The sequence below is a fragment of the Equus asinus genome, chromosome 11 (assembly GCF_041296235.1).
Source record: "Equus asinus isolate D_3611 breed Donkey chromosome 11, EquAss-T2T_v2, whole genome shotgun sequence".
In the NCBI taxonomy this organism is placed as follows: Eukaryota; Metazoa; Chordata; class Mammalia; order Perissodactyla; family Equidae; genus Equus; species Equus asinus.
In genome coordinates this window covers 78,237,166-78,381,344 of record NC_091800.1, presented here as the reverse complement: position 1 = coordinate 78,381,344, position 144,179 = coordinate 78,237,166, and the positions used below count along the sequence as shown (strand labels likewise).

Genomic DNA, 144,179 nt, shown 5'->3' with positions numbered 1-144,179 from the left:
TTCCTACTCTGCAGGAACTTCTGTTATGCTGAAAAACTGAACTTGAGAGGTTTGCAGAAAGGTTTAACAAATTCAAAAATTTTTGATTTAGTTCCTTTTATGTGTAGGCACTGTTTTAGACTCTGGAGATACATTGGCAAATAAAATAGACAAAAATTCCTACCTTTGTGGAACTCACATTCTAGTGGGTAAAGACAGACTATGCATATAATAAACAGGTAAAGTGCAGAGTGTGATAGAACTTGTTATTTCTACGTAGTGTGTTAGAAGCTATAGTATGTTAGGAATTGTTAAGTGCTATTAGAGAAAGAGCAGAGCAGGAATAACAGGAACAGGAGGTAGAAGTGGGGTTGTGTTATTACACGGGAGAAATGGGGGTTCGCTGAGAAAGCGTCACGTAAGCTAAGACTTGAAGGAGGTAGGGAAGCTGGTTATGTAGGTTTTGGGGATAAAGATGATTTCAGGCAAAGGGAACAGGCAACAAGAATGCTCCGAGGTAGAAGCAAGCCTGACCATTTTAGGAATAACAAGTTAGCTGATGGAGTGGAGAGGGATGAGTGGGAGAAGAATTAAAGAGATGTGTTTGAGGAATAATAAGGGGCTAGATTGGGTAGGGCCTTGTAGGTCATGAAAGAGAATTTGCGGTTCACTCTGAATGAAATGGGAAACCCTAGGATGGTTGTAAGCAGAGGAGTCATGTGATCTGACATGTTTTAACAGAATCTCTCTGGCTGCTGCCTGGAGAACAGATTGTGAGAAGACAATGATTGGAAGCAGGGAGACGTGCTGTTGGGGGCCACTGCATAATCCCAATTAGAGATTATGGTACCCAAGGATTGTAGCAATGAAAGTAAAGAGAAGTGGTCACAGTTGGATATACTTTGAAGGTGAACCAACAGAATTTCATTTTGGATTAGAGACAAGGTGTGAGAGGAATTGTGTAGTCCAGGATAATGCCAAGGTAGCTGGAGGGTGGAGTTGCCATGAACTGAGAGGAGAGGAGCAGGGGAGCAGGTTTGGAGGCCAATGTCAATATAAAATTAGGTTTTGTTTTTAATCATACATATGAGAAATCATTTGGAAACCATCTCATGAGAACCAAAAGTAAGGAAAATCTTGCCCTGTTTGGACAAGCAAATGCATCTTTGTTTAGGATATTATACCGTAATAAGCTTTCTTCTGATGTGTCATTGTGGTACAAGATCTTTTTAATGTGGTGTTCTATGAAACCTAAGAGTGACAGTGAGGTCTGTGTGGTAGGTTGAAGAACTGTTTATACGTCTTGGATTTATTTATTCTGAGAAAGTACTAAAACATATTGAAGGTTATTCACTTAGTGCTAATAATTTGGGAAGTGAAAATTTAAGTTTCAGTATTTCAACACTATTAATTTATAATCCCCATGAGGTCATAGGAATCTTTTGAGTTCTATAATATCTGATAGAATTTTAAAACTCTGTCAAATACTCTATTCTTATTTCTGTTTCCATGCTGGAAACAGAGCCTCAGAGCCCTAGATTTTCTGCCCAATTCCTATGACTCTCCTTACTCTTAATTTCTTTTGTTATCTTCCATCTCTTCCTACTCCATGATTTCTAATCTTCTATCCTTACCACTGAGAAGATTATATAGGCAGCTTTGGCTGTAAGCCATTTTTAATCTTCTGGAAAATGTAGGTTAATTTGAATAGGAAACATATCTAACATCAAATGAATAGCAGGTTATTTTGGATTTATATATTCTTCTTATTTTTTTATGATTAAATTTCATTCTAAAATCAAGGAAACAGTGTCTAAACTATACATTTAGATAAATCTCTAACTGTGAAAATTTCGCATTCCAAAAGATACTTAGGACATGGTACTGGATGGGGCAAAGGAGCTCAGCTATGAAGAGAAAGCAAGAGGGGGGTGTATTAGTTGTTTGCTACCAGTGCCGTAACAAATGCCACAAACAAGGTGGCTTTAATGGTGGAAATTCATTTTCTTACAACTTTGGAGGCTAGAAGTCTAAGATCAAGACGTCGACAGGGTTGGTTTCTTCCGAGACTTCTCTACTTGCCGTGTAGTTGTGCATCTTCTCCCTGTGTCTTCACATGGTCTTCCTTATGCGTGTATCTGTGTCCTAATCTCTTCTTAAAAGGACACCAGCCATATTGCTTTAGGGCCCACCCATATGCCCTCGTTTTACCTTAATTTTCTCCTTAAAGGCTCCATCTCCAATACAGTCACATTCTGAGATACTGGGCATTGGGACATCAACACATGAATTTTGAGGGAGGAAAAAACTCAATCCATAACAGGGGGAATGGACTTAAAACATTTTACCTGCCAAGAAAAAGAGCACTCTAAAAGGAAAACCCAAGGCTCCAAGGAGAAGCACAAGGTATTAGGGTGGTTAGGACATCCCCCCACCCCTCTCACACCTTGCAGTGAGATTCAAGAACCAGCAAATCAGGGCAATTAAGTCCATTCTTGAGGGACTTTTGCTGTGTTTAGAGATCAGAAAGCATGAAAAGAAAGTTGTTAATAAATGAAACTAAGAGCTCAATAGTCCTTTGTTGTTGACAGTAACAAAAATTCATAATCAGTGAAAAACTCGTTTTCTGTTGGCAGTTTGGCATTACGCATGTAATACTTCCTTCAACATTATCCATTTACACATTGTCATTGTTTTTACTTTCCTGATGATTGAAGTATTTTGAGATTTTTAGGGTATAATGACACTATTTTAAGGAAAAATGGCTATTTTCTAAAACAAAAACTAAGAAGGATGACATTTTTACATTTCCATACATCTCTTTAATGTCAAGATTTAATCAAAGACTACTGAGTTCTCATATCTACTTCTCCTTCATTGATTGCAACCTGTTGTCTTGGTTGAAGGATATGAAGAAAATCCAGCCTCACACAGACCTGTTGTGGGAAAAGAAAATTACGGTTAGTGTACTTGGATGCTACACGAAAACTCAACAAGTGGTCATTACATAAAGATTAGTTACAATATTGACTATGACTCTGTATAAATAAACTTCCTGAGAAGTTATATCAAAATCTGTTGGTCTATCTAGCACTTTGAATGTTTTTTTACCCATTTTTCAAGTAGCAGTTGTCTTCCATGAAAGAATACTGACTAGTTGAGTGCTTTTCTTGAGACGACCATCGTACCTGGGTAAGCAACAGAGGTGCTGTGTGCATATTTCTCATTTGGCTGCAGGGAATATTAAAAAAGATGTGTAAGGAAAAGTTGAGACGAATCAAGTTAGTAGTTTGTACTGTTTGATGATGGACATCTTAAATGAAACAGGTAATTTCTTTTATTGTGAGTGCATGATGGTGAAGAACACATGTCTACTAGCTCACTTGGGTCCCACTGGCTTGATTCAAGCTAAGGTGACAGTATTTTTACCCACTGTTGATTTTGGTCCCTCAGCGCAAACATCAACACAATGTAAAAGGGAAGTAATATCTTTTTCTTTTTAATTACTTTTTCTCCCCAAATCCCCCCAGTACATAGTTGTATATTTTAGTTGTGGGTCCCTCTAGTTGTGACATGTGGGACGCTGCCTCAACATGGCCTGATGAGTGGTGCCACGTCCCTGCCCAGGATCCAAACTGGCGAAACCCTGGGCTGCCAAAGGAGGTAATATCTTAACATCATTACAAAAACAGTTTTGACCTCCTGGGTCCTCTGAAAGGATCTCCTGAAAGATGTCCATGAACTAAACTATTTAGTTACTGTTGACTTAAGGAACTCTTCTAAGTGCTGGAACATATATTGCATTATTGAATCCTCTAGACAAATCGAAGAGTCTTCTGCTCTTATGATTTCGTAGATGAGTAATCTGAGGCATGGAGAAGTTGATTCACTTCTCCAAGGTTGCACAACCAGTAACTGGTGCAGGAAGGATGGGACCCAGCCTGTCTAGCTCTAGCATATGTGGCTTTAGCTATTAACTGGCCTCATCTGCCTATCACTAATCCCCCATTACCTGATATTTAACTGCGTTTAATTATGATGATGCATTCTTCTTAACAAATATTATTCAGAATGATACCTATTCTTAAAGAAATGAGAAAGATATATTCACAGGTAGCCCTTAAATTGTACTTAGGTTTTCTATGCACGATTATTAAGTTTTTCTCTTTTAAACAGTTAACCATATTCTTCGCATTAATATATTTAGAGAGAACATGTGTTGAGCCATTTGCTTTGTGGTAAAACTACTTTTTGAATGTATTTGTAAGCAGATTCACACAAACCCATGAAGAAAAGTTAAAATTGATGCCATATGATGATTTAGAATTCCTTAGTTCACATGGAATGAGAGCTTTTCACTAGGATGTGAAAGAAGAATACAGAAAATAAGAATACTGATGGAAAGGCCCCCTTCAGAGCATCCTTTCGGCAGCGAGTCAAGCAGACATCTTAGCAGTCAAGGTGACAACCAGACACACAGTCTCTTAATTACACATTTCTTTCTTTTTAAGGCTTAAAGTGTCTTTTTTCTTGGCAGTGGACAGTTCCTGAAATCAGAGCGCTCAAGCCCAGATCAAGAGTGTTAGCGGCTCTTCCTCCTGAATCAGGGGCTCCGGGAGGATGGCTGGCTGTGGAGGTTCCGCTGCCGCCTTCATCGGAGGAGCTCCAGTGAGGTGCCCGCTAACCCGCCAGCCCTGCAACCTAACGCATCAGCAACTGGGGGAGCTCCGAGGACTGAATGTGAGGCTTAGGCTGCCCAGACTCTGGGAATAATAGCTGAAAATCCTTATGAGTTGAATCAGCTCTCAGCCTACTTTAGGAAGCTCACTTGCCTCTTGATTGCCATGGAGGAGTCCTGTGCTGAGAGGGACCTTCACTTTGAAGATGCGAGTCATCCCTTTAAGTCAGTCACTAAGTTCTGGCAGCACTGAGCTTCTCAGCTCCCAGTGAGGACGTCCCCTACAGCTGCTTTCCCCCAGGTGCGGGTTCAGCTGCCACTTTATGCTGGGTAGGCAGCACAGAAGCAGGTGAATGCATGGCCTGCTTCCCTGGGTCTCCTGCTGTGTATTCCACTCACTGTGCTGTGCCCTTCAACAGTCTGACTGCTCCTCTTGGGGTCTGCACTGTCCCGGATGCCTGGGCTCTGGCTGCTGGGTCTTCTGCTTGCAGCGCCTACCATCATCCTTCAACTCCTTGGTTCCTGACTGCGTCACCCACTCTGCCCATTCGGATTATAATGCTGATGTGCGCTTAGCTTTTGTCCTGTCCCAGCCCTTCACTTGCCCATCTTGTCTTGCTGCGAACCAGACACTGATGTGACACTTAGCAAAATACAATGTGGCAGCATTTCCTGTTAAAAAGCCCGAGGGTATAACGCCAGTGATTCTCATGTCATTAACATTGCTTTTGGTAGGGACAGAAAACAGTTTTACTCTTTTCGATTCTCCTGAGATAAGCATATATCAAGATGTGTCTGTTCTCAATCCAGCACACAGCACGCACGCACGCACACGACCACTTGTTCTGTCATTATAGGTAATTGCAACTCATCACATCCAATAGAATTCTGACGCGGTAATAATGTAGTTCCTTATATCTCCCCTTCCACAATTAAAGGATAAAAATAAAATGCATACAGGGGGCTGGCCCAGTGGCCGAGTGGTTAAGTTCACGCATTCCACTGCAGGTGGCCCAGTGTTTCGTCAGTTCTAATCCTGGGCGCGGACATGGCACTGCTCATCAAACCACGCTGAGGCAACGTCCCACATGCCATAACTAGAAGGACCCACAACGAAGAATATACAACTATGTACTGGGGGTCTTTGGGGAGAAAATGGAAAAAAATAAAATCTTTAAAAAAAAATAAAATAAAATGCATACAGTAGAAAAGAAAAGGACCTCTGATCAAAAAGATTTTATCCACGTTAGCCTTCTAAATAAGCCAAAGGACATAGTGTTGAAACACGACGGATCTCTCTTTATTGAATCAGGAGTCCTTTCAGTCTCTCTTTTTCTTTATGAAACAAATTCATTTTTGAATTTTATGGGATGTCAAACTTTCTCGAGTGGCGTGAGGAACAGCTAGAAGGTTTTGAGTAAGAGGTTTCAGGCCATGATTGACACAGCCCGGGCAGGGCAAGGCTTTCCTGACAAGCTGTAAATGTGGTGGTGAATTACAGTATACAGGTGCTTCTGAGGAAGGCTTGACTAGATAATTTGTGAACATCAGCCTATACATCAACTGCTTGCAAATGGCTCCAGGATTGGATGCAGAAGCATCTTTCCTCTGTGAGATGGGCTCCTTCCCTGAGCCCAGGAGAGGGTGTGTGTGTGGCTGTGACATGAATCATGGCGGCCAATGGGAGGGGGGATTATGGATTATGCTGATGAAAAGTGCAGCCATCACTCAAAGTAGCTTTGACAGAACCTTCCAATCAAGATTCCACTTCCTGGCCCTGGTGGATTAAGTTAAAAAAAAGGTGCTTGAATTCCATTGAGGAGCAAGCCACATCTTCATAAATAAACCTTGACCACAAAGGTGCTGGAAAATATATGCTCTTCAAATTTAACGAGTGTGAATCATGAACGAAATGTCTCTCTGTGAACTGCAGTGTCCTACTGACTGCTGGTTTTCTTTCTGTTAATAAGAGCTTATTTATTTTTACTCTCTCAAATTCAGGCATTTCTTGCCTCATCAAGACTTGAAATTAGACTGGGTTTCATATAAAAAAAGGGGAGAAAGTAACTTTATTAATAATATCAATCCATAATTATTTGTAAGAACTTCTTGTTTTAATCATTCACGTGACAACATAGGCAAAATTCCTTGTCCCTCCCTCCCACCACGTACTTAACTGTATTGGTTATTTCTGTCAATCCTTTGAAATTTGGGTCAGAACCTTTAAAGATACTTTTTATTTTTCTATTTCCACTGATGTTCAGCTTTAAATTAATCTTCTGTTATAGGTGAAAACTTATAATTATTTCTTTGTGATTTTCTTTTCATAATTGCTTTTCTTTTCCTGAAACCATACCTAGTGGGCTTTATAATAAGCAAAGGAATGTTTAATGTTATTAAAAAAATTCCAAAGGCATCCTATTAGCTGAACTTCGCTTCCTGCTCTCTTGAGACATACAATACTACATTTGTTCCTGGAAATATGTACGTTCCCTTATGATACATTAACATACAATGCACGTGCAACTAATATTTTGTTTTCTTCTAAATAAAAGGACAAATCGTTACGTATTTTTACTTGGGTTACTTTTAAAAAGTTAACAAAAAACAAAAAAATAACCAACAAATTAAGTAGAAGTTTCTGCTGTGACAGAAAGTCAGGAAAATATGGTAAAACTGTTAATATATTAGAAAAAGTCATGTTTATATTGCTGATTATTTGCACAAGTTTAGAGTAAAATCTTAAGGAAAGAAAAAAAGAAATAAACAGTATATGGTAAAATCAAACTGCTAGACATATATGTAGTAATTTTTACTTCTTAGATTTTTATATTAAGAAAATGAAATAAGGTTCATAAATTTATTTGCTCTCTCTGCATGCATTATGCTTGATATGAAACAAGTCTGGAAAATAAACAATGAATATTTAAAATGAAACTTTACATATATCAGGGAACATCATTTACGAGGTTAGTATTGCTCCGTTATTAATTTTCTCTGAGCATTTATTAAAGAATATCTTTTGTTTTAATTTATCTGAGACAAAGCAGATTAGAGACATTTACAATGATGAGGAGGGAGCTTCAATTAACCTTCGCAGCTGAGATATTTCATGTGCACGAATTACAATGTAACGGGGTAATTACCTCATACCTTTTGTGAAGGAATTCTAATAAAGAAAGAAATTGATTTATACATAATGAAATGCAAGCTCTTCATTTCTTATCAAATTTTTATTATTAAAGTGACTATAAACTCTTATTTTGAGACCAATGGAAAAAGTTTCCAACTTACACGTAATATGAAAAAATTCCATTATTGTAATTTATTTTAAAGTAAATTAATAGCCAAAATACAGTTGTAAAATGATGCTGTCTTAAAAGTCAATATGTGCAGTGTGGTGCTGAACTCTACTTTATTTTCTGGAGAAGTTAGACATAAGGTCTAAAGTTTATTCAGATATATCTAATTCTAAATGTTATTTAATCAGTAGGAAGATATTTTCTCTACTTTTCCATTTAATAGATATAAATTTTTAATCTGTCATCCAAAATGATAATCCATAAACTATTTTTAGTTTAGTAGGAAATATAGTTTAGTAGGAAAGTAGGAAATTCTTTCTTTCTGAAAGCAACTGATGAGAAAATAAAGTGAATACTTTTAAGATTACTTGAAAGTTTGAAAACCTCAGAAGCTGTTTTGAATTTATGAAAAATATAACCTATCTATAATAGTTAAAATTACTCTCGTGTTTCTTTCCTTTTCTTCTTAAGCTCAGTGAAGAGCCAATTAATGTCAGTAGTGATAGCTGTGTTTGCAACATGGCCTCTTGTCTTCTTGGAGCCAACGTGGAATGAACGCTGCTCTAAATCAGGGCTGTGAAAGAAAAGAGGTTTGCACATCTTTGCTCTCTCCTCGTAGATTTCTTTCTACCTCCACAAGCTGCAAGAAAGGTGTGAAGAGAAAGGATATTGTTTATACCAGATAACTTCAGAGCAAGCAGGAGAAGCTGAAAATAGCAGCTGAAAAAAATTGTGACAGGTTTCCCTTAATAAAAGATATTTAAAAATAAAATTTGTTCATCAGATCTTTATCCTACACATATTAATTAAAGCAGAACTTTTCTCTGTGTTGACTTAATGCTAACAAAGCATAGTGTGCACACACACATGTATATGTTCTGCATCTAAAATATGTAATAATCTAAAGATATAGCAATCTATTTTAATAATTGTAACAATGGAAATATATTGTTTTTCAGCTCAACTGCTGTTTTCCAAGGGCTATCGTGCACCACATAGTTCATACATACAATGCTGAGTATTAAAATAACTGAAAAAGTCAGTAAGATTTTTTTCCTTCCAGTTTTCATTTGGCAATTTGGCATTGTACGAGTACAGCCTCAATGTGAGATTCTGAAAATAATGCTAGTGGTAAAATTCTATCTGGTGAAGGTTTTCCACACTGTCTCTTCAAGTTTGCACTGCAATTCAGACTTTGCATGGACTTGAGCAAAAGAACAAAATGCAGTAAGGCATGTCATGTGATGATCAACGGCATCTGCAAAGGCGTGGAGGTGGATTCCCCCTTCACTGCTCCACTGGGAAACCCAGCAGGCCATGCTCACCAAACACCTCCTTCTCACTAAATCCACTCACGTTTTCAGGTGTGAACTTGCTGATATTCACAGTAGCATTTGAGGATGCTGATTCTCTCTCTCTCTCTGCCTCTGTCTCTTGGATGCCAAGATTCTGTTTTTCTTCTTTCCTCTCTGGGCACTCTTTTTCAGTCACCTTTGTTCATTTCTCTTCCGTTGTACATCTCTTGAATGCTGGGAGTTATCTGAGGTTTCCTCCATTCTCCAGCCACCTTTTCCCCCTAGACAATTTATTTGCCTCATTGAGCATATATATACAAACACCTCCCAACTCTAATCCTTTGGTTTAGACTTCTTTTTTGACTTCCAGGCTATTATGTTCAAGCATTAACTGAACATCTTCACTTGGATGCATTCCTCAACGTGGCATTCTTGATACTTCCTCCTCTCCCTCTGCTCGCACATTGTTGGTCACTTCTTCATGTTGGTTCTCTCTCCTAAACAATTCTTGAGTTAGTCCTTGGCTTTCCACTCCTCTAGACCACCTGTTAGCAAACTATGACCTGCAGGTCAAATCTGGCCCACTCTTGTTCTTGTGAATAAAGTTTTATTGGAGCACAGACATACCCATTTGTTATATGTTGTCTATGGCTGTTTTGATGCTACAGCTGTCAAGTTGAGTTTTGGTGATGGAGATCATATGGTCCACAGAGCTTAAAATACTTACTATCTGGGCTTTTATAGAAAATGTTTGCTGAACCCTGCCACGGGGAATCTAACACACAGGTCACCATAGCAATTCATCCTAACTATCCCAACTTACTCCTAAAGGGCCTTCCTGCTTGCTACCCTAAATCGAATTCTCCAAATACAATGAAAGTCTTTATGTATAATACAATTATCATATCGCTTATTAGCCCTTCAGTGACTCTCCCTTGCCTTTGGGAAAAAATCTCACTCCTTGACCTGGTTAATAGAACCTTTCAGGGGCTGGCCTTATCTCCCTCCTTAGCTCCTTTTCTTATGACTCCCATCATTCTGAAAATACAAACTTTCAAGTCTTCACATGTGCCATGTGATCATCTGTGCCATGTGACTTCTTCCTCTGGACTGCAGCACATGTTCTCCCTTATATCTGAGCGCAGCCCCTGGACCAGCTGTTAACCCTCTGGGAACCTCCTGCGGCCCCTGGAGGCTGAGCTGGCCTCTCCTTTTGTTTGGACAGCACCTGCGTTTCTCCTGTAGGCTTCTTCACTCCGAATGGAAGAATGCCTATTTACCACTTGTGATGGCGAATTTTGTGTGTCAACTTAGCTAGGCCACAAAACTCACATATTTGGTCAAATGGTGGTCTAGATATGCTGTGAAGATAAATTTTAGATGAGATTAACATTTAAATCAACAGACTTTGAGTAAAGCAAATTATCTTCCATAACGTGAATGGACCTCATCTAATTAGTTGAAGTCCTTAAGAGAAAAGACTGAGATTCCCCTGAGGAAGAAAGAATTCTGCCTTCACATTGTCTTCACACTCAAACTGCAGCCTCGACTCTTCCCTGGGTCTCCAGCTTGCTGGTCTGCCCTGCAGACTTTGGACTGGCCAGCTTCCACAATTGCATGAGCCAGTTCCTTAAAATCCATCTCCATCTATGTGTCCACTATCTATTCATCCATCTATCCATCTACCCACACCCTATTGGCTCTGTTTCTCTGGAGAACCCTGACTAATACACCGCTCCATATATTTCATACAGGAGACAGGGAATATCCATTGTCCATGATTATTGCATCAGAGGCTAGCATGGTGCCTGGAATATAGTAAATATATTTTAAATCAGAATAAAGAACTGGCAGATTACCTCGTGTAGAAATGTAATAAAACAGGAAACAGACAGGAGAGGAAAAAGTGGATGCAGTGAGAGAAAAATGGGTTTGCATATAATCTCAGGGAGACTCAAGACACGTCTCTGCTTAGGAAAACAGAGGTCCCTGAGTGGTCTACAGATTCTTGGTGACACAGGAGCCCCACCAATGCCATTTTTCTGAGACACAGTATGAGTGCTGGTAGCATAGCAGTGAGAAAGCATGGATGAAAATCTTTCTACCTCTCAAAATATCATAAATCAGAGAAACAGACCCATAAGATGCGGGTTCTGCTCGCTGCTCACACCAATCCCTGGTGGAGTGTTTTGTTGTTGTAGTTATTGTTGTTAACTAAAATTATCCATCTAAACCTGCAGGAGGAACACTTGTTTTGTAGGTCACCTGTTCCCAGGAGCACTGGCAGGGGACTGTGCTGACAGTGGCAGTATTCCACGGAACTAACCACCTGGGGGACTTGGTGTGAAATCACTGACACGAATGTTGACAAACCTTCCACTCCATGATGGGAATTCCAATCACCAATGGTCTCTAAAAACATGCTCATAATTTATAAACATTTTTTTCCTTTTTTTTCCAACGTCTGCTAAAATCTGAGCTGGATGGATACCATTAACCGCTATTTTCCACTCAAGATTTAGCCAGGGGCTTCCCCATAAGAGTTGTGTTCTCTGGGGCACCACACCCTGGACATTATTCTTTCAGATTCTTTACTAATCTTATTTATTCACTTAATTTATTTAATAAACCCTTATACATAGTATCATGTACAAGCACTGTGCCAAGTACTTTAGTAATAATTAATTAAGCAATAGTACTTACTACTCAACAACACCATGAGGTAAGCAGGACTATTATCCACATGGTGCAAAAGATGAAACTGAGGCACGCAAAACTCAGGTAAGTTGTCCAGGTTCATGCAGTGGTAAGAAGGAGAAACAGTATTCATCCTACGGTGAGGACCAAGAGTCCATGCTCTAAGTGACTTTTTATGCCGTCCGTTCTTTGTTCCATGTTGCTCTATGCCTTCATTTTAGCCAGAATGTGACTGATTGTCCTCCTAGGCTTTTCCCAGGTGGACTTCATAACCCTCTGCTCCACGCCCAGGAGCCTCAAGCCTAGCCATCTCATTTCTAGGTTTTCTCATTTAGACCTTGTCCTGGTTTGCTAACTAGCTGGCCATACTCCAAGACAGAAAGGATGGTTAAGCTGAAAGTACTCAGCCATATCAAAAAAAAGAAGTTATTTTTAAGAGAGAGGAAAAAATAAACAGAACTTATTTTTCGTATCTGAGCCAAATTGTTGGATGAAATGGGATTCATTTAGAAGTGTAACCGCTTGACACGTCTCATGGAGTTAGTTGTTTTCAGCTGCAAGGAAGAGAGACACGACCTGGGTAGCTCAGTGAATGAGTGTTTAGTGTAATAAAGACAGAAAAGAGACCTCAGCAGCCTCAGGGCCCGCCTGCGGAAAACCAGACGATAGTTCACCGCTCTCCCGGGCAGTGCCCTGACCCCTGGCAGTGGCTGTGGTGCCCCAGTGACCACCGGTGTCCTGCCAGGCTCATGCCTCAGACCCTCCAATCACATCCTTTCCCTGCTCCACCAGCAGGCCCTCCACTGACTCCTGGGTCCTCTCCATTCTCTCTGCCTCCTGCTTTCTCTTTCCTGATGACTTTTACTCCCCCAGGTTTCAAACTGAATGTTAAATTTGCTTCTATTAGTAGAATGGGACTATGAGTCATTCTTTTTTTTCTACTTCTCTTAATATTCTAAATTTTATCAGGGGAGCATATATTGTCATGTATTATACTTAAAAATAATTGTTGGAACACACCAGAGATTATTCCTTATACTATATGGTCCTTTTTTTTACATCAGACCCCATCTATATGACAGTCCCCAAGTATTTTAAAAACTGATAATAGATTATAGATTTCGTGGTTACAATTTTAACACTTGTAACTGAAAACAGGGGAATCTGGCTAGCTTCACACAGTCAAGCCTTACTTACCTCTCTTGTCCCTAGAGTTAATTGTTTTCCTTCCAAGTTCCTATGCCTCCCAGGAGGCAAGCCAGAGGAAGAACAGACTGACTGAGGCAGGCCCCTCTGTGACAGTGACGGGGCCCACAGGTGGTCACGAGTTTGAGCTTTGCAAACCCAGAGCTCTGGGGCACTGAAGGTGCTCTGAAGAGCTGCGCTGTTGGTGTCAGCCTCTGCCACTGCCTTCAAGGACCCATGATTTCCTTACCCATTATAGCAAGGGAGTGCTGCAGGCAATGCAGTTTTTAAATTTTAATTATAAAAGAAATTACCCACAGAAACATTTTCTTAACGTCAGTATTGGGATGCATTGTGTATTTATTGGTGTGCATGCTGTGTCTGACTTACTAAAATGAGAATGGGGTTTGTTTACTGTCGTGTGCCTGGCACAGAGTAAGCACCCAAGAAACCTTTGTGGGGTGAACCGACCAGTGAATGGAGGCAGGGATCACATCCACGTGCATTCTCTACGACGTGATTTCAGTTCTGGTATCACAGCGGGGTGTGTGTGTGGCGGGGGGTGGGGAGGTGAAAATAGCTCGCTCTTTTTCTGTGTAAAGGCCGTACATAAGCAGATCCATAGTGTGCCTGGGGCAGCACAGTTTCACAGTGAGGGGCAGTTAGGGGAAAAAGGGATCTGAAAAGTCTCCTGAGATGGCGGGGGCAATAATGAAGAAAAACACTGAACCTGAGATGAAAGTATTTCAGTGGCTTTCGTTTTTATTCATCCATAGAAACATTCATACTGTATATGGCATTGCTGTGGGGCAAAGAACTTGACTGCAGTTTTTACCACAGTTCAGTACTCTACTCTTGCGGTAAATGTGAAGAAATAATTTTCATTTCAAGGACAAATTGATCATGGACCTAATATCATTTGAGGGAACAGCTGTATTTTTCTGGTAAAGGCCTGTTACTAATTATACATGGTAACATGATTTTTTAAGTGTAATTTAAAAAGATGAAAGAGAGGTGTTCTGATGGCTTTTCTTTCTCTCTCATATCCCCCTCACCCATCATTGCCCTATTAAGCAAAGTGTTCTGAAGACCACGTACAACCAACTGTGTTTTATTTTGCAACCTACAATTTGGGAGTTAATTAAGAAGATATACTGTTAATTAATTTTCTGAGCACTTCTTATCAGTACACAGGCAAACTGTCAAGTTCATTTTAAGGAAATATTTTTATTTCACCTATTCGTATTTATTAGGCACTTCATTGATTTCATATTGTATTTTGGGGAATGGTGAAATGTGATAACTAGTTCTGCAAGATTTCTTGAAGGCAGCAAAGTGGATTAAGCCAAACTGATGAAAAAAAAAAAGACAAGTTGTATGATACTAATTTTAATATGTGTACATAGAAAGAATAGACTTTCAAAATAGAAATCTAATGCCAGTTAAGTAATGTCATAGAAAATAGGCGCTAGCATCTTTCTATAGTCTAAAATTTATTTAGAGTACAGTGTCCAAACCTTGTATGAGTGAGCACACATGCATGTGTGCAATAAGAAGGCTTCTCAAATATTGATAACTCTTAAATAAGTGATCTGGCCATGGTGAATTGGTTCCTGCAATATGGATGGCTTGTTTATGGTTTCTGCTTTTCACTAATGTGGTAGGAGGAATAATGGCTCCTAAAGATGTTCATGTCATACTCCCTGGAGTGTGCATGTTGGGTTACATGGCAAAGGAGAATTAAGGTGGCAGATGGAATTAAGGTTGCTAATCAGCTGATCTGGAGATGGAGAGATTATTCTAGATTATCCTGGATTATCCAATTGGGTCCAATGTAATCACAAGGGTCCTTCTAAGTGGAAGAGGGAGTCAGAAGAGAGAGAGAGTCAGTGTAATGTATTGTGAAGATTTTATTGGCCATGCTGGCTTGAAGATGGAAGGGAGCCTCGAACCAAGGCATGTGGGCAGCTGCTACACACTGGAAAGGCAAGAAAACAAATTTTCCCTTAGACCTTCCAGAAAGGAACACAGTCAGTCCTGTCCAGTGAGACGTGTGTCAGACAACTGACCTACAGACACAGGTTTTCTCTTTCAACAAGTATATGAGGTACGGATCATGATTTTTATTGTACAAATGAAGAACTCAAGACTCAGAGATTTTATGTTGCTTGTCTGAGTACTCAGAGCTAGCGTCAGAGCCACACTTGAACTCAGGTTTGTCTGACTTGCAAAGTCTGTCCTCTCTTCTCTGGACTACGATACAGAGCAGCATTCTTAGTCTACCAGGTTCATAAAACACCACTGGAAGTATTTGACACACGTGGGTCTTTCTTTGAGACCAGTAAGCAGGTTTATTTTCTTATTGTTATTTATTTTTTAAGTTCTCTGTTCATACAGTACTTAAATAAACTAGTTCTATTGCTGCTCCAAACAAAGAGGTATGATATTTCAGTGGAGGATCCTCATATATTAAGGAGAGCAAGATGGTTGCACTCTATTAACCACCAGGGTGTCTCTGTGAACTTTCTCTGAAGTTTCCTAAGTAGAATTAGTTGTTCATTCATTTATGGTGGATAATATATTTTCATACTCCTGAGAGAGCTTTGACTAGACACATGTGTATCTCTCCATCTGGAGTCCTAATTCTTTGAGGAGCTGGAGCAAGTCTTTCTTATTATTGTGTACTAGTACCTGGTACATGTATTATGAAGCATAATTATGATAGAGCCTCTGGGAGGTATCCTTTGCTTGCAAGCACCAGAAACCTACCCTGAAGGACACAGGAAAAAGAATTTGAAGGAAAGATCTTGAGTGGCTGCTGGAATCAAAGGAAGAGGTAGACGACCAGGCTCTGGGAAGACAACAACCAGAGCAATTTGTTGATCTTCATGCAAGGGCTCTTTGTCCCTCTTGGTTTGGCCCCTTGATAACTAAGCTCCAGCTCCCTTCTTGCCCCGGGGTCTTTGCTCAATCTTCAAATGCTCAGGAGAATATGACTAGTCCAGCCTAGGTCACAAGCCACCTCTGGGACTATTGGCTCTACCATGTGGAAGGCAGAAGAGACAGTTTCCCAAAAGAAAGTGGGGGGCACCGGAAGAAATGGCCAGAAATTCTGGATAGGCCAAAGTTACACATGTGCTTTGCAAAAATGCTTTGAGGTACGAGAAACATGGGTTCAAATCCTACGCAGCCCATGTACTAGTCTTGTGACTTTAATCTATTTGAAGCCAGCCCTGGTGGTCTAGTAGTGAAGATTCAGCATTCTCACTGCCGAGGCTAAGGTTCATTTCTCTGTCAGGGAACCACGCTACCCATCTGTCAGTTGTCATACTGTGGCGGCTGTGTGTTGCTGTGATGCTGAAAGATGTGCTATCGGGATTTCAAATAACAGCAGGATCACCTGTGGTGGATAGGGTTCAGAGGAGCTTCCAGACTAAGACAGTCTAGGAAGAAGGACCTGGCCACCCACTTCTGAAAAAATCGGCCATGAAAACCTTGTGAATACTAACAGAGCAGTGTCCGATATAGTGCCGGAAGGTGGGAGGATGCAGCAAAAAGACCAGGCAGGGTTCCGCTCTGCTGTACACAGGCTTGTTCAGAGTTGGAATCGATTCAATTGTCCTAATAATAAAATCTATATGAAATTACATCTTCACCTCTAAAATTATAATAGTTTCTTTCTTATAGTGTTGTTGTGAGGATTAAATAAGATAATACATACATATGTCTTTTTTTTGTAAGAGAGAAGTGTCATACGTCAAAACTTGGGGAATCATGTCCTCGATGATGAATTGAGAGAGATGATTTCTCTTCATTCCCTCCACTGCAGTGAGTGGCCAGAGGAGAAAGTTTTCAGTTGGTGTAAATAGCCAGGGTAGCCCAGTGGGGACTGGGAAGAGGTTTTCTAGTAGCCTCAGGTGGCCTGGGATTTCAGAAGGACACAAAGGTCTGTTGGTGGGCAAAAGATCGGATAGCATTGCTAACTTGAGGGCTGGTAAATCTGCCCACAGATAAAATTGAGTTTGATGGTATTTGCCTTTCATCAGTCTCTTTAGTCACTCAAATTTGCTAGCTAAACACTGACCGGTTTCAACCTGCTTAATTTATGAAAATTGATAAGATCACACACCATTATTCAATGGCTTCAGTAGTATAATTTTCTTTTCCCATATTCATTCGAGTTGTTTGAATACCATGTTATTCTTGTCCTCCTCTTCCTTTTCATTTTTTTCTATTGCATTGTCGAAAAACCAAAGCAAAAGCTTTTAGTTAGCTGATCTTATTCCGTAGCGTTGACAGTCTCATAAGGTTAGAATTGTTTTCTTACAAAAGCAAACATTTGAAACCACAGATATAGAGCCAAGAATGTTCGACTGAGCAGGTGACTTCAAAGATGAATAACTACATACACTTCTAGAGTTTGTCAGGTTTTATGAAGTGAAGTGGAAGCTTTTCATAAAAAAGAGTTCTTTAAAATGTTTTTTCTTTTCCTTGATAGGATCGGTTTTGCATATCAAAGAGCTTGATTTCAAATAAGCACAAATACACATGTACACAATCACTTGTGTTTTATTTCCTTCATTCTTTTTGAAGGCACAAATATTTTATGAATCATAAAAGATCAATTCTCTGTGCTCCTGAACTGGACCAAGTCGCCCAAATGGAAGAGGCATTTCAATGAAGGGCTCATGTAAAGAGGCAGAGGTGTTCAGCTCAACACCTCACCTCATTGACTATCTTCATTCTGTCGAAGCTTTTGTACCCAGGCAACAAACTGAACATGTTTTAAAATCTATCTTCTTAATTACAGGAATGTCAGAGTGGGTACTTACTACAAAAGAAATAAAGCATTATTATCATTATTATTTTGCTAAAATATACAGACGTCTTTGCTGAGCTACAAGGATGAGACTCATTAGCTCCATCATGAAAACAAACACCCAGGCCAGCCCCAGTGGCCTAACGGTTGACTTCTGAGTGCTCCACTTTGGTGGCCTGAGTTCAGTTCCCAGGTGTGGACCTACACCACTCATCTGTCGGTGGCCATGCTGTGGCAGTGGCTCACGTACAAAATAGAGGAAGATTGGCAATGGATGTTAGCTTAGGGTGAATCTTCCTCAGCAGAAAAAAACCCCAAGAAAACAAAAACCTCCACTTGAATGACAGAGGCAGTGAGAAGATATTGTTGATGATCTCTCTGCTGCTGATGGCAGCCTCCATTTGTCCCATACCAATTATTAGGAACAGTGTGATATCCTGAGACTTATAATAAATACGGTAAAGGTGATACTTCTGTAGTTAATACGCATCTCACAGGGCTCCTCCAGCTACATGCTAGGCAAATATAAAGAAGTCTTTGTTCCATGACAGAGTTAACTTTTTCCTCTGACAACTTCAACTAACAGAAGCAACAGGAATGTGGCAGCAGAAAATTTATAGTTGAGACATGAAAGCAAAGTTAAGACATACTTGGGTACGGCAAGAATCTGCTCTGCTTCAGTAAAGGAAACAGCAGTTCTAGGAGTACCAGCAGGGTTTGTCTCGAGAATCAAAAAATGATTTTGCTATGGGTACAGTTGTGATATTTGCATCCATCACTATGAAAAGGTCACTCAGATTCAATGCAGTTTCCATCTCTCCTTAGAATGTATGATGCTCAAGGTTGGCAGTTGCCTGGTCAGTGTCTGAAAAAAGTTGGCACATTGCTACAAATTGCATATTTCTTACCAAAGTACTTAAATAGAGCTAAGGAAAGTTTAATTGTAAGTAAAGAGAAAAAGCCACATTGGGAACATCTTTTTCCAAGAAAATGTCAAAAGCTAATTCGCTTAATTAAAAGTCTGAATTACAGCACCTAATTTTTTTAATTGAATGAGAATATTATAATAATTAAAGACAAACAATGTTTCTGAGCAATTTAGGATTAACATTAAACTTAGAAATTCAATATCCCACAGTGGAGTTGATCTATGTTTCTATATGTTTAGAATCTATGTCCTATCTTTTTCGGGGTCTTTTCATTAGCAGATTTTATAGGCTGTGGCTATGTGTGTAGCAAATGACCTGAACTCCATTCTCACAGTTTATAGTTATGTGCTGTCATCCTAAAAGCAATTCTGTATGGTGTTCTGTAGGACATGTTAGGAATCTCTTAAATTCTTATTTAGGAGAGGAAACTTCGAGGTGATATGGCTATTCCCATTAACAGTCTAGATTCTCTGTTATTTAAAATTCTTCCTGGGAAGTCATTTAGTAGAATGATAGGTATTTAAAAGGAAATATATATATATATTTAAAACTAATTAATAGAATGGCCAGGATTTGCTTGCAAGGGGAGTTCTATCCCACGTGCTACCATTAGCTGTGTGAAGATAGGCAGGGGAGGGCTTATCCACCACCACGGAGGGGTACACCAGTTTCTTTCTAGTTGACTTTGGAAACTAAAGTGCTAAATGCCATCCATTTGGATGGTGAATATGACAGACTTTACGATTCTCTCATGCCCTTGCCATTGAGACATTGTGTAAATTGATCACGTTCACAATTTTAAAGGAAAAGCCTTTCAGATAAGCTCCAGCATAGAGATGTGGTGATGGCAAGTGGGACGAACCCTCACTAGCAAATCACCTGGCTCTTGCAGTCCCATTTTTTTCCAATTGTAAATGGGGAAAATGACCCCCATTTTGCTTCATGGGGTTGCCAGGTAGATGTACGTATACTCATGAAAGGAAAATGCTAGGTCAATAAAAGGGGCATGCATTCAGCCCCCAAGTGTACCAACACAGCAGTTTCTCCTGTTGGCCTGGATGGGAGGTGTATTAAACTGCAGTCTCTCAGCGAGATTTCAGCTGTCTGACAACATCCTCATTAAGAGTGACAAGTCAAGCTGGTGAGGCCCAACTTCTACACTTGGTGGAGAGGTGCAGGAAGAACAGGTCCAAATGAAGCTTTCTAAGCAGGAAAGCATAAAACATGGGGCGGGAAGGAATTGGTTTCTCAGGGACTTTTAGGGGTAATCTTGTTAAGAAACATAGGAAGATTATTTAAATGCCTCTTAAGCAGCAGTTCCTCCCTCTTGATATTTTCAAGGCCAGTAATCTGGTCTTTGTTTTATTTCGGGCCTGCCAGCCTGGCTAGTGATAGGGTTGGCATGCAGCTGATATTGGCAACGTGCTCACTGTCATCAGATGCCAGCTTAACTGGATGCTGGACAGAAAAGCCAGAATCCTGTGCTTTGAATGCCAGCTCTGATTTGTATGAAACCAGCAGGTAATTTTCTTTGTTTGGAGGGATAATTTTTTTTTTTCCTTTTCATGATTCACAATTAATTTCCTGGTTGGAAATAATCTCTGGAAATACTGTGTCTATTATACACTCGTACATAAGATACCAGGTACATAGGAGGCATTCAATAAAAAATGCATTTCATCCAGATTATTTTTGTGTGTGTATGTGAGATATCACTCATGTGGCTTCTGGCCAATTTATTTCCCGAAAAATTGAGGCTGGAAGGCCTTATTGCAAGGGTTAACACTTTTCTTAGTACGCCAGTGAAATCAGAAAAGCTGTCGAGATGTTCAGTTATGACCTGAAAGTTTTTTTCTAGATGTACTCTAATTTAGTGCCTAACCCCCATGATGCATGGCAATGAGCATAAACTTGTATAATAAATTGCAAATAATACTCTCTTTTCAGATAGGAATGATAATCAAAGGCATGGATTTGGCGTTAAACAGGTTGACATGATTCACTGAGGTTTTGGCTTATGACTGCTTGCTTCTTAAGTAGCTAGTTAGCTGAAAAACCTCAAATTATTCATCTTTTTTTCTTTTTTTTTTCACCCTTCCAGAGAAACCTCAGGCTGTAATACCTGCTGAGTGTATAAAGCCATTCTCGAGATACACGGTCCTTTCCTCCGAAGAAGCCATGGTATTGGGGTGGTGATTGTGGAATGTGGATTGCAGTCGGTTATGCTAACATTTCATCTAATCCCTTCAAAATTAAATAAATTAAATGCTAATAAAACTCTTTTACTGAGGTGTCTACCAACCCCGTGAAGGTCTCAGGGGGGTACCTCCAGCTGCCTTTGGGGCTCCAATAGAGTGCAAGATTATTTTCTCAAGTTTCAAGCTTAAATAAACTGAAGATTTTGTTGGTTCTGGGTTGACGTCGGGGGTGGTTGTGTGAGGATTAACGGAGCCATTTTGAAAACCATTGCTAATCAGGCTAAAATGAATCATGCATTTATAGGAATGTTGACCATCACGGGTACCTCACTGTGTTTGCATGCGTAGCATACGCAGCCTACTTAGCGTCTTTCGCGAACTTATTTAAGTCAGTAGTAATTCCTTGTTAAATATCCAAATCTTTGGGGAATGAAGCTATAATCCAAAATAAACTAACTTTGGAAGGTCATGTGTATCTGACTATTATGGACTCTCATGAAATGGGTAGCAAGGTGATTCGAATTTCTATTTGACAACAGCTCACTATAAAGTAACGGTTCCCTAGTGACCAAGCTTATTTTAAACAAAAGCATCTGCGTTATTTTCTGACTGTTTGAAGGATTCTTTTCTTTGAAATATTGGAAGCAAAATTGGTTTGGAGAAAACATGAGTGTTTACTAAATAATAAAAAGAGGATATTAGAAAAGATTTGTGTATTTACGAATTTGTTACTTGTTTGTTATATTTTTCAAGGCACCATCAAAATTTTGTAAATGTTGTTACATGCAAAAAACTAACCCCAGTAATAAAATTGTGTAGAAACAGCTCCTTTATATAAGTGCTTCTTTAAGAATACAGTTTTGGACAGTACTTTCTAGAAAATTATATTTCTGTGGCCAGAAATGGACATAAATGTCCAGAAAATGAAATCCTTTGCTTGCCAATACTTCTGATCACTTGACAGTATGATAGGTTGGTTGATCACAGAAAATGTGTAATACATTTAGTTGCACAGGCTGCGTCTGTATTTTTACCATAATATGTGATTTTGTAAGAAAGTTGGGGCTAAGTGGATGGGGTAATTACACCCACCAGCTCTGTCCCACTCTGACTAAGGTTGTCTTCCTTATGGAAAGCATGTGTTACAGACTACCCTGAGTCTTCATTATGGCAGCTGTTACCCTGGTAAATAGTCAAATATGTTATCTTTGTCCATGATTCTGTGTATTTGAAAGACAATTTTTGTTAATGGCTGAAGTAGTCGGATTCTACACAATTCTTAGGTTATTGGTAGTTTTACACTGAACAGATTTGACTGTAGCAGAAACTGCTATTCAGCATTCTGGGTTAGAAGCAAGAAGGGGCTGACGTAGTCAATCCTATTTAAAAAGGGTAAGAGCAATACAAATAAACTCTAGAGCAGTTTCATCAGTTGGCTGCCTATAAATGGTTCGTATGCCTTATGTTTTCAGTTGGAGATTCATGGATAAACCGCACACGTTTCTTTAAAACTTTGGGGGTAAGGCAGAGTGGAATTTTGCTCAAGATAAAACTTGTACTTTGATCTGTGGGATAGGAATATGTAAAGTCTTCTCCCCGATAATCTGCTTTTGTAGACATTCAGGAATTTGATGGGGAAAATCAAATGAATCTTTGTTCATTGAAGAGACATGGTAACATGCAGCCAAACATAGCAGAAAGCCCTAGGTGAGAGATGTTTCACGGCTTTGGTATGTATCATGACAACCTTGGTATTTTTGAAAACATGAGTTGTGGTGCAGAAGTACCTCTGGAGAACCTTAAAGAAAACAAAACTATATGGAAAAAACATCCTCTAGTCACACAGCTGTTGAGTTGCTATTGTGACTTCAAATTATCTGTTGGGTGTAGAGTTCTTGATAATATTGTTAATTTCAACGTGTTATTTCCACGTGACCAACCAGGAGGCACCCTTAATTTTAAAATTACTTTTGTAGTTATTCATAAATGTTTGGACAAGATTTAAATTGAACAGCATTTTAGTCATTTATGGCCATTTGCATGTTTCCAAGAATAAGGGAATCCAATCTCTCAAGTTGTATAGAAGCATTGACGTGGGATAAGGAATTAAATAAATCTCATCCTCCCCAGGACTCTATAACGCAAAACGGGTATTGACCACGTTTAGTGTTTTCACTCATGTTCAGAGAGGACAATGATGACAGAGCTTATCTCTGGATTTACCACAAATGTGATTTTGACACCTGGCTTTTCATTATGGTTTCCAGGCACACCTGATCCTTTAGTGAATGACTTTGGCTGTGCTTTTTCAGGGAACATTCCTGTTCAGTTCTTTGCCACTTTATGAGGATTGGTGCCTGAACACAGTCTGTTCATATCACTGACAGTTGAATGGGTTTAATCTTGACTATTCATGAATTCAGAGGGTCATAAAAATCTTAGTTTTTAAAGGGTGGTTGAAGGTAATTTTAGACCAAACTCCCTCAGCAGGAGCTCTCAGATGAGGGTGAGATGGAGCAGGTCTGAACGCAAGCATGCTCCCGAGAAGTGCTGCTGAATACCAGCAAAACACCACGGTTGAGTGAAAGGCCTCACAATACAAGCTGTTGAGAGGTGAGCAGCCCAATAACAAAGATGGCCAATGGGACCTCAATGAGGGGCCAGAAAGAGCAGCCTTGATTTCAGCATTTTGGGGCCAGCACATGAAATAGGATCAGTTTGCCTTTAAGTCCAGCATCTTTGGTCCTGGATGGCTTTGAAAGAGTGAGACCAATGTCTTTCTGATCACACATTGGAATATTTAAAAAATATCACCTTGCATCTGACAGTAAATGCTAGAGCATTTCCAGTGATGGAGAACTTAACTACCTTAAAGGTTAATATTTTGATTATTTTTTTAAAAATACAATGACAAGCATGTCTTTTAATAATATTCATTTTGAGCCACTTATTATTTTTGTCAAATTATTATAGCCTGATGAGAAAGTCCTGTTGCTTCAGAAAGTACCAACTTATCCAATAGTGTTACATCCACACATGTGATTTATTAATATGTGTATGTTTAAATTTATGACGATAATTAAGAATTCTTGAATTTAAAAAATCACGTCTTCTCTATTTGGCCTGAAAATGTTTGCTGTTTGAAACTGTTTTGAAGGATTTCAAGATCTAGAGAAAAAAAGGGCCCAAATAGCTGAGAATGAAGGAATCCAAATGACTGTTTTAAATAGAAACTTTCTAAGTGGATGTGGAAGAAACTGTGATGTTTAAACATTCCACACACAGACTATTATTTGTGTTTTAATGATAAGCAACAGGTGAAAGTAGGAAACCAATCAGGAAAGATTTGGTAGTAATCACAGTCTGTGAAAGGGGGTGTGGCTGGAAAGAACAAAATGCTCAATAGCTGACAAAAACTACCAAGCCATGTGGAGCTACAGCCGCTCTCTGTAAGATCTACTATTTACAAATTTGCTATCACGAGGAAAAAAATAATTCAAAGACAGCTAAAGAGAAACAAACAAAACACTTCTCTTTTTTCAGTTGTCTTTTTTCCCCCTTCAATGCCTAATTTGTTAATCTTTACACTTGTCACAAGCTTTCTATTGATATTTAATCTTTGGATACCCCAGCTCACGAGGTTGAGTCAGTGCCCTTTAAGCTCTGTGGAGCAGGTGTAGACTTGGGAGTCACAAGTCGCTTATTTGGCCGCACTTTGGTGAAGGGAAAGGCCATCATTACTACCCTAGGTGTCCCAGTTCGTTGGCTCCCACAAGTCCATCAGACAGAAGGTCAGTGTGAGAACTCAGCGTGATGTGTTATGGTGGGTGTCGTTGGGAGGAGTCCTTGTGGCACTGACAAAGGTTACTCCCAACTGGGCTTCCCTTTGTGTCTCTGTGGGAGCTGGGGTCTCCTGAGCGGAAGCAGGAGTACAGTGAGCTCTGTAGGGCATCTGGTCCCATGTTCCAGCCAGACCTCCTTGAGGGACTTCTCCCTGCCAGCTTCAAGGTGTTCCCACTGCCTCCTGTCTGGCTCCGTATTTCTCCTCTTTCTCCTCTCTCCCTGGGTCACTATCAATTATCTAGTCTTAGAAACTGGAGAAAAAGGCTCTTCAAGTGTGTCTCTGAATCTTTCTATCTGGAGCAGCTTTCGCAGACCTAGTATCTGCTTCCACAGTGGATGACCCGCCTGTCAGTGAGAAGGGGTGAGGAGAGGGAAGAGTCCTTCAGAAGATTGCTGAGAGCGTTGGTGTGTGGGTGTGAGGGGGAGAATGAGCAGTGAGGCCTGTCACATAGGACCCCGTCACATATGCTTTTATAGAAAATCTCTCTCTCTCAAATATGAACCCACACTCACATATCCAAATGATTGCCATTTTTTATGTCAAGATGACAGTATGTCTACTAATGTGTGGAAATGTATCTGGAAAAACTGAAGTGTGTCAGGCATCTCTTTTAACAGTATACGTTTGCAGATGGCTAGTTGGTGTGTGCCTGTAACCATTCTGTTTGGTGGAACTTCGTAGTGTCAACACTTCCTTTGAATTGTTAGGCTGTTTTGGAAGCTGTATTAACTCATTCACACGCGTGATCAGTAAAAATAATACAATTAAACAAGCTGAGCACTTACTATATGCCAGACTCCACAGAAAGTTCTTTTCATGGATAAATCCTCACAATGGCCCTGTGCTGTTTTCATTTATAGAGGAAAGACTCAGGCACGGAGAGGAAAAGAATCTAGTCCCAGATCATACAGGTTTTTAGGTGGTATGGTTGGGATTTGTAGCCCAGAAGTTTGACTGTGAAGTTTACAGTTCTCTCACTGAATGTTGTGCGGCCTGTCACTAGTTTGTCGTTGGGCATCCCAAACGGCCTCATGTAATTGATACTACCCAATTAGAGTGGAAATTGATGGTTTAGTCTGCTCAGCATCTCTCTTTTCTTGAGAATTATCTCCCTTTTTTTGAAGAACTCCCATTTTTTTCTTACTAAACCTGCATAGCTACTGAGAAACTTTCATGATAGTTTTACATAGAGCCCCACCTTATCGCCCTCCCCTCTTCCACTATGGTGGGGAACCTGGCATAGCTGGGTCAGATGGAGTGCTTCCCTGGAGATTTTGGAGCTGGGAATGAGAATGAGTATTCATTCTTTCTCCCCTAGGCTGAAAGGAGAACAGGTACAACTTCAAAGGTAATTGGTGTCACGTTTTCTGCCTTGTGGACCAGAGGAGTGAGGTACGCCAATGTGATGTGAGAGAAAGATTGGGAACTGCAGCAGAGGAACAGAACGGCAGAAAGGGAGAGACTAGACTTGCATTTCACACTGTTATTCCCATTGTTCTGAAGACCTGAGTGTGCTCCTCTCCTGGATTTCTGTGAGACAGTCTTATATGCTTTAACAAATGTTCTGTTTGACTAAATTAGATTGAGACGGCTTCTGTTAATTTCAATCAAAAGAGTTCTAGCTAACGGAAGAAATATAAAATTATGGCAATATATTTATTCACTCACTGAATGTATATTCAGAGATGTCCACTCTTCAGTACCAGGTGCTATTTGGTGTTGGGTATACTGTGGTGAACAAATGGACAAGGTCTCTGCTCTCATGGACTTTACATTCATGCCCAGAGAGCCCAAACAAACAAATAAATAAATAAAAAGAGAACATTCCAGAGGAACAATAAATAAATCAAACAGAGTGAGATGACGAACCATGAATGGGTAAGACTGGGGATGGTTGCGTGGTCTGGGATGGTTTCTCTGAGGAGAGGAATTTGGGACTGAGGTTTGCATGACCAGAAGGGAGTGAGTGGCACTGCAAGGTCAGGGTTCTAGAATGTTCTGTGCAAAGGAACATAAAATGCAAAGTGTCCGAGTGGGAATGAGTTTGCCACATCCGAGGGACAGATAGGTCTGGAGAGTCATGGATAAGGGATTGTAGTGGTAGGCTGATGTCAAGCCCTGGTGTCCCTTGTGTCTGCAAAGGAAGGTAAACCGAGAAGGCCAATTCTTCCTCAGAGAGAAAGACAGGCTAAATTAAACCAACCAAGAAACCCTTAGAAGCTTTCTCAGCGCTGGCTTATGTGACGGGATCATGGAGTGAAAAAGATAAATAGCATGTGGCCCTGAAAAGGCCTCTTTTCTACATGCGAAAGAAAAATTAAGGGCAAAGTAAGGTGACATAGATCATGGGAATACCAACTGGTATTCTAGTTCTTTTCTATAAAGAGAAGAATGGCCTTTAAACAGTTGTTACCACCTTGAAACCATGTCGTATTTTTTAATGGAACGGAAGCTGCCTCCTGGAGCCCATCCTCCTCATCCTAACTTCATCTTCAGGACCCACATAGGTTGTTACACGACATAGAGAAGAAGGTCTCAAATTTTAGTGCAGCAGAATCAGGTTAAAACACAGATTACTGGGCCCCATCTCCAAAGTTTTTGCTTCAGTAGGTCTGGGGTGGGGACTGAGACTCTGCATGTCTCCCAAGTTGCTAAGTCATGCAGCTACTGCTGGTCCAGGGACCACTGATGTTGATCACGCTTGATGAGACTCGTGTCGGAATCACCTGGGGGATCTGGCCTGGATGAAGGAGTACCTGATGATGTATTACTTGCTAGTAACTGAACTATTCCAAATGCAACTCCTGATAGATTTAGTAATGCCAGCCAGTGTTACGTTCAATAGCATCTTGAGCGGAAATGAATTATGACGAGCTCAAAAGCTCTGTTCTTTGGAGAGTAGCTGTGTAGTGGGAGAAGGCAGTGATGGGAATTTCTCCGATATTGTTCTTTGGAGAAAATGAGTCAAATTTTAAGGAGCATCAATTTGACACAATTCAAAGCTTCGACTTCACTAAATCATAACTATATTTTCCTTTTTAGGTCTGGAAATTATATACATTCTGATCTTAACCAAACAACTAAACTTATAAACGTATTTTTCTTTTCCCTCCACAACGGCAGTCTTTTGATCACTTTGTTTTTGTAAGAAGCTGTGTGAAGTATTTTTCATGAATAGTTATAATTTTGTAGACACCACTGAGAATTTTTTGTACTAAGTAAAATAAATTTTACTCTAAGGATTTAAAAAATACTTGGCAAGCATACTAAATACTTTCATGTGTCATACTATAATAGCATATAGTTTTAAATTTGCAATTAATTCATAGGTGACAAGAAAGCTATTCAGATTGCGTATTTCCCATTTTAATGGATTTATATTTAATATGAGTAAGTGACATGCACTGTGAATGAAAAAGCAAGTTTTCCTTATATATGATAATAGATGCATCTTACGCTGAAGAAGCATTAAGAAAAAAGGAAACAAAGGCCTAAACAGTATATCTGACATTCTCTATTCGGATTAAGAGTACAGGATTACTTTCCGGTGTATGTTATATTTTTATTAGGCAATATATGAATATATGCATAATTTACTAAAAGGATATATTTAGCTGCTCACCTAGTTATTCTACTAAATAGTCTACTAAATTCTCAGATAGTGTTTCATCTCCAGGCTCTAGTTTCGCCATCTCATGTACATTGTTGAATTAAATTACTTACTTACTGAATTAAATTAGAGAAGGAAACGACTCACCTTAGGGGATGTCTCTTTCTGAGTTGCCTCAGCCTCCCGTGGAGGTCCCGCATGTCTATGCTTACGTGTCCTTTGCTGCCACTGACCTGTGCCGTCCACTTGGTGTTACACACGTGGGGGTCACCTTTCTATTCTATAGTTGAGGCAGCTGGGCATAGTGTTTTGGGTGTTTGTTTTATGAATAGTTTTGGCGTGGATTCAGCGTGATTCTTCCACCTGTCCCACTGCTCGTATCGTGCATAGATACAGCCCTGGCACTTCTGGTCTGTTGGTGGCCGACTTCCTGCTGTGGTCTGTTTTTCACAAAGTGGACGAATCAGTGGACTTCACATTTTTTTCCTTATTGGTTAATTAATACACATCAGGACATTTTCTTTATTCATTATTGTCATATCCTCAGGCAGCTTTCGTTACAACGTGGGCAGCTTGTTAAAAAAGGGTGCACTTTTTAATTTTTTGTTGGACACGAACAAGCTCCTTATTTTCATATGGTGTCTCGTAGTCTTATTGCTTAAAAGAGTTGCCCAATTCTCCTTTCTCAAGAGCCAGTATCTTCATGTCTCACCCCAATCTTAATCTAGGTATGTCTTGTTTTATGTTAATATAGGATGAAAAAGCTAATTTTGATTTACAAGTTAGAGGCCAGAGAAATCTATCCTGTTAAATTCATTTTTTACCAAAACTTATAACTATCTTTCCACTCTCTTATTTTCTCAGCACTGGTAAAGCCCCATCTTCTCTTACTCTTGGCTAGTTGTTGCTCTTTGCCTTATCTTAGTTAAAAAATAAGTAGAGTGAAAGAAAGAAAGAAAACCAAGGAAAGCAAATTGACTGAGTGTCATATTACTTGGGCCTATTTAAAGATCTGGTGCTAAATTTCCCTTGAAAAGCTTTTCCGGATTGAATTCTAATTTCAGCTCATATTTCTTACCTAAAACTCCACAATGATATAATGTCGATGTTGCTCTTTTGCTTTATTTCTACATGAACTTATCTAATACAGGGAATAACATTAGCAAAACTTTCAAATCAATAGACCTTTATGTACATGCAATAGTTCATGTTTCTTATAATGCATTATTGCAAATAAAAATTTATTTTTGACAGAAGTAAAATCCTAAACATAAGCTAAGTGTTGCCTGGATAGGGAATATTGAGGTTTAATTGAAGTCTATTTTCTGGTTTATAGACTTAAACTCTTTCCTTCATTCTGGGCGAGGCTTTGAATGCATCTAAATAAAATCCTAGTTTGCAACTTATTTACATTTTTGTATTTGTTGTAAATCTCCAAGCAGGGAAGTAAGCAGGTTTGAATTCATTTAGTTGAATTTTTAGTTCTATGAGAAGCATTTAGTTAAAAAATAATTTTTTTCTGAGTATTAAAGATTGATTTGATTCTCTCATATTGGTCCAAAGCACATGGTGAAAATGGGGGACTCATATCTGAGATAGTGCCCTGTAGGTTAGAGATTATTCTGTCGCATTCTTGACATTGAAAGTTTGAGACTTTCCCAACTTTGAATATATGTTATCATGGAATTCTTCACTATAGCAAGTTTTACTCATCATATTTATTAGCAGCTGATTATAGTTGGAGAAAAACAAATAAAATTTGGTTTTTATCGAAAGTAATTAGAAAAATAAAGTTACAAAGGGAAATAATTTTAACTTTTCACTTCTAATAATGCAATTTTTAGGCTTATGAAAGATCTATAGTTATTTTCCCCTAAATAATTCTCATTTGTTGAATCTACTCATTCAAAATAGGAAAAGGAGATCTTGCTTTTTCCTTCTCTTCTCTTCTCTTGAGACAGAAGATCTTTATAGGATTCCTCAACGTGGCATTTCAGAATATATAAGATCTATAACGTTCCTTTGTAATGTACTGTGAGTCATTGCAGAGCTTAAGCCACACAACGTAGCTGGCACCTTGGATGGTTCACTGTCACCAGCAAAGTCATTAATATGCCTCTAGACCATGCTTAAAGACTGATTTTCTACTACAATTGACTTAGTTTCTAGATTTTAATCAAATATGCTATCCTTTTAGAGTCCATTGTTTAAAAAAAAAAATCAATGCATACTGTTCAATTCTATAGAATTTCTTCTCACTGAAATCGAAATCTATTTTGAGGTACAGAAATATTTGCTAAACCTTGATATCATAGCCCTGACCACCCCCTCCTCTTTCATACATAACAATAATAACTATACAGTAAACATAATTTGATGCAAAGGCCAAACTTTAAGTTATAATGAACTCATGGAAAATTTTCTGTGTCTTTGTGTAGTAAAACATATTGATAATGATTAATATATTATGATATCAAAAGGTTGAAACATCCTCCCAGATAACTAATCAGATGAAACAAATTTTTGAGTGCTTACTGTCCCTTTAAATGAAATGGGACTTTGACAGAGCACATGTTCTGTAAGTTCTGTGGTCACACTATTAAAGACAATTGGGGGCAAACTGTGTGGAATGCATTGTGTACAGTGGAAAGTAGAATAGCACCTCTTTTAAATTGCAGAGCAGTTAGAACATGTTATTCCAGTCAAATCATCTCATTTTACTTGGCAGCTTCTTAGAAGTTGAAATACGTTTCTGTAGTTTATTAAACCAAATGAGTTGCTAGAATGTTAGACTCAGAGATGGTGGACAGATAGCAAGTCCCAAGGTGTGTACTTTTCTCGTTCCTGTGGACGTGTCATGTCAGAATCTTAATACTGTCTATCATATGGGGGAGTGGTCAAATGATTTTCCTCCCCATCAAATGTAATTTCTGTAAAACTGTGTTAATTGAAGCATACAGCTGGAAACGTAGGTTTTTCCCACCCTCTCCCTGCCATGCTAAATTCCTAGATACATATTAACTTTGCACTTGGTGCCAACACTGTCAAAAACAAATGCATCAGCAAAGTTAGCTGATGGAGCACTGTGTGGGTGGTATTTTTTTTTTCCTTTTAAGAAGTTTCTTGAATTCTGGGACAAATGTATACTTTTCCCCAGCTCAATTCTTGGCTTCACTTTATAATTTTCCTCAGGTTTGCATATCACTCTGTTTAACGGTGGGCTTTTCATGGTCTCTTATGTGGTAAGTTCAGTGCTTTAGGGCAAGGTGGAGCAGCGCTCAGTTTGTATGAGTCTTCATGATTTTTAACGGGCTAGACTGGTGAATAGTCATAAGACTTAGTAAAACAACTGGCAGAAAAAATTGGGATTTCTCAGGGAGATTAATGACCATTAGGATTTTTCTTGGGATAGTCTTGCCACTGTGCCTCTGGTCTTAATCAAAACCAAGTGAAAATTTTGAGCCAAAGTCTAGAATCAGTGTTGGTGCCTTTATAATGTGGTTGGAAAAATTTTTCTGTAGTTTTGCGTCTCTGCTACTTCTAAAGATTGATTTGTTAGTTCATTCATTCATTTAATAGACATACTTACAATGTGTCAGGCATAGGGATACAATGAAAAACACAGCCCAGAATTGTCCTCTAGCATCTCACAGCTCAAAAGGAGTGACAGAAGTGTAAACACATAGCCATCACAGTGGTGGTTCCAGTGGGGATGATCAGCTTTGCTTGGAGAGAAGAGAGGTCTTTAGAGAGTGGGAGGTTTTTAAAGGATCAATAGGAGTTTCCTATGTCGATTGAGCAGGAGAGTGCATTTCAAACAGAGAGCAGTCTTTGAAAATGGATAAAAGCAGGACACAGCCTGATGTGCTCACAGAGTGTTCACTGCCTGATGTGGAGTGAGTGTGGCGTGCAGGGGTCAGGGAACATGTGAGGTGGACAGTGGGAGATGAAGCCAGAGTTAGATAGAGAGGCCTGATCATCACCAGCCTGCACACTAGGCTAAGCTGTTGGAGTGGTGGAACCACTGACAGGTATTAAAACAGATTGCGACGTGGTGATATTTACGGTTTTGAAAAATCACTCAAGCAGCAGAGAGGAGAGTGAACAAAAGGATCTCAGGCTGGAGGCAGGGAGGGAAGTTGGGGGGAAAATGAAATGACCCAAGAGAAAGATGAGGCTACAGCACAGCTGCCTGTACAACTTGCTGCTCCGGTGGCATAGCATCCTTGCTTGAAAAGTGGAAGTCGGAACCATGACTCACAGGAGGTAGTGAGCCTGGAATGTTTGGAGCCCTAGGAAGGCTGAGAAGCAGCCCTTCCCTTCTCTGGAGTGGACACAACCTTGGGCAAAGCAAGATTGAAAAGGCCGTGTTGAATTATTAACACCATTTGGATTGGTCAGTCAAGCTTAGCCATATCATGCATCAAGTTTCTGACAGGGGAGATCTTAGAAAGAAGAACAGTGATCTGGAATGCACAAAGGGTAATGAATAATTAGGGGAACATGACATTAATAAGTTTCATTAGGTTAGTGAATTTGAAAGGACATTGTGAACTGTAAAGTGGCATACATATATGAGATGTTGCCGTTGTCTTCCATAGGCCAGTAGAATCCAGGTGTTAGCCCCAGTCACACGAGGGACAGATATACAGCCATAGAACTGAAACCCGAACAAAGTCATAAGCTCATAAATGCATCACTGCAAAGCATCTGTCTCACCAACAATAAGGCGTAAGCTTTACTTCTAAGTATAAAGAACGTCATACAAGCATCCTTGAAGAGTTTGGCAAATTTTCAGTAAACTCAACCAGCTTTTCTGGAACCCCTACTATGTCTTACGTGGAGAATCAGTAGTCAATAAGACCCAGTCCTTGTCTGCCCTGAGCCTTACTCTAGTGGAGGAAACTGCAAGTTAGTGGGAATTTCAACTACTACATAATCCAAGGGGAAAGCATGGTGTGGGCTGACTGCGGGGTACCCGAGGAGCATGTAGCCAGTCTTAAGCGGCAAGGAAGGAAGTCACATCTAAGCTGATACCTGAGGAGAGGCAAGAATTAGCCAAGTAAAAGGTGTTGTCCATTTGGAGCAGAGGAGAGATCTGTGTAAGACTTGGAGGAGCAAGAGAATGTTTCCGTGTTGGGAGTGTTGCACTCGAGGATGAGACTATCAGAAGGAGCTGAAGAGGTAAAGGGAGGACCAGTACCTGGAGGTCTTGCAGGACTTATTAGAAAGGTTTTGAAAGGTCACTCTGCAATGCAGAACACTGTTTGGAGGAAGCCCAGACTGCACAAAGAAAAAGTGACTTAAGAGCTGACACTATCTTGTGCAAGTGACAGTGGAAACGGATACAAGGTGGTTGAATGGAGAGATATTTAGGAGGTAGCACTGGCAAGACTTGGTGACTGATTGGATGTGGGCGCTGAGAGTGAGGGAGGGGCCAAGGGAGATATGCTAGTTTGGGCTGTGCAGCTGGGTGCAACAACACACAAGTAACCAGAGCGCATCTGTTAATTTACTAAAAGGCCACTGTTTTTATTACATTTTGTTTTACACTTTCATAGGAGATTATTTATTTGTGTTATACAGATGATAACATAAAATACCCTAACTTGTTCTTGAGGAAGAAAGAAAAATATGTATGAGCAGTGGCACAGGACGACAGAAACACAGCAGTCCCATTCACAGGGGGGAACGCACGGGAGGAAGAGCAGGTTTGGCAGAGAGGATGAAGGGGTCGATTGTTGAGTTGGAGGTGCCAGGGAGACAGAGGAACGGTCTCTGGTAGGTAGTGTGTGGAATTGGGGACCAGGGAGAGAGAGAGAAGTGGGACGGAGGGAGAGATCCAGACTGAATCTATAAAGGGGGATTATTGAGCCCATCTCATCAGAAAAGTTTGATCTCATGTTCAGATCATCAAAACAATACTGATGGTTAATATAGGAAATTCCAAACCAAAAGGGGATCGTATAAAGACTTTAGGGAGTTAAGGCATGCATTTTGAAGACTGAAACTTATATGAGTAAACTTCAGGCTGTTTGGATCCTCTGATGCTATAAAACTAACCATTTGAAACTCTTAAAGAATTGACTCATTGGATGCCATTAGCTTATGTTATTTGACTTTCCCATTAGACCTTGTCTCCCTGGCAAACCTTTATTTCTTTTTAAGTTTCTGTAGCATTGTGATGCCATGGTGATAAATCACAAATGTCTGTAAGGGGTCGATATTTGCTTTTGCATTAGAAAAAAATATTTGAGTGTTTTAAACTTGCTGATCTTGAGAAAGGAGTTTTCTCGTATTGCCCCATAAATGGTCCATTGTCAGTGGAAGGTTTCCTTTTTCTGATGGAAAAAATCTCAATATATTTGAAAATACACTATTTTCTCTGTACACTTGATTTTTTTTTATGCCTGAAAAATATTATGCAATTACACTAAAATGGTGTCAAAACTTTTCACAATTGTATATTTTAATTATCATTTTATAATCTAAAATGTATTTCAGTCATTTGAATTACAAAATAATATATGCTTATTTAGTGACTTCACAAGGTATAAGGTTGAAGGCATACAATGAAGCAAATAGTCTCTCCTTTTCCAGCATTAACCCTTTGTGGTAACCCGGTAAACAATTGTTGTTGTGCACTCTTCCATCCTTTGTGTCTTAAATTATGTATGAATATGTCCAAATATATGTTTTTGTCTGTTTTACAAAACAGGATCATTTTGTATATGATATTTTAAAATTTGCTATTTCTCCCTGAACAATTTTATCATGGATTCCTTCCAAGTAAGTGTGTATAGATCTTTCTTAATCTTTGAGTGCTCAAACAGCATGCCAGAAATATGCATCATAATTTAAACAATAAAACCCTATTGGTGGATCCACAGGTTGTTTCTCATTTGCAGTCATTACCGATAATACTGGAGCAAGCAAAATTATTCATGTAAATTCACGAGCTGGTACTTCTGTTTTTGTAGCATAAAATAAGCGAATGAATAAGAAAAAGATAAACGATGTAACATACGTATAGGAACAAGATAGGATAGGATTAGTTCTGCAAAGGAAATGCAAATGACCACTATGTATGTGAAGACACTGGAGTCAGTAGTCAGGGAAATGTAAACACACACACAAACAAAAACCAGAACAACAAAAAACCAAAACACAAGTTTTCACCAATTGTATTGGCAAAGGCTAAAAATATTCATAGCATCCAGTGGAGGCAAAAGTGTGGGAAAAAGGTGTTTTTACTCATTATAGTAGGACTGTAAATTATCTTACATTTCTGAGAAAGTATTTGTCAGTATTTAATAAAATTAAATATGCACAAACCCTTTGACTCAACAATCCTACTCCTGGAAATGAAATGGGATATTTTGAGAGAATACCTAGAAATATTTGGGAAATGGGAGATATGGTGAAATATTCCCAACTATTTTTATTGACAAAAGAAAACATCAAATCTACGTTGTAATTGCAGGGCCAGGGAAGAAGAGCAAAGAGCAGCTAGTCTGTATGTTAACGTGGGTCGTGCCCTGCTAACATTTCTTCATGATATTTCATGACTCCTTTTGGAAAAAAAAAAAACGATATGTACTGGTGTTTTCTAATTTGCTCCAAATGCATGCATGGAGGGCGTAAATAATTTTTAAACCAACCAATTAAGTCTTCTTTCAGGTTAAGAGACAAGTGAATACTGTTCAGTTGCTCATGAAAATGCTGCATATGAGGCTTCATTGTGATGGTGGAGAGCCATGGGGACTGAAGAAAGGGCTGGTCTTTTATGCCCTGTGGCTCTGAATTTATTTGTAACTTGAGACTTAAATGAGATTTTAAATATACCAGAGGATACTGCTCGATGTTATCGAGAAGTGGCAAGTTGGTGGTGGGTTGGGAGCTCAGAGCATCGTGGGCATTTGGAAAGGCCTGGCTGGGAGGGGGTCCTCACTTAGGGATGTGCTCAAGCAGACACACCAGTGCTTGGGGGCTGCAGGCTGCAGGGAATAAAATGAAGTCCAGTCAGGAAGGCTGAATACCCTCTTAGGACAGTACATGAGTGGCACAGGAGGTGGTCTTGGCAGACATCAGTTTGAGAAAGGACCAGGAAAAGTGAGCATCAAAGCAGGTGTTCTGGACAGAACCATCGGTAACGTGTGTGCCAAGATTCAGGCAGAGTTGAGTGGTCGATCTCTGGAGAGTCCCTCTAGGTCTCTGTTTCAGCCCCTTCCAGCTGATTACTCACTTTTTTGTGGACTGGGTCCAGTTCTCTCAATTTTACAACCTCAGGACCCCTCCACCTTCCATTTTCTCTTGGAGCTCTAAACCAGCAAATCCCCAAATGGGGAAGTTAGACATGAAAGGAAGAGGTTTTTTGTGTTTGTTTTGTTTTGTTTTTTCCTGAGGAAGATTCACCCTGAGCTAACACCTGTGCCAATCTTCCTCTATATTGTATGTGGGTTGCCACCAGAGCGTGCCAACTGATGAATGGTGTAGGTCTGTGCCCGGGAACAGAACCTGGACCTCGGAAGCAGAGCTTGACAAACTTAACCATTAGGACACTGGGCCTACCTCCAGGAAGAGGTTTTTAAGGTTAGAATTTCTCCCACAAAGTTGAAATGAGGTCCATTTGCATTCCAAAGTACTTAGGATTTAAAAATTTAATTACCTCAATTTTTTTAGATCATGGTCTCATAGAGGCCAACAGGAGAGCGAGACAGCCTCTCAATTTCCAGGACATAAGCAGATTCAGTGGGGTGTGCCCTTGTCTCTCTTTCTCTGTTTTTTCCTCTGGATGTTAGCCCTACCATGGAACTTAGAAGTGGAACTCCAAAGTTGTGCCATATTCATGTAATTTCTATAGTAAGAGCAAGAGGTGTTTGGTGTAGATTTAGTGTCAGCAATAACACAAATCTCTCCCATAGCACCCCTGAGCAGAACTAGTTGATGATATAGAGAATTTATGACCTGGGAGATCATTTATTTCACATAAAATTAGAAAACCCAAGCACTGCTTTGGGATTTTGGAAAACTCTACTGTTCAAATCCCAAAGTTGAAATATTTGAAATATAGAAAGTGTCACTTCACAAAAAAACAATGGATTAATTTATACCCTTGAGTTAGAGCCAGGAGAAAGAATACTGAAAACAGAGAAGTCAGTCTTGGAGGATATGCAAACTTGGTTTCTTGCTTCTGGAATATTCACATACCCACCTGAATTTATAAGGCAACTTAGTCATCTTTTTATGTCACCATTGTTTAGCCTGCAATAGTGATATGTAATAATGGTAGATATCATTAACTGAGGGTATACCACCCTATGCTGGTGGATATACCTTGAAGCCACTTTGATTTTCTCTAGTCTCACTATAATATTATCAGGTGGTATAATTCCTCTGTTCCAGAAGAGAATACAGAGAGGTTATATAACTTGTTCAAGGTCATACAGCTGGTAGGTAGAAGGACTGGATTCAGACCCAGGAGTCTGTATGGTTTCAAAGCCTGAGCTCTTTCCAGAATACTATGACATCTCCCCAGAAATTGTTAGCAGGGTGAAACTTTGATGAGTGGCTTACTTGGAGAAGGTTTACTAACTAAAACATGTCCAAACAAGAGTGAACAAGAACCAGGACATGAGAGGAAAAGTTGAAATTACTGAAGTTAATTAAGTCAGTGATAGAGCCACTTAATAAAATAGTTTGGGGCTGGCCGCATGGCCGAGTGGTTCTTTGTGTGCTCCGCTTTGGCGGTCTGGGGTTTTGCTGGTTCTGATCCTGGGCACAGACATGGCACAGCTGATCAGGCCATGCTGAGGCAGCGTTCCACATGCCACAACCAGAGGCACTCACAACTAGAATATACAACTATGTACTACCGGGGGGGGGGGGGGGTTGCGGGGAGAAGAAAAAGAATTTAAAAAAAAGAATAAAATAGTTTTCTTCAAATACCTTGAGAGCTGTGCATAAGGGTGGACAGAGTCTGGGAGTCAAAGGGTAATGGATGAAGGTTGAACCTCCTTTGACCCACGGAGGTCAGAGCTTTCTGAGAGTGCTTGCCCAGCAAGGGCATGGGGAGTAAGTTGATCCTTGGGAGTGACAGAGATGTTTGCTTTTCAAGGTTATTGAAGAGTAAAATGCTGTATTAGGTAGAAGGTTCGGCTGGATGATCTCTGATATGTATTTCAATTCTGAGATTACGTAAGTGTCAGTTCACAACACTTTGTTGTAAGTTTACCAATTCCTTCTCTGTGATGGGGGAAGACCAGATAATGTGAAAACACCGTGTGCCCGAAAATAGAAAAGTCTTCAAGACACTGTGCCTATTTGACAATTTCAGTCAAGATTGGCTTATATTTACATTTTCCATCACAGAAGAAAGTGAAAATTCCAGTAATTGATTTTCCTAGAAATTCTGTTTCTGAATTTGAAGAAAACTATAGCTCAGTTTTTGTAGATCTAATGTTATTTTTAATGGATTTGAGAGCTCTTCTGAGTATACGTTTAACAGGTTACAAAGAATCTGATGGTAGGTCATCCAGAATGGTAATGGGTACAATTGGATTGAGACAGGATATCAGAAAGGACTCAAAATATGGGTAGTTTATGGCAGACAAGAAGAATTTTCTCCATCAACTCTGAATGCCAATAAAGTATACATGAATCAGTAGCGTTGGTATATTAAGATGCTGTGTTTGGATATATGTTAGAAAACTGCATTATAACTATTTTTTGAATGAACGTATGCTCACAACATTTTAAAAGACTAAAAGAATGATGCCCTGGAAAATATTTAAAAAGTCTTGGCAAGAAATCAGGTTTAATTAAACAGCGGGGACTGCATAATTTCGAGGCATAATTTTATTAGGCTAAGAAAACTAGCCAGGGCCCTTCTCTGGGAGAGCTGGTGATGGTGGGGACATGTTAGCTCTCATAACACTTACCTTTCATTCATTAATTTGACAACTACTTTTAGCTGATATGACTTGATTCATCAACTCAAGGTACACATGTAGTCACTTACCCTTTTTATGGCTACTCTCTTGAGCGCCCAGTGCCTCCCTTGTACTGAAGTTTCCAGAGAAAAGGATCATTCTTGTTTCCTGATGTCAGTGACTACCATTTCTTTTTTTCTGCCATAGAGTGTCCTTTTGGGGATTGGCCTGTCTCCCAGGGCACTCCTGTTCATCACTGCAGGGAAACCATTGCTGGTCCAGGTTCCTGCACTGGCAAGGTGAGATCCCTCGGTGGGACTCCAAAGATAACTATGCGATGCTGACCTTTTGTGTTGAATCAGAGCCACTATCATAGAGAAACATGGGGATTTTACTCTACACTCTCATTGCCTTTCTCTGCTAATGAATCATGATTGAGGCCACCCTGGTCCACCTTAGCTCACACTAACTTCAGTTATCAAAGAGTAGGTGTAGAGATGGCCCTGGACCCATTCTGTAAAGTGATCACTCTTCCCTGGTCAGTTTTGTCACCAAATGATGTATAGCTTGATTAGCTAATGAGAGATCTGCTATGCCCTATTCCTTTGCCTATACTTAAATACATAATACAAAAAATATACATACTTGCATATGATGTTCATATAGGAGGGTATCTTTCAAGTGTACTTTTCGGAAATAAAAAGATATTCTTCAAGATAACTGTATGTTTCTATACATAGAACATAGAAGAGATTGGCATAAACTTAAGCAGCTCCTTCAAAGGGTATCCCACTTAATTTTAGTCTTAAATATTGTACTCGTCTGGAGGCAATAATAACGTCATTGAACATTTACTACGTCCTCCTTATCTTATAGGCTCTATAGTAAGTGTTTCACATATGTTAAAGCTTTACAGCTATCTGCTGTAGACACTACTATCCCTACTTTACAGATGGAAACTAGGTTAAAAGCCATAGCTAGTTTCAGGGTCTGGAATTGAAACAAGGCTGTGAGACTTCCTTTCTGTGCCTTTAACCACTGTGCGGGCTAGACCGTTAGTCCCGTTTATGCCTCCATTACCCCACCGGTGAGCTTTTAATGTGGATGGTCTCACAGATAGTTTTAATTTGATGAAAGGACATACAGAGACCTTTGAGAGTCCTCATGTTTCTGGAAGTGCCTTTCTGTTGATTCCACACATGGAAGACAACATGGCCATGTAAAACATTGACGGGTCACAACCTCTTTCCAGAACTTCAGCTATTGTCTCGGGCATTTGTTGTCAAGAAGTCCAAGAAGACTTTGGTACTTTTTGCTTTGCAGGTGTGTTCCCTCTGCCTCATGCTTGCAGGAAACTTTTTTGCTTTTGTCCTTAATTAGTTTGGGTTTTTTGACAAGATGCGATTAGGTGTAATGAGGCTTTTCTTGGTTTTTACCTGCAATGCGCTGAACTTCCAACCTGTTGTTGCAGATCTTCTTTTTAGCTCACGGAATTTTTCCTCTGGATTGTCCTTTCCTTTTCATTTTTTTAAGACTCTGGAATACTAATTGTCTCTATGTTATATCTCTGTTCTTGCTCTTGCAGGGCTATTTTCCTCTCTCTGGTGTGTTCATGTCTTTGTCACTTTCCTCTTCATCCTGAGCAAGCTTTTCAAGCTTGTCTTCCATGACACTGACTTAATTTTCTTCGGTGTGAATTCTGCTCTTTGCTGTCTCCTATATGGATTTTTTTTTAAAGATTTTATTTTTTTCCTTTTTCTCCCCAAAGCCCCCCCAGTACATAGCTGTATATTCTTCGTTGTGGGTCCTTCTAGTTGTGGCATGTGGGACGCTGCCTCAGCGTGGTCTGATGAGCAGTGCCATGTCCGCGCCCAGGATTCGAACCAACGAAACACTGGGGCGCCTGCAGCGGAGCTTGTGAACTTAACCACTTGGCCACGGGGCCAGCCCCTCCTATATGGATTTTTAATCTAATATGTTACTCTTAATTTGCTTGAAGTTTTCTCTTTTCTCATTTACTCTTCTCTTCTCTTCCTCCTGTTGTTTTAACCTCACTTTGTTCCCTCTGTATAATTTTCTGCTCTGTATTCGACCGGCAGCCACTGGCAGACTGCTGTGGAAAGACAGTGATGGTAGAGATAGGGAGCGGTACTCAGTCCGTTCAAAAATACCCTGTCTCGACGAGAGGGAGAGCCACATCGCATACCTACCCTTAATATTTTGGGGGCTCAGGAGGAGACAAAAAAATGGAAGCCCACATATCACATGTCTAAACTTTTAAGAGTTATAATTCAGACTTAACAAAATGTTAAATAAAAGATGTTTTTTCTCCTATCTTGACAAATACACCTTCATAATGCCCAAACTGAAAAACACGTCTAAAGTTGTGGTTTTCATATGACTAAATTCTGGAAAAATGTGACTGAATTTCATGATTATTACACATCTGGCTATTCCACGGATAGGTGTTCCAGAGCGATTAGATGAGTATAATATGAAGGCATATGTAATTCATAAATTTATTGAGTATTCCATAAAATTTTTCTTGCCTTAAATTAATCAAAATCACTAGTTGTTTTTGTAATAAATATTTTCACAAAATTTTTCATCTTTTGAGAGTAATGACATAAAGGATTAAAACATAATTGCACACAGAATGTTCAATATCTGTGTATACTGAGTAAAACATAAACATTGCAAAATAAAAAAAACTTCAATTTAGATTTTTAAAAGTCATTTTTTCTAAAAATTCAAAATTATCCATTAAATACAAAGCATAAATTACATGATGAATATAAAAATTGTTAATACAATTATTTAAATAAAAATGAACTTTTAAAATTTGATTTTTGGAAAACTTACATTTAATTTTTCAAAAATCTAGACCTATATACCACAACTCATAAACTGTTGAATATTGTGTGATATTCCTCAGCCACTGTGTTCAAGCGTAGTGAGCAGAAGATGAACAAGCAAGTGGATGCCTGTCTCCATCAGAACACAACACTTCGTTATATGAGAATCTATTGCATTCAGCCACCATTGCAGAGGAAGAAATCCGCATGTTATTCATTTGTGTTTTCTTTATCTAAGTGCTCTGCTGTCCCGTTCCTCCTGGTACCTCCAAGCTTTCCCATCTTGGATGAGAACAGAGGCATACCTTGCAAACACCACAGCATTCAAACCACATTGACTTCTGTTTCAAGGACATAGGGCAAGAGCTGTTTCTAGGCAGCTGGAATGATGAGGTTCATGGGCAAATTCCCAGTAAGGAGCCACCCCTGTGTTAACGCGTGAAGTATTTTAGTGTGCGTGTTTGTGATATGCGGGCCCAGGGCAGGCTCCCAGGGAGACGCCACTCCTGTTCTCCTTGACTGCTGGATAACTGGGTCTCTGAATCAGGCAGCAGCCGTCAGCGGAGTGAGGAGGCATCTTGCCCCCTTTTGGGAGGGTTTCTGTGCTCCCGCTATCATCACCATGCTCAAGGAAGGAGATTATAACCCTGCAGAAGAAACAAACATTTGACAGAAACACAGGGAATAGGCCTTGAACATTTGTTACGTTGTTAATTTAGGAACAGAAATTCTTTAAAAGCACAATGCTGTGTTTTTTCCATCAAAAATATGAAAACTAATTTGTAACATCTTCAGCGATGATGGCTACAGATCTAATGTCTCATATATACTCTTCCAGAATGAAGATTCACAAAAGCTTCCCATTCTGACTGTCTCATATTTAAATAACTTTATTATTGCCAGTCACCGACCTTCAGATGTTGCTTTAACTATGAGCAATAGCCGTAAGTTACTCTGTGGATGTATTAAATAGCAGTCAGGGAACTAAAAGAGTCAGCCTGCCAAGCTTGTTAGCCTCCAACATGAGCCGGTGTAAGTATGGGGAGAATATTTCTATTTCGAGGATGGTGACTAATGTGAAATGATCACAACTTCTAACTGGTGTTGGTTTTAAGTGTGGTTTTATTTTGCAGTTTACAGGTTCTTACCCATATATGGTATATGCTTAAGTCACTTTTAATTCATTTCTGATGGAAGTGTTGTTTCATGCAAATAATTTCAGACAATTATTTTCTTAAGCGATAACCTTCACTGTGCAGAATATGCCATCCTATCATTGACTATGGCCCAAACATCCACTGCAAAGAGAAAACAAGGATAGCACAGCCAGGGGCCGGCCAGGTGGCACAGTGGTTAAGTTCAAAAGCTCCACTCAGGCGGCCTGGGGTTTGCCAGTTCGGATCCCAGTTGTGGACCTACGCACCACTTATCAAGCCATGCTGTGGCAGGCATCCCACATATAAAGTGAGGGAAGATGGACACAGATGTTAGCTCAGCAGCAATCTTCCTCAAGCAAAAGGAGGAAGATTGGCTACAGATGTTAGCTCAGGGCCAGTCTTCCTCACCACAAAAGAGAATAGCGTGGTCAATTATCAGTCAATTGCAAGGTTTTATTAATAAAGAAGCAGTCAGCAAAACGCTTAAAAATTCCAGAACATCATTTTATAAACCATCCATATTAGATCTTCAAAAATAAAGTACTTAATATTCTTTTTTCATAGCAAGAAAATGCCTCAGAACTTTGTTAAGTGATCAATACTATTCAACTTTATTCCTCCTCATTTTTCTTCCTCTACTTATTAAACATCTTAGAATTTGAAAAAGATACTTGTGATTTTAATAGTGAGAGAAAGAAGACTGAGATAGATGTGATCAGACTAATAAATATAAAAAAACCTTCATTTTGAAGTAAAGCAAATTCTGCTATTTTCCTTGAGCACTTAATGGATGAAATGATTTGACGGTCGAATTAGGCTTGCATAATTCATGAAATGGACTCCGATTGGTTTTCATTTGGGGAAATTGATCTAATTTTTATTGTTTTCACTTAGATTATGATTTAGGACTTTTCTGAGATAAATCATCCTCATGTTTAATTCTTTCTGCTTGAGATGACTACTTCACACAGTTTTTTTTTTGTTTTTTGGTATCACTTTCTTTTTCAAGGAGTGTGCTGTATAATCACCGAACTCCTCTATAATTACATGGCAAAGACTATGTAAATACATAATTATGTTCATGCAGATTACTTGATAATTATACTTCCAGTTACCAAGTAATGAACAGAATAATCATCGTGCAACTTGCAGCTCTTAGATTTTCAGCTTGGTCTTTGTTTTAAAATGGGAGAGAACTAGATAATTACTCTATGGTTACATGGCACTTACATTGTCAACAGTCACGTATTTACGTAGCTATTAAATGGTTATTTTTTACCTTGCAAAATAAAGTGGTACTGCCTTTTAAAGAAGTCCTTTCCTCCTCTTTTCAATAGGAATTCCGTGTCTCATGCTGCTGAATTGCAAAGTTGAGCTCCTCTTTTGTGTGTGCTTTAAGACGTGGGGCGGCGCAGAACCAGAACTGGAAAACTCTCTGAACTTATCTTTGCAGGGATGAAAGTAAAAAGAGAAAAAAAAAACCCATGTGTCAAGTTTTATCAGTGAAACACATAGTTATTAATCCTAAATCTAGACGACTCATTCCCTAGACAACGATGCTGTGTTCTTTGCTTGTTTAGCTTGTCCACATGGCCATCTGTCCATGGTTCCCTCCGTCTGGAGCGTGCGTCCTTCATTATCTCAAGAACCTGCTCTGTCGCCGCTCTTCGGGCGCGTCATTCCTACACCCTTTGTATACGTCCGATGCTTCTTCCTCTAACCCTGCGTACATACTTTTAGGGTAGCACTGCTTTCCTTTTATTGTACTAAGTCTTTACTTCATGATCTGAATTAAAAAAACCTGCGAAAGCTCCTGAGGCCAACTGCTCTTCATCTTATCTCCAGATCTAGCACAGAGCATAGGTACAAATAGTTTATGAATACGTTTTTAATGAATAAATTAATTAAAAGATAGATGTATAGATGGATAGAAAAAAAGAGATGTATAATATAGTAGTTATACATAACTCATTCATTAATGAATTCCTAAATCATTATCTTTTGCTATTCCATTGGTCTAGCCCTGCATGCATTCAATGATGAACATTTTTGACACTTTCAGTATAGTTTCCTTAAAAGGTTTTTGCTTTTCTCATAGTATGTTTTGTCTTTGACTTGGGGAGATTAATGAAGTTTCGGATAAAAACATATGGCATTGGATCCATGCATTCATATCGTTGATCTAACATTTACTTAACATACGTTACATCCAGTCCACTGTGATCAGCTCAGGGATGATCCAAACATAAATAAGCTACTCTTCCATCTTCAGTAACTGAACTCCCCATTCATGGGGAAGGGAGAACATCCATTTTAAAATGCACCATAATATAAAGTAGAAGAACTATAATTCACCAGCTATAATACAAAGCAACACAACCATGAATACTGCTGTCCTTACGATTTCAAGTAACTGTACGTTTCACTGGTTACTTTTATTTTTCCAGAGTAAATTGGTCCGTGTCTGCTCAAATAAATTAGCTTTTCATTTTGCATGACCCATAAGTTGAGAATTTATAATTAATTTTTACTAACTCCAAAAATTATAAAACATACTATTGTATTTCTGTGCTAGCAAGCATTAAGTGAAAATAGCCATTTCTTTTTTCATTCTTCAGGGAATGTGAACTTCTTTTAAGAAAAGCACTGTACAGTTTTTAAAGTATAATTTTATAATATGCTAATTTGATGACCATTTGGGATTTGTATGAACCTTACTAGAATCTTTTCACTGAAATTTTAAACATAAATTCATTAATGGCATCTATAGATGTCAAATGGTTTATTATTTCATACTTAACGTTATCAAACTGAAAATAAACTAAAGCCCAGAATTTGGGCATGAATCAAAAGATAGAAGAAAAATTGCAAATAGACATAAGAATTTGGTATATAAAGGTTGCATTTAAATAATTAGGTAAAAATAGTCACTTGGAAAAGACTACAACTAGACCTCCTCATCACTTATTATAGCAATGTAAGTGAAATATATCCCAGATATTGAATGTAAAAAGGGAAATATAAAAGGGCTGAAAGAAAACATGTGAAGAAACTAATTTGAGTGAAAAAGTCCTATTAACTATGACCATAAGAGAAACATGGATACACTTGATAATATGAATATTAAAAATTTATTCATAACATAAAAGGAATTAATTTTGCAATATGCAAAAGCCTTATAACTTAATAAAAAGATTATCAATATGGAGGGCAAAATAAGTTAACAGATAGTTCACAGAGAAAAAAACCACACACTCCAAAAACCTATCAAAGCTGCAAAAAGATGCTTTAGAGCCAGCCACAGTGAAAGAAATATGAACTGAACCAACTGGATAGGATAACACACTTTATTGACAAGGGTGTGCAGAATCCAGTCATTCCTGAGCGCTGTTTTTGGAGTAGATTACGATTGGAATGATTCTCACAGCATGCCAGGCTCAGGTAGAGAGACTTTGTACATGGCATCTAATTTCCAAGGAGAGGAAGCAGCTAGTTCCCTCAAAAGCTTCAGCCCGGAACAGTAACTGGTGTTGTCCCACCATAGTCAATTGGTTAAAGCAGTGAGAGCACTAGCTCGGGTTCAAGAGGATGGAGAAACAGACTCCATCTGTGCGTGGGACAGTCGTGAACAATTTGCAGCCATCTTTGGTCGTCTTTCTCTCTCTCTTGACATACGTATGTGTGTTTATATTAGTTCTATTTAACAACTTTACCAGTGACTGCCTCTGAGCGAAGACACTGTGAGACTAGAGATTTGGGATTAGAGGGACACCACTTTCACTATATATATATATATATGTATATATTTTATAATATGCATGGTTTATATTGTTAATTTTTTTTAAAAGTTCAATCTATATGTGCTGATACGGAAAGATCTCCAAGATGTACTATAAAGTTAAAAAAAAAGTAAAATGCAGAACAGTGTGTATAGAATTCTTGTATTTATTAAGATATGGATGCTGACACCTCATCTGTGTGTGTGAGCTGCATAACTGTGTAACACTCTGTGAACACACACACTGACAAGCAAAGGGCTAAGCAAAGTTGTGTGGGGAAATAGGTAGAAGACAGCGCAAAGCATTCTCAGTTGAAAGTATCTTGGACATGTAGGCAGTGGGTCAAGTCCTCACCATGTGGATTTTTACTATCTTCATCAAAACTCTTGTCACGCTGTAAAAGATCAGTGACCCTTTATCTTTTCGCGGTATGTTGCTATGTGCACTCCATGGAGGTTGATAAGAGCTCAGAACCCGGGCTGCCTCAGAGCCACAGCTCATTTAGAACACAGGATATAACTCACAGATACGCTTGGCCACTTGCTACAAAAATGATAAGCCTCTTATCTCCATTGCTGGGAATTTAAACTTCTGTCTTAAAGTTAATTCTACTGTCTGCTTCTGGTTTAAGAAGTGAATTCAGGTCTTTAAGAGATTCTTGAGAAATCCAGGTTGTAAAATCCAATAATGAGTAGGGCATTCTCATCCCGGTGAATCTATGCCTGCAGACTACAAAGCGGCCACGAGGACAATCTGATTTGCTGAATGAATTTGCAGCTCCTCTTTGCCTTCACCGCTGGCGGTCCCAGATGCTGAGGTGGTATCTTTGAGAGGTACTTTGTTTTAGATCAAAGGCTAAAGATGGGTATGTTATTCGTACCTTTAGTCATAAAGCTCTGGTGCTTCTGCAGGACCAGTGGGAATCCTCTAAGCGCTTAGGTTCAGCCTAAGGAAAGAACAAAAAAATCTCAAAATTTGGCACCTGTTCCCTGCATTTTCTTCCACTGAGTGACCCAGCAGTTCTGTGGTGACTTAGAGATTCCAAGATGCAGTCCCTGTCCCTCACACTGTCGTTTAGCACCACTTTTGTCTCTTCCTCTTCCGTTGTGGCTCTTGCCTACGGTAGCTCTAAAATTATCGTTCATGTGGAGCCTCCCAGTCCTGGGGAAGGAGAGGACCAGCTCATTCCTCTGAAGAGCTAAGGGCAGAAGACACAGGGATTGTTAGAGCTTCTCCCACACAAATCGCATGAGATGGAATATATATTTGATAGTTCCAGGAAATTCTTTCTTTTGCCTATTCAGATGCTTTGAACCGCTGAACTGTCCAATAAATACTGATGGGTGAGATATGAAATATTCTAATATGCTGCAGAACTATAGTAAGGTGGGACGATCCTACAATGTTAATGCCAAAATTCTTAGCCAGGGCTCTATCACAGGCCACAGTGAGCCCGTAAGTCTCCTACGAGTATGTTCAAAGTGTGTGTTTGTGACTACGTGCAATTTTTTTACAGAGAGGATCTCTAACTCTCATTAATTTTGTAAAGGGGACAGTTGCCCCACAATAGGTTAAGAGCATTCTGCTGAAGAATTTAATGCTTTATGATTATTTTTGATCAAATGAAATAAACACAGTGTCCTCTACACATATAAATTACTAGTACTTAGCTAGAAAGTGCTGTGTGTGTGTGTGCATGCACGCTGCTGGTACAAAAGCATTATTTTCTTTTTGTGTGAAATTCAGTTTTGTGCAGTGAGTGCAATGACTTGTTGTAGGAACTATTTAGTGCTGGTGCTTAACTGACCAACCACATCTAATGGAACTCGGACAGGAGAAAATTTGTTCTGTCACTTCTAGGAGCAGCTTGAATATAAAACACAGGATTCTTCTTAGCTGGGCACATTACTTATGGCCGTTGTCTCCATTTGTTTTTTTATATTTTTCAAGCTTTTCAAGTATTTGTTTCAGAAATGTATGCCTTCAAGCTTAAGAATAACAAAGTCTTTCCCTGGTACTTGAACTAGTTGACACTATTGTATTGAATGCTCTTGGAGAAAAGAAGTGACCACTCTACACACAACGATTTTAATGCCAGAAGAATCTCAAAGGTGAATCAGTCAGGTTAGACTAGGTTATGGTGTGCTAACAAATAAACACCAGTGCATAGTGGCTTAAAGCAACAGCGATGTTTCTCTTCTTTTTATCACTCATTCTACACGTCCATTCTGAGTCCTCAGGGACTCTACTCCACATCATTTCCCTTCAGGGATGCAGGGTGATGGAGGCTCCTGGAACCACCCAGAACATTGCTCATCTCTGCAGTAGTGGAACGAGAACCAGCAAATTGCACGCTGGCTCTTAAAGATTTCTTCCTCAAAATGACACAGGTCACATGTGCTCACACTGTTGGCATAAGTTAGCCATGTGGCCATTGCCTAACTGTAGGAGACTGGGAAGTACACGTGTGTCCTGAGGGGACAACTGGAATATTGCTGAGCAGTGCAGGGACTGCCACAGCAGAGGAAGCATTATTTTGTTTATTCTACAAATGGGATCAGAGAATTTGAGTAACATGAGAAAGATTAATAGCTGGAATTTGGGCAACATTCTGCATAATGAAGATGTTGCTATTGAGAAATGATCATTGGAAAATATGAAAATACTATCAAACATTGATTTAATAACTTAGAGCATATTTGTTTGGTCATTAAATGGTTCAGATTTCCAGTGTAGCAATGAGTTCATGGGTTCCAGAGTATGTTGTAAGGTGCCTCAGGACAGATGAACGATGACTTTTTTTCCTCTTTGGTCCCCCGCTAGCCCTGCCATCTTCGGCAATCACTCAACCTCACCGAGTCTGAGTCTGCTGTCTTCTCTCAGGTGAGGTTGCTGGGTTTGCAAAGGTCTCTTTCTACACTGACAATCTCTGTACTAAGTTGAATGCTTGGCTGCCACTCAGCTCTGACTTCTAATTCTCCTTTTTCTGTTTTGATAGAGAAACCTGATAACCAGTGAGTACATTAGTAATTTAAGTTTATTTGCAATTCTAGCATCCCTCTTTAGAACTCCAGTTTTTATAGCCCTATAATATCTCAAATAACCTAAAGTAGTCTCAAAAGTTTTTCCACTCCTCACAATAATCCTCCCTGTGATTTTTATATATGCGATCCAAAATTAAGCTGCTGTTTTTGGAAAGTATTTAAGGTCCTTATTGAAAAGTTGTCTTCTGTTCAAGAGGCACTTTCTGAAAGTCTTTTTACGTGGAGGCACCATGCAGAGAGTCACAGGGCTGCAAAGACATAGAGGCCACTTTCGACTCTTAAGGGCCTTAGTTTATCCTAGAGAAACTAAGAAAAAGTTTTAGAGTTATTGATTACATAGGAGAATAAAATATTGCCAAAATATTGAGCTTTTTGACCAAATGTTTATAGATTTAATATAGAACGAAAGTAAATCTGAAATAAACTTAGATGTATATATATCTTCAGTTTTCACGGAAAATGCTTTCAAGGAATAGTTTAAACAGCTATATTATAGAAGCAAAATAAACTAGAGATAACACATCAGATCAAAAATTGTTATGCATTTGGATTATATTTAAGTAAAAATCCAAGAGGAGTGCGATACAGAATTATTTTTGTCTTTCCCACATTCCTCTCCACCAAGAAGTTCTATTAAGTGAGTACCGCCTGCTGGTTGATTTCCTATTTCATTTGGAGTAAACAGTGAGGCTCTTCTGCTGTTCCATTTCCCTGCACTAAAGTGTCCACAGAAGAGCCCCATCCTCAGCCCTCGTTGCTCAGAGAGGGGTCAAGTGATCAAGAGCCTCACGGTGGCCTGCCGGACGGTCCTGACGCAGTGTGACCCATTTTATCTCAGAGGAAAGAGCCTTCATGAGCAATGGTATGCAGCCAAGGGGGAGCCCTGCATGTCCTGGGGAAACGCAACGGGAATAACACTGCATCGGACAGGCTGTCTTCAAAACGTGGTGGGCCTGGATGTGCAAGTTCCTAAAAGCTGATCGGAATTTTTATTTTCAAGATCATATTGGAAGGAATTTGGGGAAGTTTTTTGCATTTTACATTTCTAAATAATTGTTCAAAGAAATTACATAATAAAATGATTCATCCAGACAAACACATTCAGATCAGAATTAAATAAGGCTAAAGGGGGTAAAGAAGTAAAAGTCCTTTGTATACTTTTAAACACTACACAGCGGGGTATTATCTTATTACGGTTTGATATACAGTTTTGGTTTCATATCTCTTTAGAGGAGATACTATTTGGCTAGAAGCAAAATGAATCTTCTTCTATGTACACAAAGGGCTCTTCAAGAGACTCACATCCCCCAGAGCAAGAAAGTGTAATGTCCAAGCCAGAAATGTCTTTTCAGAGCTGGCTCACAAAGGAATTTTGTCCGGATTGTGATGAGCACATTTAGGTTCTGCACATGTCTTGTCATACTATTACTACTGTCTGTCTTTGCAGAGAACACCACTGTTCATTAAGTAGTTTCCTGTTTGTGGTTTGTTTCATTTGAGCTTCATGACTATATCTAAAGATAGATGGGGCTGGCAGTATTATCCCCATTTTACAGATGAGTAAATCAAGACTCCGAGAAGCTAAATGATCAACCAAATCTCACTGATATTACCTGGCTGGTAAGCAGGTCACATCCCATTTTTCTAAATTCACAGCTCGCACTCTCTCTAGTAAATAATTGCCAGACTGTAAGCTTCATGAGGGCAAAGATCAGGTCCGTGTTGTGCTCCTGTTTTTCTGTGACTTAGCATTGCAATCACCCAGAGGGCATGCCGTGTAAATGTTCATTGACTGATTGCTTATGTCTGATTGTTACTTCCCTTAATTCCATAGAATTAACTATCTGGGGGAAGAAGAAGCATCATTGTTAGGGAAGTCCTTATCTTTAGGGTAACTTGTAACTTCTCTAAAAAGGTGCTGGCACTTGAATAAAGGGCACAGTCTTTCACTCCGTCGTTTTTTTATCATCAAGTTATTCAGTTGAAAGTGGTCTTTTATACTCCAAAGGCCAGGAAATAAAAGTATCTCATCTGTCAATGAGACATATGAAACTGAGCATGAGGTTCAGTTAACATTTACCACTTCAAAACGTTTCTGAAAAAAATAAATCAACAATTATATTTAAAGATGGGAAACAGCTTAACTTTAAGAAAAAAAAATTACAAGCATCTGGCAGGAGTTTGGATTCATTCTCCCTCTCTCGACCTGTCTGTTTCAGCCCTCCCTGGAGGCCACCGTACTGCCCCAGCCGGAGCACTTGATCCTTTACGAACTATGGCAGGTATTGTCTACACTTTACAGTGAGCCGGAATTGAGACTAGGTGTGGCTGGGATAAGCTAAGCCTTTCCTGTGAACAGGAAGGAAGAAGAACCTCAGCGGCTGAGAATATGGGGAAACGATCTCACGGGGGCCTGGTTCCTGACTCTGGAAAGTGAAATGAGGGTTTATCAGAGAGACCAACAGCCCAGACTGTTGAGGGGAACCAGAACAGATGGCCTGCCTTCTAACTGGAGTTTACTCACTGAGGTCCTGCACTGGGGTTTCCCGACGTCCTTGAGAGAGAAGTGAATGTTCTGAGGTCTGAGAGGCGGCAGGGGGGTGTTAGATGCAGGCGCATGAAGCTAACATTTCTGAGGGCCAGGGAGAAGGCTAAAAGTGGAGCTCTGTCCATATTCAGTTTGGGACTCCGTGCCTATCAGAATAAAATTGGCTGTTTGGTAGTGAGGAGGAGAGGGAGGGCTTGAGCCGAGCTCCGTCAGTGCTCATGCAGGTGGCTAGTATCCAGGAGGCCCATGGTCCTCGGGGAAATTGTGGAGAGTAGCTGATGATGCTGGCGGAGAGCTTTCTGGGGACATTGCTATGGTCACGGTGTATGGGCTGGCCAGGCCAGTGATAGAATGACGTTCTCAAGCACACTTGAGTCTCTCAACAGTGCCAGTGAGCCTCAGTGGGGCTGAGCCAGTGGGTGCTCCATCTGGTTCTGGTCCAGCCCACAAAGAGCCTCACCAGGAGCTCACCAGCTGCTGGGGTCCTCAGCACACGAGGGCAGGCTGAGCACGTGGGACACTAGCGACATTGCTGTTGCAGTGGCTAGAGAGATCCAGAGAAGGTCATGCATGGCATCTTTCACGGTGGCCACAAACAGCTGCCTTGCTGGGAGCAGCAGAGGGGTGACACTTTAAAGAATTGACCTTCTGCTTGAAAGGGACTGTGTGAACTACGAGGAGCTGGAACTGGAAGCAGATAAGATGCTGTTAATTGGCAGGTTTGTTCTCTGCCCCTCGGTGGAGTGGGAGAGTGCAAGGAAGATGAGGTGAATTATGGAAAAACACGAAAATCTCACTTTCTTTGTACATTTGAGTGTGTTAAATACATTTGCGTCGCACTATGTGTTCCCTTTTGAAACTGGAAATTTAGGTGGAGGATTTTGTTTTAAACCTTGAAAATATTCACCTTACTCCTGTAAGATCTCAGAGAATTATTAACCCGTTTTATAGATTGTACAAATGGATGAAAGAGCAATTGGAGTTTGGAGGTTCACTCACTTTTCTAAGGTTTCTGAAGAAAACATGGTTCAAACATGAATTACCTATGCTGAATGTATGGGAGCCAACGTACATACTATATGTGGTTATACTTTTGTCTGCGTATCTATAAGTTAACATATATGTTAAAAGTATTAGATAGGAAGATACAGCCCTAGAGCAGGACCGAGGGAGTTTCTCACCAAGTGTACAGCTTTGCTGCCCCGACACTGTTCCCAGAATGCCCCCTGTGACTGAAGGTTACATACATGACTGTTTTGTTCTTTGCCTCTTCTCTGCAGTACATGCTGGATGATTAAGAAATGAATGAATTCCAATTAAGTTAATCAAGACACATCTGCTAAAAGAATCACAATTCCCAAGACAAAAGAAACATTATTGATTTGCAATGTCTTCTTAAAACACTACGACACATTAGATGAAAAACAAATAAATATCCAGTACTTGTGAGGAAGGAATTATGTGTTCGAGGGATTTTCAATTGATAGCAATAAATAATATCACCTTCTTGAACCAATAGTTACAGTTTGCGAATGGAACTTTGTTGATACCAGCTTAATGTAAGTTTAGCATTGCTAAGAAGGTCACAGCTTAACATAGGGAATAATTCTGCTTCTACCAATCAAGCTGGTTCTTAGGTTGATGTATCCTGATCAACAAGGTTAGATGAATTCATACTATTCCATTGATTTAGGCTTCCTGTTAAAAGTAGTCAAATTCCATCAAATGCCTTTCATGAGAAGGCCACTTTATTCATATGGGCGTGACCTTTCTTTTCACTATACCTTCCAGGAGAAGGAGAAGTAAAGAAATATGAGTTGCCTTATCTATTTTGCCCTGGTGTGATTGCTCCCCATTGCGGTGAGCTGGAGTGCTCCCCTCCCCCCTACACGCCAGTGTACACTTCCCGTTACACAGAAGTTCGGCCAGGCAGGGGCGGTGAAAGTGAAAGTGTGCAGATTAGTAAAGGATTTTTAAAAGCACAAGAGAGGAGTTATTAATCCTTTGAAAGTGTGAGCCTTTCTGATACGGCAGCCCGACTCCTGGGGGAGATCGCACGGGTTCTGTGTACTTGATAAAGAGAGTGTAAAGTAAAAGGCAATGAACTTAATGACTCAGAAATTATTATTAGAGGAAATTAATACCATCTTTAGGAGATTTGTGTCACTTAGCATAGCATTTGAAAGAAGTAAAGATTCCTTTATATCAAGCTGCCTTTCATTTTAAGTATAAACACGTGCGTTTGCATTCTATCACATGAAGATTAAAGATTTGGCTTTGAATTAGAAAGGCTGTTTAGTGTTGGAACAGGAGTTGATGAGGCAATTGTGGGGTGGGTTTCCGAGAGGTGTGTGCATTCTTTAGTTCTCTTCTCACCAACTATTTTACATTTTGGGTATAATTTTTAATATTTTCAAAGATCGTTTCAGTATTGGACTCGTTTAGCAGAGAAAAAGTTTCACTTTACATGGCTCCTCCAACACAGCACAACACGACACAAGTAAATCATTGTGCAGAAAGCCCACCTATCCCCTCCACTTGTTGTCATCTCCTCTGTTGGGAGAGGACGGTGAGAAGGCAGGACGTGCAGGAGTTGAGATATGATTTCCCTCAGCAAGTCTTCCACTCGTAAATTCCGTTCTTCGTGGGTCCTATGGATGGCCACTTCCACTTTTATCGGGAGCTAAGAAATAGAGAGTAACTGCTTCAAGTTCATCTATGCTAGAGATGGAGGCCACAGTCCTGCTGTGATTTTCCAACAAGTGCTCATCAGCCATGGCTGGTAAGTCCTTCTCAGCAAACAACCTTCCTTACGCATAGAATCATAGAATTTTAGAGCTAGAAGAACCTAAAAATTACTTAGTTGAAACCCTTCATTGTATAAAGGAGACTCAACCAAGAGAGATTAAGTGAGTTAATCAAAGCCACACAGCTGTTTAGTGAGAAACCAGGTTTTTCTCATTATAACATCAAGGTTTGGAGTTTTTTTTTTTTTTGGAAACATATCCTTACTCAAGTTTTAATTAACCTTTTCCAACAGGGTAATTGAAATTATTTTTAAAAGGTAAAGTTATCTTGGGTAACATTTTTCTATTCTGGAAAATGACCTTGCCTTCTTTCTTTTGGAAGAGACATTGGGAATCTGGGGAAAGGAGTAGATGAGAAGCAGAGTCGGTCAGAGTTCTGACAGTCTTTCCAGGAGACCTGAAAGACCCAAGGGCTTTGAAATCCACAACCTCCTCCATTTCCCGGAGGCCCCATTCTGAAGGGAAATTAATAACCCCCCAGCGATTCTTCATCCTCTTTTTATTCTCAGATGGAGGAGACCTGAAAGACCAGTGAGAGGATATTGGGTCTGTGTGTTATACAAATTAATTTCTTCTTCATGGAATTTTGTAGATTCTAGGAGCGAACCCACGTGGAATAGAACCAAGTTTCTTGCTAAGGGATCTGAAGAGTGTCTTTGTCATAACAAAATTAAGCCAACATATAATTGTCATTTGCTTTATTCTTATGGAAATTGAACATTAGCATGTGTATAATTGATCTGAAGTCCAGACACATCAAAGACATGAATCTATGTATCTATGGGCTTTTAATCTAATTATAAGGAGCTACATATGTTCTTACTCAAAACTTGTTTTTGCATTTTAAATTTTTTTTAAAGGAAAGGAAATGTCTTTTATTCCATGCCCCCGCCCCTGGCTTTTAAAAATCTCCTTCCTTTTTCCCTCAAATGACCGGAGCTGCAGTCATCAGCCTCTCTAGGGCCCTTGAACTGAACACTTATTCTTTTAAAAATCATCAACACAGGATCTGTTGCCAAGTGGAGAAGCCAATTCTTCTCTCCATGCTCGAGGAAGTGTTTTCTTTGTAGCCCTGTTGGCATGGAGGTGACGGGCCTGGAACTCGATATTGAAATGGCAGCAAGAGAGCTGCCATTGGATACAGTTTATTGCAGAATTAAAACAAATAGATCCAGAAATTGCCTTCAGGATATTCAAACATAAGCACATGAAAAACTGTGTATGTGATTACGTGGGTATCTCTTACTTGAGATCAATAGAAACTAAGTCTATTTGTTTTATTATCACAAAGTATACGTAAATTTGCTATTATACCAATAATTTTACCAAAGTAGGAAAGTAAAAGAAATTAGAACAAAAATTCATTGTAAATGATCTGTAAAAAGTCCATGTATTTATCAGACCTGTATCTATAGCTAGATATTTGGCTCCTAATTCTTATGACAATTACAGAATAAATAAGAATCTTTATTTAAAGAAACATGATCATAGAGGCAGGTGTAAATGTATAAAAAAGGGGCTACAGAGATTTCAAAGTCACCGTGAAATTTTTGGGATCCTTTCACGCATTTGATACTTGTGTGTAATTCTGTGTCTTATGTATAATATAGAGAAGGTATATGTTTTTAATATTACATATTAGTATTTGAAAAAATTAATATACTATAAAGTACAGCAAAATGTTCTTGCATGGGTATAATTCTGTGAAAGGTGAACACATTTGCTTTTTCTAACCTGGTTTTACTAGATATTGCTAAGGATTTCTAAGAGGAATGAGTTAGTCTCCTCTCTTTCGATATTGATGCTGAAAGCCATCGTCATTTGGAAAGGGAGGGCTCATCAAGTTAAGATGGGTTGCTGGAATTACAGATGTAAGTGTTTTAGGTTGTGATACATGGACATCACAAAGTGCTTATTGCTCTGGCATCTGGGTAGTTTTGTGTATGTATGTATACTTGTGTGCCTGTGTGTGCGTGCCTGTGAATGTGTGGTTGAAGAAAAAAATCTTTCCTTCTGGGACCACATGCCAAAACAATTTTAATAATAGCTTATATAAGAAAACTTTGCATATTTAAGACCCAATTTTAAAAAATCTATCTTTGATCCCAGACTGGATCACACTGTATATAGATATTTTAAGGTTTTTTTTTTTTTAGCAAACTATCTATTAAATTTTAAAGCAATTGTTAAAAAATAAAGTCTGTATATCCAACTGTCTCTTGACAGTTCTTTCATGACAAACATAAAATGTCTAAAATAGAGCACTTGATTTTCGCCTCAAATCTGCCCCTCCTCTAATCTTCCTCATCTCAGCAAATGACATCAAAATTCACTGATTTGGGGGCCAGCCTGGTGACATAGCGGTTAAGTTCGTGTGCTTGCTTTAACAGCTGGGGTTCGCCAGTTTGGATGCTGAGCACGGACCTATGCCTTGCTTATCAAGCCATGCTGTGGCAGGCATCCCACATATAAAGTAGAGGAAGATGGGCACAGATGTTAGCTCAGGGCCAATCTTCCTTGGCAAAAAGAGGAGGATTGGCAATGGATGTTAGCTCAGGGCTAATCTTCCACCCACACACACACAAATTCACTGAGTTGTTCCTATGCGTTTTTAATTTAAATTTGGTATTTGCGTGTGAAGAGGAGTTGCCTGATGCACAGTCACTGGAAGGTTGCCATACATGGTCCCAACTGTAAGTTGGGATTTCTTTTAAGCGCTAGGACTGCATCGTGAATTGAAGTACCCTAGCTCTGAAGAAACAAAACTAAACGGATGAATCATACAATCTGATTAGAGTCAACCCCACTGCTATAGTTTCCTATTGAGAACACACACAAAAACTGCATTCATTAAGAATGTCTTATTTTTGGTAGAATCAATTTAAAAGTTTAAAAATAAAATGAGTAGAAAATAATCCAAGCAATCTATAAGTCTATGAGCAGGTATGGCTTATACAATATATATGTATATAAATACATGAGGAATTCAGAGGAAATGAAAGAATATGGTGAACTGAGAGTCATTCTTTAAAGATTGGCATCTGAGCTAACATCTGTTGCCAATCCTTTCTTTTTTCATTTTTCTTCTTCTTCTTCTCCTCACAGCCCCCCAGTAGGTACATAGCTGTATATTCTAGTTGTAGGTCCCTCTGGTTGTGCCACGTGGGATGCCACCTTAGCATGACCTGACTAGTCGTGCCATGTCGGCGCTCAGGATCTGAACCAGTGAAACCCTGGGTCACCAAAGCAGAGCACATGAACTTAACCACTCAGCCACAGGGCCAGCCCCTCATTCTTTAAAAAGCATGTTGAGAACTGCTTAACAAGTTGCGTGCATTTGGTATGCTTACCTATTGGACACAGTTGTGACTATTTCTTGATTCTTTCCCTCGACACATGTTTATTGAGTGCCCAGTGTGTGGTCGGCATTGGGCTAGGTGCTGAGAATAAAGGTTGGATCAGGCACATCCTTGCCCTCCTAGACTTCATGCAGGTCTTGTGATACGACCATTTTCTGAATCATTTCCTACTTTCCAGAAGTAACTATTTCTTGTTGCTCCCAGGAAGACCACCTCATATGTGTGGTTGCAATTTCATATCACCATCTGCCAAACTCAGAGCGGCCACACTGGAATCCGGCTCCATCCTAGCAGCAGTTGTACAAGCCCTTGTCTTGTAAATTAGCTGCCTCTTGTGCAAGATCTCTGGGCCTGATCTTGTGTTGTGACCCGACTGGTAGGTGTCTAGGTGTTCTACTTTTCTTTGCTACCCACCAGGGCTTCTTAGAATTTGGGTTTATTGTTGTTCTCAATTCTTCCTGCATGAGCCTTCAAGCCATGGAGTGGGGAGGAACAAGCTTTCACCCCAAGGCCAGAAAACCAAGCCTTGAGCTAAGTGGTGACCGTGAGCTGTGTGGCCCTGAGGCCTCAGCCCTCACCTTGACAGGTTTCGGTTTTCATTTCTGTACAAAAAATTTAAGGAATTTTAGGGATCCCTAGTTTCCTTTTGGCTCTCATTTCTCTTCTCTCTCCAAACAACAACAAATGGAGTTAGAACCCTATGAATCTCAGATGGTCTGTGGAGCCCAGAAGCTTGATGTTTGTTCTCATGGCTGCCTGGCAGGTAGGAACACATGTCACACACCCATGATGAGGATAGTGTTGATATTTTCACTAAAATCCTTCCCCACCTCACACTTTTTGGGCAATGAGATGTCCATGCTTGATGAACTGCTTGAGTTCATCATGGAAAGTTGGAGTAAGAAGGGACCTTAGCAATCAACCATTCACTCCATTATTTGATAGATGAGGAACTTGAGGTCTGGAGGGATTGAGGCAGGAGAAGCTCACTCTCCTGACTGCCAATCCAGCTATGATGCTGCCCCTCTCAATTTAAACTAATAGCCTAGGATTTTTAAAAAGTAAAATTATTGATGAAAATACTTTAAAAAATGGTATTGCTCTCTGTTTTGTTTCTTAGATTACAAAGTAAACCTTGCCTATTTTTGAAAACTCAGGGATATGTCATTATGAACAGGATGCAATAGTTAATTGCACAGTCTCTGGAGACAGAGCTGGGTTCAAGTCATGGCTGATTAGCTTTGTGATGTGGGGCACATCTGTTAACCTCTCTCTTCCTTAGCGTCCTTGCCTACAAAATGGAGGTGATGATCATTGGTACCAACTCATTGGGAGTGTGTGAGAATTCAATGAGATAACGTGTGTGTAAAACACTCAGCAGGCTGTTTGACATGCAGTAAGTGTAGGAGCACTTCAGATATTAATGTTATGGTTATTTCTATTTTAATTTGGCTATGATTTGGAACTTCTCTGCCTCTTGAGAACTTAGTTAGAATTTTTAACAGCCAGTGTAAGCTCAAGGGTTTTCCCATAATTTCTGTTAAATTCCAACTGCACGTTCCCTCCTCAGGTTCCTCTGTTTCCATTCCCCTGTTGACGTATCCCATCCTGGTTGGCTTGAATTTACCTTCTGTGCGTTCACAGTGCGCCAAGCGTTTCATAAAGGTGTCCCTTTGCTGAAGGCATGGCGGCTCCCGAGGGAGGGGTTACATCACACTCTGCAGGGCTCCTGACTTCTTAGTCCTTCCCTACTCGTGTTCTGCTGCTTCCTAACCCAGTGCCGGCGTGTACCTTACCTGCTTCACGTAGCTCTTGGATGGGTAATTTATTCCCTCTGAACTGACAGTTTTTCTCTTGAAGAATAGACCAAACTGGCAGGACTTCCTTCCTTAGTCCCTCTGGGACGTTGCTGAATAAATGTTCCCTACTGTTCCTTCAGCCCTGTTATTGCCCTACATGAAGGTACTAATAGCATGATGCCTTCAGTATCTGCCTCTGCTCCAAAGGAAGTCACCTTGTTTCTGTTTTAGGAGTTTTCTTTGTGCTCTGCCGTTATCAGGCCAGATTACTTCTTGTGGATGTGAGTGTGCCCTCCCTAGGTATCACATCCCTCTGTCTAACATGACGCTTTCAACCTTTGGTGCGGTAACAGCCCAAAGCCAAAGGCATTGGACGTGTGTGTGAAGACGCCGCGTGGGGCCTTCTGCGCTCTCCTGCAGAAGAAAGTGAGCAAGCTGCTGCGCGTGGGCTTCAGGCAGCTCTTGGTCCCCGACAGAGTGTTTTCCTTTAATTCTTCTTTTTCCATATCACTCTAGATAGTCAGGATTGACAGGTTGATGTGGTGTTAAATGTATGTAGCATTCTTTGTCTGGCATTGTTGGAAAATGAGGTATTCTCTATAAATGCATTTTCCAGATAATGGAAGCTTATCACTCTAGATAATGAAACTTTTAAACATTTTAGTAATATTTGGTGGAATGCTAAAACATAATATGCTTCGAAATCTGAAAAGTATGATTAATTCGTACATGAGAAGGTGGAATAACAATGATTAAGAGCACAGACTGGAGTCCAGCTGTCTGGGTTTTCATCCTGCTCTCCGCTGAGGGGAGATCCCACCCTTTGCCTGGCCATACCTCCTATTTCGCGTTTGGTGATGAACGTGTCCCTCCGTGGAAGCACTTAGCACAGTGCCAGGCACATTGTAAGAGCACAATGACCACCAGCTCTTGTTACTCTTATTGCTACAGTTAAGATTTTCATTTTTATAAATCAATGAGAAAAAAATAAAGGCCACTGGGCAGAACGAAAGAGCAAGTAATTCAGAAAAGAAATAAAAAGTGATAATCCTTTGAAAATATATCCAAACCTCACAATAATCAAATATTCACCTTAAACAAAGAAGCTATGTAATGTTCTAGCATTACACTAAGAGCTTCTGAAGGAGCTGAGCACAGACGAGCTCTCAGCCGCACAGGCGCAGGCAGGCAACTAGTGCAATATTACCAGGGGTGAATTTGGCAGCATTTACAAATTCTGCATTTCAACCTGCGGTTCAAACTCTAGAAAATTATTCTAAAAGTGTTCCTGTACAACTATCAAAGGTATGTGTAAAATATTCTAACTGCCAGATTGTTTGTAATAACAAAATTCTTGACGTTGTTAGAATATTCTGAGAAAGGCATTGGTTAAATCCATTTAGGCATAACTATGCATTGGAGTATTATGCAACAACACAAAGCAGTAAATGTGCGTAGACAGAATGTGTATTTGTCCATAATATATTAAATGAAAAAAAGCAAACTGGAGGAAAAGCAATTTTATGTATAAAAGAGAAGTCTGGGAGGATTTGACCCAGCTGTTAGCAGGGGTTACGCTTGGCCCTGGGCTTCAGCGCTGAGAAGGAGGGTGCTGCATTTCACTGTATGTAGCTTTGTATTTGATTTTTTAAAAAATACATGTGTTTATTCATATTCTAATTATAAAATTTATATTTGATTAGAAATAAACCTCCATGCTTTATTGACTTTAAAGAGATTATATATTTTAAGAATTGGTCATTCCTGGTATGAAGTGATTGATACTGTAAAGTATAGAACTCTTTATGATTTTTTAAATTTTTTTATGAGGAAGATTGGCCCTGAGCTAACATCTTTGTCCATCTTCCTCTATTTTATGAGTAGGACATCTGCCACAGCGTGGCCTGATAAGTGGTATGTATGTCCATGCCCAGGACCCGAACTGTGAACCCTGGGCTGCCGAAGTGGAGAGTGCGAATGTTACCACTGTCCACCAGGCCGACCCCTAGAACTCTCTATTTTTCACCTGAGGTTGGTGCTTTCTCAAAGCTTCAGCATCCTACAAGCTAGTTACTGTGGTGAGATAAACTTGGGGACACCACATTTATCTAAGTATTTGGGAAAGTATCTATCACAATTAAGTGAAGCATTCAAAAATCAAAATCAATATTATTATGATGATGTGTTATAGAGCATATTGTAGGAACTCTTTTGCTTGATTACCTGTATCTGTCTTGCTAATAGATAGCATGATTTCTAAATAAATTTCCTCATCCAGTAAGCTCTGTCTTCACTCTTTAGTTTTACTCAGCTAGATCATGTTGACTCAAGTCACAGCTATTCAGGAATGGTAGCAAGTGCTGTTGGTTCTTTCAGATGGTTCTAGATATTTGGACTGGATGTGAACCCTGTATCATTGAGAGATTTTTCACTGGCACTTTTAACACTTGAAGAAGTTGGGCAGGGGAGCAGGTCACTGTCACAAGTAGGATGAGTCAAGGGTTCATGTTGATCATGGCCAGTGGAGTGTGAATCAGCTCTGTGCATTTGGCTCTGAAAAGTGCTTCTTCATGTTTAGGGTAGTTTTGGAATTAAAAAAAAAATGTGTGCCAACAATACAGAATCAATTTACTTCATTAGTAAATAAAGAAATTCAATAGGTCACAAAAGAGCATAACTCTTGGCTGTTAAGATCTCTGTACCACAGTTTTGTCTTCTTTAGGAATCTGTAAGATAGCCTTGACAATAGCGTTTGTTATATTTTAACTCTGAAGAGACACGTTCAGACTACTGAAGATATGGACTATATTGCTGTAATGTGATGCTTGAGTACATACTTGACATCATAGAAAAGATTATAAAGAAAGGCTTTGGTTTCATCTTCACTTGAAAGATCTGTGTGAGCCCCTTGAATGCGGATTGCCAACCTACTTAATAGCAGAGTTTCTTGTTTATTTATTCATATAATCGAAGGTAAAGAAGAGCTGTATGTTGAGTGGTTATATTGTTTCAGTTTTTGTTGTTTTCTCCAGCACTAAGATTTATTTTTGGATCACTATCAGTTCCTTGCGAATAGTAAATATTACAGTCATATGTCACTTAACAATGGGGATATATTCTGAGAAATGCATTGTTAGGCAATTTCATCATTGTGCAAACATCATAGAGTGTGTTTACACAAACCTACATGGTATAACCTGCTACACACCTAGGCTATGTGACTTATGGGACCGCCATTGTATATGCAGTCCATTTACCGAAATGTCATTATGTGGCACAGGACTGTATATAGATTGGCATTTAGTCAAGGACTTTTACTCTTGAAAAATGATTTTCCTTATACACTTACACTTGGGGTTCATTTGTGATAATCACAGCATATTTTTTCCAATTTATACCATGGATCACAAGTAGTCATTAGCTAAATGAAATATCTTCTCTTGTACTATCAGCACTCGACGCCAAAAAAGAATAAAAGTTTTGAGCACGTTTTCTTCACGTCTTTGCTACACCTAGGCCATGACCTGATTCATAGTCTACGCATCAGTGATTCACCCAATTGTGAAGCAAAGTGCAGGCAATCACTTCATGGGGAATAATTGCTCTTTTGCCTTGAATGTTATTGACACAATGTGACTTTCAACAATATCATCTAATTGAGCAAATAATCAGTAGTTGCCTGCTTTTTCTCCGAGCATATTTGTCATTAATTTTGTTACTGATTCTTCCTGTCTCTATTCAATTGCATGTTTTTTTTTCTCAGTTTTGTGATAAAAGTGAAAATTTTGAAGGATTTTTATAATTTTTTTTTTAAAGATTTTATTTTTTTCCTTTTTCTCCCCAGAGCCCCCAGGTACATAGTTGTATATTCTTCGTTGTGAGTCCTTCTAGTTGTGGCATGTGGGACGCTGCCTCAGCGTGGTTTGATGAGCAGTGCCATGTCCGCGCCCAGGATTCGAACCAACGAAACACTGGGCCGCCTGCAGCGGAGCGTGCGAACTTAACCACTCGGCCACGGGGCCAGCCCCAGGATTTTTATAATTTTTATGTGTTTTCTGCTGTTAGCAAATTAGTCAGTGTCACATAGACAAGTATTATTTCATACTGGTTCTGCAAAACCTAGATTGGCTTACCCAAGATGTCACCTGAATGTTTTTCTTTTGAAAAATAGCAAGAAGAGTTTCAGTGATTTCATGCCTTTATTTGAAATGTTTCTTAGTAGATAACATACCAAGTAGCAAGGTGGGAAAATAGATGATTCCACAGAAATTCCCACTATTTACTCTCCCTTTTTACAGCCGTTGTTATAAAATCTCACCTCTAAATTCTTTTGTCCTAGCATATCCAAATTCATATTTCATATTCCCACTGGAATCTATTCACCTTTTATGCTTATGATCTTATTCTTAGTTATAGAATTTATGTTTCTACTTATTATTTGCAAATTCTAGCTTAAGACAGTGATATTTAATAAATATATTTCCAAAGCAGAAATTAATTGCAAATCTGAAAAAATAGAAAATGTTTTATGCAAATAAGATGTTAGGTGAGATGATATGCTCCATAATAACTCAACATTAGTTGAGATGATCTAAGCAAAACCATTTTTGTAGTGTGTGTGTGCATGCGTGTGCATGCATGTGTGTATATGTGTGTGTAACCTTTAAAAACATACTGATTCTGAATGACTTGAAAGGATCTGAATGACTTGAAAGGATCTGAATGACTTGAAAGGATTCTGAGAGAATCATGATCGTTTTTCCATTTGGGTTTGGGCAGTGTGTGTGTATAAAATTGGCTTTTCCTCTGCATCTGACAAACAATCTGCAGCCATTTCGTGGGCTGAGGTGGTCTGTGGTCACCAGGCCAAAAGCGGCTGTCAATGCACAAATTTCTGTCTGCTATCAGCTGTCATTTTTCAGTTGATCACTCTCCACCTTGATTCCTCTACTTCTAATCTTCTATTCTTTATCACTTGGTAAAAACTCAAGAGAAAGTTAGATATCTGAACTCAAATCTTGTTTTATACAATAAAAGAGAGTAGGTTATTTACTAAAACATATACACATTCTCATGACACGTCCACCGCAAGTGCTTTGTGACCACCGTTTTTCCTAACAACTTAACGGTGACTCCCTGATTTAGTCTCAGTTGCGTTTGCTGAATATCTGAATTTCTGAGTTTGAGTGTTACCCCTAATTGTGAAAGCATACGTAACTGACATCCAACTATTGTTCTGCTAAACCTACAATTCATTCTTTCCTTCATTCAAGTGTTTACTTGTTAAACAAGTATACTGCCTATCCTTGCTTTCCAAGTGTTAGCTCATTTAATTCCCAGAATAAACCTATGAAGTAGGTACTATTATTACGACCATTTTACAGATGAGGAAACTCAGGTATGAAGATATTAACTAACTTGCCCAAGTTCATACATCTATTAGGTAGAGGAGCAAAAATGTGAACCCAGACACTCTGGCTACAGAGTATGTGTTTTGAACCATTACTTCATGTGGTATTCATTCAATAGACTTTTTTGGGGGGGTACATATGATGTAAAAAGTTGCACAAGAAAGGAGGGACGTTAGATGAATGCATCAGTAAGTAAAATCCATTGGTAGAGGCATAAGATATAAATTGTAATAAATATTTACGTAAGTGACTGGAGGAATTTGGAGTGGGAAGGGAGCATTGAATGGAAGGACTAGGGAAAATTGTTGGTGGAGGAGATGCTCATTCTGAATAAACTATAGAAGTTGGACTGAATTTCAACAAGGATTGGTATTTAGGGAACAAGTATTGGAGAGACTAGCCTCCAGGCAAAGGAAACTACATAAGCAGAGCCACAGATCTTGAAGTTATAAGCCAAGACCGTACCGGGGAAAGCAAGTATGTGGTTCTGTTGACATCATGGTACACACGATGGTAGCTAGGATGGAAAGGGAGGTCATTTTGGACCAGAGCCTGAAATTCTAGACTAGAGATCTAAGGCCCGAATTTGTAAACATATTTAAGTACACTTTACTCTCTCTTTTTACCTTAGTTCCCTTTCAGGAAGAAGTAAGTGATGTCTGGGTTCCAAAATGGAAGCAAGCTATTCTACGTGTCCAGGGAGAAGGAGGGTGTGTGATGCAGGCTGATGGCCACTTGAGGTGAATGTAGGGGGTCAGGGGCCGTGGAGAGCCCTGGGCTGGGAAAAGGAGAAGAGACCTGGGAAAGGAAACTTGTCCAGTGGGGGTTTTTTCAAAGAAAATCCTGCTCTGTGTAAAATGATCCCTCACTTTGACCCCAATAATCTCAGTGAACCTACAGAAAGTTCTGAGCTGCCTGGTGTGATAGTGTTTCTGGAAAGCTGGGGAAAGGGCACAGATTGCATGCATTGGTGTCTGTGAGGGGCAGTTTCCAGTCCACGGATTTAATGTCTTACGAAAAGGTGATGGTAAAGCCAAGAGACACTGTTAGGACGCATAATGTATGATCTTATTTCCTCTATTTTTCATTAATAAAATAATTACCTGCTTATAGGCTATCAGCCAACACATACAATAACAGTTCCTAAACTAACAAACAGGAAATCTGTTCTTGGCTGATAATGTGCCCCTGCTGTTCCATTCAACCTGTAAAACATCGTACCTGCATCTCGGGATCTGGGGCATCACCATATATGCCTTTATTCCCAGTATTTGAATCAGCCTTATAATGATTTTAAAAAGCCTCCTTTTCAAAACATTCAAAAATTCAACTTCAGCATTATTAAATTAACAAAATTTCTCTTTTGGTGAGAGTCCTCCCTGGGAATATATGTGTGTATATGTAAGTGGGTATCCGTGCATGCGCGTGTGTTTATAAATTGCAGGAATCTTCTGAAAGAAGCCATTAGGAAAAAAATAACCGATGTAACTTGTAGAATAAGTCTTTGACTATAGTAAAATATCATCAATTAAAATCTCAAAAGATAATTTTTAATTTTATTTTTATTTACTTATTTTTTTGAAGAAGATTAGCCCTGAGCTAACATCTGCTGCCAATCCTCCTCTTTTTGCTGAGGAAGACTGGCCCTGAGCTAACATCCGTGCCCATCTTCCTCTCCTTCTTACATGTGGGACGCCTGCCACAGCGTGGCTTGACGAGCAGTGCTTATGTCAGCACCTGGGCCGCTGAAGCGGAATGTCAGAACTTAACTGCTGTGCCACTGGCCAGGCCCTCAAAAGATAATTTTAATTTTACTAGTTTGATTATTTTTTGCATGAAAATCAAATCAAGTAATCAGTTTCATTTCACTTAGTTTTGAAATGATGCTATCAAATGATTAGAAGCAAATATCTTAAGTATGGCATTGGGTGCATGCGCCAGGAATTCAGAGGAGAAGTCTGGGCTAGAGATATGAAGTTGGTTGTCCTTGGTATCTAAATAGTATTTTGAACCAAGTGAATGGATTAGATCACTCAAAAAGAATGTCCTATATAATCAGCAGACAACTCCATCCACAAGATGCCTTAATAAGTTAGATTGAACAAATCTCTTAACGTCAAGTGGGATTAGCTTAAAAAATATCTATCTTTAAGGAAATATTACTGCTGTTAACTTCAAAATTTATGATTTTCATCACAACTGAATAAAAATCTTTAGAGAACATTGAATAGTTTGCTAAATGCTTAGCAACATTCTGAAAGTGGCTAATATTTACAGTGACTCTTAAAAGATTGCATTTGGTGTTCACAATAAGCGACAGACAAAAACTCACTCATTCTCATTTTGAAAAACACAGTACCAAAATGAATAATAATATAAATGCTGTTTGAATTCTCAGGTCAGTCCTATAATTGAATTTTAACCTTCTAAATGTTTACATATCATGAAGCATTTGTGCCATTATTTATAGATGTGGAGAAAATGAAGCTCAGAGAGGTTGAATAATTTGCCTACAAATGCAATGATATATGTGAAAGTGCTTTATAGATAACAAAGTCCTATTTGAAGGTATTATTCTTATTGTCACTTTGAATGTGTATTATGGCATCTCCCTAAAGCCACTTGTGAAAAGTCCTACTGATCATTCATATGGAAACATCCTTTTGTGGTAGACAGCAGGTCACCTGCGGACTGTTCAGTGTAAACCGTGTATTTGTATAGAGCTCTTTGTAGTAAGTGAAAGAAAAGATCACTTGTCTGAAGGACCCTTGGATCCTACTGAGCGGTAAATGAGAAACAAGGTGAGACCTTGCTGTTCTGAGAACAGCATGTGGGAGAAGAAAACACAGGGCTGAGTTGGAAGTGAGGCGTGTGAAGATTCTGGAGTAGGATGCATGGTGTCGTTCAATTCTTTTCAACTCCTTTCTTGCTTCCATACTGTTCTCCTGTGGACACTCGCAGTGGTAGCCTGGCTCATTATATCCCAGGGCACTCAACTCTGCCATTGTGCTGGGAGTGGCTGGTGGTCACTGATGTTGGAGAACTATCCTGATCTGGGTGTCTGAAGAGGGGGTTCCAGCAGACATTTGATGTGCCAATGAGCATGAGTCTCCCTCCTTTTTGAGTCTCTGCCACATCATCGGTCGAGTTAGAAATGCCTTTAGATTGGAATTCAAGTTAGCCACCTGGCCCAGAATGTGGGAAAGATAAGCATGCATTCTTCCTGAACTAGGGAAAGGGGTCTGAGCTTTGTATAAATGTAGGCAGGGAGCCCAGAGAGAGGCCAGCTTAGTCTGAGGGTAGAAATAAAGTAAAAATAAAAATAGACATTTTTCAAGGGACAAGGTCAAGAAGAGGCTGGATTTTAACGACTGAATAGATATATCCAGAGCTGAGGAAACTCTGAGAAAAATTTGTACCCTGAGAAGTCCTTAACCCATGGCGTACTTGATTTTCTGCATTCAGATTGTGGCAAAGCCTCAGGACTAAGAACGGATTTGAGAAGGATTTGGGTGTTATTTCTGTAGGTCCCCGCAAGACATTGTAGGACACCCACCGGGTGATGGCAGGAAGTGAAGAAAGCCTGAGATTTGGTCAAACCACTGAGAAATTCTCGTGTCTGTGGAGGCTAACTCACTCCCCTGGCTAAGCTGGTTTGGAGGCAGTGAAATCTAATGAAAATCACATCTGAGTGTCTAATCCTGGATCCGCTGCCAGGACTGGGAGGGACCTCGCTAGAGCCATCCTCTATTACCCTTCAATTTTCTAATCTAAATGGGAGTAATATCCATTCCTTCTTACCTGTGAACATGTTGTGTAGATTAACATGATGGAGTTTGAAAGGTGCTATTTAAATATAATATGTTATTAAAGTATTATCATTCTAGTTGCTGGCGATTATCTAGAAAGCTTTAAATCACCTGGTTATTTCCGGGATTCAATTTTCATTGTCGGTTGCTATTTCTCCTTTCAAAGACATAACATTTCTTTGTCACATGCATAGACTTTAGAGTTTTGAGTTTGGATTCACGAACACAAGTTTATTTCACTTACAGGCAATCAGAATTATGGTAGCAGGGTTTTTAGATAGAGGTTGCTGTAATAATTTCAATGTGGGAAAGTGGGGCATCTTTAGAATGAGTTTTTACCTTGTCTGCAAATTTTTATTTTGGGGAGATAAAGTGAAAAATTTGGTCAAGACCAATTAAAGTATCACATCATCATTTAGCTATAGATACAATGAAATATGAAAATCCAGAGATTACCGGCATAGCAATTCCATATGCCTGGCATGTGTCTCCATAGATTCTACCCATTAGTCTATTTATTTCCCATCTTTTAAAACTATATGCCATTCCCTAGAAGGCTGTCTTGTCTTTGCTGTTGTCTTTACAGACATTTCTCGTTCAACACCTCTGACTCGAATTTTTTTTCTTTGCCGCAAAAGCATATCTATTCTGGGTAGAAACTCTTATAGTCCGGGCCATGTAGAGTGCTTTGTAGTTCATGTGAAGTCAATGTTGCTTTTTCTAAACCTCTTTTGCCTTTTGACCCCTATATAATCAATACTGGATTGTTTTTACTTAAACTTATTGAGTGGTTGAAAGAAATGTGATTGAATGTCTGTTTACTTCCTGAACAAAGATATTTCTAACTCGTTACACAGTTCAATGGTTAGTGGAATATGGGGTAGGGATGGAGTCTGGGGATACAAAATGAGCACAGCCTTTCCTGTGAGCTCTAGAAAATATTTTTAATATTAAATTTTTTAGAATAGTCTTAAGATTTTCCCTTAATTTTACTACATTTACATACTTGACAAAGAGTCAAAAGACCCATTCACATGTTTATAACTTATACTTCAATATTTATAGCTGCTTTTTCTACAAATATCAGTGTATATCCCTTCAAAAGTCAGGCTATTTCCCCGTCCTGGGATCTTTAATAAACCTTGAAACTCTAGTCACCTTCTTTTCATTGGTGGTAACTTGGTGTCTTGACAGCAGATGGATATAAGACTACAATTTAGTATATTTGGGAGAGTTCTGTCTTAAAAGTGTTACTTTTATGATTCTCCTGCTGTGTCCATGTACTTGTTGATAATTTACAACAAATGGATTTATTTAAAAAGCAATAGACTTAAAAACTGATTCCTTTTAATTCTTGTAGACTTTGCTTTTTTCATTTTTAACACGCGGTGTTCTTTTCTTTAGTAGAATTCTCACTCTGTTAATAACTTTACATATAAATCACTCAGAGAAAACTTTCCAATATAAGTTTTCAATTAAAAATTACTCTGGTCTCATGTGCTAATTAAAATAAAAGGTAAAAACGGGTCATTTTTTTAGTACACATCAAGGCTGCAGTTATTTATACAATGCCTGAGCCACACAATGACCTGTACAAAGAAAGCAAATGGTGATGGATTGTGCGATTCTGACTTCCTTTGCTGCTGAGCACTGTCCAATCCCTCCCTTTTCTTATCTGCTGGGCGAGGTCTTCCTGACGGAGGTGCACACTCTGTCTCATGCGGAATTGTGGGTATGTATATTAAGTAGTGTGATTTCCCTGCTCTGCTTCTTACACGAACAATGGGAACTTCGTTATCTCTCTCTGAGTCTATTATGCCATTCAAGTTCTTACCATGCCAATGTTTTCAGTTCCCACTGTGAGCAGAAAAGAAGAAAACTGAGAATTACAGCTATTGTTGAAAGGTTTAAAATGGCTTATAGAGATTAATTTGAAATGACACTGCAGAGCTCAACAATTCATGATGGCTATTTTCATTTATTTGACAATTTTGCATGCTTCTTGCACGAAAAGGCTTCTTTGGGAAATGACCCTGTTTTATTATTATTCTAAATGAAATAAATGTCAAAGCAAATGATGAGTGGACCCGAAGTAACGTGTAAATTACTGTGAATGATACATTTTCCATAAACAATTACTGCCTAATAATCAAGAAATGCAAACTAATAAATGATGCAACATGCAATCAGTAAATACTTTCCCATTATTGCTTTGCAAACTATTTTTCCTTTCCACATGGAAATACCATGTCAATGAATTAACACTCAGTATTTGGTTTAATTGGCACGCTCACTTACCAACTGTTGCTCATAAATTAGGATTCATGGAACATTTCTAAAAATCTGTCAAACTCTCCATTTTTAGTAGGCAAGAATTTGTTGAGGCAAACCTGAATGCTCAGTTTACTATGTGAGTTGAGACACTGCAAAGCTGGTGTAGTGTCATACCAGCTGCTGTGGGCTGCTATTTATTAGAAAATTGTTAGGGTATGTGTGATTCTAAAACTGTCTTTTCTCTTTTTAAAATATACTGTTATTTAAAAAAGAAGTAGTTTATACCCTCAGTGTGAACACTTTGTCATCTTAATGTGTGACAACCTATAAAATAACTAAACCGCCACCATTTCTCTTCCCCGTCCTTGAATCTCACCTCTCTCCTTTCTCATCTACATTCTCTATTCAAAATAAGGCTTCCAAAATAGCTTAGTTATTCCACTATTTTGATCACAATATCACTTCAAACTGTAATGTTTCATTTGTTCCTTCTATCTGAAATTGTAAGATCTAAATAAAGAGCTAAAAAAACGAGGCCAGTCACCTGATTGTTTTTTTCCACTTGATGCCAAATATCCAGATGCCTGGTGTTAGATACACAATTTGAACGAGTGACTCGGTTTTTCATTTTATCTGGACGTTGGCCTTGGAGAGGGTTTTTCATTTTATCTGGACGTTGGCCTCCAACATGACCCCCTTGCTCGTTGTTCTTAGAGCCCTCATCTCGTTCAAGCAAATGACCTCATCCTTTTATTGGCCTCCTGTCTCTTCCTTTCCATCTGTTTGATCATTTTAATATTTTTCTGAAATTACTGAGTGATCAATCAGTTAACAGATTCTGATCACTTATTCAGCCCCTGTGGAATATATAGCACTGTAGAAATCTGTGAGTTGAGGGAATCTTGACCTGGTGGAGTTTATGTGTCTAGGACATGATTACCAAAACATCCAATCCATGATTATCAATAACATGATAATGTTACATATTTACACATGCAAAATGTGTAATTTGAGCTGAATATATAAACATGGACACGGAAGACGTTTTTAAGATATTTTTTAAAGTTGCAAATTATAGTTACTGTTAGTCAAAGGTGGCTGAGCAGTTAGTTAAAGTGAAACTGAATTTTCGCCCCTGAAAGTTGGAAATAATTATGGTTATTCAGAGAAAGAAAAAGACAAAGAGGCCTGAAGTATTTTTAATCCTTGCCCTTGCTATAGTATAAAAGCATTAAAATCCTATCAAAATTACTTATTGTACTAATTGCCGAGTCCGATACTGTAGGAGTCATTCACTGGTTTGCTTAGTGTCTGTGGTCTTGGGACTGGATGGAGTTATCAGTGCTGTTTTCCTTCCACTGTTATTAGATGTCCAGAAAAAATAATGTTTTTATGTTGTTGGCTATCTGCTCTGGAAATCTTAAAACATCAGAATGCAGTGAAATATACAGTTCTGGGGAAGCAATTCTCAGGGTGCCAGGTTGCTAGGTTTTAACGCAATACTTCATGACGCCCCTTCCCTACTTCCTCCCTCCCTCCATTCCTTTCATTTATTTCACAAATGAAGTAGAGCAGAACTCAGCTACTCAGACTCATCACTGAGCACCACCCATATCTCTCCCTCCCACAGCCTATTTTCACCATCAATTTCAGTAGGAAAAAAGCATTGAAAAGTCATCAATTGGGTATTTATTGCAAATGAGAGAAATTTGGAGAAAATTTTATTCTCTAAGTTAAATAGAGTGCTCATTTTACCCTGCCTAATGTGTATGTCTTAAGTCTGAAAAATGTGTCTTATCTGTCTGTGGTACTCTTGCAATTTGAAAACATTTTATGGATCAGTGTTTCCTCAAAGGACTTAGCAAGTTATTTTTAGCTGTCAGTAGCAATCTGTATTGTAATGCCTTAGATATAGTGACCTCAGCTCTTTCCTAACCTTTCTGATGATAGCGGTAGGAGCTGTTTGACACTGAAAGACATTGCTGGGTAGGGAGTGGGATCTTCCTTTGGGACCTCAGCGGTCAGCTGCATGTCACCTCGCCTCCTTAGCCAGAAGAAGGAAAATTTCTTGGATGAATCAAAGGGGAGTCTCGTCGTTGGAGGTGGGTCTATTTAGGAAGGTGGAATTCAATCTGAATTACACTTATGTACAATCCATCTTCTCCATGTGGGACCTTTTGGGCATTTATTTCTTGGGCAAAGCATAAAGAGAACGGAAAATGTGAATCTATTCTAATCTCATTTAATTGCGACTTTGCAAATCCAGCCCTGTGAACCTAAATGCCTTAGCAGAGACGCTACAAGTGGCTCAGCGCATGTTATTCTAATTGCTGACAGACCAAGTCTGCTACAGAATGACTCAAATGAAGACCCCACAACATCCTCCTGACTCTGTTTCTTTGCCAACGTCTCATCCAAAAAGCAGTGGCAATCCCTTGAAGAGCTGCTTACACTGGCGGTTTTACCAGCTTTCAGAAAACAGAAAGAATTAATGTACTTTGTTTAAGTTTTGTGTATAATTCAAGTGAAGTGCATTAATTCTTTCTGTATATATGTATTTGAAATATATAGTTCATATGAAATATACGAAAAAATAAATCACATATTTGAAATGAGTGAGTAGACCTAATTATTCTTATTTAAAAAAAAAGAGTAAAAAGCACATTTTAAAGAAATGGATATATGTTTTTTTTCCCCAAAGAATCAAGTGTGCAAATTTCTCCCTCTAAAATGGGAGAAACAAATTCCCCCAATTAAATATGTATTATCTGATACTGTGCAATATGAAGTCAGCTTATTCCTTGGGGAAAATGATATGTTTTAAGACAATAATTTTGATCCCTTAGATTTGATCACATTGGACCACAGGACAACTGTTCAATTTTGTCTCATCCTTGTTACATTTTTCCTTCGAAGTGGTGGATTAAGGTACAAATGGAAGCACACAGAACAGTTAAATAAAAAAACACCTGAGGGTTAACAGACCTCCGAGGCAGCGATCGCCTCTATAGTTAAGTTCCTTTGTCTTTCTTCTGGCCTTTCTTCTAACCGCAGTGTGCAAAGGCATAAAGCATCCTTGACAGGACAGAAATGAAAAGCTTCACAAAATGAATGGGTCTGAAGGAAGACTCAAAGGGGCTTTTCAATAGCAAAGGGTGATTGGTCCAATAGTAGAAAATGCTGTTTTCCTTCAGTTAAAAGACACAGAAGGGACGATAATCTTCTTTGTTTTAAAAAATGGTGAAATTTACCTTTTAGTTAAAGAAAAATGATGCATGCAATTTTTAAAAATTCCAGCCTTTATGTTTTATGGCAGAGTAAATACATTTATAATTCAGAGAATATCTTTTCCTGTTCGGAGGGGTCAGCATATGAGACCTTGAAGTCTGAATTAGGTGAAAGTGGAAAATTTATTTCTTTATTACTTCTTTCTTCTGATCTTCGTTTTTCCCTAAAAATGCAAGTGGATTCAGGGGGGTTATTGCTTAAAGAAGGCATAAATAAACTCTCCGAAAGAGATACCCATAGTTTGATGTCATCTAGAAGCTTGTGGCCTTCTAGTACTTTTGCATGGGTTCATGCCACAAGGAATTATTACCGGGGTATGTTTTTTATTATTGTGGTAATGATTGTCACTGTCCCATATTTACTTAATTTTCTATTGCTATATGTGTGTATTTTATGTATATAGTAGTAAGTAACAAATTACTTGATAAGTAATAATGAAGGTCAAAGAATTTAAGTATGGAGAGTTGTTTGTTGGAATATATATATATATTACATATATATTTGGATTATATTTACATAGATTTTATATGTAATATATTACATATCTTTATAATATACGTGTTCCAACCAGCAACTTTCTATACACTTAAAAGTTTTGACCTTCATTATTACTTTCCATTGAATTTTCCCGGTACTAGATAATGCTGCTGATTAATATTTACTTCCTTTTTCTGCTGGAGGAAATCCTAACAACTTTCAGACTCACCAGGAAAGCCCCAGTTTAGTGCTGATGGTTAATGAACCCTCCTGTGCACCTGGTTTTATGGTTGGGAAGAAATCATTTCTCTCGAGGGTCCCATTTCCGTAAACCTCCTTTAAACTAGTAAGAAGATAGTATATAAGCAAAACTCAGGTTACTCCAAATATTTGGTCTAGAATTTGCTTTTGAAATCCAGTGGATATTAGAAGTAAGGATTTGAAATCCCCTGGGTACAATAGGTTACTATTAAATTTGTGAATGTTTTAAAAGGATTTAATTCAGATAAAAATCCTTACATTTCAATTTTTATCACAGACAGAGTTAACCCTGAAAGGCTAACTAAATTACATGACAATTTCCTTAACCATTTTTCCTTAATTTTCTCCTTGAAAAAAATTGTGCTTTTTTTTTTTTTTTTAAATCATGTTTAACAATGATAACATCTTCTATTTGGAGTAGGGATTTAAGGAAGTGCTATTTTGGATTTACTATGGAGCTTTCTTCTCTCAATTTGATTAAAAAGTGCTTCTTTCAGTGGCTTACCAAGCTCAGCTAGAGCAGTACTAGGAAGAATCTAGCTCTTGGCCCTGCATGTCCCAGAAACTAATTCTTCTGTTTAAAAGGTAGTTTTGTGGTCTTTGGTTCAAATTAATGTCCCATAGGTAGGGGTTTACATTTGGTTTATTTTTGGTTAAATATAACTCTTGAGTTTGAAATACAAAATATTTCCTGAGAAAAGCTTGTAAAATCTTTTGGGCAGTCTTAACAGTGCTGTTCAAGGGAATCAGAAACATATGGGTTCAAAGTTCTGTGAAAACACATGGTTATATGTGTTTGGGAGTACAATTTGGGGTTTTATTGAACCCCAAAGTTGAAATAGGTGGCTTCAGGAAAGAGTTTCAGATGGGAGCGTGCTCTCTGTAGGGCTGTGTTTGCTCATCCCTTGCAAAAGCCCTCATCAGAAAGGTCTGGTGAATATTTCTCTATTTGGGGAAAAAGCATGGTGTGAATTTATCTTTCATGCCACAAGTGGTCTTGATGACTGCCACAAAAATTTTAGTTTAACCAACATTGTGCCCTATCTTTCCGATGGTGAAATATTTCCTACCACCTCAAGCCGCTTGATTTTCAGGGAACCCCACTGCTGATGAAATGAAAGATGTGATTTGCTCACCGAACTCCAGTTTCCTATTCTGTCTTGTAAGGAATGAGCTGGGCCTGACCACACTGGCTGGTCTGGGTCCAGGGATGGGTGAGAATAATGTTTCAGACTTAAAAAGGTTGTTTCAATCCATTTTACTGTCAAACCAGCAAATAAGCAGTGCAGACACAAAGAAGATCATGGACAAAAGTGAGTGTATACAACCATATGATGCTATTTCCCCCCTTAGTTTTTTAAGGAGGTGAAGTTTGTGGTTTCCGTGTTTTCAAGGAGTGAAAATTTCCAGGGCAGAGAAACCAGAGCTTGCTGCTTGTTATAGAGTTACTTAATTTGAGGAGGGGAAGGAAGCAGAGACCATATCAGTAATCAATGATCCACTCTATTCCTACATGTGAAAATTCTTGCTCCACCATAGTGAATTATTTCCTATTTTATTTCTTTCTGTGTTGGGAGCCTACTCCAGGTCCCTGTGTAGCAGATCCGTCCTTGGCCTTCTGGAGGTTGTATTAGATTTCTAGAAAATAAAAATAAGATCTGTTCCAGATTTAAATCCCTGATATATCAAACCTGAAATTATCTCCTGGTATGTCCACTGAGAGCCTCTTAGTCAAAAATCATGACATCCGCTTCGATGGAACCAGAAAAACATGTTCCAGGAGCAAATGACATTAAATTTCTAAAGAAGCTGGCAAAATGTGACTCATTTAATTCTGAGTGTATTCTTAACTGGAGTGCTTCATTTGAAGGATAACAACACTTAGTTGATTGGCATGGTAGAAGAACCGAGGTGCTCCATGGAAGAAATTTTCCAGATACTGGAAAAAATGCTCAAATATCAATACCTTGGTATTTTAACTATTTTTGGAAAATATTTTTTTCTGAACTATTTCATGATTCCCTGACATCTTTATAGATGGAGAACAATTTGATCTCCTCAGCAGTCTCAGGGTCACTATTACAAATACAGGAAAAATCTAAATATCTGTTAAAATTATTCAGTTATCTCGTTAGCCTGACGACACGTATATTACTGTCCCAACTTTTAGAGGAAGGTAGAAGAACGGAGGCTCAGAGAGGTCAGGTTGTACCTGATTGTATTTTAGCTCAGGACTGTCTGGCTCTAAAACCTATGTTCACTCCTCTATTCTAGTCATGCTTCTTCCTAGTACTAAGAAATAAAAATGTGGAACAGGAAACAACAACTCAAACTGAGTGCTTCTTTGTGGCCAGCATACAGCAATTCAACCTGAGATTTTCTTTGGAGCTTGAGCCAGACCTCTTCTGTCTATTTTTTGAGTAGGGTGACCCATTGGGAAGGATGGGAATATTTCTTTTCCTGTCCAGGCAGGGGAAACCAAAATCTATGTTTCTAAGGGTTGGGGCTCCGTTGTGATGAGACATCAAATTCTTCTTGACTGTCATTAAATACAAATAAAAGAAAATATTTTGTTTAAGGGTTCCCCTCTTCAAGGGTCCACAGAGAGAAAGCAGAAGGTTAGAGGCAGGGACAGGGACTGGGGTGTTATGGGCAGCTATGAACGATGGCAGTGCTGGCCTGGGGACTTGTGTTCGTCAGCTCTGGCTGCCATAACAGAATACCACAGACAAGGTGGCTTAAACAATGGAAATTTATTTTCTCACGGTTCTGGAGGCTGGAATTCCAAGGTCAGGTGCCAGCACCGGCAGGTTCTAGTTCAGCCTCTCTCCTTGGCTTGCAGATGGCCGCCATCTCCCTGTGTCTTCACATGGCTCTTTCTCCGTGTGTGAGCATTCCTGGAGTCTCTTTCTCTTCTTTTGAAGTCACTAGTCCTTTTGGATTAGGAGCCCATTGTTATTACTTCATTTAACCGTAGTTACCTTCTTAAAGACCTTATCTACTAGTCACATTGAGGGTTAGGGCTTCAGCGTATGGATTGGGGGGCAAGGGGGACCCAATTTAGTCCATAGCAGAACTGCTCTAGGAAGTCTGGGACTCCAGTGAAAGAAGGGTCGCATAGTCTTTCTCCAGCACAGAAAGTGTTAGGGCCAATAGGGCCACCATGAAGGGTAAGGTTCAAATGGCCAGCAGTTGTCAGAGATGAAAGAAGCATAGTCAACAGTGAATCCAGGCATTCCTTGAAATAGCTAGCTCTCAACTGAATGAATAGGTGCAACCCCCATGGCACTCAATAGCCTGGGCTTTGGATCGGTGGGTCCTAGAGCTGATCGCCCTCTGAGTCCCTGTGTGCCAGACCATTCAGCCACCTTGGCCAGATGCTTCTTTGCAGGACCCCAAAGAAATTATGGTAGAGAAGACTTTCTGTACCTATACCTTGGAACCATATGACACACTATACTACATCTTCAGCTGGGGAAAGGGGGAGTGGCTTTCCAGAGGTTGTATTTCTAGTAACTTTAACATATAGAATATTGTCACAAATGTAGAAGTTAGTGAAAATCTGAGAGTATACTGGAACATTGTAGTACTTTCAGGGGCTACTGAGGTGTGTGGAACCAATTACCTCTAAAATATATGTCCATAAATGACTGTCATTTGAAAGATCTGCTAGAAACTGTTACTGCATCCTCCTGCTTCTGTTATGTTGCCTTGTTCTACACAAAATTGCTCCCATTAAATTCAGAGATAGTTCACCTTTTTGTGGAGTAAAGCAGGTGGATTTAAGTACTGGAAAATTTTTTCATTCAGGTTTTTTAATGTAACATTGGGCACTGAATTGCAACATTTACTAGAAGCTTGATCTAGTTTTTCTTTAACCATTTAGAAGTTAGTCAAAATTTTCTCTTTGAAAACTACGTTTTAAGTCATACATGTTTTAAAGTACGTTTTGTAATAGCTGTTTGGGTTGAGGATGTATCGTATTTGCATATATACCACTCTACCATCAATTCATTTCACACACTGGTCAATCATAAGTAAATATGTCCGCCAAACTCGAGGGGGGCGTGGAGGGGGGAGGCGTTAGGTAAGTCTAAACTCTTTCTTCTGATTGCATATCACCTCTGTTGAACTGGAATGGGCTCAGACTTTAGTGTCTAACATTGAACCATTGTCTCCAATGTCTGTTTTTTTTTTCTTTGAAAATCTCTGAAGCTTTTTGTATAAAAAATTGCTTATTTTCCTAAGACTATTTCACAGAAGTTATATAAAAAATTGGAATAGAGAGAATCTAGCGCTGTAAAAGTGAATGAAAGTGATACACACACCATTTTTATGGTAGTAGCTCTCACCACATAATTTTCTTGCCAGATTCAACAACACGTCCCTTTTCTCTGTGAAACCCATTGACAGTCATTGTTGCTGTGCCAATTTCTCCTCAATGGTCATGAGCCTCTCCCTTGTTGGCCCCTGTTACACGTCAGTCCTCCCCTTCCAGCTAGTTCTGCCGCACCTAGAATGAGCTGTTTGCCCCCACCCCAAACTTAGTGAAGCTAATTGTATTAGATTTAAGATTAAACAGTCTAATTAAATAGAACATAAAATGATGAAAAACAAGTGCAGAAAGGAAGAGTGTGGCTGCCACGAAAACTAAGTCTAATGCTTTGCAATCACTCAGTAAAAGCTCGTCACTAAAAGTAATTGCTGCCAATTAATTGCAGACAAGTCAACTGAAGGAGAAGAGTCACAAAAATCTGGAAAGATTCTGCACTCAGATGCTTTCACAACTATCTTTGTGATCTCACTTCACTTTAAAGAAATAAAAACCTGGAAATCACAAGTGATGTGTTAAAGGGAGCTCTAAGTGAGAAAGACGACATTGAACTCCAAGTAAAGGACGCGTCTTCAGAGTGAGTCTTGGCCTTACATTCGTTCACTGGTGAAGATCATCCATTTGCATGGTTTTAGTTCAAATGTCTAGAACAGGCTTGTGTCATTTCACCTTACTCTTCTTTAACCAACATTTCCATCAAGTGCATGTGCCAATCACACCAGCTAGGAGTGATCCTGCTGTACAAAACAGACACATATTGTTTAATCAGGATGGATAGTTTTTGTGTTAGAGGATAGGAATAAAATTCAAAATGATATTGCTAATGTGGAATTTTTGCCTAAAATTTAATAAGGTTGCAAAAGATAATTGTGTAATTTCAGGATAAGAAAAACTGACCTCCTGTCACTGCATGTGACAATTTGCCAGGGAAATGGGACCCTGGATAAAGGATGAGTTATGAGCAAAGAGGATCAAAAGTGCATGTAGCTTTGGGGAACAGGGAGGTTTCATCAGTGGGGTAGATCGTATGGGCTGTAGCTGAGATAACACATAGATTATTCTGTAGGAAATGGGAAGTCATAAGAGACTTCCAGAGTGAATTTACGACAGGGCAGATTTCAGTTCAACTTTAGGTTGCATGTATCACCCAGGAAAAGTGTTGGAGAATGCGCGTGGGCTTTCTTATGAGGCGCTAAATAATTAAAGCAAATCCAGGTCAGAATTTCTTAACCCGGAACTGGCCCCGTGGCCAAGTGGTTAAGTTCACACACTCTGCTTCGGCGGCCCAGGGTTTCGCTGGTTCGAATCCTGGGCGAGGACATGGCACCGCTCATTAGGCCATGTTGAGGCAGCATCTCACATACCACAACTAGAAGGACCCACAACTGAAAAATTATACAACTAGGTATTGGGGGGATTTGGGGAGAAAAAGCAGGAAAAAAAAGATTGGCAACAGTTGTTAGCTCAGGTGCCAATCTTTAAAGAAAAAAAAGAATTTCTTAACCCATTTCTGTGCTGTGGATTCCTTTTGGCAAACCCTTCTCAAAGTAATGTTCTTAAATGCATAAAGTAAAATACATAACGTTTCAAAGAAGACAAATCATATGTAAAAATAGTTATGAAAATAATGAAAAAACCACACATTTTTGACACAGTAGTCCGTACGTTTCATTACAAATACATGAATGAGCAAGATCTAATAGCGGGTCTCTTCGCTGAGCACAGTGAGGATTTCGAGAGATCGGCTAAGAAAATAGGAGTAACTTCAGTTAGTGACAAAGTGCCGGGTACAGCAGCTGCTTCTATGGTTTGCTGCTTACTTTCATCAGTGAAGGAAGTGAAAAAGAAGGTACAATTTTATTTTTTTCCCTACCAAGTTCATGGATTTTCTGAGTTCCATGCTTGAATAGAAGACATTCAGGCTCATATGATTCTATGATATGTCATGAAGTTTTGAGTGACAGTGACTAATTAGAAGCAATCAGAAGATCCAATGATATAGAGAGGGTGACTAAGATATATTTTTCCGTGAGGTTTTCAGAGCATTTCAGGAGAGAGGATTTATGAGAGGTCTTTTTTTCCCTGAACCATACATTTCTAAAAGGTTGAAAATTTTACAATAAGCATGCATTATTAAAAGAAGAAAAATAATATGAAAAATAAAATTCAAAAAAATCTTGCATTTTGTAATAGAAAATAAAAGAAGGAAAGAAAAGACAAAAGACACAACCTGTCTCTCCGTCAATAGGAAAATGCTAACTATAGTGGTTCCCACCTCTAGAACACTGAATATGTTTGATAAGATTCTATTTTTGTAGGCTTAAAAAACAAAACTTTAATGATGCATACATATTCATTGAGCTCTGCATTCGAGAAGTTTGTTCTTCATTGTATGTAGGTTATACTTCAATAAAAAAAGTTAAACACAAACAATCAAACCCTGAGGGGGAAAAATAATGAGAGAAGAGTAACAAGGATGGCAGGAGGTCTGGGAATTGGTGTCACATATGAAACGACAGGAAGAACTAGAGAAATTTAATTAGAAGGGGAGAAGAATTAGGGGTTATAGGGTAGTTTATGGAAATAATTGAAAGGTTGTCCTGCAAAATAAGTTGAAAAAATTAAAAGCAAAGGGCCAGGCAAACATTGCAACTCAAGGATGCAAGGTAAGGATGACAATTTATGCTAAGTTGGTTTTCTCCCAAAGTAATCAATCGTTCAGTGGAATTATGCGAGGGAAGACTAGAAGCTAGGAGTCACAGGTTTCTGATGGTCCCCTTAGATGGAGAGCATCACTAAGCTCCTTTCTAGTTTTTGCAGTCTCGGAGTCTTTGGTGATTGGTGTGGACTGCTAGAACATTAAGATTATTTAGAGCTCTATTTCTTGAAAAGCCCAAGTGTACTGTCTGTATCTGAACCTCAGATTCATCTGTGTGAAAGAGCATTCTAGTAACACACTCTCTGACTCCCAAACTTGGAAGAAAGTCAACAATAGATGTCTAGCTTTTACAAGCCTTGCACACAGCAATCTCTAAACAAATATGTGCGAAAGATTGAATATGAAATAAGTCTCTAAAATCTGAAGAAATTCAATGAACAGTTTTGTAGTCATCATCTTGGGTTCGGGAATTGCCAAATAGTTGCACATAAAATTTTAATAATTAATAAAAATCCAGTATTACAATCAGCACATCATAAAGTGAATTGTAATTGAAGACTGAAAAGTTTGCTCCAATTTTAGCATCAGCAATGAATTCCCAAATACATAGAGTGTACATCCAATTATTTGATGTAGTGCTTAGGTTGGTTTGACTGACGTGAGCTATTTATCATTGGTTATATTGTATGAGACCCAGGATAAGTATATGCATTAAATACTTGGTCAAACCTTGAATTTATTATCTCCTAAGGTTGAAAAACTGGTTCAAGTTTTTGATGATTTGATTATAGGTCTAGGCATAATTGTGATTTATTTGGGCTAGACATTGATAGAAAACAATATAAAAATTTGAAATTCTACTAATGTTAGTATTATTTCCTTATCCATTCATCTCCTTAAGTGATAACTTAGTATTATTTCAGTAGTAGTACTTTGTTGTTAGTGCCCTGGAGTCAACCCCTAGTGACCTAGAGACCATGCTGATTCTTTCTACACCATTCTCTCACCTTCTATGAAACAATGCTCCACTGTAGGGTTTTCATGGCCAGTTTTTTCAGAAGTGGATGGCCAGGTCCTTCTTCTTAGTCTGTGTTAGACTGGAAGCTCCACTGAAACCCATCCACCACGGGTAACCCTGCGCATATTTGAAATACCAGTGGCATAGCTTTCAGCATCACAGCAACGTGCAACCACCACAGTATGACAACTGACAGATGGGTGGTGTAGTTCCCTGACCTCCAAACGAACTGGGGCTACAGTGGTGAGACCTCCGGATCATAACCACTAGACCACCAGGGCACCACTAAGCAGTGCACTTAGACTATATCAAATGCACATCGAAGAGTAATGTCACAATGCCAAGATTCAGAATGACTCAGATGTAAAACCATCAGGGATTTGGGCAAGATGAAAAGACAAGACTTTTGATGCGACCTGATGTAGCTGAGTAACTCACAAAGTCACAAGTCAGTTTCTGACTATAAAAGAGACATCTGATCACATTGTCATGCTCCATGTTTAATGGAGTGTTGCAAGGACTTTGACACAAACCGTTACCCACCACTTACTTATTCAAGACAGAAACCTACTGGAAAATTGAGTGAAATTATCCATACTTTAACAGCTTTGAGCAGATTGCATTATGATCAAAATTTCTAAAGCACACCCTTCTGAAGACGTAGATATTAAATATTATTGAGTTCTGTTATAGTAATCTTCATGTTGTACAAGATTGTTTCTGTCCTCAGAATATGAAGTAACATTGTGTAATTGTGGGAGAATTTAATACCTACAGTTGGATCTGTGCTTTGTCAGTAGCTGTGCTATTTGGAAGGACACTGTTAACCCAGAAAGCTGGTTAATTTTCTTTTCTCAACAGTCCTGTTTTATTTCCAAATTTCCAGCACTTGTTCTTAATTTGGATTCCTTGGACAGAGTTACATGGTAAACCAAGCATGAGCTGTCTTGTGTTTTAGGCTAATTGAAAGAAAGTTTTTCAAATAAGACACAACAACTCGGAAACTCAGTGAATAGTTCAGGTACTTATTTTTTCAGTCAGTTGTTAACATTATATGGGAATGTGCTTTGCCCATGGCTATTTGTGCCACTGAAAATAAACTAGAGCTATGTTTAAAATTGTCTTTTTAGGCCCTGTGAGGTCATAATGACCAATTAAAATGGAAGAAATCACCAACAAATATTAGTGGGAAATTAAAAAAAAATTAAATGTTTTCCAAAGACTCTTTTAGCCAAAAGAATTACATAAAAGGCTTACTGACAAATGTCTTATATTTGTTGTTATCCTTTAATTAATGAATATAATATATAACAACAGATTTCAATAAAGCTTTCCTGTTTTTCTTATTAAATATTTCAAACTTGCACATTTTTATTTGCTTTAAAGTATTCCTGAAGAACAGTTTTTCAAAAATGAGCCAATTTAATAGCTAAGAACTGCTCATGATCTAAAGTTTAATCACTAATATCATGATCTCTGTCCCAGAACAATCCTTTGATTCTAGTTTCTTTATCAGTTGAAAGTCTGGCACACATCGTAAGATAAAATTAATTTTTTCATAATACAATCTAGTGGCATCAAGATGGGGCCTAAGGTTAATCATATCAGTCAAATACCCAACTTGAGAAAAATTCCACTGGAAAGCTCTTCAAATATCAGCAATGACATTTGAAGTAATTGCAAAGCTCAAGCACCAATTTAAATGAAAGGCTACCCCCCTCTGCTATGTTCTCTTTTCACTAGTGGAATATTATGATGTTAAAAGCATCAAAGTAGTATAAGGTGAATTAATAATGTGGTATTTTATTGATTGCCTATATATTCATTGGAGAATTCTATTTTCAGCCTAGAGATTTTATGTAAAGACCATTTTGAAACACACAGTGGCAAAGTACTGAAAGCTATTGCTTTAAAAAAGAATGTTACTTAAAGGGCAGTAAATTCTGAAGGGCCCTCAGGTTTTGTTTGAGCCGTATATTCTGCTTCTAAAATTATAGTCATAACAAAATTCCTCAGACAATGCCACCTAATGAGCCTTCAAATGGTCATTAAAGCCATATTGTGACTTCGTTATCAATCCAGGGGATTAAAAATAGACAACTATCTCGTACTCAATATATTTTAGTGGACTAAATGGGAATGAATAGGAAGAAACTAATTGAAATACGACACACCGGCAACAAGTTAGGACTTTTCATATGAAACAACTTGATAGGTGTTTAATAGAGGTGACATTTTACAAAGCCATGGCAAAATAAACTATTTTTATATTTTTAATATGTTAATAGGCTCTGGTTGGGATTGTGTAGAATTTTGTGCATTGACTAATGAGACCAGGATGAATATAAAGAAAAGGCTAGAACAGACGATCCCAGTTGCAGAAATTGTACAACAAATTAGGTGGAAAGAAACGTGAGATGCATTTCTTTAAGGCTGTTGTTGTGCGGAATGTGCTGGGTAAATATATACCTGTCACCATAGCTGTATCTTACATTCCGATCGTAACTGGAGGCTGGGAAAACATCCTCTTAAATTAAGGTTTGCCGGCTGGACTCACCTTATTCTTGGTTCTTGATTGGTTTTCAGTTCCAAGTGTTGAAATGCTAATATGGGGACTATACTTTTATATTACAAATATTTGTTTTGTTTCCTCACTATGAAAGGAGTATATGCTGAGAATACAATAGCTTAAAAACAGAGGAAGGCAAAAAGAAAATTCAGTGCAACCATAAACCTACCACCAGGGGTTTCATCTTGCTGCAAGTCATTATTTTATACAAAATTATACAATTATTTTATATGAAATAATTCTTTTAAGAGTGTATTTTGATTTCAGTTGACTAAAAAAGTGTTGCCTCTCTAGGACTTTACTGGGGGCAGTGAAGGGACTTCAATACAGGAGTTGGCATCCTGCTTCTTCACCCCTCTCGCCAAGGTGACCAGCTGTGTGACGAATCTTCTAGAAACTCCCGGGCTGACCCTAGAAGGGTGTTTGTTTCATATCAGGAACACTTGTGCCTCAGTTAAGATGCTCTCAAGTGCAAGTGATAATGCCTGACTAAGAGAAGTGTAGACAAAGAGGATGTCTTTTTCCTCACATAACGAGAAGGCCAGTCCCCTCTAGTGGGATGTCTTTAGGTCTCTGGGGTCACTTCTCTTTCAGTCTTCTCCCGATTGTCTTAAAATGGCAGATGCTAAAACATCATGCACACAGCCCTATCTAAAGGCAGGAAGACAATGTGGTGTCGGGGCAGGGTGTTCCTGGGTTGGGACAGCACCCCACCTCCTTACAGGGCTCTTTTTATTGGGGAGGAATATCTTTCCAGGAAGGTCCCCAGGGGACATCTCCTTAATTGGTCAGAATGAGCTAGTGTGCCTGGTCCTAAACCAGTCACTGGCTGAGTGAAAAAGCATTAGCACGATTGGCTTAAATTACTTAGATCACTTTTCCTTCATGCCTTGGGGATGGGAGAGGGGCCAACTTGGGTTTCTGTAAACTGAGGATAAAAGGGCAAGGGGATGTCTATAGAAAATGGATAGCACCTGCCACAGCTTTTCCTTTCAGCTCAGCAAATGGCGATCAGAATCTTGTCACGGTTCTTGTCCCCATCACTTTCCCTAACCGTAAACCTCACATTTCTCTTTCCGGTTTGATTTTTCTTTAACAAATTACAAAGACCTTCTGAAACTTAAAACAATAAAACTACCTTATCTGATTTTTTTCATGGCTCCACATTTTATACTGTCCTATTTACTATTTTAAAAAACGAAAAAAAGAATGAGTGAATGCAAGGCCAAATGGAACTTCTAGTTTCAGAAAGGATTTAAGGTATTTTACAAATCCATATGTATTTAATAAAATAAACAAAAAATTAAAATGACAGACAATGGAAACTTAAAGGTTGAAAAGCAAAGTACTGTCAGAAATAAAAACTGTAAGGTCAGAACACAAAAGGTAGGCCATAGATTCCTGTCTATTTACTTGCAGTGTGCCATAAATTTTGCTCTAAATTTCTCTGAAATCAGTGCATAGAGGATTGTCCTATTAGTTATTAGATACATAGTACACAAATGTAAATAATTAATAGCTTGATATTGAGATTGGTAAGATTTCTCCTATGAATTCTCGCTGAGAGCACACTGTGTATAATGAATTTCATCCTTGGGAACATTGTTAGAAAGACCATTATTGTAAATCTCCTAATATTAGAGTTACAACAACTGCCAAACGCTGATCCTTCCAAAAGAGAAACAATGAGACCAGCACAGGTGTCCACTGGGACCACCCCTGGCAACCATGACCCATGGCCGACCTTCCAGTATCAGTGGGTGCCGTCACTTGAAAGGAAACATGTCTAGTCAGTTCTTTCGGCTGATCCCACAATAGATATTTCAACTCTTTAGAATTCTCTTTAAATTCTCTCACTCTTCACCCACCTTGTCATTTTTGGCAAATAGCCTCATCTCTAACTTCGAGTGTAAAACTAAAATTACTTGGCAGAAACTCCTTCCACATGCATTCCTCTTCCTTTTTCATTGCCCTATTCATCCTTTCTTGCATCTTTCTCTCCTGTCACAACATGAATGGGCCTTAGGTCCCCCTTCACTACTGTCACTTCTTTAAAGAAACTTGGCTAAGAGGAGAAGGACAGGCTTTGCTATGCTTGTCATCTTCAATTCCTCACCTCTCTTTCTCTGCTCCCTCTTTCATCTCATGGTTTTTGCCTCTAACTCTCCGCAGAAAATACAGGAAAGCCCACCCTCATAGCTCAGGGGCCACTTTTTAAGCCTCAACCCTCAGGGTCCCTCTCTGTCACTTAATATTCTTGGTTACTCCTTCTTTAGAACGCATCCACTCTTTGTCTTCTGTAACTCCACACCCTCTGCTTGGCTTCTTTCTTCCCTGATCATGTCTTCTGGTTTTTCTCCCTTGGATTTCTTCTGCCTGCCCCTTGTGTGTGGTGTTGAACAGTAAGGGGAAATCCTGTCTGGTGGTCAGAGCCCAGACTGAGTCCAGATCTCGTGGGTTTGGTTCCTCACTGGGCCATTTACTATCTGTGTTACCTTGGGCAGAATACTTCACCTATCTGGGCCTCAGTTTCTTCGACTGTAACAAAGATGATAGCGATGTATTCATCTCATATGCTTGTTGTGAGGATTAAGCAAATTAAAATACATGAAGCACACAGAGCTCTAGGTAGCTATTAATTTGAGAACAAAACAAAAACTGAGTTTCCCTTCTTAATTCTGTTTTCTTTATTGCTAGTCTTTCTAGTTGAACTAATTTTCTCCAGTGGCTTCTATCAACCATATGCTGATACACTGGGCCACCTCACTCCAGCCCACACCCCCTCCTGAGCAATAGAGTCAAGGTGACGAATGGACATCTTCACTCACCTCAGACTCAGTCATCCAAAATGAACTCATCACCTCCCTCACCAGAACTGTCACTCTTCTTTTATTTTCTTTCTTGGCAAAAGGTGTCCAAACGCGCAAGCTGGGATCCTGGGAGTAATTTTTCATTTTCTCTCTTCCTCGCGTCCAATTAGTCATCAAGTCCTGTGAAATTCACTGACATGATAGCTCTTGTATTTCTCGACTTCCCTCCATTCCTTTGGCTCCTCCCTAAATCGAGAGACTCATTAAATCATGCTTGGATTACTGGATCAGATTCTCATTAGTCTTCTGGCCCACGATCTTATTCCCCTGTAGTTTACTATCCGTGGAGCTACTGGAGGGATTTGACTTGACTGAAGAGCTGATCAGGTTACTTCTCTTTTTAAAGTGATTCATGGATTCCTGATAGTCTTCAGGATAAAGTCCAAAGCCTTCAGCAAGGCACAGCTGATCCTTCATAACCTGCATCCTCCTGCTCCTACGGCTTCAGTTTTTGACACTTCTTTGCTTGAAATGTGCAGTTCAACCACATTGATGTACATATGGAATCAATAGGTTCTAATCCCACTGAATTTTTATCAAGAGAATGTTTTCTCTAGCTGATACAGTAAACCAAGTTATTGCTTGTCTAAGTGTTTACGTAGCACAGTTGAACTGTTTACGGTTTATTTTGCATTTTTTGTTTAATTGAAATAATCTCATTAGGAAAATTGTCTTGTAAATTAATAATACTTGATATTTGATTTATTAATCAGACATTTCTGTATCAGAGAACTTAATACATTATTTCACAAAATTAAAATTTCTAATTCAATTTTCTTCCACTGTGAGGTTTACATTGTACCTGGCATTTCTACCAAGTCTGTTTTTTTCTTGATAAAATTTTGGAGATTAAAATTTTACCATGTCTCAGTTTAGCCCTTAAGTTTTTGTTTTCTTCTTATAATTTTCAATATTATTTATTATGAATTGGATGAAAAACTTATTCCATGTATCTTCATTTAGTTCGGGGACTATAATAAACAATTCTCTCAGATATTCCAAGATCGTCCAGATCCAGAATGATCAGACGATCTGTTGGGTTGATAATCAATTTCTTTTGTATACATCCTACCATTTTGTCCACCACATGCTTACAGTCCACATTTCGGCAGAACACAGAGCAAGCAACAGGGCTAACATGGCAGCCTCAAAATATCAAAATAATGTGGTCAAAATGGTGGATTGGAATGGGAGGGTACAAATTGTCCTTTTTCTGTATTTGCTGTTCCACAGATGTGTCATGTTCCTGCTGTCACAGGTGGTTCTCTCTCGGGAATGCCTCTGGGCTAACAGGATTCACTCAATTGTGAGTGAACAAAACCAAATTCAAATAATCCTAAGAAAAAAGTACATTTATTTGCTCCTGTGAGAGCTTTTCTCAGCATCTGTGGAGAAAATCTTAAGATGTTTATGATTGGCCCAGCTTGGGTCATGTGCTCCTGTGTCCAGGAGGATGGGGCATTGTGACGGACATTTCTTGTGTTACCCTCTCACCTCTGTGGGAGAGGGCAGGAGGTGGGAGGGATGGCTGGAGGGGGTGGTAGAGCAGCTCTCCAAGCAAGGAAAGGTGCTGTCTCCAGAAAGAGAAGACCGGATGCTGGAGGTACAGCAATGCTTTGCTGCACCTTCTGTTTGCCTCTCCTATTTGCTCCCAAAACATGTTACACATTTTCTCATAGCTTCTATAACAAAATATTGTAATTCTTTTTAAATCTGAACATCTCTCCCACTGGGTGGGACCCTCTTTAAAGTGGGGAAAATTTCTAGTTTGCTTTTGTGCCCCCCTGTTTACTTGATGCTCGACAAAGAGCAAGTGATAAATAATATCTGTGAAGAGAGTGAATGAAATAGGGATAGTTTGGGAATTCCCTGTTTCATATTAGTTCATATCTGACCGATGAAACGCTGTTCTTAATCAACCAACTCCACTTTGGAGAGTTTTTTCAACTCAGACTCAGCTGGCCCATTTGCATTTAATTTTAAAGATTACCACTGATGCTGAAATGACGTAAGATAACAGGAAGAAAAATTAAAAGCTAAAGAAAAGCCCCACTTTTGGTAATTTTTGAGCCTTCAACAGAAAGTAACCAAAAACCATACTGCAATGAAGAGAACAGAATGGCAATTATTTTTCTTTCCAGTCGCTTGAGATATTATGAGCCATGGGAACACAATCTTTTTGAAAGATAGCCTAGTAAAATGTTAAATTTGGAGAATGAATGGGGATAAGTTATCACCAGGGTTGATAAAATGCAATGACTATCAGCCATTTTAGACAGAGATAACATTTTTGCAACCATTTTAAGTCATTTCCACACATAAGGTGAAGCTGCCTATGGAAATCATGGACAAAGAAATAAACCTGCCACTGCACAAGATTTACAACACTGCCAGGCTATGAACTCAAAGGTCACTCCTGAATTAAGTTACCTTTGTATGACTTTCTGTTCTGGGTGTGAAAATACACAGGATGGTGAAATCCATTAAACTCCAGCTGACAGCAAGAGGGGTTCGTTGATTCAAGAGTGGGAGAAGGTTTGCTTTTCTACAAAAACCTCGTGGGAATTCAACGGGCAGAGTTTGGTTCTCAGAGCCAAATAGAGCATTAAAATAGAAGGCGGCTGTGGGAATAAAACCAGGGACTAGAACCTCTGCCTAAAAATAGTCATTGCCTGAACAGGCTGTGTGGTAGCCAAGGAGAAACCACATTTGTCACAGTGCATGAGGACTTTGTGATAATTACATGGTGACAGGAACTGGCAAACCACTCCCAGAGAGACTCAAGATAAACACAACGTAATGGCAGCTGGTGCCACTGGCACAGGTAGCAAATGAGTTACCAGTCAAAGCTGGTGTGGTGTTGCCGTGAGGCTGAAGGCTGCATAGAGGGGAGTCAGAGTCCCTCATCCCCGGGAGGAATTCAGTGTTCCTTGAAGCCAGAGCTTTGGTAATAGCAGGAATACTCCAGTTTCTCCCCAAAGTGGAATGAGATGATGCTGCCTCCACAGTTTAATGTTTTAAGAGACGTGTTTAACTAGTAGGTTACTAAATAAGGGACTCAAGAGGCTCCTGTTGTCACTGCTAAGAAGACTGATCCAGAATGGGAGGCCCCAATCCTCCCTTTCTCATGGGCAGACCTCGTTCTCCACAGGGTGCCACTGACCCCAGGCAATGGCAAATGGCAGTGCTCATTCACATGTGTTCTGGGGAGCAGCTTGACACTGACTCCTCAGGAAAAAAAGAACAAGAGCCAAAACAACCATCAAAAACCCCTCTTGTGACCAGCATTTTCCAGGAAGAGGGTGGGATTTTCAGCTGGAGAGGATGGAAGGGATGTGCATGGGGGTGCTGGATCAACCTGAAAACAGGAGGACCAGATTAGGACGGAAGGCTCGTCTGGGGACATCTTCTTGTGAAGATCCAAGTCTCCATGTGCAGTCCCCTTTTGTCGTAAAAGGAAAAGTTCAAGTGAGGCAGAACTTCAAGCTTATTACCTAGCCAAATTGAGACTGCCTTCAGGAACCAGTCTTGGGTGTGCACCATGGTCCTGGGCAGGCCTTTTGGAGGCAAGGCGGCAGGCGACAGGGAGATAGTGCAGATCCACATCCTGGAAGGAGACCAAGGAGATGTAGAAGAGGAAATTAGTCTGGTTATTAGATATTTTGTAAGTTAGCTAAGCCTACATTTAGAGTAAACTTTCTATGCAGGTATTCCTTTCACCTAGTGGACTTAGTTGTATTGGAGAAAGTAGAAGAAATAAGAAGAATAAAGCAGAGTCTCTGCTATTTTCTGCTGTCTGAGTTGCTCCGTTGGGAAGATCTCTTCCTCCCACCAGTCTTCTGAGGCTGTCCCATGGTCACAGGCCTGGTCGGCATCCCCCACCTGCTCTGGATCCCTTCTCTCCTACTTTGTGAAAGACCTCATCTGAGCCATATCCAGCAACTTTACCACCTCTGGGCTCCTCTGCATTCTTCTGCTCAACATTCGGAGAAGCTTAATCATCTCTCACTTGCAAAATTCTCTGCATGGCTCTATTTTCCTTTTCAACTATGGCTTAGATGTTGCTGACAATTCCTCTCCTGACAATTGTCTTTGTATGCGTGTGTGTGTGGCCATGGTGCTGGTGGTGGTGGTGGTGCATTTTGAAATCTCAGAGATAATCCTTGACTTTCTGCTCATTGTAAAGATGTTGACCACATAGAAGCACATGCATCCTTCATCTTCCGACATCAGGTCCACTCCATATCCATTGTTGGCAATACTCGGTATTAGTTATCAGCCATTTTATTGATTTATTTTAGATTTATCATTCATTTTAATTTTTATCAATCAGATGGAAGAAAATAGTTGTTTCATTGCTGTTTTCATATGTATTTACCTGATAGTTCGTAAGCATATTTTTATAGGCTTGTTATTATTTGCATTTTTTTCTGTGAATTGCCTTTTCATATTCCTTGTCTATTTTTTGTATTGAGTTCTCTTCCTTTTTTTATTGACTTAAAGCAACTCTCTACATATTATGGATATTAACTCTTTGTGTTTTTCATATACATGTATTTCCAGCTATCTTTTGCTGGGTAGCAAACTACCCTCAATCTTAGAGGCTTAAATCAACAAGGTGTTATTATCTCATATGATTCTGTGAGTTGACTGGGCTCAGCTGTGAGGTTTTCTTGCTTAGTGTCTTTCATGTAGGCACAGCCAAATAGCAACTGGGACTGGAGTCACCTAAGGCTTGGCTGGGCTGGTCATCTAAGAGGGCTCCCTCACATGGTAGCAGTTGGGTTATCTGTCCCCGAGAGCTCTCCTGGGGGCTCAGTTGGGGCTGTTAGCTGGAGTGTCTACACATGGGTTGACCATGTTGTTTGGGCTCTCGCAGTGTGGTGGCTTATTGCTAAATGCAAGTGTTCCAAGAGACAGGATGTAGAACAGCCAGTCTCTTAAATCCTGGTCATGGAAGGTGCCACAGCATGTCTTCCGCTGTAATCTATTGTTCAAAGAAGTCAGAGAGCCCACCCAGTTTCATGAAAGCAGATAGGAACAATACAAAAAAATTGTGACCCTCTTTTATCCACTACAGTCCACTCTCTTAGTACAACTATTTACATATTTCTTACGTTCAAAATTCACACTGACCCCTGTCATTTCCTAACACTCCCCTTCCCACCTAAAGTTGCATTCATACCATGCTAGCTTCAAGTTCAAGGTTTAGGGTTTTATCATCTAAATCAGGCCCAGGTGTGCAAGAGGCTCCTTGGGTGTGGGCCCTCTCTATTTGAATACCCGTGAACTAAAGTGACAAGTTGTCTACCCACACACACTAGACATACAATGTTGGACAGCCATAGAAAAACCACAAGTGACATTCCCAGTCAAGAGTGAGCAAAATGGGAGGCACATGGCAGTCATTTGTCCATAGCAATTATGAAATCCAGCTGGGCACATATTGCCAGTTCTTTGAATTGTTCTGTTTCCTGGGAATGATTCTCCATGGTTTTTGGCTTTGAGCCTTGGTTTCTTGTTTCCTTCTTCAAGCCATTTTTCTTTTTCCATAAAGTATAGACTGTTCACATCTGAATGTTTCCTCTACCTTCTTTCTGCCCATTGTAATTTGGGGAGGGGGTTAGCCAAAGGCCCATTCCATTTTGTATTATTCCCAACTCCCTCAGTCCAAGCTGATATAATTCTTTTAAAAACTTCAGAGATTCCTTGTGTATCACATTATAATATAGTTCATTAGGCAAAAGCCATACTCACATTTTTCCAATATAGGCTCTTTATTTGAGCCAAGAGTCAGTGTGCTGTGGGACAACACCCTTAAAATCTCAAAAGCCTGTTTACTTAGTTGGAAAGGACTTTGAGGCATGCACTTAAGATTCTTACAATACCTATTGTTTAAAAGAGAAGATCTAAGATTAATGACCTTAGATTATGCGAGGTCCTCCTAGGAATATGCATAGGACAGTCTGAGGGCTCATCAAAAGGCTGTATAGCCACACTGTTAAAGTCATTACCTCAAGGCCATGCTTTACTGATAGTGCTCTGAATTTAATATTTGTCCCAGAGCCATTTCTTATTTTTTTGAGTTTTTGCTATCTGGAGCACCTCAAAATGAGAAATAGTTTAATTTTCTATCTCAGCAAGTATTGTCTTCAATTTGCTTTTTTGAAATTCAACTTGAAAACTGAAGTTTTTTTTAAATAGCTCAGCTCTCTATCTTTTTCATACATGACAGAAAAAATAGTTGGCACATTCAAAATTCTGACTAGAAATATGCTTAGTTAAATGTATCGGTGCATTAGATGTCGTTTCTGTTTCCTACAACACCGCTGGTGACGGTGTTATCAAACTTCCTGCTTCTATACCTTTTCTCCTACCTCCAATTGAATTGTTTCCACTCTCTTCAAGCCTTTACCAACAGGCTCGTCAAGGTTCGTCTACCTTTCTCTAAAATTTTCCTTTAAACTCTTTTATCTTGTCTACCATTGGGTCCCAAAGCCAGTGTCACATATTTTAGAATGCTATGGAAGCACCCTACCTATATTACCAAATTATGTTCCAGTTATCTATTCTTGCTTTGAGAAAAACACGCTAAAATTTAACACGTTTAAGACCACAAGTTACTATTATCTTTCACAATTCTGCGGGCCACCTGGGCTCAGCTGGGCAGCAATCACTTAGGATGACTGTGGTCAGTGTCTGGGATTGGGATTATCTGAAGACTTGGCTGGGCTGGATATCCGGGATGGCATAATCCCATGGTTGTCTGTTGATATTGGCTGTGAACTCTTTTAGGGCTGTTGGCTAAGGGATCTATAAGTGGCTTCTCCATGTGACTTGGATTCTCACAGCATACTAAAATACAGGAAGTAGAAGCTGCCATTCTTTTAGAAATTGGCTAGCCTCACTTCCAGAGTATTCTATTTTTCAAAGTGGTAACAGAACCCACCTAGATTCAAGCGAAGGCATTATAGAATTTACATTTCAATGAGAGAAGTGTAATGAATTGTGGTCATCTTTAATCTGCCACATATGTTCATAATACTTAATTTCAGACCATGCATTGCAACCTTTGCTTTTTTGAATGGCTTCAGGATTTTGTGTTTTGCACAGGAAGCCATCTCATACTCTGAGATTCTAAAGAAAAAGACTCCTGTAACTTTCACTGCTACATGGATTCTATTTTTTCACTCCTTACTTCTTTAATCCATTTGAAATTTATTTTTGTGTATGGTTGGAGGTAGAAATCCAACTTTAGTTTTTGCCAAATAAGTAGTGAATTATCCAATACCACTTGCAACCAATCAATTTTTAAAATGTTTTGCATACAGAAGTCAGTTTCTCATTCATCTATTCTGTTCCATTGACTTCTTAGTCCTGTGCAAGTAATACATTGTTTTAACTTACATTAAATTATATTTTGCATTATGTTATATTATATTATATTATTATATTATATATTATTATATATATTATATATATTATTATATAATATACATTATATATATAACATATTACATATATATTATACATTACATTATATTTAGTTGATTTTAAATAAATCTCTCCTTTCCAGTGGTCTTTATCAAAAGCTATTCTTCCAGATAAATTTTAGAATTAGTTGTCAAAATTTGTAAGAAGAAAATGATAAAAAAATTTAAAAATTGTGATTATTAGATTTACATTGAATTTTATAAATTAATTTATGAAGAAAATTGCTTTTACATTTTTTTCTTTGTTTGCTTTGGTGATATTTTATTTGGCAATTGTTTCCTCTCTGGTCTTAAGTTAACGAAATTTTCTTCTATTTTGTTTTTTGAATAATTTTCTTCCCTCATCTCTCTTCACTTTTTTCTTTTAGAATGCCTCTTAGCTATCTGGTAAACTAATGGATTTATCATGTTTGTCTTTAAATCTTTCTCAAAAATAATTACACAATTTTTATGTGTTTTGGAAGAGTCACTGAGTTTCCTGTCCTTCTGTTTATTTATTTCACTCATCTGTGTTTGTCTGCTTCTGAGATCATTTAAAATCTTTTAATTTCTTGGGACGTTGATAGACTTTTTCTTGTAGTAGTCTGTTTAAAGTAGTTGCATTTGATTTATCTTTCCAAATCTAAGAATAATAACTGTACTTATTTTGAAGTGTTTTGTTGCTTTTTAACTAACATTGCTTCTGGAATTATTTGGAACGTATGTGATAGACAAACCGTTCCTGTTCTTGATATTTAAGAATCTATTGGAAATCAATATGAAGAAGACAAAATTTCAGAGGCAAAATAGGCAAAGACGTGAATAGGCAAATCATCCCAGAAGAAACACACAGAGCTAAGAAATCAACATAGGAAGGAATGCCCAAGTCAAATGAGGAATTTAGGCAAATCTAAACAATGAAACATCTTTTTTCATATAGGTGGGCAAAAATGACAGCACGAACACCAGATACAGTGAGGGTGTGTGTGATCAGGCTGGTCTCTGCGCAGCTGGTGGCAATGTGTATTTTAGCACCAGTTTTTCAGAGGACTATTTGACAATATCAGTATATAAAATGTAATGCCCTTTAACTCATTAATCCCACTTCTAGGATTTTATCTCAAAGAAATAATCTGATGAGTTCCAAAACAGATATGCACAGGATTATGTAATGTCAACCTGCTAGTTGCAAGAAAGAACGAAAGAGAGAGAAAGAAAGAGAGAGAGAAAGAACTTAAAACCCAATAATAGGGATTTGGTTAAATACATTTTAGTCTATCAATAAAAAAAAGATGAAATAAAGCAACATATATTTACCTGGAAAGGTGTGTATAATATTTTGTAACAGAATCCTGGTGATAATCCCCTTTTAAAAATATATACATATATGAATAAGAAATGTGGATTTCTATAAAACATACTGATTATGGTGGTTATTTCTGAGAGTTGAGATTAAGGAGGAACTTTTACTTCCTATTTTAAGCTCTTCTATTTTATGTTGTTTGATATATTTGTCAATAAACGTTTGTTATTTTATAGTCAGTAAAGTAATAATCTATTTCTGTTAAACACAATACGTACTTACTGCAAAAATATTCAGGAAGTACCTGTGGTATAAAGTGAAAAATGACCCATAATTCTCAACACTGGCATATCCTGTCTTTACAGCTTTGCGCTTGCCTCATTTATTCTGATGCATACACACAGGCACACACAGATCTATTTACTAGAAGGACACATACCAAACACACCCCCACCCACACACACTGACTTTTTTTTTAACCTGGATTTTTCTTAGGAGTATTCCCTGTACAGCTTTCCATGTTGGTAAAAGCATATTTGTATCTCTATAAACACAACACATCATCATCGTCCTGATATTTCATTGTATATCATAACTATTACACTCCTTTATTTGTGCACTTCTTATCTTCTTCTGTTGTACCCTGGTTGCCTGTGTTAGTCTCCTTGCCTCAGTGCAAGTCAACTTGCCTTATTCATCCCTGTCTCCTCCCCACGCCCTGAGTGCAGCGTCTGACACATAATGGATTTCTCACATTTCTTGTTGAGTGAATGAGTGAATGAGCAAATGAATGAGTGACTCAATCAATCAAAGGCCATTTCAACCAACACACTGAGCCTCAGTCATCATGTGCCTTTGGGAAGATCATACATTTCTCTGCGGTTAGTTGTCCATCTGGAAACTGAGAGTAATAAATGCCACATCACAGGAAGTTTAAAAGGATGAAAGAGATGATATTTATAAAATACTTAACTTCTTTAGAAGGAAAATCCCCGCCAAGCCCAATGTGTATACTATTATCATTGATTCTCCCAAACCCATCAATCACACACAGGATTCTCTGGCTCACGTTTTCTCTCAGCAGCTGTGTTTCTAACAGTCTTTCCGTTCAAGTATTCCAGGAAGTTTGGATGAATACTATTCTGTGTGAACGTCACACCTTCTTTAAAATCGCAGAGTGTTCTGCACTAATTAAAAAGGTGACATTTTTTAATCTTCCCAACATCTCACTGAGATAGGGGAGGCAAGCTATTATTACTCTAATTTTGCAGTTAGGGAAACAGACACAGAGACACTCCTCACTCAGCAGTAGATGGAAGATGATAATGAGGCAGAACTTGAATTTGAATCTTTCAGTTTCCATCTTTAAGCTGATGAGCTCACAATAAAACCACACCTTAGAATGAAACTAACTTTTTCTAGTCTGTGGGAAAAGAAACTTTTTTCTTTTTCCCAAAACGATATTAAGTTTTCGAAATAAAATATTGACTATGAAGCTGTTCTGACAGTAATTTGCATCAATGAAATTGCCAGATTATACTGCCCTTTATAGAAAGCATGTGGTGGAAGGTGAAGAGGACTGGCCATTCCCTTACTTCAGTGTTTCTAGCTTGGAGTGAAATCTCAAAACAAATATGGTGCTTGTGTTTCATATATGAGACTGAGACATACGTGTTTGACATGCCAAAATGGGAGCACTCTTCTACTACATTGGCAAATAATTTTGCCTTCTTTTTCTCAGTGATTAAAACAAATTGCCTGTTAAAAATAGACTAATGAAGTACGGCTGATTTCTCTATTAGTTATACAAATATTTATTGAGTACCCATGATGTGCCAGACCCTCTGGATGCTGGAGCTACTGAGGTGAACAAGAAAAGCAAGGTCCCCTTTCTCCCAGAACCCACATTGCAGTAGGAGTGACAGTGAGCGAATAGCCAATAGGATAATTAAAAGCAATCGAAAATTCGTATAGTGACAAGTACCACGAAGAAAATAAAGCAGAGAAAAAGTTTGGAGAGAGATGCAGGAAATGGCAGAATAAAGAGTCTGGGAATGGCTCGCCAAAGAGGGGCTGTTGGAGTAGAGACCTGAATCTTAGAGCCACCATTAAGACCCTGGGAAGAATATTAGGAGCAGAGGGAACAAGAAACAGAAGGGCCCCATTTTCCCTGCCTGAAGGGCTTGTCTTTTCTTTCTGCATCTTTCAAGGTCAGCCCCATGGGCCATTAGCCTTCTGTTGGGCTCTTTTGGCAAGTCTTGTCAATTACTGAATGCAGTAACAGGCTGTGCGCTGCTCTGCCCTGGGAGCTCCTCAGGGCAGGGCTTGGAGCACGTTCCCTGTGTCCGTGGCACCTAGCCGAGAGCCTGCCACAGAAGCTGCTCGATAAAGCTTCATACAGTACTCAGAATACAGACTCATATTTTTTGGCTTGAGTCTTGTACATCCTTGCTGACTCTGAAACCGCTACGTGCCCATAAAAGGCTTGATAAGAGATTAGCTGTCTGGCTGTTGGAATTGAGCATTCCGATGCTTCCATAGTTCTTCTTATCTTGTTTTATTTGCCCAGTGTCTGTTTGGCACCAAGTCGAGGACAGGACACAGGCAACACCTTACCAAAACAATGATTTCTTCCTGAAACGTCACTGATTTCTGCAACACGCTCTTGGCACCATGTGGGGACATTTCATCCCTGGGAGGTAGATAAATTATGTTTTATGCTCTCAGGACACATCCCTCCCTTTCTGGGTCTCAGACACCTCAAAAAATATGAGAACTAAACCACAGTTGTCTCTTTTTGCACCAAACACCAGTTGCTGAACCACAAAGCCAGCCAGTTCTCTTGGAAGGCTGTTTCTAATTTCTGCATCTCCCTTTACCATCCTGGTTTTGTTTGGAGAGTAAAGAAAGTTTCTAAATATTTGGAACCCCGGGGTTCTTTGTGGCATTCTTGGGTCTTCTCTCCTTTCACTGAAACAAAACAACCCACAACTGTTTTCATGTCTAACCTTTCTGTTTTACATATATGCAGTAGGATGGGACATAGTTCAACGATTCGGTCCTCTCCCAGCTTGTCACATTCTTTCTGATGTGAAAGGTTTAGAACTGCCACAAGAAACATTCATTTGGAAAACTGAGTCACCCAGATGTGTTATCTCAAAACGTGGGAAAAGGTGCTGGCCTCATGTTCTAGTTAGACGAGGTGCAATCAGGAGCTCACCCGTCTGCCTCCTACGTCCCTAATGAGGGATTCCTGGTAAACCATAATTAAATCATGGCTTTGAGGCACTACCGTGTGACTCTCACAAATGGGCCCACTCTTTTTGTCAAAGTCATATCCAAACAACTTTTTGATCCCACCTGCAAACCACACCTGTTTTGCTCTGGCTGGGCAGCGTGCTGAGTGTTGTGGAGCCTTTTCTCCTTGTGCCACCCCCACCCTGTACCGGGAACACATACACCTGTTGCCCTAGCCCATGTCCCCTGGCTTTGATCTTTAGGCACTGTGGAAACCGCCGGCTGTGACAGAGTTTTGGTTAGGCCTCACTGCCTTGGAATGTAAGTCTCGAGGGTTCTGCCCTTGGAAATTTGATAATGAGGTAGTACACGTTCCAGGAGGGCAGGCTGGCATGTCGCGATGTTTCAAAGATGCTATTCCAAAACTCCATGCTTCTAGGGAACTTGCCAGTGGTCATGAGCAGCCCATAACTCTAGAGGTCAAAGAATCTTCCAGTGGATAGTGTGAACTCATTCCCACACCCAGAATCATTACTCTCTGGATACAGTTGCATTTTGCAAAGACAGTCGCTGTGCTGTTCCTCCCCTCAGGGTTCTGAATCAGTAGGCTTACCTCCCTCTTTGCAAGCAGGTGGGAAATCTATATAAAAGTGAGGCTTCAGGCAATGTAAGGGACGAGGAATATTTTTGCAAAAAGAAAAATAACACAGTTGATCCTTACTTAAATTGAATCTCTCGCAGCATATAAGGTGAAAGCTTTTTCAAAAGGGCCACCTAAAATGTAAGAGTCGTTTGCCAAAAGCCACATCTGACTCAAATAAGCAATCTGTTGCACATAGCCGGTGCATGTAAAACAAAATCCAAACGCAAGTATGCATGCTTTTATGTTCTTCAATGACAGCAATCCGTATCTTATTTGTGTATATCTTTGATGTCTATTATGTTATGTCGTCTGAAGTGATTGCATTGCTTTTATTTAATAAAAATTTTTAAAGTTGTTTTAAGTCTCTGAATGGAAAGACATACACACGAAAAGCTGAGTTCTTATTTGCTGCATCTCAGCTTTTATGTTGGAAGCAGCTTATGTTGAAGTTCTTAGTCTAAACAATTTACAGTTTTCCGGATTAAGATCATGTGGGAGAAAGATGAAAATCTTAAAAGCAACATTACACAAATGCTCCTGCTACTCGTGGGTAAATTAGACATTTGTGGCCTTAACTGCCGGGTACGATGGGAATTTTCTGAAGTGGGTAGAAGGCGAGAATGTTTGGGAGAGTTACTGGAGGCAGGAAGATTAAATCTATCCCCAAACCAAAATGTCACACAGGCAAACACACCCCTGCACTAAAGCAAGGAGCGAGCACACAGCTTTTGAGTTGTTTGGGGGAAAACACACTCGTTTACTGTCCATCCGCTGATAGGAATGGTCGGAAGGGCCTGGGCTGCTGACCGTGCAGTTCCCCGTGAATCTCACTATTATTTCAGGTTTCTATCTTTTCCTCTTTGGTAGGAAGATATTAAAAATAAGTCTCTGGCAAAAAGTACAGAAAAACACAGAGTCTCTGAAACTGCAACTGGTACAAATTCCTGGCCAACAACCTGAATTTCTGGTGCTTGTCGTCAATGAGTGGTTTGCAGAATTTACTCTCCTAAAGGATAAGAAAACATTGGACTGTTCTAGAACATTTCAGGAATATCTTAGATGACTAGAAATGTACAAACTCTTAAGAGGTGACTGCCGGTTCGGTGCTGGAAGAAGTCCATATGAACTTGGAGAACCAGGGATTTCTCACACATAGAAAAGTTACCCTTTGCTACGCAGAAACAGTTTTTTTTTTTTTAGGACAATTATAGTTTACATATTTATTTCTGGTAGGATTTACAGGTTATACTATCCTGGTGCCTTAGCTCAAAAAGCTAATTATTTTGTTTTCTCGTTTTCTACATATCATATCTGTCTGGCATGTGTTCATTTCCACAGTAAGATAAGTTAACAGCTAAGAATAAAAAGGTAGATCTCACTCATTTGGGGTATGGAAGACCAAAAAGAAACACAGTGAAATTTTTCCCCCACCAAAACATTTCATAGGTCAGAGATTTATTTGGGGGCGTGGGTGGGTGGGAACATAAAGACACCTGCAGAATTCAAATACTTTAATTTGCTAAGGATTAATTCAAATCAAGGTAGTAAAAGGTGAAAGATTTATGTGATCTGAAAAGAAACCAGAGTATAAAGGGTTAAAAAAAAAGTAGTAGTTCTTGCTTAATGCAGCAAATAAGAGATATATTTATTTGTTATTTTGCTTTCTGTTATGCCCATACTTATCTAAAAACCTTCATCCCTTACCTTCAGCATTTCCTAACAGCTCTCACTCTTCAGTCTTACTGCTCCAATCCTTTTCTTTTTTCCTACCACCATCCAGCATGCTTTTGTTACAAACCAAATCTGATTATGTTCTGCTTTTTAAAGGAGAAAATCTTCACTGACTCCCCTATGGCCTTCAGGAATGTCCAAAATGCTTGGCTCTGCAAACCCCGCTGTGCGGCCTCCCACCCTTCCCTCCTGAGGGTTCTGACCGAGAAGATCTATTCTTCCACAGTATCAAACCACTGAGGGAAACCTACGCCCTCTCCTGTATCTAAGACTGCTTCCTCCTTCTGGAACAACCTTCTCCAAACCTTTGTTAACTCCTAACCATCCTCAGGACTCAGCCCAGATATTCTCATCAGCCTCCTCCCACCCTGACCCTCCCTTCCTCCCTGAGGCGCCTTACCCAATTTTCCCTGCCCGGGCTGACAGCCCTCACTGGGTGCTTGATGCCCGGGGCCTGACGCGTCAGCACACAGCACAGTGCTGTAGTGCCAGTGTCTTGCCGGAGTCCTACACCAGAGTGAACCCTGCAGGCAGGCCATCGGGATTTTACTCTTCATGTCGCCAGCATTTAGCACTGACCTGGCACACAGTAGGTACTCAGGAAACACTTGCTGAATAGATACATGACATTTATATAGAAAATTTGTATGGAGACGTGGACTTCATCTTTTCAAAAATTAGTAATTTTGATAGTTGAACATATAAATTTTTGTCATACACTGATTTTTATTTTCTCTTTTAAGGCAATAAACTGGGTGTTTAGGAAAAGCAAAGCCAATTCTGAACCTGCTACTGGTTCAGAATTGGCTTTGACCTGTTACTGATCTTGCAGAGAGAACACCATGGAACTTTGGGGCTTGATTGGGCTACCTGGGAGGGAACAGAATGTCCTCAAAGAATCAAATCTTTTAACTGACCTGAGCAAGTGCTCGACTGTTGACGTTGGAGTAGAAAGGAAGATTCCACCCTCAGTGCCCGATGGGGAGCTTGGGCTCTGGACCCTGAGTGTTTGGCGTCAAAAGCTGCTTCTGTCCTTTTCCAGCCCCAGCAGGTTATCTAACGACTTAGTGCCCAAGTTTCCTCATTCGTCAATGGCACTAATGACAGTACCCACCCCACAGGGCTGCTGTGAGACCTAAGTGTGCTAGTCCACATAAAGCACTTTAGCCCTGATGCACAGTAAACACTCAGCAAATGTTGGGTGTCATTGTCATTGCCGTTGTCACTTGGCTAAATAGTGAGTCACTCATCTTTACCCCTTTTCGACATGGCTCTCGCTTTGAGGGTACAGACACGGCTCCTCTTGATTCTCCAGTGCCATCTCCCTGTGCTAGCACTGACTCCCGCTTAGAACGTCGTCACTGTCTGACTGCCTGCCTGCACGTCAGCTGTCACTGTCACCTGTCTGGCGTGACTTGGGGCATGTAAACTTTCTGGGTGGTGTGGAGTAAAGGGTAGATGGGAAGAGCCTGAAATCAGGCCAGGTGTCTCTTTTTGGCTTCGTGTTTAAACACATTCCTGCTCTGCTCAGGAGCAAACACAGAGCTCATCCGTTCAGAGGAAGAGAAAAAGCCCGATTTGTGTCATTGAGCTGTTTCATACACAAACATGTAACCAGCCTGGAGAACTTGTAAAATCTGCAGAATTAGATTGACATGAGTTTCTTGTATCATTTTCTCAAGGGTGTATTAATGGCACTAAGTAGTTCTCAGGAGGGAAATTCCCAAAGGGGATTTCAGATGACACATTTTTACACAGAAAGCGGCCCTGTAACGCACTCACCACAGGGAATCTTTGTATATTGTGGAATTATTAGTTGCTGCACCATATGGAGGCAAAGAATAAAACAGATTCAAGTTTTTATTTGAAGATGCTTGTTTGTAACAAATTTCCATAGTAATAAAAGTTTAGAAAAACTAGTATTATGGTTTCAATTGTGAAAGACAACTTTGGTTTTAAAATTTAGAGAAGACAACTAATTCCAGTGAAATAATTTTCTGGAGATTTTTTTTTTAGAAATGGTCCCTTACTGGAACATCATGAAGACGTACCCACTGGTCTTGTAAAACCATGAACTCTGCTGTACGACATTGCCTGATAACAGATAAAGCACTTTTTTTTTTTTTTTGCATTTTCCCTTAAAGCCAAGAAGAAAGTCAGCAAAATCATTGAACTTAACTTTGCCAAAAATTTTCTTTTGGAGATTAATTAGTAAAATGAGAACATCACACACTCAAAATCCATGCCAGCTTAACCGTAAGCTGCTGCTGGGAGGTCAGCAGTAGGACTGCTGAGTGGGAAGGCAGGAAGGCAGGAAGGGGCAGGGTCTGGGGCAAATGAGCCAGTCTAGCTGTAGGTTGTCCCCTGGGATGAGGGAGCCAATGTGGACTCCATCCGCGTTAGGTTGGATTGCCAAGAAGATCCAGCAATGTGTGAGGGGGTGGCAGCTGGGCGCTCCATCAGGCATAGCAGGGCCCTGGGTTCCGAACTCTGTTGGCTTTGAAGCCAGACTCCAGCAGCAGCAGGTGGTGCAGAGAACCAAGGACCCCACCCAAGTGGGCTGTGGGATGCCAGGCAAGGCAGCATTTGCTACTGAGTGATTGGAGACTTGCTTGTTAAAATACTAAAATATTTGTATAGTGGTAAGTTATTTACTAACCACTAGATGAGCCCCTCCTCCAGTGCCCCCCAGCCTTCCTGCCCCTTCCTGAGAACCCTCAGACTTCTCCAAGGCACAGGAGGAACTCCAGGACCTTCTCCACTTTGGTGCCTGTGTCCCTTCCGATCCGTCAAGCCCATTCCAAACCAGTTATTAATTAACTTGGAATCTACTAATATGTATTCTGACCGATAATTCCATAACATATATTTTTCAGTAAATGCTCAGTGGTGTTGCTTAGTGTGGTTACCCAAACTCTCTGCTTATTTGCTAGCCATAAAAAAAAATGCATTGCAATGTAATTCCCATTTCTTTGATTACTAGTGTATTGAAACTTTGTTTACATATGCTTATCATCCATTTGCATTTCCTCCTTTGTAACTTTCCTGCTAGTAATTTTGCCTATTTTTGTGTTGGAGGTCTTAGTGTTCTTCTTATAATGTATAGGTACTCTTTAAAAATTCAAGCTATTAACCCATTTTGCGTATATTTATCGTGAATGTGGTTCCTAGTTTGTCTTTTAATTTTGATAGTGATCTTTTTCCTGAAGTTTATTTTAAAATGTTAAACTTTTCAATTTCTACAATTGCTTTTGAGTTTAGAAAGTTTCCGTTCTGTACATTAGAGGTCAGAAAAAGTATTAAATTATGTCTTCTAGATTTTTTTTGTTGTTGTTTATATGTCAATCTATCTGTAATTCATCTTGCTGTAAGATGAGAAATAAGGAACTCAACGTTCTTTGTTTTCAAATAGCCTGTTCCTGCATTTTCATTGACTTTGGTGCTGCCTTTATTTTACACGGATTTTGGCGTATGTGTCTGTTTTAACACTTTTTGGAATAAGAAAGGCTGTCCTATGTTAGTATTTTTTTTCTTTTAAACATTATTTGGTGTCTTCAGCTAATGAGCAAAGATGATGCCTTTAGCTTCTTTGTGAAAAGTTGCTGGGTCTGTATCTTTGCTCTGAGTGGAGGAGCCAGAGCAAAGCTCCAGGGGCAGGCGGAGTGTCCTCATCTGGCTGGGCCACAGTGCAGCTACTCGCTGCTCGAAAACACGACAACATGCCAGGACACTGTGGTGTGGCCTTTTGAATTGGGACTGGAATACTTTCTCAGAGAAAACGAAGTGAGAAATTTATTCATCAGCTCTGACTCCACAGACGTTTGGATAGGACACGGTTTAATCCAGACTATCAAGTTGTGCTTTCATAAAATAAGTTTACAAAATAAAAAAAAAGTAGTATGAATTTTCAAGGATTTGTTTTCACTGAATTTATAGGAGAAAGACCCTCTGAGTGAAAGGGATTTTTGGGTCAAAAAAGAAGTTTAATTACTTCTTCAAGCTCTAATGACAGTACTTTTCTGTCATTTTAAAAATAATTTGGTTGAACTTTCCTTTTTGCCTCACTAGCAAAGAGCAGGGAGCAGGGACGGGCCAGCACAGAAACCAGCTTCACTTTGTTTCACCTTCGACCCCTAAGTAGTTCCATGGTAAACACACCTAAGCTTATCAAATTTCCGCATTGGCATCATTGCCTGTTGGTGTTGTACCAACCCCAAAGAAGGTATTTTCAATTACTTACCTTTTAACATGTCCTTTGACATTGAAACGTCTACATAATAATTTATCTTTCTCTTCTGTCTTATAACACTGGCTTTCTGGTGGAGACCAAGCTGATGAGCAAACTTAGAGGTATACATAATGGAAGAACATGTAAATTTAGTGCATATACATATTAAGGAGAAGATTTTATAATAAATACCGCTAGAACTTTATTATAATACAATTGCTATTACAATAGTGTGAATCTATAAGAGTATGTCTTACTAGGTAATTGGTGTTTATTATTAGAAGAAGATCTAGCATTCTTAGTGCAGAAAACTTACAATAAGAAGTACATTTTATGTTGAAACTAATATAATGTTACATGTGAATTATATCTTAGTAAAAAAAGAAATGCATTTTATAGTTTCTTTTGTGGGAGAAGAATTCATAATATTATAGCTTGTATCACCTGCAACTTATTTCCTACTTTGTTCACGTGAGGTTTCAGGAAAAAAAAAAGGAAGCAAAATTTAAATTTCGAACTTTATTTTAGGATTGATTGTAAACTGTGTTATGCTGTCAATGTGTCAGAGATTTTTTTGTACTATGTTTTTTATTAGCCTATCATTTTTAAAGAAACGTTAAGCAAATAGCATTCAGAACTAATACATAAATCTGTCAGTATTTTCAAAAGTGCTATAGTGTTTCAAAGAGGAAAGCATTGTTCCTTACCTTGCCCAATATAGCAAGGAAAGTAGGGCAGGCTGATTTAAGGCAAGATTCCGAAGCTGCACCGTCATGTCACTAAAGCTTAAAAGCCTTTAATTTACATTTTCAGAAAAAAATTATAGAATTAAATACCTTTGAACCAGCAAGACTGTTCATTACAGGAAGTTATTATTTTGATCAGGCTGTTGGTTTCTGGAGTCTCTTGGCAACAATACAAAAATAGCTTTCCCTTGTTAAGAAAGAACAATCTGCAAAAACAAATTAGAAATGTGTTAAGGACAAAATAAACACACATTTTATTTTTTAAACTTGGGGGCCACTGAATTTCACAGACTTCTGGAATCTGGGGAGCTCCACCCAACTGCGACACATTTTATTGCTCTGTTATAGGTCTGGCATGAGAGGAATAATTTTCCAAATGTTGGAACAATGTGGATTCACATTTTTCCAGAAGGAAAAAAAAACCTATCTTACATATTAAATTCCAAATAGAGAAACAGTGTTTGTATCACTCTTCCCATTTTATGATGGAATTTGAGAACTAAGGGAAAAATTATATATATGAAAATGGCATAGCTAAGTGTGGTTGAAACCTACATCTGGTGAAAGGATTTTTAAATCAGTGTAGAAAAGTCAATTCACAGAGCTAAGCTCCCACGTTGTGAAATCCCACTTAGAACAGTCACTTGAGGCCAGTCACCTGGGATTTGTTGAAATAACTCCTGTCTAGGTCTTGCTGTTACATATTATACACGCATTGCTGGCTGCTAAAGAGAGCTTGGTATAACTCTGGCTGAGAAATAGTTCTTGGAATACTTGCTTAGTCTAGTAGTTCCTTTTAGGTGTTTGGAAATTAATATTGACTTAATTGCCATTGTAACCAACACACCTATTTGGGTGGGGTGGGGAAAGTCTGATTCACTAGACTTTTTAAAAAAGTATGAAATTGCAATTTTTCATGAGTAAACAAAAGGATGGTATAAACAACTTGCAATGGAAAGTGATGTTCCATGTTTTACCCCTACTCTACGAAATGGGCAGAGAAAAAATGCAGAGCTGTTCAAAAGACTTGTATGAACAAAGTTACTCAGTTGGAATTGAATCGTGGCTTAGGCACGTGGGTAAAGCTGTCTAGGTCTTGCTCTCCTAAATTGAAGGCGTGGTGCTGGAGCGAAATGGAGGAAGCTGAGGCCGAGGGGTTGAGTGACTCCTTCAGTTTTACCTGGGGCTTCGGTCACATCATTCCACCAAGATGCGCCGAGCAGGCACGTGTTTGCATTTGTGAGAATCAAGGCCAGTGAGAACAGAGCCTGCGCATTTGGAACAGTCCTTGCCTCTTTTGCTCAGACACAAGTAGTCGTGTTCCTTTTTATTAGAGCTAGCACGTTCACACCCAGATGACACTGTGTTTTCCCTGGCTGTCCGCTCCCCTTCCTGATGTCTGCATTTCTGCTTGTCCACTGCTGTCCTTTGCGCTCGCCTTTCCCTCTCCTTGGTCCCCACCCTCCCTGGTGCTGACTATCCCTCCCTCCATGTCCCCTTCCCACAGCTGGTCCCCCAGCCTACTGCAGTACCTGCCTGGGGAGGAGGCTTTCCTCTTTCTCCTCGCTCAGTGGAAGCTTCCCCAGGGGTCTCCGCAGCAGCCACCAGCCAGCTCGGACCAGGACTGCACTTCCAGGCTCTCTGATGCAGCGGACAGGTTGCAGAGTGGAGTGGCAACTGAAGGAAGGGGAGGTTCAGTGAGATTTGTGACTTCTGTCTCTGGAGAGGCAGGCAAAGCTGATACCACAGTGTTGAGAACTAAAGCATCTCCAGAGACCATGTGGTACAGCCCTGGGCTCTCAGGGGTAAGGTATCATGCCCCCCCGAGAGACGCCTGAGGTCTTGAGAGGTTAAGTGATCTGCCCCAAATCTCACAGCTAACAAACGGTGGAGGGCCCTGTGCACGCACGTGGATGTGACAGAGAAACTACAACTTGGCTAGCTTCCTTCTAGAACTGACTTTTTCTTCCAATTGGAGAAATTGGTAAAATACAGGAAAGTACAAAGAATGTAATGTAACAATCAACTAGACTCTCATCATACACATTTAAAACTGTTATGCCTTTTGCAATATTTGCTGCCTGTTTCTTTTTAAAATCTCTATTATTTCATGTGTTCATGCTCTTGGGGAAAAAGATGGGCAAAATAAAGAAGTAATGCATTAATTCTCTTAAGAAAAAGGCAGAAAAGAGAAAGACAGTACACCCTGTAGATAGCACGAGCACCCCTGCCGCAGCTTCATTCCCCTCCTTTCTTCTGCAGAAACGAAATCACAACAATCTTGAGTCTGATGAGAATCCTTCCAATGTGACCTACATGTCAGGAGCCACAACCGGTATGCAATCTTGTTTTACATGTGCTTCCAGATCATAGTTTATGGATCATCTTGGCATGCGCTTTCTTTACTAACAACATATGCTGCGATGTGCCGCTCACATGTTTATTTTGTGAATTATAACCATCACACAGTAATGCATTGTGTGCACATGCAGTATTTTATCTAGTTAGTCCCCTCCAAATGTTCATTTATGATTTGGTCACCTCCATTTCTCTTCCAAACCATATCCCAGTAAACATCCTTGGACCTGCCTCCCTGCGCGTGCGGGTGTGTTTTCCCAGAGATGAGATTGCACGTGTTTGTTGGTCACGCACATTTTCACTTGCCCTCGATATTGCCAAATTGCTGTCCAAAGTGGCTGCAATGAATATATTCCTGCCAACTTGAATGGGGGATTCTGTTTCTGTAAATCCTTCCCATACTCAATGGTCTTAGTCTTTTTAATTTTTATACAGCCTATTGAAATATAGTGCATCCTTTCACTGTGCAAGCCGAAAATCAGACATTAGGTGGGTGTTCTCAACACTTCAATTTGTGTGTGGCAATGTAATTGTGATGAGACCCTAGCAGAGGGTATGGCTTGACTCCACCAAAACCGTGGTTAACGCCTCGGGCCTGGAAATCTATCTTCCACTTGTGCCATCGTTGCACATCTTTTGAGGCGCATTGATGATTTAGCTATTGTATGTGAAAGACAGTGACATAGACTGATTAGCCTCATATAAAAAGGCATTTGGCAAATAAAATTCTATGTAGCCCATATTTAACTGCTTTCTAACAAGTCAACTGCTTGATTACACAGATAAAAAAATTAAACTCCAGAAAGATTAAATGACTTAACTAAGATCTCATGGGAAGTCTTCTTTTGGGAAAATATATTTCAAAAGGTTGAATAATTGGCTAAGAAACACTGACATAAAAGCGAATGACCCTTTCGGGTCCCCATCGAGTGGGGTCTCCTCCTGATTCTGCGCACTACCTCTGCCTCTCAGCAGCTCCCATTTCTGCCCGGGATTTTCACGTGCACGAGGACAGAGCCCGGCTTATGGAAGATACTAAACAAATATTAGCTGAATTAATGAATAACTCAAAAAGGGGAACATATCAAAATGTCTGTGGTGTGCACACGTGTGTTTGAAACATGTCCCCAGAAAATAAAAATATTCTGTCTCCCAGGGAAGTGTACTCCCATCCTTTCCCTCCACTTGTTCCCCTCTTTGCCTCTCCAGTCCCTACAAGAGGATCTTAGTTGTAGACTGGCCCAAATAAGGAGGGGAGTTTGGATTAAAAGTGTGGTACTGGATAAACAGATTTTACGGAAAGATTTTATACGATAGAAACAGGGAACATGAGGTATAAACATCATTAGGGATACAGGTGGATAGACTATTTAAATTTTGTGACAGATATCATCACTAACATGTACAATATATCATGGGACAAATTATATTCGTTTTTATATAAATTGTGATAAAGACAAAAGAGCATTGTCTTTTTTAATGACTTACCAATGTAACAAAATCTATAACATTAAGCAACAGTTAGTCTAAAAGTTGGCTGCATGCATAAAACTAAAAAGAAGTCATTTGGATCGAGATAAATGATCAACTTTATTGATTAAAGGACATGTTTTTCAGGTGCAAGGCCAAGGTCTGAGAGTGCTGTTTGTGGGTCTGAGACGGATGCTGCTTACATGTAGAGAGGAAACACGACGTCGAAGGTGGTTATTTCATGAGATTTACGAGAATAGGTCTACATTGAAACCAAGAAATATATAAATGAATATCAAATTAACAAGAAATGAATAGACAGAAGAAGAAACTCCAAGGACAAGAGGCAGGTCTGCAGCTTGAGAACCAGACAGTACTCTGTAAGGCCTCCAGTCATAGTCCAGCCAGGGACAATCTGCTCTCTTGACACCTGCGGTTTCTACGGCCATGATTCACCTGCTGGCATCAGAGCAGAGATTCACACCGCTGTTCTCAATCAAGAGCGAAGCTTTGGAAGAGGAAATAAAAAATAACTTTCCCATATTTGGAGGTAACAAATGTGACAACATGGAATAATACCGCTCTCAGAGGAGCTGTGAGGTTTTCACTAATCACGGTTATTAGTCATCTGAAGGCCAACGCCTCCACCAGCACAGGGTTCCCTTATACCTTGCTGGAGGATCTTTTATTATAGAGCCTTTATGTGTCACATTAAAAGCATTTACCAAGCATTTTATAATCATTATTTACTGCTTTTCATGGCAACCTTACGCTACACTTCAGCCTGCCCTTTAAACTCCAGGAAGCAGCTGCTTAGGACACCCAGGACCAGCGGTCCAAAGGCTGCTCTTGAAATCTTTTGCTGGGGTCCTGTTTAATCTTAACCAAAGTGAAAGTTCAGAAGTTATCGTGGTCAGAAAAGAGGATAGATAATTTAGCTGTCTTTTGTACTTTTAGGACTATGATGATTGCTGACTTGCAAGAAAAAAATTTCCTTAAAATTAAAAGTATAGAAGAGTTAGAAACAGGACACTTCACGTCAAAGAGGTTAAAATTATAAACAGAAAGATCCAATGTAGTTTATGCCTTTTAAATCTAATTGTTTTCAGCATTTACCATGTATACCACATTTATAGCATGAAATTTAGTAAAAATAGCATTAGTTGATTATTTGATGTGAAAGGAATTCAATAAAGTAAATGTCTTAGTTATGCTTGAAAATTATCTTGCAGGCCAGACCATGGAGGAAATTTATTAGGTTAACTTAAAATGTTGTTGATTTTTAATTCATATATTAAAGAAGAGAAGGGTGCTTGTGATTCCAGAAAGCCTGAGGGATACTCCATGGATCTGAATTCTGGGAGAAGTAGTGTATACGTGAGTCATTTTAAACTAGACTGGACTCAACATTCAGGAACATTCCATGGGGAGTTTCCTGACATTGACAATGAGTAAGACACTTTAGGAGAATCCCTTTCCATTTCTGGGGCTATTCCCCATGCTCCCTGTCCTAATTTGTCAGTCTTCTGATCGAAAAAGAAACCCCAATGTCCGCCTATTTGGTCAGTGCATATTTTATGAGATGTGTACCTCGGTTACATAGTAAAATAGTATTTATAAAAATAAACCAAAGCAGGGAAGAATATGAGGTTGATACACAAAAATAGATTTTCAAGAAAATATGCTAATTGTCAATTGATTTGAGGAATTTTATTGAAAATATTCCATTTCATTTGAACAAGGAAGCAGACTAGAATCTGCTGTCACTCCTCTGTTCCCAAATCTAAAGTGGAAGAGAGCACATAGAATATTAAAATCCCACATAAATGACTTAAGTGTTGAAGAATAATTCAATTTTTCATTCATTAGTCATTTTCACTTCATAAAATAATAACTATTTTTTTTAAAGATTGGCGCCTGAGCTAACAACTGTTGCCAATCTTTTTTTTTTTTTCCTGCTTTTTCTCCCCCTTATCCCCCCAGTACATAGTTGTATATTTTTTAGTTGTGGGTCCCTCTAGTTGTGGCATGTGGGATGCTGCCTCACTGTGGCCTGACGAGCGATGCCATGTCCAAACCCAGGATCCGAACCGGCGAAACCCTGGGCCGCCGAAGCGGAGCGCACAAACTTAACCACTCGGCCACGGGGCTGGCCCCTAAAATAATAACTATTGATAATGTAAATACAGAAATTTTTACGGATTTTTTCCCTAGTGGCACAAGATTGAACTTTCTGAAATTTGTCACGTAAAGTACTAGTCAAGTAGTTTACGAGTAGTCATGGACCTGATTAAATGTTGTCTAAACAATTGTTCCCAGGGTGAACACAATTGCTGCCATTCAGGGGATGTTCCTCCCAACTGTGTTTTTGTTTTTGTTTTTGTTTTTTAATTTTAGAAACTGCAACTGGCTTATATGCACTGCAATGATGGTAATATTATTCTGTCAAGAGAGAGCACTGTTCCTATAGAGTGTAAGTAGAACTGACACATTTACGGCATATATTTATAGGCTTCCAGACATGGTTCTTTTCCATCAGCACAGTCAGAACTAGGAACAAAGCCCAGGAATTTAGCTTCTAGTCTCTTGTTCTAACAACGCTCCATCCCCCTACAAAAAAACTCATCTTAGCTTGTCAGGAAGAAAGGGTCTTCAGCTCCAGTAAATTGCAGGGCTATAATTTAAGAAGAAAAAAGAAAGAAAGGAAGAAAGAGTGGGAAAAAAAGTAAATCAACTTTCATTCCAAATGTTTAGGATTCTAGTAGGACATATTGCTCTTATATCTTTGAGTACTGCTCAAAGATTTCTACTGAAGTACTGGTACAATTTCCCCTAAGTGCATAGGGAGTTTTCTCACTCATGCTCTCTACTGCCACCCCTCAACCGCCCTTCTCTTACCGCACTAGGAGCTTCCCCTCTGATCCTGCACTGTGCATTAGTGCAAGGGGCAGTGTTCTTTCAGGAAGAGCAGGAAGTTGATCTTGGAAAGGGTGAGCACTGAACAGCCAATGGTCTCTGCTGTCCTGGGATTATGCACCCTTTTGATAATGGGTTGAAATACTCAGATTTTGGCATTGGGTTGTGCTTGTGTTGTCACAGTGCTATTTGGAGCACAGAAAATGTTTCCGCCAGATATCTCAAAAAATTGTTTTAAAAAATGGGTTTTCCCGATGGTACAGCTGTAAAGATTCCTGCATGATCTGTTTCCACAGTGAGACTGTAAGTGGAGAGGGAAGCTGTTGCTTTGCAGGGAGAAGGAACTTGGATCTCTGATCTCTTTCTGGTCTTCCGCATTTAGAGTTCATCAGGATCAAACCAATTTCAGAAAGTCTCTCCGCCCAGGGATGCACTGCCGGAAATACTGCTCCCGGGCTCTGGACCCCTCACCCAGAAGGGAGATGGCATGTTTTCCCCACCGGTTCCCACCAGGCTTTCAGTTGGCTTTTTTTTTTGTCCTTGTCGTCTTGTTCTTCTTTGTATCTAGGCTACAAGTTAAAGTTGGAGTTCCTGAATAGAGTTTTCTGCACTTTCCCTTGAAATATATATGGGTATATGTTTGTACATAATTTTCGCTTTGTTCATGGCCACTGCTGAAAGATTCTTGTATTTTTGTTGTTGTTAGTATAGCATGCTCCAACCGTATTCTCAATAATCTGCAATATCATTTGCTGTAATATGAGAGGTTAGGACATATGCTTCTAATGCATTACTGGGACCATTGTATTATTTCTTACCCAAGCCAGTTGGTGAACCCGTCAGTTCAGCAACGATGACAATAAATGACTCTAGTGTCAGGGACCTTGGCACTCAGTCCTGGGGCCTTTTCTCTTCTCAGTCTCCATTCAGCCCCTTGGGGACATTACCCCAGCTCCTGCTCTACTTGTTGTTTATGTGCTGAAGATGCCCAAATTTATACCACCAGCTCAGAACTCTCTTTGGAGACAGACTCATATATTCAATTGCTTATGATATTTCTACTTAAAAGTCTAAGAAAAATTTAATTTTCAGTAAATTCAGCTTCCGATTTGCTTCTCAAATTTGCTCCACTGCCGACTTCCATGTCTTAATCAGCCAAAGGCAACTCCAAAATTCCAGTTGCTCCAGCCAAAAATTTGGAGTCTTTCTTGTCCCTTCTATTTCGTGCCCCACATGTAGACAGTGAGGAGAGACTGCTGGCTTCATTCCAACAGCTCTCCAGGATCCCATGGCTTCTCCTGCCCTCAGCTCTCACCTGGATTACTGTAATGGGCTCCTCACCAGCCTCGCTGCTTCTGTCCTCACCCTCTATCATCTGAGCTCATCTCCTGCAACTTCTCCCCTCATTCTTTTGTCACCAAGTCCTTCCTGCAGTTCACAGAATGGGCCCTGTTCCTTTCTGATTCCTTTTGCACTGGGTGTTCTCTCTTCCTGAAAACAGCCCCATCGCAATTCCCTCTCTTCTGTTGTCTTTGCTCAAAGTTTCCTTGACAACCAGGTCTTTCTGGAAATCCCTCCTTAAAATGCACCCTCAACTCCACAGTTCCCATTATATGCCCTACATCCTTTTCTCCTCACAGCTGTCTAATATACTACATAATTTACCCATTCATTATTTTTGTATTTATCACCTCTTCTTGCCCCTGCCTCCCCCCCGGCTCCGACCCTGTGCAAGATCCACCAGTGCAAGATCTTTGTCTGTTTTAGTCTGACATATCCCAGGCCCCTAGAACAGAGCTTAATAAATATCTCTTGAATGAATGACGTCTTAAAGAGGTGTGGAGTTAAGGCAATGCTGTAGAAAATAACGTCTATTCCCTTACAGGGCTCAAAAACTAAGGGAGGGAGAAGGGAAACCCAAATGAAAAATTGCAAGAGTGCGACCCATGGCACTTCTCATTAGACAAAAAGCACGAAGAGCAGCGAAGGAATGGTGGAGGCAGTGAGCATGAATATATTCAGGGAGGATGGTGGACAGCATTGAACTCGCTGCTCTCAGGTTGCAGGTGATGGAGCCTGACTTGGGTCAGGCAGCAGCTGGTTCCCTGAGAATCCCTTGTAAGGCCTAAGGCATATGTTAATAGAGTGGAGATGGTTGAGAAAGCCTCTCTGGTTCGTGTCCTTCTGAGCCTTCATACAGACTGTTCCTTCTACGTGGACACCCTTCCTTCTTTTCACCTAGCCAATTTTGACTTCTCCTTCAGGTGTTGGTGTGCCTACCGCTTCCTCAGGGATCCTTCCTAAGCCTCTCCCTTTCCCACAGGACTGGATCCTCCACACAGCGCTCCTGTAGCTCTTTACTTTCTCATCAGACTAGCTTTTGAAGCCTTTCTTCCTGACCCATCTGTAAATTCCTCAGGGCAAGGAGTATCTTTGTCCCGTTCCCAGCTCTAACCCTAATACCCAGCAGCCGCGGAATGTCTCTGGAATGAATGACTGTCAGCCACACCTTAATCCAGGTTGTATTAGCAATTAGCATCGACAGGGAACCTGGGTTCCACATTGACAGGCTCTGATCTCCCAGGCAGACTGTCTCCTATTCCCACTGTACCTAATAGCTTTTATTCACGGAGGAATGACTCCTCAGAAATACTTTAGAGGAAAAGAGAAAAAAGGTGTCTAAAACTGAGAGTCCCCTCACTTTATCTAATTCTTCCCTTGGCACATGTTGAGTGCTTGGTGGGATACAGAATTGCATGACTTTTCCTGCTTGTAAGTGGCTCAGAGCTGGGTGGGGAGAAAGGTAGTAAGAATTATTTAAAATATTGAAATAAGTGATATTAGAGAGAAGTATTAACATGATCGTGGTAGCCCTGTGCTTGATCCTGGAAGCCACCAGAACTGTCTTAAAGGGTAAGTTTGGCACCCCAGTAATCTAGAACGGGGCCCAAAGCTGACCCACTGCCGGTTTGTGTGTGGTCTGGGAGCTAAGAGTGGCTTAAATATATTTAAATGGTGGGGGAAAAAAGGAAAAATAATATTTCATGACACATGTAAATTACATGAAATTCACATTTTAATATCCATAACTAAAGTTTTTTGGGAACACAACCATGCCCATTCATTGATGTCCAAAAGCAGGTTTGTTGCAACAGAAACCATGTAGTTCAAAAGCCAAAAGTATTCACTATTGCCCCTTTATAGAAAAAAATTGCTGACCTTTGGGTTAGAGAAAATAGCATGTACAAAGCTCTATTTGCAAGCTATTCAGCTTGATTGGAGTGTAAGATGCACCTGCGCGCGGGTGTGTATGTGTGTGGTGGAAGTGTGTGTGTGTGTGTGTGTGTGTGTGTGTGGAAGGGGTGGGATATGCCAGGAGATGAGGCTGAAGAGAGAGCAGGGGACGACCTTGAATGGATTTTGTGCACCATGCTGAAGACGTGGGCCTCTTCTGTAGGTGGTGGGGAGCTCACGCAGGGGTTTGAGCAGGACAGTGACCAGCTCAGACTCGTGTATCATTGAGATAATTTCTCGGCCATTTGTGTCTGTGCGGGGTGGCCTGGCGGGTAGAGATCCTGAGACTCCGGCACACTTGGTAATTAATCCCGTAGTCGTCATTTCATGATCCAATTTTTTATGTCTCCACCAAAAGTGTGCTAAATCTGTAGCGCTTTCTTTTTTTTCCTCTATCCTTTCAAGGAATCCTTTAAAAACTGTCATCTTAATCAGGAAGATTGCTTTACTCTTGTTAGGAGAACTTATATAAAGTCTTTTAGAGTTTTCATGGGGAAGAATGCTGCATTTAAGTTACAGTACAGTTGGGATTCACAGTCTTTTTGTTTTTGTTTGTTTATAGGGCAATTTGCAAGAATATTCCTGGCCCATCATCCTGGAAAAATTCCTCTCCATCTTCCCTCACGGCCTCCTTAGACTTCAAAGAAGACTACCGTAGAGAGCTGGTGGGTGGGACAGGCCCCAGATGGGATGTTCTTGGCATCCACGTGTGCACACCTCTGGAAATGCTCTCATTTTAAAATTGCAGAGTTAGCATGCTCTGGTCACCTTTTGGGGCCCTCTTTGAGGTGTATAGTTTAACTATTAATTCTATACTTCAAAGAGAGTGCTATTCATGAATGCAGCTGCAGAGCATTTAAATTATTATCTCCACCACAGTAGTCTCCTCCAGCTTTGTCTTTAAAATAATAAAAATCAAATGTTAATCTGTCGTTACGAGTAGTTAGGGCAGTAGCATTCCTAGAACAGAAGACCAACTATGCTGCATTTCTTCTAAGAAGAGCATTCCTCTTGCTTTTAGATATTTGTATGGTTTGTCCTTGCTGTCATTCAAGGAAGTGTTTATGTTGATGAGGAAAAGATGATACGTAAGTATCAGTGTCTTTGATGGATAGAAAATATGAAAGATACATTATAGTTTCACCTTAACATATGAGTTCCACTGGGTGGGAGGAAATGAAAGGTCAAGCTTTTAAATATTCCTTGTGCTGTTTTTGCTAATAATTTTCTCTTCATTTGTCTTTTGTTTCAAAAATGACAATTATTAAGGACAGCAACAACTTAAAAAACGTTAAAAACCATTTTTAAAAAACGACATGTATATTACTAAAGTTATGTGAGAACATTCTGTAAGTTATATAAGTGATGACCTTCTATTTTGTTTGCCAGCATCAAATAATGAATTATAACTACTCTTCATGTTCATTCATTGATATTTTCTAGAACACGTCTCTGAGAGGCTCAAAGACCTTATGTTCTTTGTTACTATTATCTGCAAAATATCATGCTTCTAACATGTGGCCTCATGTCAGTTGTATAGTTTTATACATCATGTTAGTTCCTTTTTACTTGGGTATGAAGGAACAATGTGGTCACCCAGACTTGAATAATAACAAAACAGTGGGAAGATATAGGAGGTTAATGGTAAAAAAAATATGGCATTTTAATACTATTTAAAGTTTATATTTGTAGTAATTATTACTTAAGAATACAATTGAAATGATTAACTACAAAAGCTTAATAGTGGTAAATTTAACAGTTAAACCTCTTTTGGTCATAAATTACAGAAAACCTAATTCAATTGGCTTAAACAAAAAGCGGTTCCATCCATTGGCTCATTTAACTTAGCATTACAGTATATATCAGCTGGATGAAGGAGCTCAAAAGATACAATTGGGTTTCAGCCTTTTTTCCATTGACACCCCTTGATTTCACTTCTGTGGTCCCAAGATGGCGACTAGCAGGTTCTACATCATGTCACGCCATTCCTCTTTCTACCAAGGGAGAAGAACAGGAGTCTTCTTCTCAGTAGTTCTACTGACAACTCTTATTGCCTGTCACTGACTCTGGTGAGGGGAAGGCAATGTGCTGATGGCTTAGACTCATCCACATGCTCCACAATGATCTTGAAGCAAGTGGGCCAAGGGTAGTGGAGGGGATGGATTCCTGGAGGAATCTGGTGCAGTTACTGGAAGACTTCGCTGGATGTTCACTAGAGTATGGACTTTGGAGATTTTGGGCAACCTCTGGTTCAGGGCTCACCTTGAGAGTAGCAAAGAATGAGGCTGATGAGATTCATAAATTTTCTTTAGAGAAAGCTAGTACTTGGTGTTTGCCTTCTGTGTTCCAAAGAGAGGGGCAGAGGGAGTTTACCCCTGGCTTCCTGCTTATCTGGCAGGACTCAAAGGGGCTGTGTTATGTTAGGAAACATTGTGCAATGGTGTTGAAGACATGAGAAATCTAGACTGTGAGAGGCTATGGCTGCCAGTTTGGAGGAAAGTGAAGAGCTGGGCCTGACACCTGTGCAGTCACACTGGGCCCCACACTCAGAAGAACCTGCACGTGGTTTAGTGCTCTATGGTTGCCGTCTTGAAATTCTTAATTTTTGAACAAGAGGACCAGCATTTTTATTTTGCAGTGGGCCCTGCAAATTGTGTAGCCGGTCCCGAGGAAGAGCTGTAGCTACACTGGAAGCTGGAAGACCAGAGGTAAGCCACTGGGAAGGAACCAGCTTGAAGGTCATTGCCATAGCAGTCCCGTCAGGGAGCACTTACTGCCGACAGAAAGAACTTGGAGGGGTATCACTGATGCAGAAGCTGAGGCGTGTCTTAAGTAACAGCCAGGGAATGAATTTTGACCTCATTAAGGGAACTACAAAGAGAGATCTTCATTTGGAGTGGTGTCTCCAAGGAACTCACAAATTCATTCAAGACAAAAGGAATTAGCTTTGAAGATCTCCAGCCCAGGAAGAGCCAGAAGGCAGCCTAGTGGGGACAGGGTGGGACAGGAGAAAGAGAAGGAAGATCTATTCCTGGACATCATAGTAGTAATTTTACACAGAAGGTAGCTTTCTTGATCTTGTTTTTGAAACAAAACAAGAAGTTAAAAATCCTTCAAAAACACATTTTTTATTTACACCATAAAATAAATTGTATGTTAATATCAGAAAAAAGTTTTATGGAGATGTGGCATCCAAAAATGTCCTTTCATGATGATCAGTGGGATTTGGCAGTAAAGGAAAACTTGCCATGCTTGCCGTCTCTCCATTTGGCGATCCTTTGATCTCGGTTGTGGTAGCTTACCCTATCAGGGTCATACCTACATTGTTAGAGAGAGGAAATTAAATGTACTAACCAGAAAGTCACTCGAGGTACATTAAGGTCATGACAGAAACTAATAATAAGGAAATTCACAGTTTAAGCCGACCTCCCCTCCATGGCCTCAAAGGGACATCTGAGGGAGGCCGTCAGGAGGATACCCTGGGGAGCGCAGGTATTGGAAATCAACCTTAACTCTACATTTCCTTGTTTTCATTAGCTTGGGTTACAAACTGAGCATTTTTTGAATGCCCTTTTTGGCAAGTGAGCTTCCAAAGGGAACTTCTGTTTTTCTTACAAGTTCCTTGGTAAGTAAGAGAACCTCTGTAATCAGTAATCACCCATTTTATTTCTCTTTTATGTAATTTCACAATGAAAGACAAACTTATCCATGATCTCATAATTACCTATCTTGTCCCGTGGAACAATACCTCTTTGTGGAACAAAACATTCTTCTGAGGATTTGGTAAAACTGGTCGAGCAGGTTCCCCTCAACAGCAGAAATCAACTCAAATGGTAGCTCCCAGATGGAATCTGAGGTATTCATTTTCATATATGACTAGGTAAACATTAAATATGTGACCAGAAGACTTTTTTTTTTGGAACATTCAAAAGTAGCATGGAATTGATATCTGAGAATAAAACAAAGATACTTCAGGTACTTAGTGCTCAGTCACGACAGAAACACAGTGCTGGCGACCTCAGGCGAGGCCCCAGCTGCCCAAGCGTGCAGCCCGGGGAGCCACACCGTCCTCTCCCCCACGTGCTGTGCTCACGGCAACCCTGAGCGTGACCTATAGGACTAGAGGCTTCGGCTCTCCTTGACTACAAGAAAAAAATTCAAATGACTCTTTCAAAAATGAGTGTGTGAATATTATTAAATTCATTTGTTGACTGAACACTGAAATTACATGGTTTATTTTTTTAATGACCCAAGGGAGCAGGCAATTTTATTCCATTTTGCCTTCACTGATGTCAGTGAAATGGAGAAAGAAACACACGCCATATTATAACACTCCACCTTTAAAATTATATTTTTTACTATTAAAATGAAGAAAAAGGACAGTTAGATTAAAGGTAAAAGTTTAAGGTAAAATTCCTCAGCTCTTTTTAACATAAAAACAACATTTGGTCAACCTCACTAAATGCTAGTATAACTCATATCCCCGAAGCATCTTCCAAGCAACACTCCCCCCAGGATATCACTTTTCTGTAGCAACACGCTTAGAAAAAACCTTAGTTCCTATGCCAAGAATAAAATTCTAGCATCCAAATATTTGCATAGGTAAACATTTTCAAATTCATCTTCTACATACACGCTAAGCCTCTTGGTGTTTATAAATGTTTTTGTGATTAGTCTTCAAGTTTTTGTTGGACAGATGTGTAAAACCCACAATTAGAAGTCTGGATGTTAGGAGATACAATAAAAATAGCAATAAGGAGAATTTTGTTCATTATTAGCACTTATAATTATGCTTAGCTCTTAACATAAAGTTATAAAAAAACCAAAGGCCCCAGACAAAAGTAATTTTAATTCATAATTTGTAATTTTAATTTTACCTGTCCTCTGATTTATACCCCAAATTTGTCAGGATCATTTCATTTGGCAGCATGGGAGTCACTGGCTAAGACAAGGATAAAAGATGCACGCATCCTGGTAGGATATGACAGATTTCTTTTTCTCCCTAGTTGAGGCAATTTCAACTAGACTTGTCTATGTGACATCAAGCTTAAGATATCACAGAGAATGCACATGTGGTGGATTAAAATGGCACTATATAGACACATCTAATTATATCCAACTCACCCTAAAAACATCCAAGTTCTAAATATTGGAAGAATGTAAGAACTTTCTAACAAGGTGTGATTTGGCTGTTGCAATTAAAGGACTGTGTGTAAATTCCATATCACTTCAGCGCATATAAATTTCACTGCACAGATAATGTATAGAAGATTTACCTGAATAGTTTCCTTGAAAAGAAGTCATCAATATCAGTTATTTCAAAGATTGAATCAATTGTTTTCATGGCCCCAAAGAGAGCAGCTGTTATTGTACATTCCTTGCTTCTTTCTCAAATGTTATTTTTTGGTTCTCTGTACTTAAAGCCCCTTAATTTAGTGGCCTGAGATGCAGACCAGCTTTAGTGCCTCTGTCTGACCGTGGAGGTTCTAAAGAGAAATTGTGCCAGTATGAGAGAGGAATCAAGCACTTCAGTACTCGTGTTGTCACTCGGTCTTCCACTGCACACTCTTCAAAAATCTTCCCTTTGACACACAAAACATGTTATTTGTGTTTCTGTCACTCTTCAGCAAATTGTGTGCGGCGTGGCTTATTCATTCTCTCACCAAGTATTTATTGAGCACTTACTCTGTGCCAGGTATTTTGCTAGTGCAAGGCACACAAAGAAAGATAATACACTCACCCAGAAAGAGCTTGTAGTACACTTATATGTGCTAATATGTGTCCTATTTATTCACTATTATGCATACTTTTAGGTATAAGAACTCTTATGAAACAGTGTAATATCTTTATCAGGAAGACTTTTGATATTATGATTTGCTTTTACACCTAGTATAGTGGATGTTGCCAGAAAAGTCATCAGTGTTGACAATGGGGATTCTGGTGGTGCTAATGGTGTGGTGGTGTTTCCAAAAAGTGAGCTTCATTGTGGATGATAAACACATAACTGTTATCGACTGGTGAGTAATGATGTGCTAGACAGAGGAGAAAAAAATTGCAGAGAAAGAGGAGTGTACAGAAACCCTGAACAATCAAAGTAGTGTCTGAAAGGAATGCAATTGTATTTCAAGGCAACTGAAACCATGATCACTTAGCAGCAGAGAAAATAAATTGGCACCTTCAGTTTTTAATATATCTCCTAAAGATCAGTCAGCACACATTGACACCTATCAACCCTTTCAAGTTTTCTCCTATTAGGAGTAAGTTCAGTTACAAGTGTAGTGGGCATCTATTGATTTAGCATCTTTGAAAATGAAAGTTTAGATTGGGATGTCGGGGAATCAGTGTTGAGAGGCACCTGAGATGGTCGGTTCTACATTCCCTGGAAAGCCCTGCACTTCGGGAGATGCCTGTTGCTCTCTTTCAGGAGAAGAGACCATAACCTGGCACATCTCCATACAAGGTTGGCTTCACACGCCGACTTTAACTGGAACCTCTTGAAATCTATAACGTCAAGGTTTTAGGTGAATGGCTATTATCTTAGGAACCAAATGCAGGCCCAAACAAATTTCGCTTTTTAGGAATAGTAACAGTAATATCGCTCATCTTTATTGAGATCTTGCAGTGGCTGGGTGTTAGAAGTAGAACCTTACAAGCATTACGTGGGCCTCTAAACAGTCATGCGTGGTTGGTATAATTATGCTTATTTTACAAATTAAGAATCTGATTTTCAGAGAGGTCAATAGTTTGTCTAAGACTCCACAGCTTAAAAATGTCAGAATTGGTGTTAAAATCCAGATATGTCTCTAAAACCCGTGTTTTTACCACCATTCCATACTTCTGGAGAGGAGATGGACTTTATGCCATAAACTATGTGGCTAGGCATTTACTGACACAGCATTCTCCACATCGAATATTTCCTTATGTTCTGAATAAACCTCGATAGCAACAATAAACTATTTCATAGGTTTAGATGGGCTCAGCTGTATTGGTAGTCGAAGAACGGGATGTCTTGATTCGTAGGGTGGTCGTTATTCACAGTCGCACTTAGAGATTCTGCTAGTTGATGCGCGTCTAGGAAATTTGGTAGCTAACCGTGGTAGACCAATTTGTTTATTGTGGAATTGCTGAGACAGAAGGGCAGCTGAGGGAGCAGAGGGGAAACTTCTGAGCAAAGGCTTTCAGCTGTTTTATCTGCTGCCCTAATACATTTGTCAAGTGCTTCGTCCTGAGCCTGTGATTTCTTCTTGATAACTCGAGAACTGCTGTAAAATGCATTCAAAGCCAGAGATCAGAGGAACTGTGTCAGAACTGATAACGCTGTTGCTGCATTTGAAGTTCGAAACACTTTTATTTTTGATACTGTTGTCCTTCTCTGATATTATAGGGAGTTAATTTTATCACAGTTGCCTTTGGCTGATGTTTACTATGGATTGATATATTAGTTATTAAGTTTTTATTGTCACATAAAAATTCCCATTTACTCAAGAGAGGGACTGTATATAAATCAGAAGTGAATCAAATAGTGGCTTTAGTGGATGTAATTTATTAGTATTATGACTTTAATTAACTTGTTCATAATAATGGATATGTGAATTACCCATGGTTCTGCCTGACAGATATATTAGTCAGTGTTTGCTCACCTTGAGCATTTTCAATATATTAGACAACAATCCCAATTCAGTGAGCCCCCGTATTTCTATATTCACGAAAAATAAAGTGATACGCAAAACAATTCTTAATTAAGTTTACTCACGATGTACAAGAGAGCCATATTATATTACACGGCTTGCAATATGACTTTTTCCTCCCAGCTCTATTGAGCTATATTTTAAATACAATAAAATTCACCTATTTTAAGTACGTATATATAGTTTGATAAATTTTGGTAATTGATTCAATCATGTAATCAACACCACTACAAATATATAGAACATTTCCATCATCCTAAAAAGTTTCTCATTCTCTCAGCCCCAGGGAACCACTGATGTGCACTGCTATGCTTTCTGTCAATGCTGTTTTAAATTTTCTAGAATTTTGTATAAATGGAATTATATGATTTGCAATCTGTATTAGTCAGGGTTCTCCAGAGAAACAGGAGCAATAGGATTTTATCTATCTATCTATCTATCTATCTATCTATTGAGGAGAGAGATTTATTTTAAGGAATCGACTCATTCCATTGTGAAGGCTGGCAAGTCTGAAATTTGCAAGGCAGGCTGGCAGGCTGGAAATTCTGGAAAAAGTTGATGTTATACTCGTCAGTCCAGAGGAAGTCTGGAGGCAAAATTCTTTCCTCTTTGGAGGGACCTCAGTCTTTTCTCTGAAGGCCTTCATATAATTGGATGAGGCCCACTCACATTATGAAGGGTAATCTTCTTTATTCAAAGTTTACCGATTTAAAAATACATTCACAGCAACGTCTAGACTGGTCTTTGACCAAGCAATTGGGCACCATAGCCGTTGATATCTAAAATTAATCATCACACAGCCTTTGTATTTGATTTCATTCACTCAAGCATGATGTCTATGATATTTATCCATGCTATTGCATGTATTCACACTTTATTCTTTATATTGTTCAGTTGTGTTTCATAGAATAAATATATCACAATGATCTATCCATATACCAGTTGATGAATATTTGAATTCTTTCAAGCTTTTGTCTAATATGAGAAATGCTGCTATGAACTATGACAATTAGATGGTTTTTAATATGACCTTTTGAGTCACATTAAAATGTGATCAATTTTACTCCATATCTTGCTGCACACAAATGGCTAATATTTATATTGCCCTTTTGCATTTACAGAGTATTTTTGCAAATTTGTTCTCTCACTTAATTTCTACCACATAATTATTCTAATAAACATGCAAAATGTGATTTTCGTATGTTTTTATATAAGCGATCTAATTTAATATTTACAACAATTCCATGATTTAAGTATTTTTAGCTCCATTTTGCAGATGAACCAATTGAAAGTTAGGGATGTGTAGGGACTTGCCTAAAATGGCTAAAGGAGGAAGTTACAGAGCTGGAATTCAGACCAGGAGCTCCTGACTCCAAGCTCAGTTAACTTGTTTGCTGGCGATAGCCAAGGGCGTGCCCAGAAAATGATAACTGCAATAGAGCACTGGAGCGAGGCACGGTCAAAGCTCGACCAACCTGAGCAATTGATTTTCCTGATTTAGAAAGAACACAAAAGCTTTACCATTAATGCCAACTTTTAGGATTAGGAAAATCCTATCTGTGTTCTACTGACAAAGAATTACAATAGAATGATTGCTTCTCCATAGAATGACGGCACACTTAGTCTTCTCACTCAGGACCTCTCTGTGCGTTCTTGGACTGATGTGAGGAAGTCATGAGGCGATCGCTGGGATACAGTAGTTATTCACATAGGGCACTTAATGCTGTCCCTTAACCCTGTGATTGCTCTCAGATGATCAGCCTAAAGCTTCCTTGCCCCTGACATTACTGCAGCCTGCTGTCCTTCAGTAGAGATGGTGTCTTCTTGATACTGGTAGAGTTCCCTAATGCCACTGGGGTCAGTTCAGACAGGGGTAAAGACTTGGAGCAGACGACTTCTAGTGTCCCGACATAATTCAGTCTTTGCGTGATTCCACTTTATGGCTTGGAAATTCAGATTATTCATTCAAAAATACTTATGGAGTGTACTAAAGAGCAGGTTTATTGTTAGAAGCATCTATCACTTAGCTATTTTTTGTAAGTTAATTTTTGTTCATGTGTTTAATTTTTTATAGAATCAAAAATAATTAATATATGATCTGATATAAATAATAAAATATGTGTTCCCTTTGACAGATGTCCCATGTATTGTACTAGGCTTCAGTATCCTCTCAGGTAGGTGTTGATATCCCCTTTTTGCAAATAAGGAAGAATAAGGCTCACTGAGATTAAATACTTTGCTCCAAATGACATAGATCATAAGGGGTTGAGTTACAATTATTTATGTCTGGCTGATTCCAAAAGGAGTCCTCTAATCCAGGGGTCAGCCAACGTTTTCTGTAAAGGGCCAGATGGTAAATATTTTAGGTTTTGTAGGCTGTGAGACAAAATTGAGGCTGTTACGTAGGTACTGGTGTACTCCACTGTCTCTGTTGAAACTTCCCCACTCTGTGGTTGTAGCATGAAAGCAGTCACTTATGATACAAATAGAAATAGTGTGGCTGTGTTCTAATAAAACTTCTTTTACCAAAACAGGTGGATTTGGCCCGGGGGCTATAGTGTCAACATCTGCTGTAAACTAGGCTCTCCTGTTCCTTTTCTTTGGAGGAGGGAGCTCTCTCCTTTAAGTTATGGGATAAGTAGAAGATACTAACTTAATGATTCATTTAGAAAGTTTGACTAAATATCGTTGCATAAAATTCCATTTTAGTGCTTCCTGTTTTTGAAAGTTCGAGAAGACAGGAAAATTGTCATCATAGATAATGTTGGTAGACTTAAGGCCTCAGAACATGGAGTTAGTTGAACAGAAAAGAATAAGACAGGAAAAGAGAACCCAGATCACGTGATAAGCTTTAATTCTCTAAAAAAGAAAATATTTGTATAAATCTCTGGTTTATGTCTTTATCCTGTGAACAGTATGTCATGCCAATTGTATGAGTCTCCAATTGCCTCTGTAACAAATTGCCACAAACCTAGTGGCTTCAAAAATACAAATTTACTGTCTTACAGTTCTGAGGCCAGAATCCTCCCTGGGCTAAAGTCAAGGTATCCCCAGGCCTGTGTTCCTTCTGGAGGCTCAAGACAGAAGCCATTTCCTTGTCTTTCCAGCTTCAGAGGCTGCCCTCTTCCCCTGGCTCATGGGCCCTTCTTCTCATCGGTGCAACCTCTGCTTCTGTTGTCACATCTCCTCGAACTTTGATCACCTGCCTCTCTCTTTTAAGGACCTTTCTGATGACATTGGACTCACCTGGGTAATCCAGGATTAATTGCACCTGCAAAGTCCCTTTTGCGATGTAAAGTACCCTATTTACAGGTTCTGTTGATCAGAACATCTTTGGGGGAGCATTATTCTGTCTACCATACCAATGATGATGAGCAATGAAAGAGGGGAGACCATTTTAACAAAACTGTGTTCCTACAGAGGCATATAGCACCCTCCAGTTTGGGAAAACCTTCTTAGTAAGCAGTCCTGTTAACTTAGGCTGGTGATTTTTCAAAAGAAAAAGTTGTGAGTATTTCTGAGGCCTCGCCACCATCCCCCTGCTGAGCATGTATGAAGTGATAGCCACACTGACTTCATTTGGCTCTGTGAGTTTATCAATATGCTGGCATTCTTCTTGTCTCTTTTAGCCAAGTAATTTGTCCCATTCAAAATGTAGCTATTGTTAACGAAATGACTTAAAGATGACTCACACTGGGGCGGCCCGGTGGTGCAGGGGTTAAGTGAGCACGTTCTGTTCCACTTTGGCGGCCTGGGGTTCGCTGGTTTGGATCCCAGGTGCAGACATGGCACCATGTGGCAAGCCATGCTGTGGCAGGCATCCCACATATAAAGTAGAGGAAGATGGACATGGATGTTAGCTCAGGGCCAGTCTTCCTCAGCAAAAAGAGGAGGATTGGCAGGCGATGTTAGCTCAGGGCTAATCTTCCTCAAAAAAAAAAAAAGATTACTCACATGTTGATGGTATTTAGCACCTACTGAAAGGATTTGTTAAATTTTCTTCATCGCAGGGTTTCATGGAAATATGTAAAGGCTCCCCTTTAAAAGGGATTATAGAAAAAAGTCCTATGGTATTATGGCTGCAGAACTAAACTTCACAGACAATATTTTTTCACCCTTATAACTGTTGAGTAACACTGCATTGTTGCCTCAGAGATATTGGATCTTTCAGAATTTTGTGGAGAACACAAGATAATGATTTTCTCTTCATGAGAAACAACCATTGGATGATGCTAGCCCTGTCTACCCAGTGGACTTTAAAGCAAATAGAACGATATTTTTTGCACAGGGTCATTTAGATGAAGGGAGAGCAAAATGATGAGCTGAACTCGGGTCTGAAGGCTTCCCAGGAGAAATTCTGGCAACTTTGTGGTAAGTAATCATTTATCCTAGTGTTCTGTTGAGCTCTGAAAAGACATGTGAGTATATTACTGCGACACCAAAGGAATCAAACAGGACAGTAACGGACCTACTATTCTATATTACAAAGTAGAAACTGCTTCTCTGAATCATGCTGGCTGGACTGAGGTCAGTGTTAAGGTTAGAGCTTGTCCCATGATTGGATCCGAGAGCCAGACTGGATTCCCAAATAGGTTACAATAATATCTTGTGGCTCTGTCTTGTGTCGCAGAAAGTGTGAATACTGGAATCCTATTTTTGAAAGCATCAGGCTTCAGATATTTCCATGTGTAGTTAATCACTGGCAGTAATACCAAGGTTGATGAGTAATTTTCCAACTTTAAAATTCCTTCATAGAGGATATTCCCCAACTTAAACACCAGGAAGCAGGATTTAAGTTAGATTTAAGAGCTGGCTGATGGTAAAGTTCGTTAAATGCTGAAACCAGTTATTGAAGGAGATGGTGAATTCTTCTCTGGAGGTCTTTAATACAGGTTTAGGTGTTGTCTTGCCTGAAGGCAGAGGATATTTTTAATATGTTGAATTTACATATAATGGGTTTCAGGAGATCTTTGAAAAAGTACTCATTGGGGCAAATTAGATAGGTATGGACCTAGTTAAAGTACTGTAGCTCTGTGCGCCTTCTCTTTGAACAGCTGGTCATAATTTAGAGATGCGCTACTCCATAGCTCTCTTCTTGGTTTAGAAGAGTTATAAGAAGAAAGTCATTTTAGACCTTTCCAAGAGCTTTTGAGGTGCCGGGTAAATCTACAGCTCGGAAACAAGGAAATTCAGAAATTCCTCAGGGTCTAGGCTCTATAGTAAGTTTTAGTTCTAGGGTCCATTCTTACCTAGTGTTAAACTAGGGAACCCCAGGGTGACAGAGACAGATGCTTTATCAATTGTGCAGAGATCTGAGCTCCTTGGCTTATAGAAAAGGTGTGGTCTACTGAAGAAGAACAGAATTCCAAGCTTTCACACTTATTGAAAGGGATGTGGATCACTATGTAGGAACGTCAGGCCAGCAACAAGGAACATGTTGTCATTGAACATTAAACATATTGTTCTATTAAGTATCATCCAGAAGAAGGGAATAGGCCCTCCTAAAGGAAAGGGTACTACTGCCTGATGATTTTCTCTTGGAAGCAGGAAGGCTGCCTGTAGTTGGGAGCTTCCTTTCTTCTATTCTTCAGTGCTTACGGCCTCTCTTGGCCTTGATTTGGTTTGCTTTAGCAGAATAACCAGCTGTTTGTCTTCAAGGACTTCATCTGTCAGGTCAGTGGGGACCATGGGAGACTTGCGTGTTTCTCATTCTTGATTAGAGCCCATGCTTGAAGTCAGGTGCAATTTCAAATTCTTGTTAATGACTTGCATCAAACCAAAGAAGCCCATGCTTCTGTTTGTGGGAGTAGCTAACACAGTGGATGCTGTATCAGGAGGCCAAACAGATGTGCCCATGGGTGGAAATACAGATCATAACAGAAAGATGAAGTTTAATGACACTAAGTGTAATGTCTTGTAGTTCAAGTTTTAAAACTTAGGTGGGTAATATAAAGCTCTCACCACAGTTTATCCTGTGAGGTCAATACCACAGGCATCAGATAAGAAGCTGGGCCTTCACAGCAGTTCCATAGGGGTTGGCAATTAGTAGGTGATCAACAAACATTTTCACAAAGATTAAATATCAAATCTAAACTATAGGCTTCTTAAGACTTCTTTAATGTTCTTTTCCATCTCCAACGATATCTCTGCATTTGCTAAGAGTTTCTCAGTCTTCTTGTCCTTCCCTGAATGCATTGTGCTTCTGTGTATTTTTCACCTTCTTAGACACACAATTCTCACATGGAGTTAGCTCTCTTTTTATTCCTCTGATCATTAAATAACATGACAGCCCAGCTCCACCCCACTGTCCTAACCCACAACTTCGCCCCCAGAAGAAACTTTTCTCCCTGAGGAATATTTGCTAGATGTAATTCTATTTTAATCTGATTATTCACGATCTTCTTCAGTATACACATAATTATATGTTCATTTTAAATATAGCTAACACTAATACTTGCATTTAGTTTCTGGATTGTACTGCAGCATTTCACACTTGATATTTAATTTTATAATGACTTTATACTATATGCTCGATTTTGTGAAGAATGCAATGCAGAATAGTTAGATTTTGAAGAATATAAAATTAATATCATCATTAATGCTAATTATGTTCCTAAAATTTTGTTAATTCATACATAATTAATAAATTGAGTTCTGTGAAGTACTATAATATTGGGTAGAGAAAACAGTGATTTTAAACGGAACCATATGTTTAACACAATATTTTGAAACTTGATAACATGACCTTGTTTCTAGAAAATTAGATGTAAATGATAGCCATCTTTGGTAAATAACAAAACTTGCCACAAATGTGATAATTATAAGGGCATGTGTTGGTTTGTACAAATAATATATTATAACCATTGTAGCTCTTTGTAGACTGTTACTGGTGTGCTTATAAATAAACACAGCGCACTATACAAGAATTCTGGCCTACAGGCTTAGAATCTGTACCACTCAGTAAACAAAATTTGGACATAAATAAATATTATAACATGAAGGGATTGTCATTGCTTTTGAGGTTATTGCTAGGAATCTACAGAGGATATACGAAGCTAGGTTCCTTTTTAAGATAAATCACTTGAACTATGAGGAAGGAAATCTTTATTATATACACATATGCTTATGCAAAAAGAAAGGAAGTAACTGGAGAAAAATGAGAAGTGGTTTAGGAACACATAAGATCAAGAGAACTTTTGGATTGATCGCTGCAGACCTCGGAGTCTGGTTTAATCCATGGTTTAAATCCTCCAGCACAGACTGGATCTGGATGGCTAGGTCTGTGCCAAGGCCTCGAGGACTTATGAAGTGTGAGGATTTGTGCAAGTTACTCTTGATGTGGAGATCAATGGGACGACACTCCTCATGGAGAATACAATAAGCAATGGCTTATAAAGTACCCACTGCAGGTGCTATGAGATGTGTAAGTACAGCGGGCTCATTGGAACCCAGAAATGGACTACCCATCCCCACCTAGCACACTCAGAGGGGGCTTACCAGGGAAGGTGGTGAGGGCTGTGGAGGTTGAATTCTGAAGAGCCATAGGAGTAGAGTGGGGTTATACAAGAGAGGCTCTCCAAGAAGGGGAACAGCCTGCAAAATAACCCAGAGGCGAACAAAGCCGTGAATGTTCATGGGACTGCAGGTAAGATGTGAATTGTGTGGTCAGCAGAATGATGGCCACACAAAAAAACCTGTGACTATGTCCGATGACATGGCACAGGGGGATTAAGGTTGCACGTGGAATTAGGTTGCTAATTAGCTGCTCTTAAAATAGGGAGAGGCTCTTGCGTTATCCAGGTGGGCCCAATGTATCCCAAGCGTCCTTAAGGGTGGAAGCGGGAGGTGGAAGATGGAGTCAGAGCCATGAAGTTTGACAAGGGCTCATCCTGCTGTTGGCTTTGAAGATGGAGGTGCGGCCATAAGCCACAGAATGTGAGGAGCTTCTAGAAGCTGGAAAAGGCAAGGAAGCAGATTCTCCTGTGAGCCTCCAGACCGGAGCTTAGCTCTGTCAACACCTTGACTTCAGCTCAGTGAAACTTGTGTTAGACTTCTGACCTCCAGAATGATAAGGTAATGAACTCGTATTGTTGTTTTAAGCTACTCAGTTTGGCTTGTGGTAATTTGTTACAGCAAAAATAGAAAACTAATATAAATGAAGACTATCTTGAAAGCGCAGAGCGAGGAGCAGGGGGGAGAGAAAGGAAGTCGTGGGTCAGGCCTGGGAGGCTGCTGTATGTCCACTCTGCAGTTTGGGTTTTATTCTGACAGTAATGGGGGACTCCTGACGGGCTTAGGTAGGGGAACCATAGGACTGGATATATGTTCTAAAAATGTTACTCAGGCAGCAGAAAAAATTAGAGGTGGCACAATAGTTAAGAGACTTTCAGGAGGGAAAGTCTGATTTGGTAAATATTAATTAGAATCCACACAACTTGCTGAGTGTTTTCACATGTGGGAGGAGAAAGGGCGGCATCAAAAATGATGGAAAATTCCCGAAGATGAGAACCTAGGAGTAGAGGTGAGTTTTGCAGTCTGTTGGTAGAAAATTGATGTTTCCTCTGATGGCCTCTTAGTTTTCTGAGAAGTGGGAGGTAAAGTCATCTGTTGGAAAAAAAGAAAATGGGTTAGAGGATCCAGAGTGAGAATTCTAAGGAAAAAAACAAAGTTGGTGTCATCTGTGAATAGGAGTTAGAATTTCTGCTCAAGGGGAACACAGAAGAACAACAGGCAGCTGTGAAGGCCCAGCTGAGTATTGGAACCCTGTACACTTCATTTCTTATGCCTGAGACAGCGTCCCTCAGATTCTTCGCCTGACCAGTTACTAGCTTCCTTAGGATCCCACTCAGGAAGGCACTTGTATCCCTCAGTCTTCCCTGAAAACATGGGTACCCATTGTGGACTTTTGTTGGTTTTGCCTGCCTGATATCACTTTCTCCCTTCTCTGATACCTGGAAATCTTTTCCTTTCAACACCTGTTCTCCATACCTGGTCGGGATGAATATCACAAAACCCTGCTTCTTCCCTGTAAGGTTAGACCTGTGATCCCTGGCTGGCCAATTAGAGTGTTTGACCAAGAATTAGCGTGGATGCTGTGAGAGTGAGCCTCTCTCCCCAAAGGGAGACCTATAAGGACCAGGTAAGCCTGGAACTACTGGGAGACTGCTTGTCTAGGAGATAAGCCTGCCTGAGAAGAGACAAGGATGAAGCAAGTTGAGAAAGAGTCCTGAAGTCAGTATTTGAACCCCTGCGTGCTAGTCCACCCTGTGGTATTCACTTCATTCGGTTTGGGTTTGGCATCTGTCACTTGGAAGCAAAGATTTTTCACTATTAGTTTTCACCTGTGGCTCCTTGTAATTCCCCTCATAGCGCCTCCCATGCTTTACCAGTAACTGCCCGATTTCTGGTTGTATTAGTTTCTTAGGGCTGTCTTGAAGTACCAAAAACCGGATGTCTTAAAACAGCAAATTTATTCTCGGTTACGGAGTCTAGAAATCCCAAATCAGGAGTTGGCAGGGTCATGCCCTCTGAAGGCTCTAGGGGAGAACCTGTCCCAGACCTTTCTCTTAGCTTCCGGTGTTGCCAGCAATCCTTGGTGCTCCTTGGCTTGGAAGTGTATCACTCCAACCTCTGCCTCCATCTTCACATGGTGTTCTCCCTGTGCGTCTTCGTATCACCCTCCCTCTGTTGTCTTACTGCGTCTTCAGATGGCATGCTTCTGTGTCGGTGTCTGATACAACTGATGTCCAAATGTTCATATAAGGACAGCTATTGGATCACCCTACCATGGTATGATGTCATTGCAATTGCATCCTAATTACATCTGTGAAGACGCCATTTTCAAATAAGGTCACACTCACTGGGACTAGGTGTTAGAACTTTAATATGTATCTTTTTGGGAGGCACAATTCAACCCACAATGCTTGTACATATTGTCCACTAAATTGTAAGCTGAGATCAGAAACCACATCACCTTCAGAATTGTCTTCAAGTGCTAGCTCAGTGCCTGACACACAGAGCTCAAAGTAATGAATTCTCACTGAAACAAAAGGAAGAGAGCATTTCCACAAAGAGGCAAAGGCCAGCAGTGTCAGCTGCTCTCAGAATTTCAAAGACAGCAACTGTAAAGCACACAGAGGACTAAACACCAGAGACTTGATAAGTGGTGTGGTTTGAGTTAAAGTAATGTCAGTAGCATGAACAGAAGGTGGAAGATGAAAAACTGGATGAAAGGCATTTAAAAGTCTTCTCTTTGAGGTAATAGAAGGATGATGCTGTTGGGGAAGAGCGCAAGGTTGAAGGAAGACACTCTAATGTTCGAATGCGAAAGTAAGGTTTCTGAGAAACTTAAACATCTATGCAAAGAGAAGAGAAAGTAGATGGATGAATGGCCAGCAGATCTTTTTAACATTGGACTTGATTTCTGGGGAGGCTTGGTTGTACCTGCCGCACCAAGGACACGGTTCTGGCAGTTTGAGCACCTGCCCTTTCTTCAGCGATGCTATTATGACGTTCTGTCCTGGGCCTGTCATTAGATGGCTTTTTTCCTGAGAGTTTCCTTTTTTCTTTTGTTGTTACATGGGATAAGAATGTAGATAGCATTCATTTCCTCCTTTTTTCTTTGTCCCTATATAACTAATATTTAAAAACTTAAATATAATATTCTTTGTTCTGTGGCTTTTAGCTGATTATTCCTATTTGTCCTAAGATATTTTCCCCCCATATCTTTTCCTGTGTTTTGTCTTCAAGATGATCCACCGAGACGATTTCCTCTGGGGAGGTTGTCTACTGGACTAATTTGGACCCCTGTCTCATAATCCCAACAACCTTCTGAGGCAACAGCTGGCACATTGGTTCATCAGTTCTGCTTTTGGACCAACTTCCCTTTCCCTTTTTGTGGAATTATATGATCTGAGTTGGAAGGAACTTTGATTGTCTGAGCAAAGATCTTGACCTCATGCCCAAATCCTTCTAGGCTTTTCCTGATACGTGGTTGAACACTTCTGGTGATGGGAATCGCATGTCTTCAGATGACGGTTCATTTCTATTTTCAGATGGCTCTAATCCCTAGAAAGTTCTGCCTTATATTGAACTAAAACGAACCTCTCCACAATTTTCACAAGGTGGCTTGACTTCTGGTGCAACATAGAGAATTGAATCCTTCTTAAATCTGACAACTCGAAGTATTTGAAGACAGCTAGCATGGGCCTCTCGAAATCTTCTCTTTCCTGGGCTAAGCAGTCACAATTTGTCAACATCAGGTTTTTGGTTTTTTTCCCAATTGTTTTTCAAATGTCAACTTTCCTTCTTCACTATCTTGCCTGTATTTCTCTTAAAGCACCACACATTGTTACATCTTCAAGTATGGGCACCAGAGTTGGAACAAAGCCCTCTGGATAGTGTTTGATCGGTAAAACGTAGAGCAGAATATCATCTCCATTTTCTATAATGAGAGAAAATTGCTAGCTATTACACTCCTAGGATACCCTTTTTCTTATAAGCTCCTCTCACCAACCTCAGCTCAGCCTTCTCTATTCTTACCTCAATCTTGTTGTCATGATTGATTTCTTCACTCATTATAAATCTATTGAGCATGTTAAGTATTTTGATGCACATTGGGCTTAAAGAATGGGACAAACTTATCTCTGGCATAAAGGAGAGCAGAGTGTAGTTAGAGTAAAATGCAAGGAAACAATATGGAGGGGACAGATGGATCAGAAGGAGAACTTATTGCATGAGAGGAAGGAAATACATGAAGCTCAGTAGGAATAGAAGATAGGACATTGATGGATTCGTTCATCCAATAAGTGTTGGTGCGAGTGCCAGCTGCTCTTCTGAGCACTGAAGATAGAGTCGTGAACAAAAGTGTGTGCCTTCTCTCACAGAGCTTGCATTCAATAATGGGAGATGGGGAAAAAGCCCAGGTAACAAGCAAACGTGTGATAGCCTTCATCTAGAACAGGATTCTGCAGACTATGGCATATTAGTCAACTCTGGCCTCTTGCCTTTTTTTGTAAACAGTTTTACTGGAACAGAGCTATACTCATTTGTGTCATATATTGTCTTTGAGTCCTTCTGTGATACAACAGAGTGGAATAACTGTATGCACAGATCATATGTCTGAAAATATTTTCCCTTAAGGAAAAGTTTGCTAAATCCTGATCTAGAAAAGTAAGTCAGATAAGGGAGGAGAGATGAGCCCTGAGGAGGGGTGGCAGAGGGAAGGGTTCCTCTTTAGAGATGCTGGTCAGAGGAACCCATGCTGATGAGCTGACATTTGAGCAGGCATCTGAAGAATTGCTGGAGCCAGCTGTGTAGATAGCTAGGGGAGAATGTTCTAGGCAGAAGGGAAAGCAAGACCAATGGCCCTGAGAAGGGAATCAGGCTGGATGTGTCTCAGAGTGCCTGAAGCTAGTGGAGGGAGGTGAGTAATGGGAGATGAGGCCAGGCACTCAGGGTGTTGTCCTGCCTTGAGGAGAGCATGGCCTTTACTCGTGGGGTCTGGGAAGCTGCAGCAGATTGTGAGCAGAGCAGCAATATCCTTCACCTGCTGCTGCAACAGACCGTAGGGCCAGAGCCAGAGGAAGGTAGAGGAAAGAGAATCGCAAGGGGTTGCGGGCCGGGGCTAGGGTGCCAATGCTGGAAACAGTGGCAAGAGGCCAGGTCTTAGAGATTATCTGAGTAGCGTCAACACAATTTCCTGATGACCTGGGTGTGGGGTGAAGGAGGGAGGAGTTGGCGACAACTCCATTTTTAAAGAATTTTTACTAGGCAATTCAAACTTACAAAAGGCTGCAAAATTACTTCAAGGAACACCAGTTCTACCCTTTACATAGATTCTCCTGTCAACATTCTACCCCATTTGCTTCATTGTCCCCTCTCCCTCTTGATAGATGCATATATGTATATAACATACACACACATACATAATATATGTATAATACACCTACACGTATGTGTGTATGTAACTTGCTCCAAATTATTTGAGAATTACACTTAACATGGCTTTTGACTCCTAAATACATCAGTGTCTTTCCTAAGAACACGGATATTCTCAAAAATAACATTTTTGCTTCCTTCCTCCCCCTCTGTATTTATGCATGTATATGTCTAGGTATTTGTTTGAGCAACTCATAGGATGTACTTGCTGATCACTTAAGATGGAGATACGCTAAGGAGAAGCAGGAGTACTCTTGGGTGGCAGGAGGAAATTGGGAGTTTAGTTTTTGACATGTGAAATTTGAGTTGTCTATTAGACACTCAAAATGTAAAATAGGCAACTTGACAAGAGTCTGGGGCTTCCTAACACTTAGATATCAGAGAGGTTAGGAAGAACAAATAAAGGACCCCAAGAGAGAGAGTGATGTGAAAATGAACATAGAAATAATCCAGTAGCTGAAAGAAGTTGTGGGAATATTGGAGTTTATTTCAGATTGGAATCATTCCAGTGTGTTCTGCTGATAGAGAGCAATCTCGGAGAGGGGGAAGTCTTCGATGATGCAGGAGAAAGGAAAGAATCCCTAGGGTGCTGCTCTTGAGTAGATGAGAAGGGATGGGATCTAGTCCCTGCGTGGAAGCCTGGGTCTTCTGTGGTCCTAGGAAGTTCTTCCACCATCACAGGCAGGAAAGCAAGGAGGTGGGTGCAGGTGAAGTTGGGAATGTGGTTGAGAGGGTGTGGAAATTCTTTGGTTCTTCCCAGAGAAATCAAAGACTTGCTGAAAGTGAAAATAGAGAAGATAAAATGTTACATATTTGAGGGGAGAGAAGGTGAGATATAGTCTTTTAGGAGATAGAAAAAGAGATGGACCAGGAAAATATAGGAGGTTGCTCACAGTGCTGAGGGCCCCAGGAACTGAGTGGCCACAACTGAAACCAAAGCCAGTCACCATGCCTGTGTGTATTCTTCACTCACCTTCAGCCATTCTGGCGAAGGAATGAAGTTCACTTGGACTGAACCAGGGTTGGATTTTTGCCAACAAGTATGGAGGACGGCAGGGAGTTCAGGGTTTATTCCAGCAGTGACTATAATGAGGGAGCTGCAATCCAAGCAGAGGAAGGAGAGAAGTGACGACCTAAAGGGGGTGAGGGAGAGGGAAAAGTTGGTGAGATCAGGAGATTATGGACCCTGGTGGGGGTGATGGAATTTTCAAGATGGGCCATTAGAGAGAGGGGTGGAAAGGTAAGAGGTGGTTAGAGTCTGGGCTTCTGCAATTGAGCTCGCATTCAGAGGGGATTGTTGGAGTCACAATGTTGTAAATGCTATAGTGTCATGGATGGTTTTATGGAGGCAAAAGATGTTATGGGCACTCATGGGAACAGACACTATCTAGGCATGATGGGGAAGGGAGCAGTGTCAGAGAAAGCTGTTCAGTGGGGCCCATGTCTGAGCTGAGTCTTGACGCTTGTAATACGCATTTGACCACAAGGTTTTTGTGGATCTTGCTACTACTTCTGAAAGAGTCGAAATTATTTTTTCATCTTATCGAACAGGTTATTTTATTAAACAGTTCATTTATGATTTTCTTCAGATCTTCGGTTTGCTATGTTTTCTAACTTGCAGATTATTATATTTTATAATTATCTCAAGTGTAGCAGTATTTAGTTTTGTGCACTTATTGTGGAGGAATTACATAATCTAAGGGATCTTTCAGTCATCTCGAAGAATCCTATTTATTTGAATAAAACTCACCATGTCACACAGAACACTTAAGGTGGCATTATGATTACAAATACTAGAAAACTATTTAACAGAAATGTATGACTTTAAAAGCAGAGAAGTAGCTATGCCTCAAACTTGAAACTATTAATGACATTTGACAACTAGGCACATTCTGTCAAAGCCTGATAGTGGCCCTTTGTTCTTCTGTAACTACTACTTAACTAATCTCAAAATTAGAGAGCTTCATGTTGTTGTGTTCCACCAGCCCACATAGAACTCTATTTCATAAGACGTCTAGTTGAGGAACTGGGAAAAAAAATGAGTCAGGCTTGGTTTACTTGGTCAATCCATTTCAGAGAACATAAAAGAATGTTATCATTGATTATAGAGAATAAATACCAGGGGTAAGATTCAATAAATACACATTTACAACCAATTACTTTTAGGTTTTAATTTAATTTGGTTCTTTGCTTGAAGCAAAACTTTGTCCTAACCTAATGGATAGATTCTTCACTTGTGAAACTTTTAATTACTTAGTAGTTCTCTCAGAAGAGAATCAATCCCATGTTTTTTGCCTCATCATAATCCTTGGATAAAGGCAGGCAGGATCCTTCTGAGAGATGAGGCTTTTTGAAGGAAAATGCATATGTAATTGGTTGTGTGGTTTGGATGAGGAGGAAAGAGATTTAAAATTGGTGGGCCTCATTTAAGGTTTAAAATGCAAGTTTTAATCAAGCACAGATCTTAAAAAGCATAAGGGTCACTGCCAATGATTGGTTGTAATATAACTCCCAGTGTATTTCAAGTGTGTTACATTATCTCTGGAGTTCCTTACTTTAGCCAGATTTAATGTAGCTTAATGCAGGGGAAAATATCAGTTGAAACACGATACATTCAGCTAAGGTATTCTTTGCATAAAAATGGAAACAACACACTGAAATATCCTGATTCTAATTGCCTGTTTTCCCACTAAATTAAATAACCAAGTTTTGTGAAGTTCTTTATTAGTTTATATAATGAGTTATTGTCCACTTTAGAGCAGAAACTGAGTCATCTTTTGCAAATCAACTAAGATACAATCGTTATTTTATTTCCTTTCACAAATCTACAATACCATGCATAAAGGATGGCATATTCATAGTTATTTTAAAAGGTCATTTCAAAGTTTGTCTTCAAATAGCTGATTCATAAAGCTTATGAACATCATCTATTCAATAAGCATCATGCAATAGACATGCATTGAGCATTGGTATTTCCACATCACGTGCTTGATACTGGGGACCACAAAGTAAGAGCTTTGCCTAAGCGAAACCTGCAGTCTAGAGCAGTGGTTAACTGAGAGTGATTGTCCCCAGGGGCATTCACTAAAGTCTGCAGACAGTTTTGATTGTCATGATGGAGGTAGGCATGTAGTGTGCACAGGTCAGGGATGCTGTGAAACATCTTACAATGCACAGGACAGCCCCCCACAACAAAGGATTATCCAGACTAAAATGCCAACAGTGCCAAGACTGAGACCCTGTAGTCTAGGAGGGTGTAAATTAACAGCTTCAACTCAGTAAAATAAGTGCTAAAACAGCTGTCACGTAAGGTGTGCTGTCATAGCTCAGAGGAGGCTGCACCTGATCTTGATGATGGTGGGTGGAGGTGGGGTTGTGTGGAAGGCTTCCTAAACAAAATGCTCTCAGTGGGGGCTTGAATGCTGAGTTGGAATATGCTTGATGGATGAAGATAGGTGGGTTTTCTAATGGAGGAAATCTCATATGCAAAGTTATAGAAGCTAAGATATTCTAGAATGATTGGGGAATAGCATACTTAGTAGAACTGAAGCTTAGATCCACGTGAGAGTGACATGAATCAAACTTTGAATCCAGGTGAGGGGCTAGATGGTAAAGAGCTTGGTGCTACCTGGTGAAGTTGGATTGTCACCTCTACCAGTGGAGAAGCAGTGAAGAATTGTAAGCAGGGCAGTGACCTGATTACATTGAGTCTTAGGTCCTTTTGCCAGTTCTGTGGAACATGGCTTGGGACTGAGATAATTGGAACCAGTTAATTTTCTAGAGCAGGTGAGAAATAGTGAGGTAGATGAGGAATCTTTGAAGATACTTAGGAGGCAGAAATACCAGGTCTTTGTAACGAAGTTACTGTGAGTGAGGAGGAGAGGAGAGTCAGAAACATCCCAGAAGTTTTTGGCTTAAGATGCTGAGTGGGTACTGGTGTCATTACATGAAATAAGAAATAAGTGCTGAGAAAGATGGCTAATTCAGGTTTGGACTTGGTGCTGCTACCTCGGGGTCATCGGGTCAGGAATGAAAGGTTGGGGAAAGGAAACTATGGTTGTACTTGTGAGTGCTCAGGAGTAACTGTGTAAATCTAGAAGGAAAGGGATTCAGTGACAGGAATCTTAGGAGCACAGACTTGAGGCAAGGCGGCCATAGGTGGGTCCACGAAGGAAACAAAGGATTGACTAGAGGTGAAGAATCAAGGAAGAGTGTTTAGTGCTATAGACTGAATGTTTCTGTTCTCACAAAATTCATATGTTGAACTTAATCCCCAATGTAATTATACTTGGAGATGGGGCCTTTGGTCATAATCATAAATGATCAGGTCATAAGGGAGGAGCCCTCCTGAATGGGTTAGTGCCCTTCGA

At 39.6% G+C, this 144,179-nt stretch overlaps 2 long non-coding RNA genes across 3 annotated transcripts; one reads left to right on the top strand and one right to left on the bottom strand.

Annotated features, from left to right (window-relative positions):
* The first annotated feature begins 24,747 nt into the window (after positions 1 to 24,747).
* LOC139046578 (uncharacterized) lies at positions 24,748 to 121,408 on the top strand. Its single transcript, XR_011506730.1, has 5 exons — positions 24,748 to 24,873; positions 111,407 to 111,479; positions 113,120 to 113,522; positions 115,370 to 115,445; positions 119,745 to 121,408. It is a non-coding gene; the product is annotated as an uncharacterized lncRNA (long non-coding RNA).
* LOC139046577 (uncharacterized) lies at positions 78,843 to 104,248 on the bottom strand. 2 transcript variants are annotated; one of them, XR_011506728.1, is made up of 3 exons: positions 104,144 to 104,248; positions 93,279 to 93,391; positions 78,843 to 79,268 (listed from the first exon to the last, which is right to left on the bottom strand). It is a non-coding gene; the product is annotated as an uncharacterized lncRNA (long non-coding RNA). The 2 variants fall into 2 exon arrangements; XR_011506729.1 differs by lacking the exons at positions 93,279 to 93,391; positions 104,144 to 104,248 and adding exons at positions 81,263 to 81,405; positions 92,215 to 93,269.
* Positions 121,409 to 144,179: the final 22,771 nt, after the last annotated feature.